The sequence below is a fragment of the Hylobates moloch genome, unplaced genomic scaffold, assembly GCF_009828535.3.
Source record: "Hylobates moloch isolate HMO894 unplaced genomic scaffold, HMol_V3 SCAFFOLD_2, whole genome shotgun sequence".
In the NCBI taxonomy this organism is placed as follows: domain Eukaryota; kingdom Metazoa; phylum Chordata; class Mammalia; order Primates; family Hylobatidae; genus Hylobates; species Hylobates moloch.
In genome coordinates this window covers 104,950,447-105,078,357 of record NW_026652277.1, presented here as the reverse complement: position 1 = coordinate 105,078,357, position 127,911 = coordinate 104,950,447, and the positions used below count along the sequence as shown (strand labels likewise).

Here is a 127,911-nt window from a genome sequence, read left to right as displayed (position 1 = left end):
TCTTCAGCTCCCAGCCCCAGCTCCAGCGACACAGAAGACGGGTGATTTCTGCATTTCTGCTTGAGGTACCGGTTTCATCTCACTAGGGAGTGCCTAACAGTGGGTGCAGGACAGTCGGTGAAGCGCACTGTGCACGAGCTGAAGCAGGGCGAGGCATTGCCTCACTCGGGAAGCGCAAGGGGTCAGGGAGTTCCCTTTCCTAGTCAAAGAAAGGGGAAACAGACGGCACCTGGAATATCGGGTCAGTCCCATCCTAATACTGCGCTTTTCCAACGGGCCTGGAAAACGGCACACTAGGAGATTGTGTCCCGCACCTGGCTCAGAGGGTCCTATGCCCACGGAGTCTCGCTGATTGCTAGCACAGCAGTCTGAGATCAAGCTGCAAGGCGGCAGCGAGGCTGGGGGAGGGGCGCCCGCCATTGCCCAGGCTTGCTTAGGTAAACAAAGCAGCCAGGAAGCTCGAACTGGGTGGAGCCCACCACAGCTCAAGGAGGCCTGCCTGCCTCTGTAGGCTCCACCTCTGGGGGCAGGGCACAGACAAACAAAAACTCAGCAAGAACCTCCACAGACTTAAATGTCCCTGTCTGACTGACAGCTTTGAAGAGAGTAGTGGTTCTCCCAGCACGCAGCTGGAGATCTGAGAACGGACAGACTGCCTCCTAAAGTGGGTCCCTCACCCCTGAGCAGCCTAACTGGGAGGCACCCCCCCAGTAGGGACAGACTGACACCTCATTCAACCGGGTACTCCTCTGAGACAAAACTTTCAGAGGAACTATCAGACAGCTGAATTTGTGGTCTCACGAAAATCCGCTGTTCTGCAGCCACCGCTGCTGACACCCAGCCAAACAGGGTCTGGAGTGCACCTCTAGTAAACTCCAACAGACCTGCAGCTGAGGGTCCTGTCTGGTAGAAGGAAAACTAACAAACAGAAAGGACTTTAACACCAAAAACCCATCCGTACATCACCATCATCAAAGACAAAAAGTAGATAAAACTACAAAGATGGGGAAAAAACAGAGCAAAAAAACTGGAAACTCTAAAAAACAGAGCACCTCTCCTCCTCCAAAGGAACGCAGTTCCTCACCAGCAACGGAACAAAGCTGGATGGAGGATGACTTTGATGAGTTGAGAGAAGAAGGCTTCAGACGATCAAACTACTCTGAGCTACGAGAGGAAATTCAAAACAATAGCAAAGAAGTTAAAAACTTTGAAAAAATATTAGAAGAATGGATAACTAGAATAACCAATGGAGAGAAGGGCTTAAAGGAGCTGATGGAGCTGAAAGCCAAGTTTCGAGAACTACACTAAGATTGCAGAAGCCTCAGTAGCAGATGCGATCAACTGGAAGAAAGGGTATCGCTGATGGAAGATGAAATGAATGAAATGAAGAGAGAAGGGAAGTTTAGAGAAAAAAGAATAAAAAGAAATGAACAAAGCCTCCAAGAAATTTGGGACTATGTGAAAAGACCAAACCTACGTCTGATTGGTGTACCTGAAAATGATGGGGAGAATGGAACCAAGTTGGAAAACACTCTGCAAGATATTATCCAGGAGAACTTCCCCAATCTAGCAAGGCAGGCCAGCATTCAGATTCAGGAAATACAGAGAACGCCACAAAGATACTCCTCGAGAAGGGCAACTCCAAGACACATAATTGTCAGATTCACCAAAGTTGAAATGAAGGAAAAAATGTTAAGGGCAGCCAGAGAGAAAGGTCGGGTTACCCACAAAGGGAAGCCCATCAGACTAACAGCTGATCTCTCAGCAGAAACTCTACAAGCCAGAAGAGAGTGGGGGCCGATATTCAACATTCTTAAAGAAAATAATTTTCAACCCAGAATTTCCTATCCCGCCAAACTAAGCTTCATAAGTGAAGGAGAAATAAAATACTTTACAGACAAGCAAACGCTGAGTGATTTTGTCACCACCAGGCCTGCCCTAAAAGAGCTCCTGAAGGAAGCACTAAACATGGAAAGGAACAACCGGTTCCAGCCACTGCAAAAACATGCCAAATTGTAAAGACCATCGAGGCTAGGAAGAAACTATAGCAACTAACGAGCAAAATAACCAACTAACATCATAATGACAGGATCAGATTCACACATAACAATATTAACGTTAAATGTAAATGGGCTAAATGCTCCAATCAAAAGACACAGACTGGCAAACTGGATAAGGAGTCAGGACCCATCAGTGTGCTGTATTCAGGAAACCCATCTCACGTGCAGAGACACACATAGACTCCAAATAAAGGGATGGAGGAAGATCTATCAAGCAACTGGAAAACAAAAAAAGGCAGGGGTTGCAATCCTAGTCTCTGATAAAATAGACTTTAAACCAACAAAGATCATAAGAGACAAAGAAGGCCATTACATAATGGTAAAGGGATCAATTCAACAAGAAGAGCTAAATATCCTAAATATATATGCACCCAACACAGGAGCACCCAGATTCATAAAGCAAGTCCTCAGTGACCTACAAAGGGACTTAAACTCCCACACAATAATAATGGGAGATTTTAACACCCCACTGTCAGCATTAGACAGATCAACGAGACAGAAAGTTAACAAGGATATCCAGGAATTGAACTCAGCTCTGCACCAAGCAGACCTAATAGACATCTACAGAACTCTCCACCCCAAATCAACAGAATATACATTTTTTTCAGCACCACACCACACCTATTCCAAAATTGACCACATAGTTGGAAGTAAAGCTCTCCTCAGCAAATGTAAAACAACAGAAATTATAACAAACTGTCTCTCAGACCACAGTGCAATCAAACTAGAACTCAGGATTAAGAAACTCACTCAAAACCGCTCAACTACATGGAAACTGAACAACCTGCTCCTGAATGACTATTGGGTACATAATGAAATGAAGGCAGAAATAAAGATGTTCTTTGAAACCAACGAGAACAAAGACACAACATACCAGAATCTCTGGGACACATTCAAAGCAGTGTGTAGAGGGAAATTTATAGCACTAAATGCCCACAAGAGAAAGCAGGAAAGATCCAAAATTGACACCCTAACATCACAATTAAAAGAACTAGAAAAGCAAGAGCAAACACATTCAAAAGCTAGCAGAAGGCTAGAAATAACTAAAATCAGAGCAGAACTGAAGGAAATAGAGACACAAAAAACCCTTCAAAAAATTAATGAATCCAGGAGCTGGTTTTTTGAAAAGATCAACAAAATTGATGGACCGCTAGCAAGACTAATAAAGAAGAAAAGAGAGAAGAATCAAATAGATGCAATAAAAAACGAAAAAGGGGATATCACCACCGATCCCACAGAAATACAATCTACCATCAGAGAATACTACAAACACCTCTATGCAAATAAACTAGAAAATCTAGAAGAAATGGATAAATTCCTTGACAAATACACCCTCCCAAGACTAAACCAGGAAGAAGTTGAATCTCTGAATAGACCAATAACAGCTTCTGAAATTGTGGCAATAATCAATAGCTTACCAACCAAAAAGAGTCCAGGACCTGATGGATTCACAGCCGAATTCTACCAGAGGTACAAGGAGGAACTGGTACCATTCCTTCTGAAACTATTCCAATCGATAGAAAAAGAGGGAATCCTCCCTAACACATTTTATGAAGCCAGCATCGTCCTGATACCAAAACCTGGCAGAGACATAACCAAAAAAGAGAATTTCAGACCAATATCCTTGATGAACATTGATGCAAAAATCCTCAATAAAATACTGGCAAACCGAATCCAGCAGCACATCAAAAAGCTTATCCACCATGATCAAGTGGGCTTCATCCCTGGGATGCAAGGCTGGTTCAACATACGCAAATCAATAAATGTAATCCAGCATATAAACAGAACCAAAGACAAAAACCACATGATTATCTCAATAGATGCAGAAAAGGCCTTTGACAAAATTCAACATCTCTTCATGCTAAAAACTCTCAATAAATTAGGTATTGATGGGACGTATCTCAAAATAATAAGAGCTATCTATGACAAACCCACAGCCAATATCATACTGAATGGGCAAAAACTGGAAGCATTCCCTCTGAAAACTGGCACAAGACAGGGATGCCCTCTCTCACCGCTCCTATTCAACATAGTGCTGGAAGTTCTGGCCAGAGCAATCAGGCAGGAGAAGGAAATAAAGGGTATTCAATTAGGAAAAGAGGAAGTCAAATTGTCCCTGTTTGCAGATGACATGATTGTACATCTAGAAAGCCCCATTGTCTCAGCCCACAATCTCCTTAAGCTGATTAGCAACTTCAGCAAAGTCTCAGGATACAAAATTAATGTACAAAAATCACAAGCATTCTTGTACACCAATCACAGACAAACAGAGAGCCAAATCATGAGTGAACTCCCATTCACAATTGCTTCAAAGAGAATAAAATACCTAGGAATCCAACTTACAAGGGATGTGAAGGACCTCTTCAAGGAGAACTACAAACCACTGCTCAATGAAATAAAAGAGGATACAAACAAATGGAAGAACATTCCATGCTCATGGGTTGGAAGAATCAATATCGTGAAAATGGCCATACTGCCCAAGGTCATTTATAGATTCAATGCCATCCCCATCAAGCTACCAATGACTTTCTTCACAGAATTGGAAAAAACTACTTTAAAGTTCATATGGAACCAAAAAAGAGCCCGCATCGCCAAGTCAATCCTAAGCCAAAAGAACAAAGCTGGAGGCATCACGCTACCTGACTTTATACTACAAGGCTACAGTAACCAAAACAGCATGGTACTGGTACCACAACAGAGACATAGATCAATGGAACAGAACAGAGCCCTCAGAAATGATGCCGCATATCTACAACTATCTGATCTTTGACAAACCTGACAAAAACAAGAAATGGGGAAAGGATTCCCTATTTAATAAATGGTGCTGGGAAAACTGGCTAGCCATATGTAGAAAGCTGAAACTGGATCCCTTCCTTACACCTTATACAAAAATTAATTCAAGATGGATTAAAGACTTATATGTTAGACCTAAAACCATTAAAATCCTACAAGAAAACCTAGGCAATACCATTCAGGACATAGGCGTGGGCAAGGACTTCATGTCTAAAACACCAAAAGCAATGGCAACAAAAGCCAAAATCGACAAATGGGATCTCATTAAACTAAAGAGCTTCTGCACAGCAAAAGAAACTATCATCAGAGTGAACAGGCAACCTACAGAATGGGAGAAAATTTTTGCAACCTACTCATCTGACAAAGGGCTAATATCCAGAATCTACAATGAACTCAAACAAATTTACAAGAAAAAAACAAACAACCCCATCAAAAAGTGGGCAGAGGACATGAACAGACACTTCTCAAAAGAAGACATTTATGCAGCCGAAAAACACATGATAAAATGCTCATCATCACTGGCCATCAGAGAAATGGAAATCAAAACCACAGTGAGATACCATCTTACACCAGTTAGAATGGCCATCATTAAAAAATCAGGAAACAACAGGTGTTGGAGAGGATGTGGAGAAATAGGAACACTTTTACACTGTTGGTGGGACTGTAAACTAGTTCAACCATTGTGGAAGTCAGTGTGGCGATTCCTCAGGAATCTAGAACTAGAAATACCATTTGACCCAGCCATCCCATTACTGGGTATATACCCAAAGGACTATAAATCATGCTGCTATAAAGACACATGCACACGTATGTTTATTGCGGCACTATTCACAATAGCAAAGAGTTGGAACCAACCCAAATGTCCAACAACGATAGACTGGATTAAGAAAATGTGGCACATATACACCATGGAATACTATGCAGCCATAAAAAATGATGAGTTCGTGTCCTTTGTAGGGACATGGATGAAACTGGAAAACATCATTCTCAGTAAACTATCGTAAGGACAAAAAACCAAACACCGCATGTTCTCACTCATAGGTGGGAATTGAACGATGAGAACTCATGGACACAGGAAGGGGAACATCACACTCTGGGGACTGTTGTGGGGGAGGGACAGCATTAGGAGATACACCTAATGCTAAATGACGAGTTAATGGGTGCAGGAAATCAACATGGCACATAGATACATATGTAACAAACCTGCACATTGTGCACATGTACCCTAAAACCCTAAAGTATAATAAAAAAAAAAAAAAAAGGAAGTAGGGTCTTTGGGAGATGATTAGGTCAGGATGGCTGAGCCTTCATGAGTGGGATTGGTACCCTTATAAAAGAGACCCCAGGCTGGGCACAGTGGCTCACACTTGTAATCGCAGCACTTTGGGAGGCTGAGGCGGGAGGATCACTTGAGGTCAGGAGTTCAAGACCAGTCTGGCCAACATGGTGAAACCCTGTCTCTACTAAAAAATTCAAAAATTAGCTGGACGTGGTGGTGGGTGCCTGTAGTCCCAGCTACTCGGGAGGCTGAGGCAGGAGAATCCCTTGAACCCGGGGGGTAGAGGTTGCAGTGAGCCGAGCTCATGCCACTGCACTCCAGCCTGGGTGACAAAGCGAGACTCCGTCTCCAAATAAATAAATGAATAAATAAATAAATAAATAAATAAATAAATGAGGCCCCAGAGAGCTGCCTTGCCCCTTCTACCATGTGAAGACACAGCAAGAAGAAGCCATCTATGAATCAGAAAGTGGGCCCTCATCAGACACCAAATCGGTGCCTCAATTTTAAACTTCTCCAGAACTGTAAGAAATACATTTCTGTTCTTTATAAGCTACTCAGTTTATGTTATTTTGTTATAGCAGCTGAAACAGATTAAGACATACCTCAAACGGACTCAAATGTCTAACTAGTCTATATAAGATATTTACATGTACAATAATAGGTACAAGTAATAGCTGTCCACAAACCAACTCCTTTGGTCAGGGTATCAAGAGATGAAAGGAATCCTTGCACCCAGATGTCTAAGAGTTCAAGAGAAGCCAATAAGGTGAAGGGGCTCTCACTAGGAGCTCATCCTGACAATGCCGTATTCATGTGCACATGGGCCTGTGAGTGTGGACGAGAAAGGTGGTACATGCATTTTTGTTTCAAGATACTGCCTTTTGGGGTGCTAGTGACTGGGAGATCACTGGGAAGACTGCACTTTGGAGACAAAGTGGAGGACAGTGCCTTCGGGATCACTTCCGCTGGTGCTGCCTCCAAACCTGTCTGCCTACTGGTGCCAAGAGCCTGACTACCTTGCGGAGACCCAGACCCATGCTTGTAGGAGCTCAAAGGCTATTCACTGATTTGTATTAAGTGCTTGATTGATGTTTTTATTTTTATTTTAAAAAATAAACTATTTCTTTATCAGGCAACAATCCTTTACCTAGAAATTTCTTTTCTGGAGCTTGCCTTGGGTATCAGTTTAGTCTTTGCCCTCTACTGAATCCTCAGCTCAGCTAGCCTTAAAATATCAAGATTCTTACATGCTCCAGCAATGTCTTCTGATATGGCACACACCAAAAGTATAAGGCATTGTAGAGTCAGTGGTCATTGGTGAGAAGAGATGAAACAGTTTGTTCCACTTGAAAAATATTTCCTCCCTGATCATGTTATGCCAATCATAAACATGGATATCAGTGATATCTCCAATAGAGTAACATTCCATAAACCAGCCCCTGCCTGTTTCTGTATGGCTTGCAAGCTAAGGATGATTTTTTAAAATTATTAAATAGTTAAACAAAATTGAAAGAACAATAATATTTTATGAAATGTGAAAGTTATATGAAATCCAAATTTCAAAGTCTATAATAGAGTTTTATTGGAACACAGTCATGCTCATTCATGTATGTATCATCTCAGGCTGTCTTTGCTATATAATGGCAGAATTGAGTAGTTTTGACAAAGACTGTGTGGCCCACAAACCCTAAAATACTTCCTATCCGGTCCTTCACAGAAAAAGTTTGCCAGCCCCTGACATAGTGTAACAGACTCTCTTACGTTGATGCATATTCCATGTCTTTATCCTTTTCTTAAATGATCTCAGTGGTCTTATTTTACAGATGTAGAAATGAAAAGCTCAAAAAGGGTAGAAATAGTCTGAATGATACAGAGCCTGAACTGAAGCCCTTGGCCAGATTACTTCAGCTCACTTAGCTTTAGCTACATCACTTATCAAAAAAAAAAAAAAAAAAAAAATAGTGTTGACCTCATACAGTTGTGGTAGAGATGAAAAGAAATAAGACTAAGGGGCTTAGTGCTGTGTATGGCATGCCATAAGTGCTTACTAAACATAGCTATTTTTATTAACTAATAGTATTATTACTATTAAAACTCAGATCTTCTGTTTCAGCCCAGTACCCTTTTCACTACACTAAATAGCACACCTCTTTCCCACACTGAAGGAAAAAAACAGGAACAGGTTATATAATCATTGATTTTAAAGTATTATTGGTGTTTTATCAAGACTAAAGGTGGTTTTCACTCACTCCCCAGACATCTGATCCACTCAGATCCTCAAGTTTCTACCAAGGTGACATCAAAATGGCCACAGATGATCCTTTGGGAGATGGATGTACCTTACTTAGGAAGGCCTTATAGCCATTTTATCTCTTCTGCTCTGTAAAATGAAGATAAGAATGTTCATCCTGTGTAACTGGAAGCTCAAATAAGATGACAGATACGAAGGCACTTTAAAAGTGAAGTGACACCGGGTGCGGTGGCTCACGCCTTTGGGAGGCCGAGGCTTGTAGATCATGAGGTCAGGAGATGGAGACCATCTTGGCTAACACAGTAAAACCCCGTCTCTACTGAAAATACAAAAAATTAGCTGGGCGTGGCGGCGGGCACCTGTAGTCCCAGCTACTCGGGAGGCTGAGGCAGGAGAATGGTGTGAACCTGGCAGATAGAGCTTGCAGTGAGCCGAGATTGCGCCACTGCACTCCAGCCTGGGCGACAGAGCAAGACTCCGTCTCAAAAAAAAATAATAAATAAAATAAAAATATAAAAAATAAAAGTGAAGTGTCCTTGCAGTAAAATTATATATGTAGAAAGCCTTTTGCAAAAGTAGATAATTCCTAAGATCATTATTCATTCATAGGCTGTTGAGAGTCTTATCACCATGTGAATCATGGCCTAAATAAAACCTTTAGGTTCTCTTTATTCTACAAATCTTGCTTTATAGAGGAGCAAGCAGTATTCAGCTCAAAACGGTAGAGAATGTGCCAGTGATGGAATATGGGAGAAAGCTGTCAGAGAGGGAAGTGAACAAATGAGAAACCTTGGGAAGCTTCCTGCTAGCTGTATGCCTGAGCATTGCCACCCCCGTGTCTCTCTCCTATGAGCCCTCTCTGTGGCCCTCCAGCTGCCTTCCTTTCTTGCCCATTTCCCTTTTTCCTCTTGTCTTTCCTATTTCCTTCTTCCATCTTCCTGCTCCCACTGCACCCTTCTTTTCCTCCCTCACTTTGGCCTGCAGGATATTACAGGTTGAGCATCCTTACGCTGAAAGTCAAAGCAAAGGCCCACAACATAGTTTATTCAGCATCCCCAAAGGAAAAAAGACCTTCCCAGCCCCTTTCAGCTGCAATATATCTTTTCTGTGCATACCAGATATGTATGTCATATTTTTACTAAGTAGTTATGTATAAATAAGTATATGAAAATGACTATGAGCAGCGTATAATTTTTTTATTTATTTTTTGGGGGACAGAATCTCACTCTGTCGCCCAGGCTGGAGTGCAATGGTGCGATCTCCACTCACTGCAACCTCTGCCTCCTGTGTTCAAGCAATTCCCCTGCCTCAGCCTCTCATCATAGCTGGGATTACAGGTGTGCACCACCAGACCCGGCTAATTTTTATAATTTTAGTAGAGATGGGGTTTCGCCATGTTGGCCTCAAACTCCTGGTCTCAAGCAATCCACCTGCCTTGGCCTCCCAAAGTGCTGGGATTATAGGCATGAGCCACCATAGCCGGCCTGAGCATATAATTTCAGAGTCAGAAATGATGGTGATGCCAAACAACCACAGGTTGTCCAATGGTTGGCTGAGGTAGTGATGCTTTTCCTTTCTGATGGCTCAATGTATACAAACTTCTTTTCATGCACAAAATTATTTAAAATATTGACAAAATTACCTTCAGCCTATGTGTATAAGGTATATGTGAAACATAAATAAATTTTGTGTTTAGACTTAGGTCCCATCCCCAAGATATCTCATTATTATATGCAAATATTCCAAAAGCCAAAAAAATCTGAAATCTGAAACACTTCTGGTCTCAAGGATTTTGGATAAGGTATATTCAACCTGAATTTATTATAGTTTCTATATGGATAAAACATTTCTGTTCCATGCCCTTAATGTCATATTATTCTTCTACTCATGTAAATTGTTTCATGTTACTTGAGAAGAAATAATTAAATAAAAAGGACTATTATTTGCAAAGCTTTTTCATATATTATTTCATTAATCTTTCAGTTCTCTCAAACATTTGAAAACAGTTCCAAATTACAACAATGGACAAAATAACAAAAAGCTTTCATTCCCCCCGCCCCCTGCTTTTTTTTCTTAATAGGCAAGTATCTCTTGACTAAACAAAGAGCTTCCTGCATTGTGGATTTGCAGTATCACTTGGTTGATTTAGTTCTCTATTTCTGATTTTACTGTGGACATCTCTCTGGTCCATTTTGAAGGTGTTCCTGATCATGTTGCCTGGCAAATAAATTCCTAATTCTTTTTTTGTTTGTTTGTTTGTTTGTTTTTAAGAGACAGGGTCTGGCTCTGTCCTCCAGGCTGGAGTGCAGTGGCTAGAACATGGCTCACTGCAGCCTTGAGCTCCTGGGCTCAAGCGATCTTTCCGCTTTGGCTTCCCAAGTTGCTGGGATTACAGGCATGAACCAGTGTGCTAGGCCTGTTTCCTAATTCTCTAGCATGGTATTGGAGAGCCTCCATGATTAACCCATGACCTCTCTTTCCAGTTTTATTTCTCACGGCCCCCTTTTATGTATCACTCTAAATTACATATTCCTAACTGTACACTTCCTCATACATTTATCTCTGCTTAGATTACCCCCATCTTCTCACCAAATCTATCCGTTGAAACTGGACTGGTCCTTCAAGTCCCAGGTCAAAACTAGCCATTATGTTTCTCTGAACTCACACAGTCCTTTGTTAATACCTCTGTTGGGGCATTCCCCAATTTGGCATTGTGCTGTTATTATTATTATTTTTTAAATTTTCTAGTAAGTGCTTTTATTTGCCACCACACATAATGCTACAATGAGCATTCTGTATGCATACTTTTATGTATCCTTGCTAGTATTGTACAAAACAGATTCCTAGATGTGGAATTGTTAAGTCAAGGGATCTGTTAAGATTTTTTTTTCTCTGTTCTTTCTTTCTTTCTTTGTCTTTCTTTCTTTCTGTCTTTCTTTCTTTCTTTTTTTTTTTTTTTTTTTACTTTTGCTTTAAGTTCTGGGATACATGTGCAGAACATGCAGGTTTGTTACATAGGTATACATGTGCCATGGTGCTGTTATTGTTATTGTTTATGAACCTATCATCTCCTACTACTGTCTGATATGTCTCTGTAGGCCCCATGACCCTAGCAAAATGACTACACATAGTAGGTTTTTCCATGAATACTTAGGGATGACTGAGCCTACTGTCTCCAGCCTAACACCCCTATTTAAGAGCTGAAAAAATCAGATTTTTTAAAAGTTTCATTCCATTTAAGAGTTAAACCATTTTTCTTATTTAGTGCCAGATTTTATCTTAGCATATATGACATGATGTTGGATACACCACAGTTCCGTTTCTTTACCTACAAATCATAGTTCTGGGAAAATGAAAAATGTCTGCTGTAGGCACTCATTCAAGTACTGCAGTCATGTGCGGACTGGGCAAAAATGACTCGGAATCTGACGCTGACCTAGGACAGCTTCAGGCTTTACATGACCTAACACACGACCTCAAGGCTGGCTTTCCATTTAAATGCCAGTAGTCCAAAAACACTTTAAATTCTTTCTCTGCAGTGGGTCATAAAACGTGACATTAATGTTATAGAAAAAAATTACGTTTGAATCCATTTGTAGCTGAAAGAGAATATGGTTGGTAGTATTTTTAGGAAGAGCTCTTCTCTCAAAGAAAATAGGAATAGGTTATATAATCATTGATTTTAAAATGTTTTGTTATTGGTGCTAAGATGTCTTAGATCGAGACATCTCATTGATTAGTGTTGCCAAGTGACATCATACGGGGCACTTATGGTCCTTCAGGAGATAGGTGTCACTCAGGGAAAAAAGCAGTATATTTTCAGCTCATATTTTTTAGCAACATATGAAGTTAATTTTGTTAAAATTCAAAAGCCATTTCCCCTTATGGCTACTGTTTCTTCCTTTTTCAGGTTCAGAAAATTTCCCCCAAACTCAGACTTTTTCATATTCCTGTTAAAGATTGTTATAACCTCTCCTTATGACCTTTTATAAAACGGCAATCCTTCATTCCTCTGATAGGACTTTTTCTATTTAAATGGAAAGAAATTTATATGGTAGCCAAAATGCTAAATGGAATTTATGTAAAAGAGAAATCAGCGAAGCAAGCTAAGTGTGGCCTTGGCCTTGGGATTACATGTGCAGATGTGACCATGGTTGAGGAGAATAGCACTGTCATCTTTCCCATCTACTCAATCACCTTTCCCTCTGCAGGGAACCTCAGAGTGTCCTGATAGTACTCCTGGTGATATCTAAGCACAAATGCAAGTGTGATGGTTGTTAGAATCAAAATGGAATTGCTAAAGTTAAGAAAACCCTGACAGATAGAGCCGGGAAGGCCACAAAGAGAGGGTTCTCATTCGTGTATGTCTGGTAACAAAAACTGTCACAAAAAACTGCAAAACCCACAACCTTGCACAAAGGCCATTGCCACCTTATATAAAAAGTACCTCTGCAAGGACACCTGTCCCACTACTGCCTGTCCAACCTCAGGCTGGCATCACCCCTGTTGTTGATCTTTGTAGCCACGGATAATTATTTCAAAACAATGATGTAATCCTCCTCATTTTTTTCCTTTAAAAACCTTTGTCTTTCTTTACCTCCTGAACACACACATAGTTTACTATGGTATGCATACTGACATTGCAATGCTCTATCTTTAAATAAATATCCTTTCTTTTAGAGAGTCTGTCTCTGGTTGTTATTTAGGCTGACACAGTATTCCTAAAACAGGGTCCCTGATGCTATCCTTTTAAGTAAAAATGAGGGTAAGTATTCAATAAACATTCCTCAAGCTGAGTTCCTGGTTTTTCAGGAGGGATGAAGCATAGGTTAAATCTCAGAAGTACCACCTGTGAGTAAAATAGGTTGATTGATTATTCATTAAAAACCATGCCTGAGGTCTTCCTTTTCTTCAGTTTCAACACCATCGCTCTGCCTGATCCCTCTCAACTCTTGCCCTCCCTTTGCATAGGTAAATAGCCAGATGCACATTTAAGTTTTATCACAGCATGAGGGGCATTTTTGATGAAAATCATATGTTTGAAATAATTTAGAAGCTCACCTAATAGAGTTTGCTGGAGATTTTTGGAGCTGTAACACCAAACTATTTCTTCCAGGTGCTCCATATCATCACTCACTGTTTTTATCAATGAATAGTTTTAGGTTTTCAAGGCCAGTCAGTTTCTCTGAGGCACTCTGTCTGTAATTCTTGCAGTTGCACACCAGAGTAGTGGAGTCTGACAGAGAACACAGGTTTGTATCGTTTTTTCTTTTTTTTCCTGAGATAGAGTCTCACTCTTGTCGCCCAGGCTGGAGAGCAGTGGCGCAATCTTGGCTCACTGCAACCTCCGCCTTCCGGGTTCAAGCCATTCTTCTGCCTCAGCCTCCTGAGGAGGTGGGACTATAGGCACCCGCCACCACGCCTGGCTAATTTTTGTATTTTTAGTAGAGATGGGGTTTTGCCATGTTGGCCAGGCTGGTCTTGAACTCCTGACCTCCAGTGATCCGCCCTTGTTGGCCTCCCAAAGTGCTGGGATTACCACTGTGAGCCACCGTGCCCAGCCTCGTATAGATTTCTTATTCCTATTACAGAAATTCTTAAATTTTCTTGGTTCCCAGCATCTTTAGTGTTTCAGTAGTTTTTTTCATGAAAACTCTAGGCCAAAAGAAGTACCTAATTGTTCTGGACCCAGGTCAAAGCAAGTGCCTAATGGGTCTAAACAACTTAATAACGGCAGTTTGCATGGTAGCTGGCAAATGTCACTGTGTTTCCCTTGAAATTTAAAAATGTCCAGCTGCCTCCCTGTGAGTTCACTACAGTGCCCTGGGGCAACTGGTGTAGAGTTCGGGAGCACCATCTTTATGTTTTAGGGCAGTTAGCAAACATTCCTATTCTAATTCATATATGATGTCCTTATGAAAAATAAAAATTGCTATGATTTCATGTCTCTCTAGAAAATAAAACGGTGACATATGTCAACATGGATAGATCAAAATGCAATGTTAGGTAAAAAAAGGCAAGTTGCAGAAAAACGTGTAGAAAAGAATAGCTTTTATTTAAAATTTATATCTTATTTATGCTAGAAGGTTGCACACTCTCTCTAGGAGAGTGGTTATCTCTATGGAGGAGAAAGAATGGGACTGGAAGGAGAATAAAGAAGACCTACATTTTATCTGCACCATTTTAGATGTGTTATTAAAATATGCAAGGCAAACACGAACAAATGTTGATATTTGTTAATTCTGGGTGGTGAGCCATAGGTGCTTCTCATACTAGTCTTTGGACTTTCCTATACTAAAAAATTTTTTTAACCCAGAAAGTATTGAGCAAGAACTAAAAGGGTAGATCATCAGGTATTAGTTTTCGTTTCTACATGTGGTCAACCCTTATAGATATTTAATTTAGTTTGGGGTCATAAAATAATTCTGAATTTTTTTCTGGGGTCAGAAATAGCCAGATGATGAACTACATACTATGTATTCAAAAACTCCAGCTGCTGTGTTTTACAAAACCAGCTGCTTGCTAATCCTAATAAGGTGTAACTTTTGCAACTAATTAGTTCCAAAAGGCCGATTTAGATTTACATTCAGATTCAACACATTATCATGTTGAAGAAGAGACCACATCGTGCAGGTTTTTTTACAAATTTCAGTACAGGCAGGTGCAATGGCTCACGCCTGTAATACCAACACATTGGGAGGCTGAGATGGGCAGATCACCTGAGGTCAGGAGTTCGAGACCACCCTGGCCAACATGGTGAAACCCCGTCTCTACTAAAAATACAAAAATTAGCCGGGTGTGGTGGCACGCGCCTGTAATCCCAGCTACTTGGGAGTCTGAGGCAGGAGAATCGCTTGAACCCAGGGGGTTGAGGTTGCAGTGAGCCGAGATCGTGCCATTGTACTCCAGCCTGGGTGATAGAGCGAGACTCCATTAAAAAAAAAAAAAATTCAGTATCTTATATATGGTAGGTAATCAATGAATGCCTTTAGAATTAGTAAGATTAATTTATCTTTACTTAGCATTTTTTAAAAAATTAACAATAAAAAACCATTAAGCCACAGCTTTGTGGCAGCTTTATAATGTGGCTTGTAATTTTTTATTATTTTTTAAATGTTATTTTAATTTTAAACTATAATATGTTCATATGGTTCAAAATTAAAAGGTTTAAATTGATATGCCATGAAAAATAAGACTCCATTTAACCCTCAATCTCCAGCCACTCGGTTCTCTTAGAGGTAACCAAAGTGACCAGTTTTTGTGCCTATGTTTAGAAAAGAGGCATTATATATATACTTATATATGTATTTTATATATATTATATACATGCACATTAATATATATACATAAACAAATATAAAAATTTGTTTTTAAGATAGTAAGTACATGTCATATTCACGGCTCTAAATACCATCTACAGATGACGTTGATTAGACAATCATTTGGATGTCTAATAAATATTTCAAATTTTATTTGAAACAAACATATTTCAAATAAGCTCCACCTGTAGCTTGCGCATTCAGTTGATAGCAACCCCGGCCTTCGGGTTGTTCAGGCGCACTTGACTCCTGTCTTTCTTTCACGCTAACATCTAGTCTGTCAGGAAAGTCTGTTGATGACTTTGAAACATTTCCAGAATCTGACCACTGCTCACCACCTCCTCTCCTGTCACCTAGTCCTGGCCACCAGCATCCCTCACAGGGACCACTGCCTCACCACACTCTCTGCTTCCACCTTGTCTCTCACAGTCCGTTCTCCACCAAGCAGAGAGAGAGATCCTTTTAAATTGTAAGTCATAAATGCCATTCCTCTCAAAACCCTACAATAGGCCCAGTGCAGTGGCTCACACCTGTAATCCTAGCACTTTGGGAGGCCGAGGCAGGTGGAACGCTTGAGCCCAGGAGTTAGAGACCAGCCTGGGCAACATGGCGAAACCGTCTCTACAAAAAATACAAAAATTAGCCGGTCATGATGGCGCCTGCCTATAGTCCCTGCTGAGGTGGGAGGATGCCTTGAGCCTGGGAGGTGGAAGTTGCAGTGAGCCGAGATCGCACCACTGCACACCAGCCTGGGCGACAGGGCAAGACCCTGTTTCAAAAACAGAAAGTAGGCCGGGCACAGTGGCTCACGCCTGTAATCCCAGCACTTTGGGAGGCCGAGGTTGGTGGATTGCTTGAGCCTGCGAGTTTAAGACAAGCTCAGCCAACATGGCAAAACCCTGTCTCTACTAAAAATACAAAAAATTAGCCGGGTGTAGTGGTGTGCGCCTGTAGTCCCAGCTACTCGGGAGGCTGAGGCACGAGAATCGCTTGAGCCCGAGAGGCAGAGGCTGCAGTAAGCCAAGATGACACCACTGCACTCTAGCCTGGTGAGGTGACAGAGCGAAACTCTGTCTCAAAAACAAACAAACAAAAGCAAAAACAAAAACAAAAGCAAAACCCTATAATTGCTTTTACTCAGAATACACTTCAAAGTCCTGCACTGATGAAGTCTTGCATGTAGGCCCTGCATTGATCTGCCTGCTTTATCTTCCTTACCTTCATGCTCTCTTTCTGGCTCACTCCGCTCAGCTTTGCTGGCCTCTTCTGTTTCCTGCATTCACCAGACACACTCTTGCCTTAGGACCTTTTCTAGCTCTCTCTGCCTGCAACTCTCTTCTCCCAGATCCTCTTTTGGCTAACTCTCTCATCTCCTTCAAGTCTTTGTTCAAATCTTGCCTTCTGAGGCCCAACCTGACCACATTTTTTTTTTTTTTTTAAACGGAGTCTTGCCCTGTCACCAGGCTGGAGTGCAGTGGGGCAATCTCAGCTCATTGCAACATCTGCCTCCCGGGTTCAAGTGATTCACCTGCCTCAGCCTCCTGAGTAGCTGGGACTACAGGCGCATGCCACCATGCCCAGCTAATTTTTGTATTTTTAGTAGAGACAGGGTTTCACCATGTTGGCCAGGATAGTCTCGATCTCTTGACCTCATGATCTGCCTGCCTCGGCCTCCCAAAGTGCTGGGATTACAGGCGTGAGCCACCGTGCCCGGCCGACCACGATATTTAATGGTGTCTCTTCCCCACAGGCAGCCCCTGGATCTCCCATGGCCTGCTCTACTTTTTCTTTTAATCATAGAACTTACCAGTTTCCAATATACTAGATATTGTTCATGTTTGTTATTTATTGACTGTCTCCCTTAACAAAGTGTAAGCTCCACTATAGTCGAGACCTTTGACTACTTTACTTATAGATTTATCCCAAGTGTCTAGTGTGATGCTTGACACATAGCGGATGCTCAAATGTATTTGTTGGATATGTGAATGAATACATAAATTATACTCTGCATATTGTTTTGTGTCTTGTTTTCACTTAATGATATATTTATTCACACGAGGTATCTTGAAAATCTTGGAAATTTCTTATTAGCACATTGTCTTCGTCTATTTAGTGCTGCTGTAACAGAATACCTGAGGCTGGGTAATTTATTTTAAAAAAGAGATTCCTTTGGCTTACAATTATGGTAGCTGGAAAGTTCAAGATTGGGCAGCTGCGTCTGGTGAGGACCTCGTCTGCTTCAACTTGTGGCAGAAAGTGGAGAAGAGAGGGCATGGGCAAAGAGATCACATGGTGAGAGAGGAAGCAGAAGACAGAAACCAAACTGAGGAAGCCAGACTTTTAACAACCTGCTCTCTCTGGTGCTAATCAATTCCCGGGAGAGGAAGAGCTCACTCATTCCCATGGGAGGGTGTTAATCTATTTTTGGGAGTCCTTCCCCATGACCCAAATACCTCCTACTAGTCCCTGCTCCTCAACACCCTCACATTGGGGATCAAATTCTTTCTCTCTCTTTCTCTTTCTTTCTTTCTTCCTCCCTCCTTTCTTTCCCTTTCTTTCTTTCTTTCTTTCTTTCTTTCTTTCTTTCTTTCTTTCTTTCTTTCTCTCTCTCTCTCTCTCTCTCTCTCTCTTTTCAAGGTCTGGCTCTGCTGGAAGTGCACTGGCATGATCTTGGCTCACTGCAACCTCCATCTTCCAGGCTTAAGCCATCCTCCCACATCAACCTCCCAAGTAGACGAGACTACAGGCATGTGCCACCACCCCAGCTAATTTTTGTATTTTTTTGTAGAGATGGGGTTTCACCATGTTGCCCAGGCTGTTCTCAAACACCTGAGCTCAAGTGATCCGCCTGCCTCGGCCTCCCAAAATGTTAGGACTATGGGTCTGAGCCACCGTGCCCGGCCTGGGGATCAAATTTCAATATGAATGTTGAAGGGGACAAACCACATCCAAACCATAGTACACATACTTTTTTTCTCCTTTTTTTTTTTTTTTTTTGTAGAGACAGGATATCCCTGTGTTAGTCAGGCTAGTCTTCTCAAACTCCTGGGCTCAAGCAATCCTCCCACTTCAGCCTTCCAAAGTGCTGGGATCATAGGCATGAGCCATTGTAGCCAGCCCATTCTCTTTTTTTAATAGAAGCTTATTATTCCACTGGAAAGCTGTATCATAATTTATGTAACCAGCTTTATTTAGATTGTTTAGTCCTTTTTTTTTTTTAACAAATAATACCATAATGACAATCTAGTCCATATGTTATTCCACATGTGTAAGAATATCTGTAGGATAAATTCCTGGAAGTGGAATTTCTGGGGCAAAAGATATATATGCCAAAGATATTGCCAAATTGAATTCCATACTTTCACCAACACAGTTTTATAATTTTATTATTTTTGCCAATCTCATAGATTTTAAAAAGTCTTCTCAGTGCAGTTTTAATTTGCATTTATTTTGAGTGATTGAAAAATCTTTCCTATATTTCAATGATGTTTAATTATTTTTATGTTTTCTATGTAAAATTTTAATCTACTTTCCTATAGGGTTGTTAATCTATTTCTTATTGATGCTTAAGAGTTCCTTATATAGTCAAGAAATAAGCCCTTTGTCTGTGATAGGAGATGCAAATATTTTTCTCAGGTTTGTGGTTTATCTTTTTTTTTTTTTTTTTTTTTTTTTTTTTTTTTTTTTTTTAATGTGCAGGTTTGTTACATATGTATCCATGTGCCATGTTGATTTCCTGCACCCATTAACTCGTCCTTTAGCATTAGGTGTATCTCCTAATGCTGTCCCTCCCCCCTCCCCCCACCCCACAACAGTCCCCGGAGTGTGATGTTCCCCTTCCTGTGTCCATGAGTTCTCATTGTTCAATTCCCACCTATGAGTGAGAACATGCGGTGTTTGGTTTTTTGTCCTTGCGATAGTTTACTGAGAATGATGTTTTCCAGTTTCATCCATGTCCCTACAAAGGACACGAACTCATCATTTTTTATGGCTGCATAGTATTCCATGGTGTATATGTGCCACATTTTCTTAATCCAGTCTATCGTTGTTGGACATTTGGGTTGGTTCCAAGTCTTTGCTATTGTGAATAGTGCCGCAATAAACATACGTGTGCATGTGTCTTTATAGCAGCATGATTTATAGTCCTTTGGGTATATACCCAGTAATGGGATGGCTGGGTCAAATGGTATTTCTAGTTCGAGATCCCTGAGGAATCGCCACACTGACTTCCACAATGGTTGAACTAGTTTACAGTCCCACCAACAGTGTAAAAGTGTTCCTATTTCTCCACATCCTCTCCAGCACCTGTTGTTTCCTGATTTTTTAATGATGGCCATTCTAACTGGTGTGAGATGGTACCTCACTGTGGTTTTGATTTGCATTTCTCTGATGGCCAGTGATGATGAGCATTTCTTCATGTGTTTTTTGGCTGCATAAATGTCTTCTTTTGAGAAGTGTCTGTTCATGTCCTCTGCCCACTTTTTGATGGGGTTGTTTGTTTTTTTCTTGTAAATTTGTTTGAGTTCATTGTAGATTCTGGATATTAGCCCTTTGTCAGATGAGTAGGTTGCAAAAATTTTCTCCCATTCTGTAGGTTGCCTGTTCACTCTGATGATAGTTTCTTTTGCTGTGCAGAAGCTCTTTAGTTTAATGAGATCCCATTTGTCGATTTTGGCTTTTGTTGCCATTGCTTTTGGTGTTTTAGACATGAAGTCCTTGCCCACGCCTATGTCCTGAATGGTATTGCCTAGGTTTTCTTGTAGGATTTTAATGGTTTTAGGTCTAACATATAAGTCTTTAATCCATCTTGAATTAATTTTTGTATAAGGTGTAAGGAAGGGATCCAGTTTCAGCTTTCTACATATGGCTAGCCAGTTTTCCCAGCACCATTTATTAAATAGGGAATCCTTTCCCCATTTCTTGTTTTTGTCAGGTTTGTCAAAGATCAGATAGTTGTAGCTATGCGGCATCATTTCTGAGGGCTCTGTTCTGTTCCATTGATCTATGTCTCTGTTGTGGTACCAGTACCATGCTGTTTTGGTTACTGTAGCCTTGTAGTATAGTTTGAAGTCAGGTAGCGTGATGCCTCCAGCTTTGTTCTTTTGGCTTAGGATTGACTTGGCGATGCGGGCTCTTTTTTGGTTCCATATGAACTTTAAAGTAGTTTTTTCCAATTCTGTGAAGAAAGTCATTGGTAGCTTGATGGGGATGGCATTGAATCTATAAATTACCTTGGGCAGTATGGCCATTTTCACGATATTGATTCTTCCAACCCATGAGCATGGAATGTTCTTCCATTTGTTTGTATCCTCTTTGATTTCATTGAGCAGTGGTTTGTAGTTCTCCTTGAAGAGGTCCTTCACATCCCTTGTAAGTTGGATTCCTAGGTATTTTATTCTCTTTGAAGCAATTGTGAATGGGAGTTCACTTATGATTTGGCTCTCTGTTTGCCTGTGATTGGTGTACAAGAATGCTTGTGATTTTTGTACATTAATTTTGTATCCTGAGACTTTGCTGAAGTTGCTAATCAGCTTAAGGAGATTGTGGGCTGAGACAATGGGGTTTTCTAGATGTACAATCATGTCATCTGCAAACAGGGACAATTTGACTTCCTCTTTTCCTAATTGAATACCCTTTATTTCCTTCTCCTGCCTGATTGCTCTGGCCAGAACTTCCAGCACTATGTTGAATAGGAGCGGTGAGAGAGGGCATCCCTGTCTTGTGCCAGTTTTCAGAGGGAATGCTTCCAGTTTTTGCCCATTCAGTATGATATTGGCTGTGGGTTTGTCATAGATAGCTGTTATTATTTTGAGATACGTCCCATCAATACCTAATTTATTGAGAGTTTTTAGCATGAAGGGTTGTTGAATTTTGTCAAAGGCCTTTTCTGCATCTATTGAGATAATCATGTGGTTTTTGTCTTTGGTTCTGTTTATATGCTGGATTACATTTATTGATTTGCGTATGTTGAACCAGCCTTGCATCCCAGGGATGAAGCCCACTTGATCATGGTGGATAAGCTTTTTGATGTGCTGCTGGATTCGGTTTGCCAGTATTTTATTGAGGATTTTTGCATCAATGTTCATCAAGGATATTGGTCTGAAATTCTCTTTTTTGGTTATGTCTCTGCCAGGTTTTGGTATCAGGATGATGCTGGCTTCATAAAATGTGTTAGGGAGGATTCCCTCTTTTTCTATTGATTGGAATAGTTTCAGAAGGAATGGTACCAGTTCCTCCTTGTACCTCTGGTAGAATTCAGCTGTGAATCCATCAGGTCCTGGACTCTTTTTGGTTGGTAAGCTATTGATTATTGCCACAATTTCAGAAGCTGTTATTGGTCTATTCAGAGATTCAACTTCTTCCTGGTTTAGTCTTGGGAGGGTGTATTTGTCAAGGAATTTATCCATTTCTTCTAGATTTTCTAGTTTATTTGCATAGAGGTGTTTGTAGTATTCTCTGATGGTAGATTGTATTTCTGTGGGATCGGTGGTGATATCCCCTTTTTCGTTTTTTATTGCATCTATTTGATTCTTCTCTCTTTTCTTCTTTATTAGTCTTGCTAGCGGTCCATCAATTTTGTTGATCTTTTCAAAAAACCAGCTCCTGGATTCATTAATTTTTTGAAGGGTTTTTTGTGTCTCTATTTCCTTCAGTTCTGCTCTGATTTTAGTTATTTCTAGCCTTCTGCTAGCTTTTGAATGTGTTTGCTCTTGCTTTTCTAGTTCTTTTAATTGTGATGTTAGGGTGTCAATTTTGGATCTTTCCTGCTTTCTCTTGTGGGCATTTAGTGCTATAAATTTCCCTCTACACACTGCTTTGAATGTGTCCCAGAGATTCTGGTATGTTGTGTCTTTGTTCTCGTTGGTTTCAAAGAACATCTTTATTTCTGCCTTCATTTCATTATGTACCCAATAGTCATTCAGGAGCAGGTTGTTCAGTTTCCATGTAGTTGAGCGGTTTTGAGTGAGTTTCTTAATCCTGAGTTCTAGTTTGATTGCACTGTGGTCTGAGAGACAGTTTGTTATAATTTCTGTTGTTTTACATTTGCTGAGGAGAGCTTTACTTCCAACTATGTGGTCAATTTTGGAATAGGTGTGGTGTGGTGCTGAAAAAAATGTATATTCTGTTGACTTGGGGTGGAGAGTTCTGTAGATGTCTATTAGGTCCACTTTATGTAGAGCTGAGTTCAATTTCTGGATATCCTTGTTAACTTTCTGTCTCGTTGATCTGTCTAATGCTGACAGTGGGGTGTTAAAATCTCCCATTATTATTGTGTGGGAGTTTAAGTCCCTTTGTAGGTCACTGAGGACTTGCTTTATGAATCTGGGTGCTCCTGTGTTGGGTGCATATATATTTAGGATATTTAGCTCTTCTTGTTGAATTGATCCCTTTACCATTATGTAATGGCCTTCTTTGTCTCTTATGATCTTTGTTGGTTTAAAGTCTATTTTATCAGAGACTAGGATTGCAACCCCTGCCTTTTTTTGTTTTCCAGTTGCTTGATAGATCTTCCTCCATCCCTTTATTTTGAGTCTATGTGTGTCTCTGCACGTGAGATGGGTTTCCTGAATACAGCACACTGATGGGTCCTGACTCCTTATCCAGTTTGCCAGTCTGTGTCTTTTGATTGGAGCATTTAGCCCATTTACACTTAACGTTAATATTGTTATGTGTGAATCTGATCCTGTCATTATGATGTTAGTTGGTTATTTTGCTCGTTAGTTGCTATAGTTTCTTCCTAGCCTCGATGGTCTTTACAATTTGGCATGTTTTTGCAGTGGCTGGAACCGGTTGTTCCTTTCCATGTTTAGTGCTTCCTTCAGGAGCTCTTTTAGGGCAGGCCTGGTGGTGACAAAATCACTCAGCGTTTGCTTGTCTGTAAAGTATTTTATTTCTCCTTCACTTATGAAGCTTAGTTTGGCGGGATAGCAAATTCTGGGTTGAAAATTCTTTTCTTTAAGAATGTTGAATATCGGCCCCCACTCTCTTCTGGCTTGTAGAGTTTCTGCTGAGAGATCAGCTGTTAGTCTGATGGGCTTCCCTTTGTGGGTAACCCGACCTTTCTCTCTGGCTGCCCTTAACATTTTTTCCTTCATTTCAACTTTGGTGAATCTGACAATTATGTGTCTTGGAGTTGCCCTTCTCGAGGAGTATCTTTGTGGCGTTCTCTGTATTTCCTGAATCTGAATGCTGGCCTGCCTTGCTAGATTGGGGAAGTTCTCCTGGATAATATCTTGCAGAGTGTTTTCCAACTTGGTTCCATTCTCCCCATCATTTTCAGGTACACCGATCAGGCGTAGGTTTGGTCTTTTCACATAGTCCCAAATTTCTTGGAGGCTTTGTTCATTTCTTTTTATTCTTTTTTCTCTAAACTTCCCTTCTCTCTTCATTTCATTCATTTCATCTTCCATCAGCGATACCCTTTCTTCCAGTTGATCGCATCTGCTACTGAGGCTTCTGCAATCTTAGTGTAGTTCTCGAAACTTGGCTTTCAGCTCCATCAGCTCCTTTAAGCCCTTCTCTCCATTGGTTATTCTAGTTATCCATTCTTCTAATTTTTTTTCAAAGTTTTTAACTTCTTTGCTATTATTTTGAATTTCCTCTCGTAGCTCAGAGTAGTTTGATCGTCTGAAGCCTTCTTCTCTCAACTCATCAAAGTCATCCTCCATCCAGCTTTGTTCTGTTGCTGGTGAGGAACTGCGTTCCTTTGGAGGAGGAGAGGTGCTCTGTTTTTTAGAGTTTCCAGTTTTTTTGCTCTGTTTTTTCCCCATCTTTGTAGTTTTATCTACTTTTTGTCTTTGATGATGGTGATGTACGGATGGGTTTTTGGTGTTAAAGTCCTTTCTGTTTGTTAGTTTTCCTTCTACCAGACAGGACCCTCAGCTGCAGGTCTGTTGGAGTTTACTAGAGGTCCACTCCAGACCCTGTTTGGCTGGGTGTCAGCAGCGGTGGCTGCAGAACAGCGGATTTTCGTGAGACCACAAATTTAGCTGTCTGATAGTTCCTCTGAAAGTTTTGTCTCAGGGGAGTACCCGGTTGAATGAGGTGTCAGTCTGACCCTACTGGGGGGGTGCCTCCCAGTTAGGCTGCTCAGGGGTGAGGGACCCACTTTAGGAGGCAGTCTGTCTGTTCTCAGATCTCCAGCTGCGTGCTGGGAGAACCACTACTCTCTTCAAAGCTGTCAGTCAGACAGGGGCATTTAAGTCTGTGGAGGTTCTTTGCTGAGTTTTTGTTTGTCTGTGCCCTGCCCCCAGAGGTGGAGCCTACAGAGGCAGGCAGGCCTCCTTGAGCTGTGGTGGGCTCCACCCAGTTCGAGCTTCCTGGCTGCTTTGTTTACCTAAGCAAGCCTGGGCAATGGCGGGCGCCCCTCCCCCAGCCTCGCTGCCGCCTTGCAGCTTGATCTCAGACTGCTGTGCTAGCAATCAGCGAGACTCCGTGGGCATAGGACCCTCCGAGCCAGGTGCGGGACACAATCTCCTAGTGTGCCGTTTTCCAGGCCCGTTGGAGAAGCGCAGTATTAGGATGGGACTGACCCGATATTCCAGGTGCCGTCTGTTTCCCCTTTCTTTGACTAGGAAAGGGAACTCCCTGACCCCTTGCACTTCCCGAGTGAGGCAATGCCTCGCCCTGCTTCGGCTCGCGCACAGTGCGCTTCACCGTCTGTCCTGCACCCACTGTTAGGCACTCCCTAGTGAGATGAAACCGGTACCTCAAGCAGAAATGCAGAAATCACCAGTCTTCTGTGTCGCTGGGGCTGGGAGCTGGAGACCGGAGCTGTTCCTATTCAGCCATCTTGGCTCCACCCGTGGTTTATCTTTTGACCTTGCCGGTAGTTTTTCTTTCTCTTTTCTGTTTTTTAAAAATGTCTTTTACAGCAACATTCCACTGAAGCCTATGATTTTTGACCTAGAAGCTTTAAACAAATTTTTATGAAGTTGAAGTCATCAATTTTTTATTAATACTGTTTCACCCCTGGGTTTTGTGTTAAAAATAGAAGGTCTTCCTCAATCTGATTTATGTAAAAATTCTTACATGACTTCTTTTCATACTTTTGCAGTTTTATTTTTACTTGTAAACTTTGATCTACTTGGAATATATTTTCATGTGAGAGAGGATTCAATAATATTTCACCTCAATAACTCTCCAGTTGCCTTCAAACCATTAACTGAATGTCATGTTTTTTTCCACCACTTTGAAATGCCATTGTATTAGTTTGTTTTCTGTTGCTTATAACAGAATACCTGAAACTGGGTAATTTATAAAGGAAAGGAATTTATGCCTTACAGTTTGGGAGGCTGAGAAGTCCAAGGTTGAGGGGCCACAGCAGGTGAGAGCCTTCTTGCTGGTGGAGGGAGGGGGTTCTCTACAGATCCCGGGTGGTACAGGGCTTCACAATAACAAGTGGGCTGAATGTGCTGAGTATGCTAGCTCAGATCCTTCTTCCTGTCCTTTTTTTTTTTTTTTTTTTTTTGAGATGGAGTGTCATTCTGTCACCCAGACTGGAGTGCAGTGAGGTGATCTCAGCTCACTGCAACCTCCACCTCCTCAGTTCAAGCGATTCTCCTGCCTCAGCCTCCCAAGTAGCTGGGATTACAGGTGTGGATCACCATGCCTAGCTAATTTTTGTATTTTTAGTAGAGACGGGGTTTCTCTATGTTGGCCAGGCTGATATCAAACTCCTGACCTCAAGTGATCCACCCACCTCAGCCTCTCAAAGTTCTGGTATTACAAATGTGAGCCACCGTGCCCAGCCCCAATCTCCTCTTAAAGGCCTCACCCTTCAATGCTATCACACTGGGGATTAAGTTGCCAACACATGAAATCCGAGGGACACATACAAACCACAGCAGCGATCTTTGTCATACACTAAATTAATAAATGCATAAGTGCATTGGTATCTGTTTCTAGAAATTCTATTCTGTGCCATTGATTCTTGTGTCTGTGTATTCATGCCCCACAACTATTGCTCCCGTTTCTATTGGTCTATAGTGAAAAGGCTAGTGCTCTATCATTGCATTTATTGTCAGAATGTCTCCAGATATTCTTGCTGCTTATTTTTTAACGTGAAATCTATAATCAGCTAGTTTAGTATCTTGCAAACAATAATATCTATACCAAAAACAAGATAGAGACAAAGACTAAGACCAACAACAGCAACAATCACAATGCTGTGGTATTTTGTGGGCTCCTATTATATTCATACTCTTCAGCTGCAATCTTAGCTATTGCTTTTAGCATATTTTAATCACAAGAAACAAAGTCTATTTCTGTTTTGTCTCTGAATCCCTCCCTCCCTCCCTTCCTTCCTTCCTTCCTTCCTTCCTTCCTTCCTTCCTTCCTTCCTGCCTCCCTCCCTTTCTTTCTTTTTTTCTTTCTCCCAGGCTGGAGTGCAGTGACGGTCTTGGCTCAGTGCAACCTCCACATCCTGGGTTCAAGTGATTCTCCTGTACCAGCCTCCCAAGTAGCTGGGATTACAGGCCTGGGTCACCATGCCCAGCTAATTTTTGTATTTTTAGTAGAGATGGGGTTTCGCCATGTTGGCCAGGCTGGTCTTGAACTCCTGACCTCAGGCAATCCACCTGCATTGGCCTCCCAAAGTGCTGGGATTACAGGCGTGAGCCACCATGCCCAGCCAATTCTTTCTTTCTTTCTTTTTTTGAGACAGTGTCTCGCTCTGTCCCCCAAACTGGAGTTCAGTGGCAGGATTTTGGCTCACTGCAACCTCCCCTGCCTGAACTCAAGCCATCCTCCCACCTCAGCCTCCCCAGTAGCTGGGATTACAGGCGCTTGCCACCACAGGCTAGCTTTTTTTTATTTTTTGTAGAATCAGGGTTTTGTCGTGTTGCTCAGGCTGGTCTCAAACTCCTAGGCTCAGGCAATCCAGCTGCCTTAGTCTCCCAAAGTGCTGGGATTACAGGTATAAATGACTGCCCCCAGCCCGAATTAATTCTTTCTGAATCAACTTCTGGTTGTGGCTGCTATCTTAGTTTCACCTCCATCATTGGTTTGGACTGTTGTTCTGGGTTCTGTGCTTCAGCAATCCTGATATCCTTCTGTTCACTTTTTTCCTTCTCAGTTCATGCTATAGCATAATTTAAAGCAGTTCGTTCAAAATCGTAATTATAAAGGACTTACCAGAATATACCTTTCATTCACTTCTTTTAGATAGAATTCTTATATTCTTGAAACAATCTTTCAGTCATTTCAATTCAAACTGTAGTTTGTGATTCTAACCTTTACATTTTTAAGTATGCTTTCCACTTGAGTTCTTTAAGATTTAGACAAACGACTGGTTTCTATGCAACCACGCAGGTGAAGGGCATGTTCTATCTTGCAGCTTTCCATTCCTTAGCAATGTGCTTCCATCTGTAGTCAATAAATATACTCCACAGGGAAAAAGAGAAAAACATGAATTGAGTAAAAGAATTCTTACATTAAATGTCAGCAGGCATTTTATAAGATTAATTTTTTAAGCTAAAATAAAATTTCTACCCACCATTGACTAAATATATTTTAAAGCCTACAAGCATAGATAGACTATAATTCACAGACATCTACATGAATACATAAAAGACTGAAGAAACCAAATATGATAAAATTGTCACATTAAAAAATTAGAATAAAGGCCTGTAGAATCTGCATGAGAAATGCAGAACTATATCTGTCTTGTGGGGATGAAAAATAATAACCAACAGTTGGTGTACAGATGCTCCTTGACTTATGGTGGGATCAAGTCCTGATAAATTCATTACAAGTTGAAATTATTGTAAGTTAAAAACGCATTTAATACCTAATCCACTGAACATCACGGCTCAGCCTAGCCTACCTTGAATGTGTTCAGAACACTTCCGTTAGTCTGCAGTTGGGCAAAATCCTCTAATACAAAGCCTATTTTGTAATAAAGTGTTGAATATCTCAGGTAATTTATTGAATATTTTACTGAAAGTGAAGAACAAAATGGTTGTATGAGTTCTACGGAATGCATATTGCCTTTTCACCATTGTAAAGTTTAAAAATTTTAGTGTGGACCATTGTAAGTCAGGTACACTGCTGAGCTTTCTATTGAATCCATGTCATGACCCTGTGGACCAGGTGCAATTATTATCCTCATTTTGTAAGTGAAGAAACCTGGGCTTAATAAGCAATTTATGAAAGCCAGCCACTTACCAACTGGTAGACCAAGATTCACACTTAAGCAGCCCAATCCCAGGCCACTATACTGCTACTATGCAGAAATGAAGAGCTAAAATGGGAGTGTATGAAGGATTTCTTCCTGTATGGTGCAATTATGAATGATTTTTTTTTCTTTTGAGAAGGAGTTTCACTCTTGTCACCCAGGTTGGAGTGCAATGGCATGATCTGGGCTCACTGTAACCTCCACCTCCCAGGTTCAAGCTATTCTCCCACCCCAGCCTCCCGAGTAGCTGATATTGCAAGCATGCACCACCACACCCAGCTAACTTTTGTATTTTTAGTAAAGACAAGGTTTCACCACGTTGGCCAGGCTGGTCTTGAACTCCTGACCTCAGGTGATCCACCTACCTCAGCCTCCCAAAGTGCTGGGATTACAGGTGTGAGCCAGCACTCCCAGCCTATGAATGATTTTTTGAAATCAGCTTTATTAGGTTTAATAGACATAAAATTCACCAATATTGAGCACACAATTAGATGCATCTCAAAAGTATACAGTAGTGTAATCATCACTGAAGTCATAATATAGAACATTTCCGTCATCCCAGAAATTCCCATGCCCCTTCACAGTCGGCTTCTCTCCCATACTCTCTGACTCTTGGCAACCACTCGTTGGTCTCTTTTCTGTCATGAGAGTTTTGCATCTTTTAAAATTTTATATAAATTGAGTTATATGGTAGTAGCTTTTTGAGGATGAATTTTTTAATTGACATAATGCTTTTGAGGTTTATGATGTTGTCACATGTATGTTATTGACTTTTTAAAAAGATACAGGGTCTTGCTCTGTTGCCCAGGTTGCAGTGCAGTGGCACAATCATAGCTCTTACTGCAGCCTCAAACTCCTGGGCTCAAGCAATTCTCCTGCCTCAGCCTCCCAAGTAGCTAGGACTACAGGCATGCACCATCACATCTGGCTAATTTGTATAAATTTTTTTTTTAGTAGAGATAGGGTCTCACTCTATTGCCAAGGCTGGTCATAACTCCTGGCCACAAGCAATCCTCCAGACTTGGCCTGTTATTCTTTTTTATTGTTGAATAATATTCCATTGCATGGGCATGCCACAATTTATTTATTCACCAATTGATAAGCATTTGGGCTGTTTCCAATTTGGGACAATTATAAATAAGGCTGCTATGAGCATTTGTATACAAGTCCTTGTATGGACATATGTTTTAATTTCTCTTAAGTAAAATCATACTAGAAATATGACTTCTAGATTATATGACAAGCAATACAAAATGACTTCATAGGTGAAAATGAGGATAGTATGCAAATAATTGCCTTTTGTTAACTGATCCCATGAGCCTACAAAACCATATTAATATAAAAGGACATCTTTTATTTCAGTTAATTATTTAATTATCACCTCTTTTCTTTCATTTATTTGTAATTAAAGGTTACTAAATTACTTTTTAATTATCCAGAAATCAAGGGATAAAATGCAAAACAAAATGTCAAATTTCTTTTTTTTTTGAGACGGAGACTCACTCTGTCACCCAGGCTGGAGTGCAGTGGCACGATCTTGGCTCACTGCAAGCTCCGCCTCCTGGGTTCACACCATTCTCCTGCCTCAGCCTCCTGAGTAGCTGGGACTACAGGCGCCCACCACCACGCCTGGCTAATTTTTTCTGTTTTTAGTAGAGATGGGTTTTTACTGTGTTAGCCAGGATGGTCTCAATCTCCTGGCCTTGTGATCTGCCCACCTTGGCCTCCCAAAGTGCTGGGATTACAGGCATGAGCCACCGCGCCTGGCCAAAATGTCAAATTTCTGGGTAGACCTTGACTCTCTTGAGATCCCTGGAACTGGTGACCACAACTTTAGGATTTTTTTTCTTTATATCTCCCAAGGCCCTTCCCAAAGAGTCTGGAATTGTCTTTGCACTCCAAAGAACCCAAAGACAATATTTTGTCAGGTACAAACCTATTGTCCTGAACCAATAGAGGAAACAACCATTATCCTGACCATCTGAAATCTTGAGAAGAACAAACATGTGAGAACTAGGAAAATTTGTCTTTGACACTGTAGAATCCACTTTGTACGCTGAAATCAAATTTTCAATCAAGCCATTCCTTCACTAATGTGGAGAGGACTTAGCACTAAGCAAGAATATCAGTTAGGCTAGAAGGCTACTGATTCTAAGTGTTGGCACCCAGCAGTATAGTATAATATCAATTATTAAGTGGTGCTACATGCCCATTATTGTTTTTTCTCCAGCCCTCAAACATAATGATATGGTTTGGCTCTGTGTTCCCACCCAAATATCACCTTGAATTGTAAAAATCCCCACATGGTTGTAGGAGGGACCCAGTGGGAGGTAATTGAATCATGGGGGCAGACTTTTCCCATGCTGTTCTTATGATAGTGAAAAAGTCTCATAAGATCTGGTAGTTTTATGAAGCGGAGTTCCCCTGCACATGCCCTTTTTTCTGCCATCATGTAAAGACGTGCCTTTGCTTCTCCTTTGCCTTCCACCATGATTGTGAGGCTTCCTCAGCCATGTGGAACTGTGAGTCCAGTAAACCTTTTTCCTTTGTAAATTACCCAGTCTCAGGTATGTCTTTATTAGCAGTGTGAGAACAGACTAATACTCATAGCAAGTGTGTTCACTGTCTTTCTATCCACTTCACTGAGTTCTCTAATTGTAAGGGCTACTCCTTATTTTATGTACCATGAAAACAAGCATCTTCACCTGACATATGGTAGTTTGCTTCTTGATGCATGTTGAATAAACAAAATCAATAATTAATATCTCATACATCTAATTAAAAGCTGCAACATAAAATTAAAAACTGTAATTTAATTAAGAATGACATCTATAGAATTACCTAATTCTATTATGTAACTAAATAATAGTCTTTAAAATAGACAAATGATACAAATAGCACCACTTGGGGACACTGAGTTGGGGTGAGGGGATGAGGTATACCTGTGCAGCATACAGTGGTATATCAAGAATAATGCCTGGCCTTGGGGTTCAGTTTGGGTCCTCAGCAGAGGAAGTCCTTTATGGTCTTAAAGCCATAAAGTAGGTAAGATGGAAAGTTCCTAAGGTAAATAAAAAATATCACGTATGGTTAAGAGTAAGGCAGACAGATGGGCTTGAATTCTGACTTTGCTACTTCCCAGCTTACTGAGCTTAGGGAAAAACATTTAGCCTCTTTGTTCCTTAGTTTCTTTATCTGTAGAATGGGAGTTATAATTGTTCTCATGTCATACAGTTGTTGCAAGGATTAAATGAGTTAATATAGTATATGATAAATACCTAGAGTGCTTTGTCCATGTAAGTACAGAATACATGTTAGCTTTTACAATATATACAGAATAATATAGAGCTAGAAGTACAGTAGGATATTTGGGGATGGTATCCATCATTTTCCAGCTGTGTGACCCTAGGTAAGTTAATCTTGATAAACTTTAATTTCCTCCTGTATAAAGTGAGAATAATTAATTCTTACCTCTGAGGATTGTTGACAGAGTTGCAGACAATGTGTATAAAGCCAGTGCCTGGTGTGAAGATTCAACAAATAGGAGCTATACTGTCCCCTTTTTTATCCCTAAGAATGTAAAATTTAAGACCTAACATGCAGTTGCTCTATATTAAGGGATACTTTTAACTTTATTCAACTCAATATAAAAGTGTTTCTATTTAGAACTAACTAGAGAAAAAAGAATAATTTTCAATCCCGCAATTTAAACTCAGTTGTAAATAGTTGGTTCTGCAATTTTCAAACACAGTGGCAGAAAATGGAACCAGGCAGAATACTACCCTCAAGTGCCTGAATGCCTTTATCTGGTGGCTGTGATGCAGCGGTTGAATAATGCAGGTGGAGCATTCACATGCTGTCTGGCTTACTATTAGCAGATAACAAATGGCAGTGCTTTTTTTCCTTCCTTTTCTAAGTGATCCCAGCCAAGCACAAATAAAACTTTATTAGAAGTAGCAGAGTGTCTAAATCCTCAATCTGTGAATGCATCTAATTTTTGACAAATAGTGTCTACACGATGTCAGTGGAAATAAGGCCCCTAAAGCTAAAATATGCACGCTTTATTTTTATTTTTTTGAGACAGGGTCTCATTCTGTTGCTGGTGTAGTTTGGCTGTGTCCCCACCCAAATCTCATCTTGAATTGCAGTTCCCATAATTCCCACGTGTTGTGGGAGGGACCTGGTGGGGGATAATTTAATCATGGGGGCCGTTTCCCACATACTGTTCTCATGGTAGTGAATAAGTCTCACAAGATCTGAGGGTTTTATAAGGGAAATACCTTTTACTTGGTTCTCAATTCTCTCTTGTCTGCTGCCACGTAAGATGTGCTTTTTGCCTTTCACCTTCCACCATGATTGTGAGGTCTCCCAGCTAGGTGGAACTGTGAGTCAATTAAACCTCTTTTTCTTTATAAATTATCATCTCAGGTAAGCCTTTATCAACAGCATGAAAATGGACTAATACAGTATATTGGTACTAGGTAGTGGGGTACTGCTCTAAAGATACCCAAAAATATGGAAGCAACTTTGGAACTGGGGAACAGGCAGAGGTTGGAACAGTTTGGAGGGCTCAGAAGAAGATAGGAAAATGTGGGAATGTTTGGAACTTCCTAGACACTTGTTGAATGGCTTTAATCAAAATGCTGATAATGATATGGACAATGAAATCCAGGGTGAGATGGTCTCAAATAAAGAAAAGGAACTTGTTGGGAACTGGAGTAAAACTATGTTTTAGCAGAGACTGGTGGCATTGTGCCCCTGCCCTGGAGATCTGTGGAACTTTGAACTTGAGGGAGATGATTTAGGGTATCTGGTGGAATTTCTAAGCAGCAAAGCATTCAAGAGGTGACTTGGGTGCTGTTAAAAGCATTCAGTTTTAAAAGGGAAACAGAGCATAAAAGTTTGGAAAATGTGCAGCCTGACAATGAGATAGAAAAGAAAACCCATTATCTGAGAAGAAATTCAAGCCTGCTGCAGAAACTTGCATAAATAACAAGGAACCAAATGTTAATCTCCAAGACAATGGGGAAAATGTTTGCAGGGCATGTCTCTGGAGATCTTTGTGGAGCCCCTCCCATCACAGGCTTGGAGTTCTAGGAGGAATAAACAGTTTTGTGGTCTGGGCCCAGGGATCCCCCTGCTCTGTGCAGCCTAGGGCCTTGGTGCCCTGCTTCCCAGCCACTCCAGCCATGGCTAAAAGGGGCCAAGGTATACCTCAGGGCATGGCTTCAGAGGATGCAAGCCCCAAGCCCTGGCAGCTTTCACATGGTGTTGAGTCTGCGGGTGCACAGAAATCAAGAATTGAGGTTTGGGAACCTTCACCTAGATTTCAGAGGATGTATGGAAATGCCTGGATGTCCAGGCAGAAGTTTGCTGCAGGGGCAGGGCCCTCATGGAAAACCTCTGCTAGGGCAGTGCAGAAGGGAAATGTGGAGTTGAAGCCCCCACACAGAGAGTCCTCACTGGGGCACTGCCCAGTGGAGCTGTGAGAAGAGGGCCACCATCCTCCAGACCCCAGAATTGTAAATCCACCCACAGCTTGCATTGTGTACCTGGAAAAGCTGCAGATGCTCAACATCAGCCTATGAAAGCAGCCAGGAGGGGGGCTATACCCTGCAAAGCCACAGGGGCTGAACTGCCAAAGGCCATGGGAGCCCACCTCTTATATCAGCGTGACCTGGATGTGAGACATGCAGTCAAAGATGATTTTGGAGCTTTAAGATTTGACTGCCCCACTGGATTTTGCAATTGCATGGAGCCTATAGCCCCTTTGTTTTGGCCAATTTCTCCCATTTGGAATGGCTGTATTTACCCAATGGCTGTACCCCCATTGTATCTAGGAATTAACTAACTTGCTTCTGATTTTATGGGCTCATAGGCGGAATGGACTTGCCTTGTCTCAGATGAGACTTTGGACTGTGGACTTTTGAGTTAATGCTGAAATAAGACTTTGGGAGACTGTTGGGAAGGCATGATTGGTTTTGAAATGTGAGGACACGAGATTTGGGAGGGGCCAGGGGCAGAACCATATGGTTTGGCTGTGTTCCCACCCAAGTCTCATCTTGAATTGTAGCTCCCATAATTCCCACATATTGTGGGAGGAACCTGGTGGGAGATAATTGAACCACGGGGGCGGTTTCCTCTATACTGTTCTCATGGTAGTGAGTAAGTCTCATGAGATCTGACAGTTTTATAAGGGAAACCCCTTTTACTTGGTTCCCAGTTCTCTCTTATCTGCTGCCATATAAGATGTGCCTTTTGCCTTCCACTATGATTGTAAGGCCTCCCCAGCCACGTGGAACTGTGAGTACATGAAACCTCTTTTTCTTTATAAATTACCCACTCTTGGGTATGTCTTTATCAGCAGTGTGAAAACAGACAAATACAGCTGTCCAAGCTGGAGTGCAGTGGCAGGATCATGGCTCACTGCAGCCTCAACCTCCCAGGCTCAATCAATCCTCCCACCTCAGCCTCTTGAGTAGCTGGGACTACAGGTGCACACCACCACACTCAGTTAGTTTTTTGTAATTTTGTAAAGACAGGGTTTCACCATGTTGCCCAGGCTAGCCTTGAACTCCTGGGCTCAAGCAATCTGCCCACCTCAGCCTCTTAAAGCACTGGGATTACAGGCGTGAGCCACCATGCCTGGCCTAAAACACACAAGCTTTAAATAAGTCAGATGAAATCAGAGTTGGAGAAAAAAACCATCAGAGTGACTTCTTGGTAACATAAAAGTCCAGTGATTACTAAACTGCCCAACTCCTTGTGCTTTGTGACTAGGATGGAGGCTTCTCCATCTGTCCGAGTGATGCTATATATCTGTTTCGTAGTGCACAAGTTCCTTTACTCCAAAAAGAAAGTTCATGTCTTAATAGCATAAATTCCAGAAAATTAAACTGCAGTAATTTCTTAGAGTCCTCAGTCTTAGAGGCCTTCCCAGATGGCCTCCAGGAGTTAACACAGCTTCCTAATTACCAGAAACCATGTGAACTGCATGCACTCTTACTGTACAGGTAGCATCTAAGACAACTAAGAAAAATGGACTTCTTTTAAGTTCTCTTTAAAGTAACTCTCCAAAATGTTTACAACTTTAATAATTTATATGGGGCATAGTATCTAAGATCTATAAAGGCCTCTCTAGGTATTGTACTCAAAGGAAACAGTATCCAGAGAGTTATTGTTCTCTTGTCAAATTACGCTAAAAATTGGTTCACTCGGGGAATCTTTTAAAAAATAGTCTGACTTAATCTCTGTCTCACTCAAGTTTCACTAGAAAACCAGGCGTGAGGGTCCCAATGAGATTTCAAAAACATAACTCACTTCCAATTTTCACTTGACTTTGCTATTCTCATCTTGCTACAGGCAATTAGTCTCTCTCCAGAACCCTGAGGGCAAATCTGTCTTTCCTGACATTAGGATGGTGGGAGGGAGCTACAGAGTGTACCCCTCCACACATTCACTCGTGGGGCTTGGCATCAGGAGAGTACATCCAGTATGTTCAGAGAAGGGCGTCCAGTTCTGCTCCCCACCATTCTTGGCTCCCTGCCCATGTTTGCTGGAAGGGTTAAGGTTCTGAAACCACTCTTGCAAAACTTATGACAGTGAGAGAAATCTAGCATAGCAGACTCCATCTTGCTTCTAACCTCAAAACCTTATTGCCCTTGCTCATTCCTGAGTGTAGGCCAAGCTAACCATGGGAGGAATTTATTGTTTAACATTAAAGCAAAGAAGATAATAGCCCCTTCCCAAAACTACCATCCTCCTAGTTCAGGGACTAAAACCACCTTTGTAAAATGAATGAAAGGCCAAAAGGTTAGAATTATGGGAGGAGCCTGAATTCTGCTAAGACCTATGCATAGTTCAGTGATAACCAGCCATGTTCCCTAGCTTGCATACTACTCAGGAGTCATGTAGCCAGAAGTCACAAGAGTTGTAACTTTCCCAATTGTTCCTACAGATAACATCACTATTGTAAAACCTAAGATTGTTCTTTGAGATATTTTTCAGATGTTTGCATCCTGATGAACTGACACCACTTGGACCCATGACTCATACCAAGGAAATAAATCAACTGGTCCTGTAACTCCCACCCAGAAGCTGACTGGGTGTGCGAAGATAATTCCAACACTCCTGTGATTTCATCTCCAACCAATCAGTAGCACCCATTCCCCAGCACCCTGCCTACCAAATTATCCTTTAAAAACCCTAGGCTCTGAGTTCTCAGAGAGGTGGATTTGAGAAGTATCTCCCATCTTTTTTTCTTTTACAACTGGCAAATATAGGTGAGTCTGTAGCCATACCAGACCAAGCTGGCCCAACTTTTACGTAACAAAGTAGTACATTGTTTTTCAGTTGCCATGGACCCTCAGGTCATGTAATCTGAGCATGCCCAGATGGACCAAGTGTTCAACCACAGAGGGAACCTGATTGCTCTGACTCAGGAGTGGGAACTGAATTAAAGAAGTGGACACTGCATGGCAGGATCCAGAATCCAACTGGATTGAGCTTTGGCATCACCCCATGGCAGGCTCCAGTTAGATCATGCCTCCTGACATCCCCTCATTGCAAGATCCAATCAGATCATGCCTCATTACCCTATGCTTATAAAACCTGACCCAGCCCCCAGCTCAGGCAGACACTGCTGTGGGGACTATCCCTGGTGTTCTCTTTACTCCTTATAAGTAATAAAATCCCCTTGCTAAATCTTCTTTGGTTGTGGTCATTGAGTTGACACCCACTAAGTCACTGAACCTGCCTGTTGTGTGGGTAGGTCTTTCCTGAATTACTTTATATGGGAGTCCCAGAATTTAAATTTTATCCTACTGAATTTGAGAGAAATTGCTTTTTTAAATTCATAATGCTACTGCATTCACCAAATGATAATCTCTCTACTGGAACTTAGCACACCTGCTCAAAACAGGAACAACCTAAGAACACTTTCCTTTACTTGTTTTCTATGGCAATAAATGCTGAAATAATTAATTATATGTCTGATGTAGAAACGAATAAAGACAGATACCGAAGTGTGTTTAGGCTTCATCCAAGAAACCTTTCCCCTCTTAATCAGTTTGCTCCCTCTCACTGTTTTTTCTTCTCAGACTTGGCTCACTATAATCTGGAATGTGCTTTTTAATATTTTGGTTTTCCATGAAAATTCTTGTAACCCAATAGTACTCTGCACAAGGCTGGGGAATCAATACATGGTTTTTGAGTAAATTTATTTAGTCTGGAATGATGTCTTTTGTAGTGAAATTTCAACTGAAGACTTCTAATCAAGAGTTGTTTTGTTCTCCTTAATAACAAGATTAGAAGGTGTTTTCTTTCTTTCTGGCAGAATAAAATCTGCATGTCCTGGTGAAAGCTTAGGAAAGGTATAATTGATGTATTTTTGAAATGCCATCCTGGTTTCCTGTAATTCCTCCTCTAGGAAATCTTTCCAATTTGTCATGATTCCCAGTTGTTTTGCTATAGACAGCAGCTCCCCCTGGGTGTTAGCCAGTTTATCCATCATATTGCCAAGAGTGGCCTGATGTGTTTTCTCTGCTTCTTGAAGCACTTCCTGTACCTCTTCTTGCCTCTGCCTCTGAGCTATGCCATAGAGGATGTTCATTTCATGTTCTTTTTCCCTCATCAGTCGGGCCACACTGGTCTTCTCATCCTTAATAACTGTGACACCAGTATTCACAATTTCCTCCACAGCTTTGCTACAAAAGATAATATGGATTTACAATTTAGATGGATTGGCCACTAAAAACAAAATAATGTCATCTTTAAACACAGATGAATGAAAATTGTTGACATGAGCCACCAGCCTGAGACAGGCTGATATGGATGAGCTTTTGGATTGCATTAGCTGTTACCAAACAAAACACATTTTCAGAGCAGGGAGGCTTTCTATGTACTTCCCTGCTGTGGGCTAGGGTGAGGCCACTGGTCTAACATCTAATGGCAGCTTTAGGAACCTGAGACCACCTTTTTCAGGAAAATATACGTGCATTCTGCTTAAAAATGAGGAGATAGGGTCAGAGTTCCAAACTCTGTAGAGAAAATATTTCTTTATATTAATCCAGCTGCTGACCTTCAGCCGGAGATGAAAAAACTTTATACTCACAGGATAGATTTAGCTTTAATCTTGATTTTATCTGAGCAATACTCTATGACAGTCACCTCAAGCTTTTTGGTCTCAGGAGCTCTTTACAGTCTCAAAATTATTAAGGAAGCCAAAGAGCTTTTGTTTATATGAGTTATAGGCATTGACATTAACAGTTATATAAACTAAAACGGAGACATTTTAAAAATATTAAAAATCTCTTATGAAAAACATTTTCCAAAACAATGAAATATTTCATGAGAAGAATGGTATAATTTAACTTTTTTTTGAGACAGTGTCTTGCCGTCACCCAGGCTAGAGTGCAATGGCCTGACCCTGGCTTACTGCAACCTCCAGCTCCCAGGTTCAAGTGATTCACATGCCTCAGCCTCCAGAGTAGCTGGGATTACAGGTGTGCACCACTACACCCAGCTAATTTTTGTATTTTTTAGTAGAGATGGGATTTTACCATGTTGGCCAGGCTGATCTCAAACTCCTGACCTCAAGTGATCCACCCGCCTTGGCCTCCCAAAGTGCTGGGATTACAGGTATGAGCCACTGCACCCAGCCTAACTTTTTTTTGCACAACTCTTTAATCTCTGGCTTAGTAGTAAAAAGCTGAATTTTCATACTGTTTCAATTTATTGTGATGTCACACATCACAAAACCCCTGGAGAACACCATTTTATATTCATAGGAGACTAAGAGTGAAAAAGGCAAAGTCTTAGTGTTATTAAGAAAATAGTTTTAATCTCATGGACTGCCTCTGCCTCTTTAAAGAGTCTCAGGGACCTTGAAGGGTCTCTGGACCACATATTCAGAAGCACTGCTAAATGATTAATATACTTCTGGCTATAATGTAGGGAATTATATAAAATTCATAGCAGCCAACCATGTTGACCGCTTATCATGTCCAAGCAAGTCAATGAGCATTCTATGCATACATTAATTCAATGAATCCTCAAAACAATTCTGTAGTGTGGTTCCATTACTATGCCCTTTTTATGAAGAAGACATTGAGCTCAGGGAGGTTAAGTAATTGGACTAAGTTTGCTTAATAAGTAAAAGAGGCAAAATCTGCAACACAACTCAGGCAGTCTGAGACCAGGGCAAAAGCTCTTAGCCACTGTGATACCTTGCCAGTGGATTTCTGCAGTTAACATAGTTTGAGCAGAACCTCAAAGATTTGAGGTTTTAAGATCTCAAATGTATGGTTGTTAATAAAAATCCTCTTCCTCTGCCTCCCAGTCTAATACAGCCTTTCCAAGATTTACCACTGGCCCTATCTCCTAAATTCCATCTTCCAAGATGCAATTCTCTCATCTTCTCTAAGTCTTTCCACTTGACTTTCAAACCTGACAGACTTCCCTAGTCTTGAAGTAAATCACATCTTTCTTTAGCCTCCGTAGCCACTATACTATTTCTCTTCTTCCTTTTCCCACCAACTAAGCTATTTCCAATATTAATAACAGGGGTAATGATTATTGAGTACTTACTGTATTGCAGGAACTGTGGTAAGCATTTTACATGCACGATATCTCATTTACTTTTCACAATAACCCATTGAAGCTGACACTTTATTTACTTATTTACAGATGAATCTTGCTCTGTTGTCCAGGCTGGAGTGCAGTGGCACCATCTTGGCTCACTGCAAGCTCCGCCTCCCAGGTTCAAGTGATCCTTCTACCTCAGCCTTCCAAGTATCTGGGATTACAAGTGTGCACTACCACACATGACTAATTTTTGTATTTTTAGTAGAGGCAGGGTTTCACTATGTTGGCCAGGCTGGTCTTGAACTTCTAACCTTAAGTGATACACCTGCCTCGATCTCCCAAAGTGCTGGGATTACAGGTGTGAGCCACCGTGCCTAACCTATTTTTATTTATAACCTGTGACTATTCCCTTGTAACAGGTGAGAAATGGAGGCTTAGAGAAGAGTGAGTTGTTGTTCAACGTCACACAACTGAGCACGCTGGGGAGTTCCTGCCCTTAATCATTACCTGTTTCAAGCTCATGAGTGGGTGCTATAAATTTTTTGTCAGGAGGGTAGCACAGTGAAAATAACATTTTAGACTTGTTATTCAGGTAACAGTGAGTGAACTGAATCTTAGTGGGGTGAGCTAGAGAGACCAATTGTATCATTTCATAATATTCTTGAGATGCAATGATGAGGGTCTGAACTAATGACAAAAGAGAGGGTTGGGAAGAGGAGAGAATGGGTTAAGCCTAGGAAATATTAAAAAGTCATAGCTGCCAGAATCTGTGACTGCAAGGATATAGGGGACGTGGGAAAAAGAGGAATCAAAACCAACTTGCTGATTTTCAACCTATGGAGCTTCCATTAATAGAAGTGATGCTGTGTATAGAGTGGGCAGTGTGCATCGACACACATTCTTAGGATTTAGTCTGATGTCTGACAACATCCCCAGACTGTTGATGAGATTGTCAGGGTGATGACCAGGGACCAATCTCCAAGGAGGAAGCTGTGCTCCCTGTGTCCTCTGACACAAGCAGGCATGAGTTTCCTGCCAGGTGGGGCTGACTTTCCTCTCACCCAAATGGGAGGTTTCATTTATGGGCTAACTGGAAGGCTCTACCAGAATTGAGCTCAGGTAAAAGCGATCCAATAATGTATATCTTGGATGACTCCAGCTCCCACCCTCAATGACAGTCCCTTTCAGACTCCCTGATATCAAAATCTCTTACTGCTGACGGAATCTGGTACTTTAAAAAATCTTTCCAACTTTTCTTTCTTCTTTCCTCTTTTTTTTTTTTTTTTTTTTTTTTGGTTTTAAACAGGGTCCCACCCTGTTGCCCAGGCTGGAGTGCAGTGGCACCATCTTGGCTCATGCAAATTCTGCCTCCTGGGCTCAGGTAATCCTCCCACCTCAGCCTCCGGAATAGCTGAGACTACAGGCATGTGCGACCATGCCCAGCTAATTTTTGCATTTTTTGTAGAGACAGGGTTTTGCCATGTTGGCCAGGCTGGACTCAAGTGATCCTCCTACCTCGGCCTCCCAAAGTGCTGGGATTACAAGCATGAGCTACCGCGCCTAGGCCCACTTTTCCCAGCCTGCCTTAGTGCTTGAATATTTGATCCTTTCATTCTGATGAGTTCCCTGAAGTTGTGGTAATTGAAGCCAGGAGTGGGGTGGGGTGCAGTGCGTCAAGGGTGTGACCTGGAATGCCCATTTATCTTTGTATCTCCCCTGCCTAGTGTGGTGTGTGTTGTGGATACAACAGGCAATCAATAAATGTATGAATGAATAAGTGGGTAATACAGACGAAGTTCTCTCTAATACATGTTGTGCTGAATAACACTAAATTTTAAAGCAGCTATATTGGAACATTACAAAAGCTTAAAAGAATTAATGAGGCCAGGCGCAGTGGCTCATGCCTGTAATCCCAGCACTTTGGGAGGCAGAAGCAAGTGGATCACTTGAAGTCAGGAGTTCAAGACCAGCTTGGCCAACATGGAGAAGCCCCATCTCTACTAAAAATACAAAAATTAGCTGGGCATGGTGGTGAGTACCTGCAATCCCAGCTACTTGGGAGGCTGAGGCAGGGAAATTGCTTGAACCTGGAAGGCAGAGGTTGCAGTGAGCAGAAATCGCATCACTGCACTCCAGCCTAGGCAACAAAGCAAGACTCTCTCAAAAAAAAAAAAAAAAAAATTCATGCTTAAAAAGGATTCTTAACAAAAGTGAAATATTTGCCATAGGAAAATAGCCAATTCTTGGGATATGTGTAAAATGTTTTTCAATGTACATAAATTAGTCTACCTGTATTTTTTTTACCGAAAGAGGGCCTAGAAAGCTTATCATATGAGAAAGAACTGTGAAAGAACTAGGTATTAGTACTTTTTGGTTTTTCCTTCCCTTCTTCAAATTAAATCTTGGACATAATCTCTCTCCTCAAACATTTGAAGGATCGCCACGCATAGAGGAGGAGCAGGGCCAGAAGCCAAGGGTAAAGGTGAGGCCCAGAGTTTTTGGATCCACATTAGGAAGAACATGACAAGTAGAGGTGTTCAGCATTTGGACCAACCACCTCAACCAGCAACATCAAGGAGGCTCACCAATGACTGGCTGGCATCTAGCAGAAGGAACGGCACGTCCAGCTCCATAACCCCTAATGCCCATTCTGATGTGAAGTGAATGTCTATGCTTTCTGTTAGCAGTGAGGTTCTTCTGGCATCTCTATCTTTATGAGGCTGTACACTTGTAATTTTGAAATACACACCGTATTTCAGGGTGGCACTGGCCAGAAAAGTAACTATTTTCAAAATAGTTGTAGTGTGTGTCCAAATTTATAGGATTCAGTCTGATATTTTATAAAACAGACTCCTGGAGAATGAAAACAAGTTACTAAAAAAAACATAATCTGATATCTAACAACTCAAGCTTAACTGATAGGGAAAAAATAAACCACGGAAAATCCATACTAGCAATTGATCCTTTGCCTGGTTAGTCTGTAAATAAGCTATTAATCTACTTTTCATTAGAACTATAGGACTGTTAGCACTATTTCAATCAGGTACAACCACTGTGTTTACCAGTAACCTATGTTCTGATTTTCCACCTGGGATAGGGGGAACCCCTGGCTCTCTGGTCTGGCAGGAGACTGCAGGCATTTCAGAAGTTAGGCAGGTGAGGAACATCTCCAGATGCCAGCATTCAGCAGTGCATTTCTATCCCCGGGTTATTAACACTCTTGAACCTCCCCTTGGCTCTGCCTCATTATACATCACACTTTCTCCTTCTATGGCTTTGCTCATTCGGTTCTCATTCTTTTGCCTCTCTAACAAGTGGGACCTCCTACTTTCTCTCTAAGGCCCAACCCACGACTAACTTCCTCCAAAAAACCTACCTCACTACACACTCCACCCATACTGCTTGATCTTTCCAGGACTTTGAACTCTTCCAGCACCTATGTGCTATTTGTACCAGTCCATCCAGCCTTGCTTGTTGGGCGCAGCCATGCTCTAGTGATTTTATACAATGTTGAGGAAGGGCCCTTAATTTGTGCCACATCCACAGAAGGTACTTGATGAGCTCTGGTGAAGTGAACAAACCCTCTAGAAAACTCACATAGCTTCTCTACCTGTAAAGCAGGTAGCATAATGGAAGGTCATAAGCTTTGGCATCATAAAGGCCAGGGTTCAAATCAGGCCCTGTTACCTCTTTCCTCTGTAACATCTGGCAGTTTGCTTAGTTTCCCTTTAAGGCCTTAACCCTCCAGGGTCTTTGCCTGGAGATATGTAGGATGATACAATCTCCTAGGAAGGGATATGCAGATGCAAGAAGGAGTATACAAAAAGCCTTGCATGTGTTGAGAATTGAATAAGGGAAGCTGTCAGTAGGAATTACAGCCATGACCACAAAAAATCCTGAGTGGTCACTTCACTCATGCCTTGCCTTGGGCTAGAAAACAACTAGAACTTTTACAAACAGAGATTTTTTTTTTTTTTTGAGACGAAGTCTCGCTCTGTCGCCCAGGCTGGAGTGCAGTGGCGCGATCTCGGCTCACTGCAAGCTCCGCCTCCCGGGTTCACGCCATTCTTCTGCCTCAGTCTCCCGAGTAGCTGGGACTGCAGGCGCCTGCCACCACGCCCGGCTAATTTTTTGTATTTTTAGTAGAGACGGGGTTTCACCTTGTTAGCCAGGATGGTCTAGATCTCCTGACCTCGTGATCCGCCTGCCTTGGCCTCCCAAAATGCTGGAATTACAGGCGTGAGCCACTGCCCCCGGCCTTTTTTTTTTTTTTTTTAAACTTTAAGAGAGAGTACAGTGTCTCCTGGGCAATCTGTTTAGAATCTAATCACCTCAATCCACAAAAAGGTTTTCTGCATAGTTAACAAATTTCTCATGATATATAAGTGTTCTGAATCCTTAAGTCTTGATGAAGGTTTATAGTGAAAGATCTGCATAGAATTCTCAACAGTGGTCTCTCTCCATATATTAGTTTCTGCAAATTCTCTAAAGAACAGAGGAATCTAGTATTTTCTAGAAATAAGATCTGGTGTGCTGAAGAGTGGCTTTGACTAATTGGAAGAAATTTAAACCATTTGTTCAACAAATATTTCAAGAATGTCTACCATGTGCCAGACTTTCTTCCAGGCACTTGGGAAACATCAATAAACAAAATGGGCATTCTAGCGGGATATATTTTAACAGTACACATGGCAGTTCCTTAATCCTAGTCTACGGATTCAATAAAAGGCAGACATTGAAAACCTTCCACCAAACCTCACAGAGGAAAGAGCTGGAGGGGGCTCAAAAACAATCTAGCAAGAGAGGGAGGAGTCTGCAAGTGTGTGTGAGGAGGGGACCCAGAGGGTCCCACAGGTGAGACAGAGCTCCTGCAGAAGAGAAGAGAAAAGAGGATCCACCTTCCAGTGCATTGGGCCACAACTCATTCCCTAACCCCCTCCTGATATCCCCTCTCATCTTCCTCTTCTACCTCTACAATGACCTGCAGTCTATGCAGGAAGAGAGGTACCAGTTAAACTGTCACAGCTGCAGCTCTCATTCTCATTTATCTGTACCTCCTCCAGGATCTTACCTGTGTCCCTGTTCTAAAGAGTTCTAATAAAAAAGATTTTACCCATTAATTATATAGAAATGGATCTGTTAACTCAAGCAGCAAAGCAAAAGGGACCAGTCACAGACTAGGAGGCCAAATAGGGAGGTCTCAGTCTCAGCTCTGCTGCTATAAATCAGTGATTGTGGGCAGGTAAATGACCTGGTAAAAAAATCTGGAAATTATGGTTTTTCTCTTGCACCTGACAATCCCTGAGCTCCTAACTGCTGTCCTGTTCCAGCAAAGAATCATTACGTATGTAGAAATATACCTTGGTTTTCTTAAAATATATATATGTATGATCTGATCTGTGATTATGCACATACATACGGCTGTAAACACATCAAAAGGGCATGGAAGGATATAGACTCTATTGTTTAAAATAACTGTCTCTGGGAGGCAGGGAGAGTGTAGGGGAAGCAATGCATCAGGACTTGCAATTTTTGCTCTATATATTTCCATAATGTCAACTTCTTTTGCAGCATATATTACTTGCATAATAAGAAAAAGACCAAAAAGTAACACAAACACAATAATGTATGATCTAGGCTAGAGAATGTGAAGATTGATTTCAATGATGTGTTTATGGGAAACTGTTTCTTGATTCCTGTCCTTGGCTTCTTAAAACTGGTGACACAGAATGAAAAATACCATATTTACAGAGTAGCTATCTTTCAAGCAGGGACAGGAAGAAGATATGATTGAGGAAGAACACATGAGAGCTTTAGAAAACAGCAATTTTCAATCCCTTAAGCTGGGTGGTAGGTTTTTGAGTATTTATGTTATTATTTTTCTTTAAGCCACACACATACTCTACAATATAAATTGTTCCCTATGTTTGGTATTTTCCATAATAAAAATGTAAAAACACAAAAACTGGGCAATATCTACCTATGTACTATAACCTTATCTGTTTCTCCAGGTTGATTTTGATAAAGGAAGATACTAATTTGCAAATGAGTTCTGGAATACCTTTTCTGGGCCTGGATTGCTTCCTGGGCGATGCGTCTTTCTTCAGCCCTGGCTCTCTCCACAGCTTCGACCTTCTCTCTGTGGCATTCCATCATAATCCTTTGGATTCTGTGGACCATGCGCTGTTCTGCAGCCAAGTGCTCTCTCTCCATTTCGTGATCCATGTTTTGATACATCTCTGTCTTAGTTTTAGCTGTCACTTCCTGAAGCAATGGCAAAACTAGGTTTAGCTATTACAGATTTGGTGTTTAAAACTGCACATTAAGAGACTATTTAAACCATAGTTTTATCTATCTGCTGGCAACTGTGCCTGTTAACACTGATGATTTAAAAGAAGAGTGTGTATGATACGGAAAACTTTTATTTATATGATGTTAGGTGAACCAAAAATGTACAAACAATGTAGCATAAATATCTACGTAGATAATATTGAAAGGGAATATGGAAAAAAGAAAATAGTTGGGTTAGAGGGGTAGGGTTGAAGGTCTTTTTTCTTGATTAAATATTCTAGTATCATATTATCATTATATATAATTACATGATGCAACTCTGCTTTAGTAAGCCAGTCCTGGAAAATGGCAGAAATAATTATTATGCCTCCTGAGTGTCTCCTGGGTAGGAGGGAACCTGAGGTTCAGGCAGAAAACAATGGCATGATATGACAGTCACAGGAATCTGCCCACCTGTCCCCACCATTTTTCAGTATTCCAGCTTATTAGTGTTGTGGGGCCCTTTCTCCTTCAGGGAAGGGACAGGAATAAGTGCTCCATTGTTCCAGGAAGAAGGACCTGAGGAGGGCCTTCAACCAAATAAGGAGAAGAAGCACTAGTCAAACCAAGACCTGTGGAAAACAGAGCCACAAATTGTGCTCAAGGAAAACCCTGTCACCATTTTGGAAATGCCTACTAACTCCACAGTGTGCCTGGCACTCTGAGGCCCAGAAGCTACATACACAAGAAGTTGGGGATCTTGGGCCTCAGGGGGGATTCACTGTCTAGTGAAGGAGGCCAACAACCTAATTGTGCAATACATGTTACAGAAATATAACAATATGTAGAAATATAACATTATAAAGAGGAGGAGCAATTCATTCTGTCCAGGTATTTTAAAACTTTCATTTAAAGGTAATTTTTTTTTTTTTTTGAGACAGGTTCTCATTCTGTTGCCCAGGCTGGGGTGCAATGGCACACTCATGGCTCACTTCAGCCTCGACCTCCCAGGCTCAGGCAATTCTCCCACCTCAGCCTCCCATGTAGCTGAGATGATAGACACTTGCCACCATGCCTGGCTAATTTTTGTATTTTTTGTCGAAATAGGGTTTCACCATGTTGCCCAGGCTTGTCTTGAATTTCTGGGCTCAAGTGATCTGCCCACCTTGACCTCCCAAAGTGCTGGAATTACAGGCATGAGCCACCGTGCCCGGCCAAAAGGTAAATGTTTATCTCTATTTGGGAAGACATCAAAAGAACATAGAGAAGTTATTTCACATAGCACATCAATGGAAGAACTAGGGATAGAAGCCAGGATTGCTGACTGCCAGTTTCTCACTTCATTCCTGGCTGTGATGCTGGAGTCTTTCAAGAGATTCATCAATTGTACAGTCTTTTAAGATATAGTACAGTGGGTTTTCTTTCTTTTTCAATAGCTGCAGAATCCCTTCTTTAAATGAAATCTTACCCAGAATAGAAAGGAATAAAACCAGTAAGAGTTCTCCTGGTTGAAGATTGCTCAACTCCCTTTAGCACCATTTCTATGGGAGCCCCTGAGAGAGCCAGCTCTGTTTACAGTATCCAGAGAGAATCCTCAGCTGAAGCTGAAAGTCAAGAGAACTCTAAATTATAAGGGAAACTGAAATTGCTTCAGCTTCTTAGAAGATTATTTCAACAATTAAAATATTTGTTAAGACAAACCTTTCAGCTTTTTCAAGAGAAAAAGTTCTCAACTTCTCACTTTGGCTACTTCAAGGGTGAAAAGTTAAAAAATGAAACAGACACCAGAAATCAACTTTAAGAAGCTCTCCAAAGTGACCTCAGTTCATGTATTTAGAAAATCTTTTTAGGAAAACATTGGCCATTTAGAAATGCTAGCTGGGTTTCCTATACTGCAGAAGGCTTTGTCTCTTAAATCACTAAAATTTTTTTGACAAAAGAATATTTTGAATGGAAATGTTTCTAAATGTCTTTAACACCATAAAAAGAACATTATGAAACAATCTAACACTTTCTTAATGATCCAGGCTTGGTAGACAAAGATGAATGATTGTACTGGGCCAAAAACTTCATGTGTCATTTAGTAATTGTTGAAGTTCATAGAGCCACTTGTATCTGTCATAAATGACCCCAGATTACATTGCTTTTTGAAATTTAATCTTTGCTCTTTGTAGGTATCAAATCAAATTTTTTCTTTTCTTCAAAGAACAAGAAAATTACTTGCCATCAGGCTGAGGATGCTGCTGTAGCTGCTATTGGTGAGCCTCTTTTTGTTATTTTTACTTTCCAGTATTTAATCTATTTCCAATTTGAAAAATCAAGCAACCTGCTGGGTATGGTGGCTCATGCCTATAATCCTAGCACTTTGGGAGGTTGAGGAGGGCAGATCATTTGAGGCCAGGAGTTCAAGACCAGCCTGGCTGCCAGGCCAACATGGCAAAACCCTGTCTCTATTAAAAATACAAAATTAGCTGGGTGTGGTGGTTCACACTTGTAATCCCAGCTACTTGGGAGGCTGAGGCAGGAGAATCACTTGAACTCAGGAGGCAGAGGTTGCAATGAGCCAAGATCACACCACTGCACTCCTGCCTGGGCTACAGAGAGACTCCATTTCAAAAGAAAAGAAAAAAAAAAAAATCAAGCATCTAAGTCTGTTGGGTTTAGGTTGCCAAATAAGCATAATGACATCTGAGTGGGGGTGAAGAGGTTCTGCTGTGTGTAATAAGCCTGAGTTACTCTCTTGTAGTCAGAGGCCTTTATTTAACTCCTTAGGGGGACATTTTAACTTACTTCTGGGTTTTCAAGTACATTCTCAGTAATTCAGACTGCTGGGTGGTGGTTGAGTTTAAGACAGGTGAAGTACTACCATAATATATTCCTATATGAATCAATATTTTTTTTCAGAATGAAATGTATTTAATGGAACTCTTGCAAACATCTGTTGAAGAAGGAAAAAAAGCCAGTGTCAATAGGGTGGTGTAAGACTGTTGTATGCCTGATTTTTTTTGGTGCAAAGTGATTGTGGTTTTTTTTTTTTTTAATTTTCCATTTTTGTGGTGCATGAGGTATTTTGATATAGGCATACAATGTGTAATAATCACACAAGGGTAAATGCAATATCCCTCACCTCAAGCATTTATCCTTTCTTTGTGTTACAAAACAATCCAATTATACTCTTTCAGTCATTTTTAAACATACGATAAATTATTGAATCATAGAATTTAAAAATGACATTCCAGCCTTTTATTTTGGCTGGGTTCTGAAGTAGGTATTCAGATAATTAGAAATTATCTGATTCCTAATTACTAACTAGGAATTCAGATAATTGGACTCAGCCCCTCTTTTATGTAATGATTTAATAAAACAAAAATTCATTTACTGCCTCACATAGCATGTGGAATACATATTTAAAGCTCCAAAAGTAATTAAGTAACCTGCTGTTTGTCAGTGTTCTTATTCAACGTAAGGAGACCTCACATGGAATTAAATTGCTTTTACTGAAATGCATCTTGAGTGAGTCACCCCACATTTTGAGATATTGTAAGAAACAGATTCATGGACTCCATCATGTTAACTGTACAGATGTTTGACAGGCATTTTTACATAACGTCCCCCTCAGGAGACATTGCTCTGAGGTTTCATAACTAGGAATATTTGAACCTCTCAAGTGCCTAATTTGTCTGTACCTTATGGGCATGGTGAGTCACAACATTTCCCTCTTTGCATTGGCTGCCAGAAAGCTCAAGGCCCAATCAGTGATAATTGCACAAGACATCATGGCATATATACATTTTTAAGTTTTAAATTTACCTATGACTTTATTATATTTTCTACTCTAGTTTTTCATTTATTTATCCTTTAGCTTTCATCTTCTCATTTACTTTTTGATATTATTGTCTTTCAATAATATAAACACCTTTTCAAAAGATTGCCTATCCATCAAATAAGATCTAGAAATTTTATCTAACAGCACGCATTTGAGACACACCAAACTCTTAACATTATGTAAGAGCAATACCTGGTGGTCTCAACACATCAGAATTTAATATTTGGTTCTAGAGGAACTTGGTTTTCTGCTATATATTGGTAATCTCAAACTTTAATGTGTGAGAATCACTTGGGATGCTGGTGGAGTCTGTAGGTCAGAATGAGGCCCAGGAATCTGTATGTCAGGCCCCCAAGTGAACAGATTCTGATGCAGGTAGTTCAAAGACAAGCCCTGAGAAGTAGTACTGATGTCTGTGTCTTGGTATCCTACAGATATAACAGGTTGAAATAACTCCACACACTACTCTTAGACAAATCATTCCTTCATACATAAAAAAATATCTGAAATGGTGGTATAAATGTAAATTCCCAACCCCCAGACAAATATTTCAGGAAGGTCAATCCCCCTTTAACTATTTACCTTTAAATAGGGCTTCTTTCTACTGAAGCACCAAGTGCATCAACTCCACTCAAAGGCTGCGTGGGGTACAATAACATTATTTAAAGAAAGACTAGCATGTGAACCTTGAAACAGGCATCACATCTTCCTTATGTCTTTACAACCTAATGCCAGGAAGGACATTCAAAATGTGTATCAACCAGCACAGTAGGGCCCACCTATCTGAATGGCCTCTGGCTGCAGCATTATAGCAGGGAACTAGAGCCCCTTGCCAAGCCATGAGTTGTCCTTTTAAATTGCTGGATTGGGAGAAGTGCAGGAGTCTGCTGGGGAAGCAACCAGGGTGACCAAGGTGATAGAGGGCTTAGCGGGTGACTATTTATCAACTGATAGAGAAGTATTTTAATACTTTAATTGCCAGTATGGCCATACTTGTACATAGCAGCTGAACAGCAGGCCTGCCTAAGACATGCTATAAATGCTCTTCACATTTTGAATTGAAATGGGGAATGGGCAGTGGACCACCACAGCCGACCCCTCAGACACCATACCAACCCCGGCTGAGGTAGGCCACTGGAGCGAAGCAGGGAGCAGGCTGCTAGCCTTCAGGACCCATGGAGAGGAGCTCCCCTTCCTGCCAGCAAGTCCTCTCTGGGTAGACAGTTGATTTTATCTCACGTGGTACAGATCTAAGATATGGTAGGTGCTCATTGTTGCAACAATGAATAAATTGGCCTGCAGTCCCTCAACTGCTCATTAGTGTTCCTAAGTTAGGCCAAACCTGGGGCCGGACCTCTGTCACTTTCCTCCAGCTTCTGCCCATGTATTGTCATACCTGTACCTTACCCTGTCCTGTCCCTCCCTTGACCAAAATGTGAAAATAGTTCTGTAACATTTTCCTTTGAGCAGATTTTGTAATCGAGGTACTGAACTAACAATGAATCCTAGGGTCTCCACCTGAAAGCTTGTAAGTTACCTAGAGTCATGTACTTGAACAGGCTACAGGTTAGTAACCTTCATCTGTGACATCTGGCCCTGCATTAAATTCTTGAGGGACAGCTCAGATGTCCCCCTTGGCAGTACAGTAAATGCAAAATTTAGAAAAAATGATGCAATCAGAGAAGGAGGAGAACAGCCTGCTTCACTTGTTCAACTATTTAAGCACGTACTAAGTCAGGGGATTGTGCTGGGCACCAGGGCTAGTCCAGTGATGAGACAGACACCCCTGCTGAAAGCTGCAGTCACGTGGGGGAGTCAGACATTCAACAACTAACCACACAATCATTTATTTAATTACAATGGTGAAGACTGCTATGAAAAAGATCAGGGTGTCATGGACAGTGTGTGGGTGGCAAGGCAAGGTTGGTCAGGCAAAGCTTCCCTTGGGAAGTAAGCTATGGGGTTCTTCTTCACCTATTCATCACTGCTCTAGAGAGCTCAGCATCTCTTCTGAGAACCTCCCAGGGGTCCCAGCTAATGGCCATGAAACACCAATCTAGATTTTCTTATTATTTTTTTCTCATTCCCTTGCCAACTTTTTTTTCTTTTTACTAATGTAATTACTTTTAAAAGACAACAAATAAGCCACTATAAAAACCTGTAAATCTTTTTGATGTTCCTCTTTCAAAATCTGAATTTCAATTTTGTGTCTGTCATTTGCTTCTTCAAGTGCTTTCTCCACTGCTTGTTTTTGACGTTCATTAGCCTTTGAAAGAAAGAGTCCATTTATCTATTAATGTATCAGAATAAGCACAGGGCAACTTGGCTTATTTAGGATGTTGGTAAATCAGGTTTTCAAGTTTACTGAAAATTAGCAACAACCATGGAGTCCCTAATTTCCTGCCCCATTCCCATCTCAAATCTCCCATAGCAAACTGTCTGCCTTAGCCACAGATGCTCTAACGCATCCCAATCCAGGGCTAGCCTTGCTGTTTCTGGAATTGCTAAAGGCAAGGCAGCTTTACTGTATGTAGGCTGCTGGGTTGCCTTTTCTCTTTGGCACTTTATTTCTTGCTTGATTGACTCTCAAAGTAACATATGTGCATTGTGGAAAATCTGGAAAACAAAGTGAAGTGAAAAGATGCACAAAGCTAGAAGGAGCTGAGTAAAGAGGCAGAGTACCATCCAGGTCCCCCACATCCGGTCTTCAGAAAGAACTTTAACTCTATTGGAAAAGAATACACAGAACACTAGACTAACTTACATGCAAATTGTAGACTATTTACAAAAGCATCACCTTGTATTAGGATGTATAATTGATGGTTCACAATCAGTTTGAATTTTACCACTAATAAAAATAGATGACTACAAAGATTTTGAGATAAATCAAAATCTGGGGTATACAGAACTGGAGTATTCATAAAGAACTGGAGTATTATGTATGTTCAAAATATTTTCATAGCAAGCTTTTGCTGGCATTAATACTGAACAATGCTAATACTATTTGCTATAATGTCTATTTTATAAAGAAACTGAGAAACATTGTTCTAAGCACTGTGGTTTGTTCTGCTCTCAAGGAGCTGTAATTCTCTTTAGGAAGTTACTGATGTCATTCTATGATTGGAAGAAGTGGGGCTACAGGACTGAGGCTTTGCTTCAGTTTGATGACTTGGATCCCACTGTGAACCCCGATATTCAAATTGCCCTTATAGTGCTCAGCAGTCATATGGACAAGGTATCAAGGATTTGGGAGAGAGGGGAGGAAAAGCGGAGTAGGCCATAATGAAGCATTTGAAGAAACAGGAGTGTTACATGCTCCACAAATGGATGGTCTATATATTAAATGTTAGGCCATAAGAAACAACTATCAACAAGGAGTCTTCTTAGACATTTTTTTTTCTTTTTAGTTTTGGTTTCAGCCAAATGAAAATAAAGGGAGCAGGAGTCCTCCATACAGAGAGGACAGCTGAGAAGGAAGGAAGCTCCTGATGATGCCGGCTTCCTACTAAGCACCTACTGTGTGCCAGGCATATTATTTCACTGAACCCTCACAACTATCCCACAGAATGGGTACTATTATTACTCTTTTACAATGAAGAAACCAAGACTACAGAGGTTGTAGAACTTGCCCAAGGTCCCACAGCTAACCAGGATTCAGTCAATTCTGACTACTACGCTATACAATTGTTTCAGACAAATCCAAAATGTGAAAGAACTGTAAAGATGGACTTTAGGTTGACATGTAACTTCTTTTACCTGAGCCCATACTTCAGCTTCTGCTTTCGCAATGTGTTCTCTGAGTATATCTTCTTGAAACTGCTCTTCTTTTTTCAGAATATTTGCCCCAATATCTGTGTATTTGAAGAGCAATCGTCACAAACCTCCACCGACTGCTTCCTGGCTTTCCTTTCCACCATTATCTAGTTATTTATGAGGGCTATTTAGGAGATATATCCTTTTAGGAGATGCCAGTATATATATTTCAAAGATACCCATTGAAAGAGTAAGATTTTCTCTGATTAGGAGGGAATTCACAGCACTGTCAGGCCTGGATAGAGTTGGTCATTCCCTTCATCACACCCAGTCCACACAGCAAGACAACTGGGGAGGTGAAATAAATGCCCTGAAGAAAGGGACACATTTTGTACACCCAAAGGAGAATGATGAGTGCATATTCAAGAGGTCTTAGCACATTATCAGCTCTCTCTCTCCCTGCTCCTATTTGGGTGCTAGTGCTAGCATCAGGAGAGGGGAAGTGGAATGCCTTCAACATGTTACATGCCTTTCTTTAGCGTGTGGTTCTTTGTGGGTTTAACTGCTTCAGTATGGAGTGAGCTAAGGGGTAGAAGTTTACTATTTTTCTGCCAATTATCTAATTTGATTTCCAAATAGTAACATTCCCATTATAAATAATATCCTCTCTACCCAGACAAGGTAATAAAAGTCTAGAGAGGTTAGAGGACCACGCAATATCAGATAGTCGGGTCTTTTTCCACTGGGATTTATTTCTTTTTTTCTTTTCTTTTCTTTTTTTTTTTTTTTTTTTTTTTTTTGAGAGGGAGTCTTGCTTTGTAGACCAGGCTGCAGTGCAGTGTTGCCATTTCGGCTCACTGCAACCTCCGCCTCCCGATTCAAGTGATTCTCCTGTCTCAGCCTCCCGAGTAGCTGGGATTAGAGGCACCCACCACCATGCCTGACTAATTTTTGTATTTTTAGTAGAAACAGGCTTTCACCATGTTGGTCAGGCTGGTCTCGAACTCCTGACCTCAAGTGATCTGCCCACCTTGGCGTCCCAAAGTGTTAGGATTACAGGCATGAGCCACCGTGCCTGGCCTTCCTCTGGGATTTCTAAGCTTAAGGTAATAGATTCTTAGAGCTATCTGGATCCACATTCCTCCTTTCCCAGCTGCTGGAGTAAGTCTAGCTGCAGCAGTAAACCATTAAGCCAACTCACTAAAAGGGTAAGCATGGACAGATTGAAAGCCTTGATGCTAGATTTCCCTTGGGTTTCTCTGTTAAAAGAGTCAAGAAATTCCATTTTATGCAGTCTATTCTGAGTTATGTTTCTGTCACTAGCAATTAAATGTATACGTTTGGTGGCATAGAGTCTCCTACTAGTTCATCAGTGAATCTTAAAAACACAGGGCAGCATATATTACGGTACAGATGGACACATACTGCAAAAGCCCAACACTGTGTAGAAATAATTAGAAAAGATTTTCTAGGACAAAATGTGACTAAGCATGGACCATCAATGTACTGAACTTCATAAAAATGTGATACAAGTGTAGACTATCACTATCCTCTTTTATGTTTAAATCCCATTGGTTTTATTAGTTGTTCTCAACCCTGATGGTACAACAGGATCTCTGCAAAGCTTTTTTAAAAAATGCATGTACTGTAAAGGGAACAAACTATTAATAAACAACTTGGATGAATCTCAAGGGCATTATGCTGAGTGAAGAGAGCCAATCTCAATGGGTTACATAATCTATGATTCTTTAGATAGCATTCTCAGTGATAAAATTATAGTGATAGAGAACAGATTAGTGGTTGTCAGGGGTTCAAGTGTGGGGAGAAGAGAGTGACAGCTAAGGGGTAACACGAGGGAGTTCCTTTGTGGTGATGGAACAGCTCCATGTTGTGATTGTGGTGATGGTTACATTAATATACACACATGATAAATTTCATAAAACTATATGCCAGGGGAAAAAAAGTGTACATAAGGTCTGTACCTGACTTAATAGTATTGTTTCAATGCCAGTGTTCTGGCTTTGACAAAGTGCCAGGATTACGTAAGATACCAGTGGAAGCTGGATGAAGGGTACAGGGGAACTCTGATCTATTTTGCAACTTGTGAGTCTTAAACTATCTTGAAATAAAAAAGGTTATTTAAACGTGAAGGAAAAAATACACGTTTAGTGCTGACCGTAGAGGTCCTAATTTAGTGACTCTGTGTTAGATTAGTATTAAATCCAGCAGGTCTGTGTTTGGATATCTGTATTAATATTTTTTTTCAAAGTTCTATATAGTGCACTGCCAGGATTGAGAACTATCGTCCTATGAAATACTCACTAGCTCTTCTATGGACATTTCAACATGCTTTTGAACTTACTTATAAAGAACAGAGAATTTCGACTTTCTTTTTTTTTTCTAACTTAAAACAGTTCAACAACAAATAAAGGTCACTGAATAGAAAAGATTAATTTCTAACAATAGATTTAACTTAGCCACTTAAGGTTTGGGTTAGATATTCCATAAGGCATGAGGAATCAATCATTAAGGTATATCTAAGAATGGAGATACACTGTCTGGGTATGAAAACTCACTTTAGAGATTATAATGAATCATTCATACTAAGCATTTACTAAATGCTAAAAAACAATTTTGGAATTGATGTTTTTAGAAGATGATTCCAATTTGATCTCCTCCTACATCTTAGTTTTTTTTTCCAAACACCTCTGCTCTCCAGCTTCTTATATTTTCAAATATCAGGAGTGAAATGGAATCACCCTTAGTTTACCATTTTAAAGGAAGAGAGGATCAGAGAAGTATTTTGAGAGTTCTTAGGAAAATATCTACAAGGCTCAAGGTCAGATTGAAAACTCTTATGGGGATAAAAGAGAGATGGAAACCTATAGTACAATTTGATTTGCTTATGTATTATATATACATATGTATGTACAGTAAATGTCCTCATGTTATCTATATGTATCTACTTTTATGCCACCAGCTACTATTTAAAGGTTATAGTTTCTTTTACCCATTTATTAGGGTACTTTAAAATTTTCCTTTTTTTTTTTTTTTTTTTTTGAGGCAGAGTCTCGTTCTGTCACCCAGGCTAGAGTGCAGTAGTGCAATCTCAGCTCACTGCAACCTCCACCTCCTGGGTTCAAGCGATTCTCTTACCTCAGCCTCCTGAGTAGCTGGGATTACAGGTGCATGCCACCATGCCTGCCTAAATTTTTTTAGTAGAAACGGGGTTTTGCCATCTTGGCCAGGCTGGTCTTGAACTCTTAGCCTCAAGAGATCTGCCCGCCTGGGCCACCCAAAGTGCTGGGATTACAGGTGTGAGCCACTGTGCCCATCCAATTAGGGTATTATTTAGAGAGAATATTTCCTCTCCTACACATACTGAAAGGTGCTCAAGTATGGCCAAGGGCAAAATGAACTCACATTTACTAGTAGGTGCCAGGATTTATAATAGATAAACACTTCATTAAAGTCTCATAACAACCTGTAAGATAGGTATTAGTATATTTATTTCCACATAAGGAAACAGATTGAGAGGCTAAATACCCTGCCCAATACACACAACTGTAAGTGGAGAAGCTGTATTCCAACCCATATTCTCCTCAAACATCCCTGAAGGGACAAGCAACTCTGAAGAGAAAAAAGCTGATCAAAGTCTATGTAACAGAAAGAATGACACATAAGGCTATGAAGCGTTAGAACAAAGGAAAACAATAAAGTCACTTACCTAGTATGTCTTTGTGAGTGTAAAAGCGTGTCTTAAGTGGCTTGTATTCATGGATCCGTTTGAAGGTTTTTCCAAAAGGGGCTGGTGGAATTATTTTATTACAAACAGCACAGCAAACAAAGTTTTTGTAATCTGAATTTCTGATCATAGTTAAATTTCAGATGTCTTCTCCTATTTACAGTTAAAATAATCTTAGAATCAGAAAAAGTCGTTTCAAGAAAAGCTGAACGTTTAAGAAAGCTGGTAGAGGTTCAGGGTTTTAGGATAATGCTAGAAGCTGGTAAGGATTAAATGGTTCACATGATTAGGTAGTGGTTTTGTGTCTAACATTAAAGAATGGTACTAAAAGCCCCTGCCATAGAAGGTATGGGCGCCAGATTTGAGAAGATTTAAGCAGTTGCTCCTTCCCAGACTCTAGCATTAAGTTGTTAACTTACTTAGCAACTGTTGCTAGGTAAGACAAGCTTTGCTCATAAAAGCAACTTCAAATGACAAAAGGGAGCATGATACAGCCATTCATTTTCCTTATACTTTCTATATTAGTTTCCTATTGCTGCTGCCTTACTCTGTTTTCTGTTGCTTGTAACAGAATACCTGAAACTGGATAGCTTATAAAGAAAAGGAAATTATTTCTTACAGTTTATGGAGGCTGAGAAGTCCAAGGTGGAGGAGCTGCATCAGGTAAGAATCTTCTTGATGGTGGGAACTTGCTGAAGAGTCCTGAGGTGGTATAGGGTATGACATGGCCAGGGGCTGAGCTCACATGCTAGCTCAGGCCTCTCTTCCTCTTCTTATAAAGCCACCAGTTCTCCTCCCATGATAATCCATCAATCCCTTAACCCATGAATGAATTCACTCACCCCTTAAAGGCCCCACTTCTCAATACTACCACATTGGGGATTAAAGTTCAACATGAGTTTTGCAGGGGACAAATATTCAAACCATAGCACCACTGTGACAAACTACACAAACTTCATAGCTTAAATGTAACACAAATTTATCCTCTTGCATTTCTGGAGATCAGAAGTCTAAAATGAGTCTTAGGGACTAAAATCAAGTTGTTAGAAGGGCTGGTTTCTTCTGGAGGCTTCACAGGAGAATGTGTTCCCTTGCCTTTTCCAGCTTCTAAAGGCCATCCATATTCCTTGGGGTCATGGCCTCCCATCATACAGCCTTTTCCCCCAGTGCTTCCATAGTGACACTGTCTCTTCCTCTGATCTGCTGTGCTTTAAGGACCTTGGTGATTATACCAGCCCCATCTAGATAATCCAGGATAATCTTCCCATCTCAAAATCCTAAACTTACCCATATCTGTAAAGTCCCTTTTGCCATATAAAGTAACATATTTACAGGTTCCAGAGATTAGGATCTAGACATTTTTGCAGGAAAGGAGAGCATTAGTCAGCCTACCACACTTTGTTTTAAATTGGTTTTTAAAGAATTAATTTCTTTTAAGGCCAGCAATGAAGGTAGCTTACTTTCTTTTAGGTTTTTAATAAATGTGATGTTTTGGTGCCATGGTAATAAAACTGGGAAATATCACAGTATCTTGAAGAAGAAATTACTTTCATTAAGTCAGCATTCACAATTACTAAGCCTGGTTTTAAAAATCACATGGCTAACTAATTTGTTCCTATAACTTTAGATAAACAGCCATACAAATTCCGCCTATCACAAAAATCTGTGCAACTGATTACACCGAGTAACTGAATTTTTAAAAATTGCCTGACAATGTCATATGCTGCATCTACTTGGCAGGACTATTTTATAATAAGTGAATGCCATCAGTGAAATAAATTTCAACAATAGGACTCCCATAGGGCCCTGAGCTAAGTGTACCACAAGTTACTCTATAATTTATATTAACACACACGGCCTGACAACTGGCTGATGACCTTAAGTAACTATCAAACTGCCAGATTTGACTTCAAGAAAAGGGTTAACTGGGACTTGAAGAGGAATTAAAAACAAAGAGATGAATTCGTACTAAGAATGGGGATTACTGCATCCACACAGTTAATTATCTGGATTGAGAACTGAGGCTACTTGTGCCAATGACTTTCCTATTTGTTACTAGAAATTCTTGCCCAGATGGAAGGATAACTGGCCTTGATTTGCCTGGGACTGTCCCTGTTTTAAAACTGAAAGTCCTGAACTTCCTTAGTGTCTGGCAAATTGGAAGAGTTAGGCCTCCTATGGAAGATAAGGCTGTAAAACCAATAAATACTTTCAGTGTTTGCCTTAGGAAATCCTTAAAAACCAACTCATTAATTGGACAGCTTGCTGATCTAGGCAAACAGCTCTTCCATCAGAAGATTAGATAGAATCTAATCTGGGCAAAATCTACTTTAGTACCATTCTTTAATGTTAGACACATAACCACTACCTAATCATGTGAACCATTTAATCCTTACCAGCCTCTAGCATTATCCTAAAACACTGAACCTCTTCCAGCTTTCTTAAACTTTCAGCTTTTCTTGAAACGACTTTTTAAGTGAACTCTGGGCAAAGAGTTCACTTAACATTTATTGAACAATAGTTTACTAATCAAGACTTTCTTCAGGATCTAATCTGTTATGTCAGGTATCTTGCCCATTCTCAACCAGATTCCTGCATTGAAAGACCCTTCTTTAATCACTTGAACTCAGACTTCAAAACACTTTAACATCTTCCCCTGATCATCCCATTCTTAAATACAGCTAACTTTGTAAAAGTGGTATTTCCCCTTAGTGCAGTAGACTTAATAAGCTTAGTTTTGTTTGATCATCAGATTGTTCTGATGGTCTTTTGAGGGAGGTGGCAGTTAACAGTCCTTCACATAATTCTGTTTAAAGTACAGGAGTGTTTCTCTACTTAAAATCTAAACTTCTGATTTTTAAGGGCTAATGTGGCTGCTTTATTATTATGTGCACATTACACATAGAAGGTGGTATAGTATGGCGAAAAGATCCCTAGACTTTAGAGCAAGAAGATACAGGTTCTAGTCCTGACTGAGAATCTCCATGATCTTTGATAAATCCCTTAGCCATTCTCAGCCTATTGTCTTAACCATAAACTGACAGGATTGGATCAGGTGAAGTTCAATGTTGAGAATCTTTGGACTATTTGAAAGGTATTTTATTTTTGATGGTTATACCCTCATTCAACAGAGAAAGGATGAAAACATCAACACATAGCCAGGCAGCTGTCGACGCTCAGCACACACAAGGACTGTCCTACAACTTGTAGCCACTCTGTAAAAAGTATCATAGTCAGGTACTTGTTCCTAAAATTCAGTATGATTCTTTCCTCACACCACTTTTCACAGCTTTGTGTTTGACTGACTCTAGTTACTTTGGTTCATTCACATAGATCTTACATGACTAAAGTCTGTACCTTGTACAGTTTCTGTTGCCCTCCTGCACTGCAATCTCTTGACAGTTCACGCAACTAATATCTCCTCTGCCACCAAACATCGACTTATTCTGTTGAATAGTAAAAAATTCTAAAAGATGGCAATGTGTCATTAAATGCGTAAATTAAAAACAGAAGAACCCTAGTTTCGTGATAGCCAAAATACACAGGGAAACCAAAAAACAAAAGACAGTCTTTAAAAGGGATTTTGTATCACTGAAGTGCATTTTAAACTATATGAAGTACATTACACAGAGAGGCATAGCAAATAAATATTTGGGGCTCAGTAGTAAAGATTTTATTTAGTTCCATGTAAATTCAATTAGCTAAGTTCTATAATACCTACAAATCACACACAATTACATTGTCATGTACCTTACAAAACCACAATAAAGTATGACAAATTAAAAATAACATTATGATAAACTCTGCCTGTGCTGTTATTATTACTTGGTAATATTAATAGCGACTGAAGCAAGACTTCAGAGGTGAGATTTACTACTGAGGCCCAATTACAATGATTTGGAGAATTAGGTGTATATCTAGAAATGAAGCAGGTCCAGAACCCTTGTGAGAAAGATTTGAATTCTATAAGGCAGAATCTGGCCAGACACAGGGGCCTAGCATTGACCTCTGTCCTAGGCCCCTGGGCCAGGTGCCAGGACAACCAAGGCCATTCATTCTGCTGCTCGCCTCCAGTGGGTGCTGACCGTGGGGCTGGGCTTTGTTTACACTCATTTTTACCCCCATTTCTGTCCCCACTTCCATAAAAGACACTTCAAAATGCTGATGCTTCAGAGAATAAGAAACATTCTGAAAAGAAAAAAAACAAAAAGGCCTGCTGGCATATAAACTTCAAAAGAAAAAAAAGTATGTAAGGTAAACCTGGTACAATAAGGAGACCTTATCTATTCCTTATCTATTGAGTAGTTGTAGTTTTTAAATAACTATAAGAACACTTGGTCTTATGTTTATAACATTACTGTAACATAAATTAACATAAACAAAATTAATTAACATAAACAAAAACTAAAATAGATAACATGTAGTTGTCAAAATCATCATACCTCAGTAAAACATACTTTTTTTTTTTTTTTAAAGAAAAACTCCAATTACTCTGGGATATTCTTAATCCTTATTTTAATAGCTGAGTGGAAGGATCTTTTCCATTAAAATAAAATTCTGCCCCAAATATAGCTAAAATAGAAACTGAAATATATGAACCATTTGTGACACTAGAAAAACTACTTGTCAGAGCCAACTCAGTTTCTCATATCTCATATTTTTAATATTGACTTCAGGCTTTAAAATTTCTATTTATCTTTCTTTAAAAATATAGGTTCTATGCCAGGGAAAACATGAACATTTCCTTTGCAAGTAGCAAAACACAAGTAAACTTTCACGACAGCTGCGCCGGCATAATTCACCTTAAAATATTTAAAACATCATGCAAATTTAACAGCATTGGTACTTTTATTATACAGAATTTAATAATTAACAAAAACAACTTCCATTCTCATGGCACTTTTATAAGAGGTAAGGAAAGAAAAATATTATGACGCTCGCTCTGTGGAAAAAGAATGAGATAATGGCTGAAGCTGTGAAAGGACAAAATTTACGACAGTTGTCTGGTTGCAACTGCTATCTTCTCTCTCCATTAGCATGTTCTAGAACAAGAAACATGATACTCTACACTCACAAGGTCTTTCATTTGAAGATTTCAGAACCCTTAATAAAGGTCCATCTGCAGTAACCAGCACTACTAATCCCATTTGGATGTTTTCCGCCTCATATAACTGTGCCCCTCACTATCAATAGCTTCATAGAAGTCCTTTTTATTCTCTTGTGTTGCATGTAGGTAACCAATATATGCCACGCAAAGTGAAAGAGTTACCATTCCGAAAGCCATTACAGGTTTGTTCTGTCAAAGAAAAAAAAAATGATAAAGCTTTAGTAAGACTAACAATTTGAGGAGACCCAAATATCGGTTGCACTTTCCTCCTGACATGCCACATCTTTATTACAACACTAGCATTACCGTGGCAATATTTCAATTAAAATCATTTATTCAGTTCTTTATTCAATTAGCTAAACTACTGATTATCTAGAGATTACAGAAGACTCTTGCTTCTCCTCTCTAGTCTTTCTCCCATCTACACCCTGGACATCTCAGACCTCTACTCTCAGGAAGGTGACAGCTGGGAAAGGAGTGGGGCAGGAAAATTGGTCTGGCACCCGGAGTTTTCAATGATATCTGTGTGAAGTGGAGGAGTTGCTTAACTTCCTGGGTTCTGGGCCCAAGTCTCTCCATTTGCAAACCTCAAATTAGTTCATTTTATTAGGAAGTGAGGAATGAAGTACACATGCTATTCTTCTTGCCCAAGTCATGAATAACTGGCAAAAAACCTCATATATTAGGCACAGAAATGATGATGATGTATACACTCTTCGCTGGGAACCTACTCCATTACCTCAAGAAATTTAGTGATTGGAACAGCTATTATGCTGTTAACCTTGATTTACTCTTGGACAATCCAAGACCCTAAGAGGCAAAGTGATGCTTTCAGGTTAACACACACACACACACACACACACACACACACACACACACACACACACACACAAGCTGTGTTGTTGTTAAGAGACAGGATCTCACTCTGTTGCCTAGGCTGGAGTGCAGTGGTGCAATCATAGCTCACTGCAGCTCTCAAACTCCTGGGCTCAAGTGATTTTCCTGCCTCAACCTCTCAAGCTGGGACTACAGGTGTGCAGCACCATGCCTGGCTACTTTTCTTGTATTTTTAATAAATACGGGGTTTCACCATGTTGGCCAGCTGGTTTCAAACTCCTGACTTCAAGTGATCCTCCCACCTTGGCGTGAGCCACTGTGGCCAGACTAATTTTAAATTTTTTTGTAGAGATACAGTCTTGGTATGTTGAACTCCTGGCCTCAAGAGATCCCTCTACCTCAGCCTCCCAAAGTACTGGGATTGCAGACATAAGTCATGATGCCCAGCCAAAAAAAAAAAAAAAAAAGCTTTTACATACAGGAAAGATGTTCACAACTCCAGAAAACTATTTTGTCTATTAACTTTGTTACTCCTCAAGCTGTACCTTAGACTCTTTTCTTTGCATATTTACACTCAATGAATTGGCCTTTCTTAGGTCAATGTAAATGCACAGTAGTGATACAAATAATAGTTTCTGCTTCTGTCACCATACCTGCTGTACCACTACTGAGAAATAAAAGAAACTCTTTAACTGAGCCCCCTTTAAATTATCAGGCCCAGAGAGGCACTGGAATGAGATAATAGTCATGTTTTGAGCTAAGTAATAATTTTGAAACCCTTGCTATGTGGGCTCTGGACTGACACCACCAATAGCTATATATTAACCTTACAATGCCATCCACTAGACATTATAACTCATACTCTGTAGTTCAACAATGTACAGTCAATTACTCATCAATGTCATTTCTGCAAACCAATGAAAATTACTGAAAAGCAACTTTTGTACTTGCCTCCTCTCCTGATTCATCTTTTTTCTTAAAAACTCCAGCCTCATGTTCTCACTCACAGGTGGGAATTGAACAATGAGAACACATGGATACAGGAAGGGGAACATCACACTCCGGGGACTGTTGTGGGGTGGGGGGAGGGGGGAGGGATAGCATTAGGAGATATACCTAATGCTAAATGACGAGTTAATGGGTGCAGCACACCAACATGGCACATGGATACATATGTAACAAACCTGCACGTTGTGCACATGTACCCTAAAACTTAAAGTATAATAATAAAATTAAAAAATAAAATAAACTAAAAACTAAAAAAAAAAACAAACCAAAAAACTCCAGCCTCTCCTTTGCTCTCCAGAGTGTTTCCCAAGGTTACTCTGAAGTGTTTCCCAGGTTGCAGTCCTCAACCTTGGCCCAAATAAACTCCCTACCTATATTAATTTGCCTCAGTTTCTTCCTTTAGGTGACATTTCTATTTCAAAATAAGGGTCAAACTTTTTCACTTAGATGAACACCTAAGAAAGGACACCGACTCAGAGCAGTTTAAATTTACAATTCTTGAAATGCTTTTAGCAATTACAAGAACACATTAGTTCAAAGCTTTTAAAATATTTTACCTTGATTTAATGATCTGATTAAGTTGATCTATTTAACTTTAAAACAGTTTACACTGGTAACTATGTTACTAAAATTCTAATCAGATTCAACACACTTAAATATTTATCACATTTTAATTTTATTTTATATTTATTTTAAAATAGAATCTACATTTATTTAAAAATAAACTCAGCCAGGCGTGGTGGCTCATGCCTGTAATCCCAACAATTTGGGAGGCTGAGGTGGGAGAATCACTTAAGGCCAGGAGTTCAAAACCAGCTTGGGCAATATACTGAGACACCATCTCTACAAAAAATTTTAAAAATGAGCCAGGCATGAAGGTGTGCACCTGTAGTCCCAGCCACTCAGGAGGCTGAGGTGTGAGGATCCCTTGAGCCCAGGGGTTTGAAGCTGCAGTGAGCTATGATTGTACTAATGCACTACAGCCTGGGTGACAGAACTTCTAATAAATAAATGAATTTCATCAAATCAAATGTTTTGGAATTTTTCACAAAGTAACTGTAATATTGCTTAGATAAAAATATTACCTAGAGGCTAGAATTGCAGTATGTTAAGAATGGTCAGATTTTCATTTTAGTTTCCTTGCTTAAATGGAAGGTCTTATTTACCTAACAGTACCTGATCAAACAACAAAAGTTGTCTTCAAATTAATGCAACTATTAAAATGGTACTTTAGATAGTTTGAGAAGCCAATCCATTAAAGGGCAACCATTTTTCATTATAACTCTCAAATGCCCTTAAAATATTTATGTTTATATGTGTATTTATATGTGAAACAGCATTTAAAGTCGTCCTTCCACCTGCTTTTATTCACAGAGAGGTCTTACTTGTCAACATAAAATTTCCATGATAAAATCAATTACAAGAAAATTAGAACTTTCTGAGAGTCTGGGTGGATTAAACATCAAGTCTTATCCTGGATGTATTTCTTACAGGTTTAATGAAGAGCTCTGGATTCACAGCACGAAATAAGGTTGTTGTGCGCGCCCCTCTGAGCCCCGGGCTTTGAAAGTCTTTCTCTTTGGGTGGTTCCTTTTTGACTGTTGGAGGCTCAGGTGCTGAAGACATCTTGATCAATGATGATTTACTATCTAAAAACAAAGTAATATATTTTTTCCCTTCATAATTGTGCTTCTCTGATAAATTTCTTTAAAAAGTAATTCTTAAATTCTTTCTTTGAATTCCAACCCAGATACATACCAAATGTGATTGTCAGTTATCTTATTACTTTGTATAATGCACTTTGTAAATGGTGCTTTAACTTTTATTTGGTAATTTTGTTCATTATTTTAATTTTCATCTCAAAATAAAAGTGGTGGGCAAAGGTTGTTTTCCTACTTTTATAGAAGACTGGAGAATTGTTAGTCTGAGTCACGTTGTATCATATGAAATCAGGACTAAGAGTAGGTGAGGCCAGTAGGTTATCCGTTCCTTTCTTTACTTCCTTGTTTTCACTCCTCCTCACCTTTCAACAGCCCCTCCAGAACACCACCCTGAGGGAAGGACCAGCATTCCTTTGCTCATTATCTTCTACAGATTCACTCCTGGCCAGTTTCCCCCACTGCTCCTCTGTCTTCCTCCACTAGCCCACACATGAACTAATTTTCTCAAGCAGTAAGGATAAGGAGTTGTTTGTACTTACTCCTCCTTTGCCAATCAGCAACTTTCTGGGTAGGACATGCCCTGCTATCTCCTTAATCTGAATATCCTTTTTTATCTTAGCTACTCTAAATCTATCCTATTGAATCCAAGTGTGTCTTTTGTTTTCTTGTTTTCCTAGCTGAAATGTCAGCACTTTGGGAGTATTTTTCTCTTCTAGGTATTACTAGGCAAAAGCTTATTTTATCATCTCTGCCATCTAATGCTGGGATGGGAGGTGAGGGTTGAAAGAGGGGAGGTAGAGAAAGAAAGCTTCCAAAGATGGACATAAATGACAATATAGTAAAATTATTTGCGGGAAATGCTGCAATCACTGTACAGTAAATGTTATAAAATAAAAGTTAAGAGCCAAACATTCATATTTAAACACACGCTGGGGCTTTGTTTGCACAAGTTTTTTTTTTTTTTTTGAGACAGTCTTACTCGATTGCCTAGACTGTAATGCACGTGCAGTGGTATGATCATAGCTCACTGCAGTCTGCAGCCTCAAACACCTGGGCTCAAGTGATCCTCCCACCTCAACCTCCCAGGTAGCTAGGACTACAGGCATGCACCACACCTGGCTTTTTTTTTTTTTTTTTTTTTGGTAGGGACAGGGTCTCGCCATGTTGCCCAGACTGGTCTCAAACTCCTGGAAACAAAGCAAACCTGCTTCTGCCTCCCAAAGTGCTGGGATTACAGGCATGAGCTACCACACCTGGCCAGTATAAGTATTCATTAAGCTTACTATTTTATAGAATTTATAAAATCAATATTTTCACAACTTCGTAGTTAAGGAAAAAACAAGGAGCTTGGCTTTTCATAACACTTTGTGTTGCAGTAATCACTGAATGTTCATCTATATCACTTAATTGGGTATGCACCTCAAGAGGAACATCTGCTTGAAGAAAAAGGAATGTTCTAAGCACTTTCTACACTTGCAAAGGCTTCAGAAATGTTCACTGTTGCTGGTTCCATCACTTATTCCTCATGCATATCATGATCATCATTGTTGCCTTCTTCATCGTTATCACCATGGCCTTCTGGTTCAATTTTTACATCAATTAGCACTCCTGTAGCAACTTCAGGATTTGGTAACTTGGGAAATAGTTAAATTGCTATCTGTAGCCACACAGTCTTCAAAATCAAACTGGTTTGAGACATCAATGACAGTAGCAGTTGAGTGCTAGATTGGTTCAAACACCACATTTGGTTGCAGTCTTCTTACAGGAGGACCTCAGGGGATTCCACAGGAATCATGCCTGTGTTTTGCTAACATTTCATGATTACAGATAACTTTATAGATCACCAAGTCTCTGCAATCATGTCAATGGCTTATTCATGTTTTTTTCTCCATTTTTCTCTTCATCCTCTACATTTAGAAAGAGTTATTCCAACAACTGCTTTCAGAGGTGAGCTTTCACTCTGCCAACTGTACCCTGATCCAATGGCTGCAGAATGGCTGTGTAGTTCAATGGGAAAAACTCAACCCCTACATGATCCAAGTGTGGGAGTATGTTGTGGGCAGAGCAATTGTCTATTGGCAAGAGCATACTGTGTATTGCTCCTTGCATTCCCTTGTCAATCTTTATCAGCCATTCAGTAACACATTTCTCATTATTCAGGCATGTGTATTGGCTTGGTAATCACAGGGGAACATTTCTGAAGCACTGAGAGCTGACTTGCCAAAGACAATTGTTCCAGAATGCATTACAGTAGAATACACCAATCATCAATCTGTTTATTTCCTTTGCAAAGTCTACCTTTGGCAGGAAGCATATGATAAGGTAACAAGAACACCTGTTTCATTTAAAACACCATTCAGGCTGGGCAGGGTGGCTCACACCTGTAATCCCACTATTTTGGGAGGAAGAGGTAGAAGGACTGCTTGAACCCAGGAGTCTAAGACCAGCCTGGGCAACATAGCTAGACCCTGTATCCAAAAGCAAACAAACAAACAAACAAAAAAGCCATTGAAGCTGTAACCAGCAATTTTTGTTTTTAAATTTCTCCTGCATGTAAGTTAGTAATTTTCTCTACTGAAACTGTTTTCTTCACTACAGGCAACTTGTGAAACAATTCCAGAATATGCCTGAAGTTTGTTCAGGCAGCCCGCACTTGCTTGAAACTCACCATGCCTGATAAGCTCTGGATGTTTGTCCCCTCTAAATCTCAAGCTGAATTGTAATCCCCAGTGTTGAAGGTGGAGCCTGGTGGGAGGCATTTGGATCATGGGAGCAGATCCCTCATGAATGGCTTGGTGCCATTCTTGTGGTAATGAGCGAGTTCTTACTCTATGAGTTCATGTGAGATCTGGTTGTTTAAGTGTGACACTTCTTCCCCCTCCCTCTTGCTTCCTGTCTCACCATGTGACATGCCTGCTCCCACTTAATCTTCCACCACAACTGAAAGCTTCCTGAAGCCCTCACCAGGGGCAGATGCTGGCACCATGCTTCCTGTACAGCCTGCTGAACCGTGAGCCAATTAAACCTCTTTGCTTTATAAATTACCCAGCATCAGGTATTTCTTTATAGTGACGCAAGAAGAGACTAACGCAATTCCTAAGGTTGGCAAAAATCCAATGCTTTCTACAGCACAGTTACATGCCCCTTTCTTGCACGAACCTGATATCATGCAAAAACAGTGATAAAAGGGACCTCGCATTCACTTTTGCTTTAGTCCCAGAGTCCCTTTTTAAACTTTCTCTTCAATCTTGGCTCAATCTTTCAAAAATGTGAACAATGTTGGGGTAGTGGTGTTAAATTCCTTTGCTATTTCTCCTTTGTTGTGGCAGCAATCTACTGCTTCCACTACCATCATTTTTTTCTTCTAATGAGAAGTGCTGGTGTTTCATTTTTCTTCTCTTAGCCATGATGGTGTTTATAAAGGTATTTAGAATTTAAGTAACAAATGTTGGCCACCAGGTGCCTATACCAGGTGTCAGTGATGTTTCTCCCTGCGCTAAAAACTTGTTTGACTATAAATGTGGGTGCTATAGTTTGGATATTTGTCTCCCAAACCTCACGTTGAAATCTGACATCCAATGTCGGAGGTGAGGCCTAGTGGGAGGTGTTTGGGTCATGGGGGTGGATCCCTCATGAATAGATTAATACCCTCCCTGGGGGAGGGTGGGGAGCAAGTGAGTTCTCACTCTATTAGTCCCCTGGAGAACTGGTTGTTAAAAAGAGCCTAGCACCTCCCCTCTCTTTCTTGCTTCCTCTCTCTTACCATGTGATCTCTGCACATGCCAGATCACCATCACCTTCTACCATGAGTGGAGGCAACCTGAGCCACTCACCAGAAACAGATGCTGACACCATGCTTCCTGTACAGCCTGCAGAACCATGAACCAAATAAATTTCTTTTCTTCCAGTCTCAGTTGCTGTAAAGGAAAACTGCCCAGTCTCAGTATTCCTTTACAGCAACACAAATGGGCTAAGATAGGAAAAGAAAATGCAAAATGAAGCAGTCATTAAAGTGGAAGTAGTATTATAGTCTGTCAACAGCCAAACCTATAAGGAACATTAGGAAGAAAATAGTTAGCCCACGGCCATGTTGTTAGGGCTGAATCTCGGCCTCAGAGTGTGCCACTACATGAAACTGAGGCATTAGATAAAAATACTAAAAAGGCCTGAAAAAGCAAATATACAAAGGTGAAAGTCATTGTAACCAGAAACTGACATAAACAGCATTTTTCCATTTATTATTGGAAAACAGCTGTGTGTATTTAAAACAAAGCTAGCCTATAGAAAACAGATTAAAGTTGTTCATTGGGAAGAAAAACAAGGTAATGGAAACGATGGGTATAGAAGTTCATATTGCAGAGCACAGAAGGGTCCTCAGAGCATAGTTTATTACATATACTTTGTGTGGATGATAATGTGCCAGGAATTGAGGATGATGAACTCACTCCACACCTGATGTCCAAAATTATATAAACTTACGTTACATATAATTATATATTAATTATAATATATGTAACTTAACATATTATATATTAATAATGTATGGTAATATACAATTTACATTATATATTATTATTACTCTACTCCTGGGGTATATAAAATTATATACTGTATATAATTTTGGACTTCAGGTGTGGAGTGGGTTAATCATCCCCTCAGGGAGGGCATTAATCTATTCACAAGGGATCTGCTGTTATTTTTATATATATATATGGGGGGGGAGGAGACGGGGAGAAAGACTAATTACAGCTAACAAAAATGTCACTATTTTAAAATTAAACGGATGCAGTGATGCTGAGTGTTATGAAATTCAACCTATATGAAATATGTCTGTAAAAAACTATATAGTTATATAGCATTCTAACACTAATTGTGATGACTTAATTTTAGATGTAAGATTGCTTGATCTCCTTTTTTTCCTTAGCAGAACCTATATTTCCTTTATAATGAATCAATAAAATAATCAGGGTAGTATTTGTTATATTGCAACTCCCAGACACTCACATTTACCTTAATAATTCACTGTTTATGTTAAACTCTTTGCTAGAAATGACAAAGAATATTTTGACTGGAAACTCACATGTATATTTTAAAAGATTTAATATACCACAATTTCCACTGTTATTGACACTTTCTGGAAAGTATGAGAGTAACATTTTCTATTATTTATCATTCTTTTATTAGAAGTGGGATAAAACAGCTCAGTTTTATTGCTGCTTCTCCTTTATGAGCCACAGTCACTGATGATACAACAGTTCTCCCAAAATTGCATGAACTTATTTACACCATCTATCAAACTAAGACTTTTTAACAACCATCTATACTTTGTTAAAAAAAAATTCAGATTACTGAGACCAGAAAGGGTCTTAGCAGCCAAGAATTTGTTATATGTAACTATTTTAAAAACAATAAGAACAACAAAAAAAATCCTTTTCTACATATGAGAAAATTCTTCTGTATTTGTTCACGTGCCAGCCCACAGAGCTGTACAAGTCTGGCTGAAGAATAAATTCAAGATGTGCCAGTTGAATAAATAAAACAGGTAGAATGCAAAACCTTCGTCATTTCTTCACAGATGTGTAAATTGTTTTGGGGAAAACAAATCTGTATTTTAACAAGTAAACTTTTAATCCTGAAGTTTAAGTTGACTAGCTATTTTCAAGTACAAAACTAATACAAGTTCCAATTTTAAAAGCTGCAGAACTAATCATAAGGTCAAGGCATGGCAATAACTTACTCTGACGTTACCACTCACCTAAGACAAAACCAGTTAATGTCTAGCACACTTCCATCAGAACTTTCTTAGTCTTCCCACTAGTTTCTCCACCTTCTTCTCTTTTTGTTTCCACTGCAGCTGTCACTCATTTACTTACATATGATATTGACCAATCTCTAGTTATTATCACTTTGAAGATCTATTTATTTTTAAGCTGGATTTAAAAACCTCATTTACTGTGTTAAAACAGTAATGACATAAAACATACATACACACAGATTAGCAGGGATGCTGGGAACCTGGCATTACACTGCTCTTGGCTAAGTAATTTTGTGATTAATTTGTGTGCGGGCCTACCTGCAAAATAATTAATCAGGCACCCCTGGCTGTGCAATCTGCCCCACTCTTATTTCTTCTTCATTTTTCCATCACTCACTTCTTGTTCCCTTTTCTATGCATGATTAAGAAACTGTTATTTATCTTTTCTTAAAAAAAAAAATAGAGGAGAGTAGAACATTTCACAGCTGCCTGTAAAAAAGGTCTAAACTAAGGGGTATTTACTTCATTTGTTTCTCCCTGGTAAAATGTTCTTTACCTTTTTCTTCTGTCCATCCTCCTGTGAGGGAAGCGTGCAATGGAAAAAGGAAGAAGCAAAGATAAAGGACTGCCCATTTACCCAACTCCATGAGAGTCATTTACATCTCAAAACGTAAGAATAGTAAGCCCCTGAAATTAATAACACACAATGTGAGAGGCTGTACAGATGGTCCTACACCGAGAGTCAGGACTAGTCATTTTTTAATGATTTTCCCTCCTTTAGTAAAATTCTTGCTCAGGGAGTTATTCCAGAATACATGACTACCTATTAATATATTGTACATGCAAATTAGACTAAGATATAAAGAATATAAGAATTACTTTAAGAGAAACACTTAATCTTCAAATATACATTTTAGAAATAAGCACCTCAATAGAAGACAAAACAAAATGACCAGAATCATAAAACGTTAACGAGCAGGAACCTTATTAATAATGAAAGCCTTTCCTTTAAAAGACAGAGAATTATAAAATGGGCAAAATATTTTAATGAAAGTATAATACACTTTTTTATAGTTTCACATGCCACATTATCTTAATACTTAAGAAACGAACCTGAAGTTTGGGGCAGAAAAACCTTAAAAATAATTTAAATTAGTTTAAACAAGTTTGGGATAGAATCAGAGGACTTCATGGCTTGAGGGGAAACACGGCATAACCTCAGATTCTCACCTTGCTACTTATAAGCTGTGTCTTTAAGTGACAACTCTGATTCTCATTTTCCCCTTTATAAAGGGGAATCATTTTCTCTGATTCTCCCTTATAAAAGGGGCAATACTATCTATTGCATAGATAGGTACTAAATGTGTGCATTAATTAAGATGACATATTTTAAAGGATGCAGATGTTCAATCAATGGTAGCTACTTTCATACTCACCATTTAGTCTAACTCCCCCTTCTAAACTCCTTTCTGAGAAACCCAGACCCAAGGAGATGTCTTTACCAGGAGGGTGCGATCACCTAGGTCTCCCAATTTCCAGCCCACCAATATTTCACCACCTCACCCCATCTTACTCTTGATAAAAGGCCTTTGCATGTATATTACAATATTTAAGAAAAAAATTATAATCACTTAAGTTTTAAAAATTGATTATATATATGTTGTTTTTAAGGTAAAATATACTTTCTAAAAAAGTATCTTTCCTGCCGGGCTGGGTGGCTCACGCCTGTAATCCCAGCACTCCGGGAGGCCGAAGCGGGTGGATCGCTTGAGGTCAGGAGTTTGAAACCAGCGTGTCCAATATGGTGAAACCCCATCTCTACTAAAAATACAAAAATTAGCCGGATGTGGTGGCGCGGGCCTGTAATCCCAGCTCCTCGGGAGGCTGAGGCAGGAGAATCACCTGAACCTGGGAGGTGAAGGTTGCGGTGAGCCGAGATCGCGCCACTGCACTCCAGCCCGGGCGACAGAGCGAAACTCTGAACACAACACAACACAACCCCAAACAAAACAAAACAAAAGTATCCTTCCACCTCTTGGATGTAGTACTGTCCTGAAAAAAGGGGAAAGGCTTTGCTGGCGACAGCCTGAGGACTGACAATCTGAGTCGTATCTGGCTTCCCCCAGTGTCATGGACTACTGTTTGCTGCCGAAGGCTTACTCAAAGACAGACGCACTGGAAGCCTCCAAAAGAAACTGCATTCAGTTCAGTTCTACACATTGTGTTGCAGGGCTGAAAAAGCACGAGTGTCCGCACTACGACAAAAGAAAAGCGGCGTCTCCTGAAAACACCATGTTCCCCTATGAGTCTCGTGAGCCAGGACACTAAGAAACTGCAGGAAACGAGAGAGTTCTCGGGGTGACGGTGTCCATGGATGAAGCACCGAACAGACTGTCTGGGGCCCGCAAGGTGAGTACGGGAAATGGGCTCTGTGGGGCCAGAGAGCTCCACCGACTTGGGGTGCGGGTAGAGGGAGTCCACGGAGAGGCAAAGATTTGGGCTGCCCGAGAGGACGCTGCCTCCCTGGGAGGGAGGCCGGCAGGGCAGCCGGGAAGGGCAGAGACGAGAGCTTGATGGTGCCGCCGCCCCTTCCTCTCCAGGCCGGCGCCCAGCCACTCAGCACCAGCGAAGCCGCCGCTTACCTTTCGCGGGGTCACCTCCTCTCCGCGCCCCAGACGCCCCGCCTCGCTTCACCCCCTCGCCTCACCGCCCCGCCTGCTAGAGAGAGCGGCGGAGCGCGCCCGGCCCGGCGCAACAGCGTCCCCTGTCTTCCGGAGGCTGCGGCGCAGCGGCGCGGGGCTGCAGGGACCCAGCCAGCGCTAGCCCTTCCGGTTCTGAGGACCTCGCGCCCATCCTTGGGGTCTGTGGGCTGGAGTGTGCAAGGGACGTTTTTGCTTTCTTCCCTTTTTGACCTTTAGTTTTCCATCTCCCAACTTCAAATTACCTTCCAGTTCGGTGTGTATGTTTGTATAAATAAAAGGAGACATCTCCTAGAAGTATGTTTATTTCATGAAAGTGGAAAGCATTCTGATTTGGGAAAGAAAGCTAGATCTGATCTCCTCCTACCCCTACTTTAGGGGAACGGTCATTTAAGTGTAGAGTTAATACTCTGCCATTACGTTAGGGCCTTGAGAGTCCAAGATGCAGGATGTATGCAGGTTCAGCTGAGACAAGAATAGATATAGGGATGCTGGTTTGCACATACTTTGCTGATGTTTATGTTTGTTGGGATACACGTGAAAACTGATATGGTTTGGCTCTGTGTCCCCACCCAAATCTCATATGGAATAATAGCCCCCTTGTGTTGAAGGAGGGGCCTGGTGAGAGGTCACTGAATCATGGGGCAGACTTCCCCCTTGCCATGCCCATGATGGAGTTCTCAGAAGATCTGTTTGTTTATGACTGTGTAGCACTTTCCCCTTCACACTCTCTCTCTTTCTCTCTCTCTCCTGCGCCATGGTAAGACGTGCTTGTTTCCTCTTCCACCATGATTGTAAGTTTCCTGAGGCCTCTGGAGCCATACCTCCTGTACAGCCTGTAGAAATGTGAGCTAATGAAACCTCTTTTCTTTATAAGTTACCCAGCCTCAAATGGTTATTTCTAGCAGTGTGAGAAGAGACTAATACAAAAACCAAAAATAAAATTCTAAGCACCACCATCACCCACCCACCCCCGAAAGGAATGGACCTCTGTCTTGGCCAAGGTAATCTCAAGAAATCCTGAAAAATGAGTTCAGGCCCTGATGGGAAGGGGTGGGCGGTTGGATATGCCTCATTATATCTTCCTCCCGTTGGAGTTTAGACACAACTGACCAGCATTAACATTAAAACGGAGATCTTAAGACTGGTAAAATATACTGTAGCAATAAGAAAATTCCAACCTGACTCTGGAATAATATCACGTGACACATAGTGGGACCTGAAAGAAATAAAAATATGTTACCCCAAAATATATTTATTTGACATATTTTGAAATGGCCTTGCAAAGCTGTCTCTTGTTGGGGAAAACTTACATTCTATAGAGAATCTCTTTCCCTTACTAGATCTTTTTTTTTTTTTTTTTTTTTGAGATGGAGTGTCGGAGTGTCACTCTGTCACCCAGGCTGGAGTGCAGTGGCGTGATCTCGGCTCACTGCAACCTCCACCTCCTGGGTTCAAGCAATTCTCCTGCCTCATCCTCCCGAGTAGCTGGGACTACAGGTGTATGCCACCACGCCTAGCTAATTTTTGTGTTTTTAGTAGAGACAGAGTTTCACCATATTGGTCAGGCTGGTCTTGAACTCCTGACCTCAGGCAATCCACCCACCTCAGCCTCCCAAAGTGCTGGGATTACAGGCATGAGCCACTATGCCTGGCCCCTTACTAGGTCTTTTTCAGAGAGTCTGACATCTTTTAAGGTCTGATAAGAGACGTTCACATCTATTCTTTGAAGCCAGCTACCTGGAGGCTTTATCTACATAACGAGAACCTTGGCTGCCACAACACCCCCGCTTACCTTAACTCAAGCTGGCTTCACATCTTCAGGCAGAGCTTAACTCTTTCAACTAATTGAAAACGTGAAAAATCTTTGAATTCACCTTTGACCTGGAAGCCCACCCCCACGCTGCTTTGAGATGGGCCAAACCAATGTATACCTTACATGTATTTATATATGTCTTTGCCTGTAACTTCCATTTCTCTAAAATACATAAAATCAAGCTGTAGCCCGACCACCTTGGGCACATGTTCTCAGGACTGCCTGAGGCCGTGTTACAGGCCATGGTCCTTAACATTGGTGAAATAAACCTCTAAATTGATTGAGACCTATCTCATAGACTTTCTGGTTTACACAAGTTATATTAAAATGAACAGAATAGTTGGAATAGAAGGTACCCATATTTTGGCATGGGTTTATGTAAAACTTTGGTAAATATGTTTCAAATTTAAAACTTGTTCTCCCAAGCCAAATTAACTTCACATTTGATTTGAGGTTTAATTTTTTTTAATTTTTAATATTTATGTGTATACATTTATGGGGCACATGAGATATTTTGGTACAAGCATACAATGAATAATAATCACATCAGGGTAAATGGGGTATCCACCACATCGAGCATTTATCATTTATGTTATGAACATTCCAATTATACTCTTAGTTATTTTTAAATGTACAATCAACTATTGCTGACTGTAGTCACCCTGTTGTGCTATCAAATACTAGATCTTATTCATTTTATCTAACTATACTTTTGTACCCACTAAAAATCCCCATTTCCCACTCCCCCCACCCCCACTACTCTTCCTAGCCTCTGGTAACCATCACTCTACTCTATCTTCATGAGTTCTTTTGTTTTAAGTTTTATCTCCCACAAATAAGTGAGAACATGCAAAATTTGTCTTTCTGTGCCTGGCTTATTTCACTGAAAATAATGTCCTCCAGTTCCATCTATGTTGTTGCAAATTGTTTTTTATGGCTGAATAGTACTCCGTTGTGTATATGTACCACATTTTCTTTATCCATTTATCTGTCGATGGACACTTAGATTGCATCTAAATTTGGTTATTGTGAATAGTGCTGCAGTAAACATGGGAGAGCAGATATATTTTGATGTGTTGATTTCCTTTCTTTTAGGTATATACCTGGCTTGAGGTTTAATTTTTAAAAGTTCATTGACATCTGGTATTACAAGGCAATCTTCTGACAAAATAAGTTAAATTTCAATTAAAAAGCTGTTACTGCAGTAGCTAAAAACAACTGGAAGGCTACAGAATATTATTATGTTGCATCCTAAGCAGACCCAAACTTTTTTCTTATCCCTTAGGGTTCTCAGTAATCTGTAACATGTCAAATATCACTATGGAAACAAAGTACTTTTACTGTCATGATCAATAGAAAGTGATCAGATGAAAGAATACAAGAAACATAAGCATGTGTAAGAAAAGGGCACAAGCTGTAGGTAAAGATAACAGAGAAAAGCCTGAAGGCCTTGCCCATTTCATGGATATGAATACAATGTGAATGATATGACATGTTTAGTCATTTTTGTTTATAATTCATTCCATTGTATGATGCTTTTAAGAAATTACTTTGAAGAGTGATGCCAATCTGATTCAGCTTTTGTAATCTTCATTTTGAGCAGGGCCATCAATATTTAATAATTTTCCAGGAGATTTTGTATTTGATGGCATTGCATAAAGCAAAGATTAATCTGTATGCGGCCGCCCCGTCCGGGAAGAAGTGAGGAGCGCCTCTGCCCGGCCGCCCCGTGCGGGAAGAAGTGAGGAGCGCCTCTACCCAGCCACCCATCGTCTGGGAAGGGAGGAGCGCCTCTGCCCGGCCACTCATCGTCTGGGAAGTGAGGAGCGCCTCTGCCCGACCGCCCCGTCTGGGAAGTGAGGAGCGCCTCTGCCCGGCCACCCATCGTCTGGGAAGTGAGGAGCCCCTCTGCCCGGCCGCCCATCTTCTGGGAAGTGAGGAGCGCCTCTGCCCGGCCACCCATCTTCTGGGAAGTGAGGAGCGCCTCTGCCCAGCCACCTATCATCTGGGAAGAAGTGAGGAGCGTCTCTGCCTGGCCACCCCGTCTGGGAAGTGAGGAGCGCCTCTGCCCGGCCGCTCCGTCTCGGAGGTCTACCACGGAGGCCAGAAGCAATGTGGGGGCTGGACGTGGTGGCTCACGCCTGTGGTCCCGGCACTCTGGGGGGCGAGGCGGGTTGATCACTTCGGGCTAGGAGTTCGAGACCAGTCTGGCCAACATGGCGAAACATGAAAAATACAACAGACAAACTAACCAACCAACTCAGTGACAACAAAACAGGTCTACCCTGGAGTCATACTCTAATTTTTTCTATTTTCCTCCCTTTCTGATCCTTTATCCCACTTTCTTTTTCTTCCTCTTCCTTCTCCCTCTTCTTTGTCAAATAGAGGATTGAGTTATTATCACTGATCCATATAAAGTCCCTCTCTCATTTATTTTAACTCCCACCCCCCATTTCTATTCCCCGACTTCCCATGTGCAACCTTCCTAATATGTTTGATACGCATCTTTTTGTTTGTATGTATTATTAGAAAATGTTTATTGTTTTTGTGTGCAAAAAAATTAATAATAAAAAAAGCTAAAAAAAAAAAAGAAAAAAAAAAAAAAAAGAAAACACATTCAAAGGGACCAACGATGTCTATTTTAATCTGGGGTTCCCAAAGTGTGCTCTGGGAACAACACTGGTGGTCTGGGAGCCTTCTCAAGGGACCACTGATGCCATTAGTGCTTTTTAAAATTCAGGCAAGAATAGTTGACTGACAATATTTAATAAAAATCATACATTACTGATATTTTGTCAAAAGCAGGTCTTTTTAAAAAAAATAATAACATAAATGCTGGCGCTTATTTTTTTCCTAGCAGAAAGCCAAGCCAAAGTAGTTGATATGATCAATGTGAGCCAAGGATATCTGACTCCCTTGAATGAATTATTAGCTGACAAATGAAAAAATTGAACATGTTGTGGTAATTTGAAAAAATCTTCCTAATTCTTCACCCCTCCCTGTGTCCCCACCTTTATCCATGCTCTCCCACTCTGACTCTGGGGGGTCACCGTTGTGATTTATTTTTGCTAATATGATATTAGCAAATGTGACACAAAATAAGCTGGACAAACACCTGAACTGGTAAACATACTCCAGCTAGCTTGCTGGAGATGAAAAACATACAGAGCAAAGCCAAGTCATCCTAGTCATTCCAACTGAAGCCACTCTAGATTGACCAGACAGGTGTGCAAGCCTTGAGTGAGGTCAGTCAAGCCTGCCCAGATCAGCTGAACTCTGCAGATTCATGAACTTAAATATGTGTATTTTTGTTTGCCACACTGAGGTTCAGTTCGTTGTTGTGCAGAATTATGGTGCCAATAGAAACTGATAATATGCCCTCCATTGTAAATTCCTTGGAATCAAAGAGTATTTGCCTGGTAGCTTAAGGAGTGGTCTGTTTTCTAGTGGTGCTTGTAAGAAGGACAAACATCTTGCTATTTTTGAAAACTATATAGCTGTCTGGCATCACAGGAATGTCTGACCTGGGAAGAAAATGAAATCTATCAAATGGTATGATATCTAAATTAGTAAAAAAAAAAAAAAAAAAGAATGAGGAACTGATACTATTAGAGGATCACAATTCATTACTTTTTTTCTTCCATATAATTTTAGCAGAACTGTTTTTAATACTTTTCATGTCAGGTCATTTTGTATTTACTTCTCTCACATTTTGAAATACTAGAAATAATAATAATTTATTCTATATTATTTAAAGTCTTAAAGTACCTTAACGGTGATATGAGATGAAAACATTTTAATTCTAACTGTTCTTCTTTTGAAAAAAGCATAGGTTTATTATCAGTGTAGTTAGGCTCAGGTTAGCAGGAAAATTTGTGGTGCATTCAGTGTGCCACATGCTTTCCTGGGCACCAGGAATTCAAAGATGATTAAGACATAATCTTTGCCCTTAAAACTCTTAAAGATTAGTGAGGGAGGCCGGCCACCGTGGCTCACGCCTGTAATCCCAGCACTTTGGGAGGCTGAGGCGGGCAGATCACCTGAGGTCAGGAGTTCAAGACCAGCCTGACTAAAATGATGAAACCTCATTTCTACTAAAAATATAAAAAATTAGCTGGGCATGTGGCACGTGCCTGTAATCCCAGCTACTCGGGAGGCTGAGGCAGGAGAATTGCTTGAACCGGGGAGGCAGAGGTTGCAGTGAGCGGAGTTAACCCCGTAGTTCCCTACCAGGCTGAACAAAAAGGAAACACCTTCAAAAAAAAAAAAAAAAAAAAAAAAAAGGAAAAGATTAGTGAGGGAGACAAATATAAAACAGATAATTTCTTCTTGTTTTGTTTGTTTGTTGTTTGTTTGTTTGTTTGAGACAGGGTCTCGCTTTGTCACCCAGGCTAGAGTACAGTGCTGCAATCTCAACTCACTGCAATCTCTGCCTCCCAGGCTCAAGCAATTCTTATACCTCAGCCTCCTGAGTATCTGGAATTATAGGTGTGTGCCATCATGCCCAGCTAATTTTTTTTTTTTTTTGTATTTTTAGTAAAGACAAGGTCTCACCATGTTGGCCAGGCTGGTCTTGAACTCCTGATCTAAACTGATTCGCCCACCTCAGCCTCCCAAAGTGCTGAGATTACAGGCGTGAGCCACCACGCCCAGCCAGATACTTTCAATATGAAGTGATTTGCATAAGGTTCTATGGAAGCACAGAGAATTATATGCTGTTTGGCCTGGATATACCACAGAGGATGGTATGTGGCTGATGACTGAGCCCAGAATCACAATCAAAGTGATAAGCAAGGCAAGGAAGTTAGAAAGGATGTTTCAGGTCAGAGGAGACAGAATGAACACAAACCTCAAAGCATGAAGCCATATAGTGTGGTGTGGTGTGTTTCTTATTGCTAAAGAATGGATAATAAAATGGAACATGAGAGAAAATGGCACTGGAGAAACAGATGGGGCCAGTCCAGGAAGGCTCAGATGCATCCACGTTTAGGGAATGAGTAGAGCAGAAGGAGACTACGAAAGGGTTTGAGAAGAAATGGTCAGAATGGAGTGAGGAAGATCAAAAGAGGAGTGTCTTGAAAGCCAAAGGAGTCAAGATGATTAAGAAGATTAATGCCCCAGGGGCTTTGCCACCAGCCAAGCTCCCCTACAAGCTGTTGTCCTCCTTTCTAAAATACACATCTAATCATGTCACTCTTCGGCTTCACACTTCCTGATGGAACGCTCTTTCCTACACCTGCCCTTTGCCTCACTCCTACTTAACCTTCACAAGAATAATCAGGGGAGGCATCACTCCCATAGCTCAGCCCTGTTTGGTGTGTAGGAACTATATTCTCTGGGAGCTGACTTTTGGAGAAGAACTGGAGCTATGCAAGAAAAAGAAAAGGCTAAGAAACTGAAATAATTTTATGAGGAGGGGACTAGAGCAGGGCAATCCTGAGCTCTTGCAGAGATTGCGCACATGGATCCAGCAACTTCTACTCCTTCCCAAGTCAAAATATCTAGTGAGTATCATAGGAGTTGATAGGAAAGGAGATCATTTCTTTCTTGGTTAAGTGGGAGGGAAGATATTTGCGCATCAGCCCATGTATACAGAAGAAATAGAGAACAGCAAGTTTTCTTGTTCCTTGGCCAGCTGAAAACAAATCTGATCCCCTAAAGGGATGGTGAGCAGGAAGAAGCTGAAGAGAGAATTTGTTGAATATAGGGTCTTGAAGACTCAGCACATGCCTGTTATTTCAGTTGCAAATGACAGAAACTTGACTGAAACTAACTCAAGTTCAAAAGGAGTTATGTTACCGTATGTAATGGGAAGTCTATGGAGGGAACAGATTTCAGCAGTGAGATATGGGACATCCAAACATGTCAACAGGAATGTCTTGTCTCATGTCTCCATTCTGTTTCTTTCTTTCTTTTTTTTTTTTTTTGAGATAAGAGTCTTACTCTGTTGCCCAGGCTGGAGTGCAGTGGTGCGATCTTGGCTCACTGCAACCTCCACCTCCCAGGTTCAAGCGATTCTCATGCCTCAGCCTCCCAAGCAATAGTAACTACAGGCATGCCCCACCACGCCCTGCTAATTTTTTTGGTATGTTTACTAGAGATGGGGTTTCGCCATGTTGGCCAGGCTGGTCTTGAACTCCTGACCTCAGGTGATCCACCCGCCTTGGCCACCCAACGTTCTGGGATTACAGGTGTGAGCCACCGTACCAGGTGTTTATTCTGTTTCTTAAATACACTCATTTCATATATTGGGCACATCCCTGCTGGCAGCTCCAGGTTTCTATCCTGCTAAAATACATCCAAGTGGAAAGGAAGCCTTCCCTATCATCCATATATCAAATCTCATAGAACAACTCTTTTGGCCTTGTTTGGGTTATGTGCCCTTTTTCAGGACAAATTGCTTTGGACAGGAGGAAAGATATCATTGCTGGACAGGCCAGGGTTAAGGTCATATTATCGTAATTGTGGAGGTGCAGTTCCCCACCACTTGGGTTGGGAAACAGATGCTAGGAAGATGAAATCAGCAGACGCCCACTTCACACAAGGGGTTGGAAGGGAATATGCTCCTGAAAAGCAGCATCCACAAAACAACTCTTTTCCACTGAGTGGTGCTTTTGCCACGTTTTTGTGGAAAAGAGATGCCTTCTTCCAATGGTGGCTAATTAAATGAGGGGTCCAGAGTGGAAAGACAGCTGGGCCTATCTTTGCTCTGAGTACACATGAGAGAGCTATCATCTCTGAGTGCACAAGAGAGATTCCTGAGTTACTTAAAAAAAGTTTATCATTTCCTGACATCATATGATTTATTTCTTTATTGTTTCTCTTCTCCATTAGAATGTCAGTTCTGTGAAGGCGTGGATGCCCCAGGAAAGCGCCACGGATCTCCATGCAAGCTCCATTCCTAAATGCGTTAAGCTTTGGTTACAGCTGGATTCCCAGATAGATTAAAGAGTTCCGGAAATATTAATTGAAGGAATGTTGAGTAGACTAGGGAGATGTTAAGTAAGGAGGTGGGGTGCCATGGTGAAGTGAAGTTAACCAATCCATTGCTTCGAATCCATAGACCCTGAGGGGTCACTTGCCCAGAATGGAGGTGGGAGTGAGATAATGTCAAAGGGGGCCAAGTGGAAGAAAGTGGAACTGGTCAGGATGGGCCTACAGCCTCTATCCATGTCCTAAAAAATTCCGTAGCTTCTTCCCACAGCACCCAGGGTTACAGAAACAACTTGTCTCAAGGTGCTGAGGCACAGGTCTCCTATTTCTTCATAAACTTCATCCCATAACTGAAATAAAAACACAAACCCCTAAACTCACCCTTCTTCTTACTTTTCTACCCTTGCCCAAACCTACTTCCCAGAAAGGAGGGAAAATAGGGGAACCCTCTGAGATAGAGAGGGGCCCGTGTGAGGCTTTGTTGCAGATCTTTTGTAACTAGCCACACCCTTGGGTAGGGAGGGCTAAGGTCCTAAAGTTTGCAGGGAGAAACAAATAAGTCAGTGAAATGCCAGTATCAATGTTCTAATGGCCTTATATTTACCCAGATACTAGAAAAGCATGGAAACATTTAGGTTGTACTAGAAATTGCTGCTTACCATACAGTGCCTGTGAAATAAAACAACTTTAATGTAGATATAAAAAGCAGTACATTATGAAATGTATAGCTATTTAGGGGAGATGTCTCGGAGCTTAACAGATGAACTCACAAGATTTCTTACTGCTTCTTAAGACTTGTCAATTGGTCCAAAACATCCACATCCCCTCAGCATTATCCTGCATGAGGAGTTCTCAAACTTGAGCATGCATTAGAATCACCTGGAGGATCTTGTTAAAACACAGATTACAAGATCCCATTCTCAGAGCCTCTGATTCTGTAGTCTGGAGTGGGCCTGGGAATTTCCATTTTTAAAAAGTTCTGAGGTGCTGCTGCTGCTCCTCAAACCCCACTTTCAGAAACACTGACCTACATGATAAGGTGATTTCTTTCCTTTTCCATTTGCCAAATAAGACATAATTGCCTTTTATTACATAGTTTCTACTTTGGGGAGAGAGATGTGTGATATTTTAACTTAAGAGAATTCTCTGAAGATTTAAATTTCTGATCTAGCGAAGCCTCTAGCACAACAGACATAACAACCATTTCAGATGGTTGAGATTTGAATATGATTGGAGTTAATAATAAATCTTTATGGATTAGGAATGGGGCAATTTTATTTGAATACAGTGACATTTATCCTGAGAAGGTACTTCACAAGACTTACAAGAAATACAGAGATTTGGGAGAGATTAAAACTCTATTTTTAACTCCATCCTTTTAGGGCATAAAGCTAATAATTGAGTTACTTAGATGCATTAGCTATAATAAAGTCCTTTACTGTAATAGTCCTAAAAGAGTGTCCCATAATGCCTCAAATGAAACTGAAAAGTCTTAAGTTCAATAAGTAGTAGGAAGAATTCCTTCTCTTTTATTTTTGTCTATCTTTTTATCCCCTTTCTTCTCCTGTTCCTTGATACATTTGAAAACTTGTGAGGTTTTCCTCAAATTATTTAGAAGTTGTTATACAATAGATGACACACAGGCAGGGTTATTTGTAGATTACAGTCATTGTTTTATTCACAGCAGAGCTGTGAATGTGCCAAATTAAGATAACCCAGTGACAAGCTAAGTGCTTTTCTTGATTAATGACAGAAGTTGTTAAAAATGCACAGTGAAAAGACTGAAATCTCCAGGAGAGGACAGTCTTACATGGTAACAGGACTCTTGGGTTTTTCTAATCTGAACAAGATGCTCACCTTATTTCTGTTTCAGATCACTATACCTCTACCACTCACTTCAAGCAACTAGGAATGCCCTGTCTCTTTCAGCCATGGCTCATAAACAACATATATTACACATTTTCTTCCTGAAGAAAGTAGAGTTTTGATCAATACAATTTGAATAGGAAGGCAGGTAAAGAGTGCTCTGCCATTTGCCCATGAATGTCTGATAAAATAAGGCAAAGTGGCAGCAGGTATGTAATAATGGAAACTGGGTGAATCAAGGCAAAAGGGATAATTGGCTTGTATACTTGTGAGAGATTCTCTTCTTTTGTTAAAATGTTCTTTATTACCGTTGTTGCATTTATTTTCAATAACATACTTAAGGCATAAACTGGTGCTAAACTTAGATCTTTGCCTTGACCACCTCCAGTTTTTTTGTTTGTTTGTTTGTTTATTTTTTTGTAGACAGAGTCTAGCTCTGTTGCCCAGGCTGGAGTGCAGTGGTGTGATCTTGGCTCACTGCAATCTCCACCTCCTGAGTTCAAGCAATTCTCTGCCTCAGCCTCCTGAGTAGCTGGGATTACAGGTGCCTGCCAACATGCCTGAATAATTTTTGTATTTTTAGTAGAGATGGGGTTTCACCATCTTGGCCAGGCTGGTCTTGAACTCCTGACCTCGTGATCCATCCACCTCGGTCTCCCAAAGTGTTGGGATTACAGGCATGAGCCACTGCACCTGGCCCGACCATCTCCAGTTTTTAAGTAAACTTTTTGTTTAATTGAAGTATAACATATGAATAGAAAAGCATACAAATTCTAAGTCTACTGCTTGATGGATTTTCACAAGTGAACATACTCAGGTAACCAACATCCAAAATAAGAACTGGAATATCACCAGCATCCTAGAATCCCTTATGTCTCCTCCCACTCACTATCCATTCTCTCCCCTGGGAACTGACTTTTTTACTTCTATCACCACATACTAGTTCTTTTTTAATTTTAGGTTTTACAATTCTTCATATTGATGCATTTATTAGTTCATTATTCATTCCCATTGATGTCTAGTATTCCATAGTATTAAGAATCAAGGGTACCTGCATCAGCCTGAACTTAACTATGGGACTGAGAGCTGAGACCACCTGTGTGAATATTGCTGCTTTTATTCCCCAAGAAATTCTTGCCAGGAAAAATGGGATTGCAGAACAATAAAGTACTATACTGTTTGTATCAGGAAATTCTGCAAACCAATTTATCCAATCAGTTTGCTTACTTAGGTAAACAGCTCACTTACTCAGGACAATAGTTTGCTCTTCATAAAACTCATCTCCAGACTGTCACCTTACTGTGTCCACCAGTCCTAAAATACTGTGTCATGAACTTCACACATTCCTATCAGTTCCCCACCTTGAAACACCTGCCTTAACCTCATGAATCCAGAATCCCAAACCCTATATATATTCCTCTCTGATTTCTCTTTTTAGAGACACTAAGACTCTGTAAGCTTTGCTTGGTCAACAGGCTTTTCTGGTGGTCTTTGTGAGGAGGTTGACAACATGAATATTTCCCAATGTATCTACCCATTCTAATGTTGATGGGCATTTGGGTATTTCCAGTTTGAAGCTATTATGAATAGTGCTGTTGTGAACATTATTGTATTTTGATGCATATATGTATATATTTGGGATTGGAATTGCTAAGTCATTGGTAACCATATGTTCAATTTTAATAGATTCAGTAGTTTTCCAAAGTGATTGCACCAATTTATACTCCCAGCAGAAGTGAATGCAAGTTTGTTTCTATATCTTCTCACCAATACTTAATAGTGTCAGTCTTTTTGGTATTAGCTATTCTAGGGGCTGTGTAGTGGTAGCACATTGTGGTTTAATTTGTATTTCCTTGATGGTTATAATTATTCTCTTTTCATATGCTTATTTTTAACCTTTTAATTTGGAAATAAAGATAGACTTACAAGAAGTTTATTCCTTGTTTTCTCTTTTGGCTCCTGCTTTTGGAATCCTAAGAACTCTGCCTATCCCCAGTTTGTGAAGATTTGTTTCTGTGTTTTCTTCTGAAAGTTTTATAGTAATATAATATGTTTTACATCGAGATAGATGATTCATTCTGAGTTAATTCTTATACAAAGTGTGTTTAAGTTAAGATGTTTAGGTTAAGTTTCAATATTTTGGTGATTAGTATCCATTTATATGCTTATTTTCCATTGGGGTATGCTTTTTTACAAAGTACCTGTTTTTTGGCTTTGATTGAGTTTCTCAATTTTTCTTGTTGATTTGTATGAATATTTTGTTTATGTTTTTTTATTTCAATATGTTTTGGGGGAACAGGTGGCTTTTCATTACATGGCTAAGTTCTGCAGCGGTGGTTTCTGAGATTTTGGTGCACCCATCACCCAAGCAGTGTACATGGTACCCAACGTTTAGTCTTTTATCTGTCACCCCCCTCCCACACTTGTTTATGTTTTCTTATTAATTTTTATGAATTCTGTATAGGTGCTGGATACAGTTTTTTTGTCAGATGCATGTATTGCATATATCTTCTCCCATCCTCTGATTGCCTCTTTACTCTCTTGATGGTGTCTTCTGATTAACAAGTTCTTAATTTTAATGAAATTCAAGTTATCAATTCCTTGAAACACTGAAATTCAATTTATTAGGCCTTATGATTAGTGCTTTTCATATCACATCTAAGAAATCTTTTCCTACACCCTGGTAATGAAGATATTCTTCTTTGTTATCTTCTAAAATCTAGAAACTTTATTATTTTATCTTTCTTGATTACATCTACCGTCCTTCTAGAGTTGTATTTTGTGTATCGTGTGAGTTAGCAATCAAGATGAATTTTTTTTCCATATGGATTTCCAATTGGCCCAGCATTGTTTATTGAAAAGACCATTTTCTCCCCCATTACACTGCAGCATCACCATAAAAAATTAAGGACTATATAGGAAACCAGCCTGTTGCATGACAAGAGTGATCCATCTTGATGCAAAATTACCATGATGACCAATGTTTGACTCTTGCATACCAAGGTGTTCTGCAGCAAAGTCTTTAAACAATGCTCATAGCACAGACAACCCCTCATAAAGCTGCTTCTCTGACCTCTCCAGTAGTCACAAGTTTCAGCAAGAAAGTCTGAGGTATGACCAGCTGTATGTCTTACCATAAAAGCTTCCTATAGAAAGGATACTTTCTAGAGGGTAGATGCAGGGATTCACTGTCTTACAGCCACCAGAAACATGGTTTCTGTTTGTAAGTCCCTATTAAATATTTTCTTCTTTCTTCTCTGAGTAATACATCTCAAAACAGAAGAAAAAAAATCAATATTTTCTTTCTGAGAAACTGGTTTTGTCAGCCTCTTCCTTCAGCCTTTCAGCTCCCTTGGCCTTTGGGGTAGGTTTGCATATACCTGCTCACCACGGAAGAGACTGTGTATGTGTGGGTCTGTTTCTGAGCTTTCAGAGCATTGGATTGTGCAATTGTGGGAGCTGGATGAACAGTCTCTGTGAGGCTGTTGTCTCCATGTGTGGTGCTGGAGTGGGAAGTCCATGATGCAGGCAGTCAGGCAGGGAAGACTCTGGAAGGCTGGAACCCAAAAGCACTAGCTGGAAATCCATAAGAAAGAACTGAAACATTTGTCTTGTTGACTCTGACCTTGGTGACAAGGGTATCCTGCAGAAGCCTGTGCCCTTCATTACAAAGCTAAACACGTACATGGCCCATGAGTCAGGGACGATGAAGGAGGATCCAGGAGAAGGTAGAGCAATTGCAGGCCCAGCTGCTGCTTCACACCAACAAGGTGAATCAGCGTGACAGCCACAACATGTGTCAGCTGCCAAGGCTGTGGCTTCTCTTCCAAACCTCCCACATCTCTCCCTGACTGTCCACACCAATCAGAAACATGCAAGAAAGGGAATTCAGCCCAGTCAGAGGGACACTTCCAGTATTCATTACAGATGATTCATAATATCTTTGTCTTTTTTTGTCAGGAAAAGGAGATGGAGATGTGTTCCCTATAAGATTATTTTAATTTGGGTAAATTTAGGTTGCGCTTCTTTTCTTTCAGCACGTCATATATGTCATTACATTGTTTTTCTGGAATCCTTTATTTTTATTATTTTGTTTCTTTAAAAGTCATGCATTTTTTTATCTGTTTGCCTTTAAGGTCTTCTCTGTCTCTGGTTTTCAGTGGTCTTATTATGATATGCCTCAGTAAGTTTTCCTTTGTGTTAATCCTCCTTGGGATTCATAAAGATTCTTGAATTTATGTTCTGATAACTTTTGCATGATTGAGAAAATTCTTGGCCAATAATCAAAATTATTTCTCCCTATTTTCTCTTTTCTCTCATTTTGGACTCTAAGTATTTATATTTTAAACTTTTCATTATGACCCAGATGTCTTTTTCTTTTCTGTTAAATACATCTTCATCTTATTTTCTCTCAATGCTTCCAGTGACATTTTCTACTGATTTGTTTTCCAGATTAATAAATCTTTTTTCAGTTAATCTGCTGTTAAAGCTATCTTTTGCAGTCTTAATTTTAGTTATGGGATATTAATTAGAATCTCTAATTGATTTTTTAAATTATACTTTAAGTTCTAGGGTACATGTGCACAACATGCAGGTTTGCTACATATGTATACATGTGCCATGTTGGTGTGCCGCACCCATTCACTTGTCATTTACATTAGGTATATCTCCTAATGCTATCTCTCCCCCTCTCCCCCCACCCCACGACAGGCCCTGGTGGGTGATGTTCCCCTTCCTGTGTCCAAGTGTTCTCATTGTTAAATTCCCACCTATGAGTGAGAACATGCGGTGTTTGGTTTTTTCACCCTGCGATAATTTGCTGAGAATGATGGTTCCCATCTTCATCCATATCCCTACAAAGGACATGAACTCATCCTTTTTTATGGCTGCATAGTATTCCATAGTGTATATGTCACACATTTTCTTAATCCAGTCTATCATTGAAGGACATTTGGGTTGGTTCCAAGTCTTTGTTATTGTGAATAGTGCCGCAATAAACATATGTGTGCATGTGTCCTTATAGCAGCATGATTTATAATCCTCTGGGTATATACCCAGTAATGGGATGGCTGGGTCAACAGGTATTTCTAGTTCTAGATCCTTGAGGAATTGCCACACTGTCTTCCACAGTGGTTGAAACAGTTTACAGACCCACCAACAGTGTAAAAGTGTTCCTATTTCTCCACATCCTCTCCAGCACCTGTTGTTTCCTTACCTTTTAATGATCACCATTCTAACTGGTGTGACATGGTATCTCATTGTGGTTTTGATTGGCATTTCTCTGATGGCCAGTGATGATGAGCATTTTGTCATGTGTTTTTTGGCTGCATAAATGTCTTCTTTTGAGAAGTGTCTGTTCATATCCTTTGCCCACTTTTTGATGGGGTTGTTTGTTTTTTTCTTGTAAATTTCTTCGAGTTCATTGTAGATTCTGGATATTAGCCCTTTGTTAGATGAGTAGATTGCAAAAATTTTCTCCCATTCTGTAGGTTGCCTGTTCACTCTGATGGTAGTTTCTTTTGCTGTGTAGAAGCTCTTTAGTTTAATTAGATCCCATTTGTCAATTTTGGCTTTTGTTGCCTTTGCTTTTGGTGTTTTAGACATGAAGTCCTTGCCCATGCCTATGTCCTGAATGGTGTTGCCTAGGTTTACTTCTAGGGTTTTTACGGTTTTAGGTCTAACATTTAAGTCTTTAATCCATCTTGAATTAATTTTTGTATAAGGTGTAAGGAAGAGATCCAGTTTCAGCTTTCTACATATGGCTAGCCAGTTTTCCCAGCACCATTTATTAAATAGGGAATCCTTTCCCCATTTCTTGTTTTTGTCAGATTTGTCAAAGATCAGATGGTTGTAGATGTGTGGTATTATTTCTGAGGGCTCTGTTATGTTTCACTGGTCTATATCTCTGTTTTGGTACCAGTACCATGCTGTTTTGGTTACTGTAGCCTTGTAGTATAGTTTGAAGTCAGGTAGCGTGATGCCTCCAGCTTTGTTCTTTTGGCTTAGGATTGTCTTGGCAATGCGGGCTCGTTTTTGGTTCCATATGAACTTTAGTTTTTTCCAATTATGTGAAGAAAGTCATTGGTAGCTTGATGGGGATGGCATTGAATCTATAAATTACCTTGGGCAGTATGGCCATTTTCACAATATTGATTCTTCCAACCCATGAGCATGGGTTGTTCTTCTATTTGTTTGTGTCCTCTTTTATTTCATTGAGCAGTGGTTTGTAGTTCTCCTTGAAGAGGTCCTTCACGTCCCTTGTAAGTTGGATTCCTAGGTATTTTATTCTCTTTGAAGCAATTGTGAATGGGAGTTCACTCAGAATTTGGCTGTTTGTCTGTTATTGGTGTATAAGAATGCTTGTGATTTTTGCACATTGATTTTGTATCCCGAGACTTTGCTGAAGTTGCTTATCAGCTTGAGGAGATTTTGGGCTGAGATGATGGGGTTTTCTAAATATACAATCATGTCATCTGCAAACAGGGACCATTTGACTTCCTCTTTTCCTAAATGAATACCCTTTTTTTCTTCCTCACCTGATTGCCCTGGCTAGAACTTCGAACACTATGTTGAATAGGAGTGGTGAGAGAGGGCATCCCTGTCTTGTGCCAGTTTTCAAAGGGAATGCTTCCAGTTTTTGCCCATTCAGTATGATATTGGCTGTGGGTTTGTCATAAATAGCTCTTATTATTTTGAGATACGTCCCATGAATAACTAATTTATTGAGACTTTTTGTCATGAAGGGCTGTTGAATTTTGTCAAAAGCCTTTTCTGCATCTATTGAGATAATCATATGGTTTTTGTCGTTGGTTCTGTTGATATGCTGGATTACGTTTATTGATTTGCATATGTTGAACCAGCCTTGCATCCCAGGGATGAAGCCCACTTGATCATGGTTGATAAGCTTTTTGATGTGCTGCTGGATTCGGTTTGCCAGTATTATATTGAGGATTTTTGCATTGATGTTCATCAGGGATACTGGTCTAAAATTCCCTTTTTTTGTTGTGTCTCTGCCAGGCTTTGGTATCAAGATGGTGGTGGCCTCATAAAATGAGTTAGGGAGGAATCCCCCTTTTTCTATTGATTGGAATAGTTTCAGAAGGAATGGTACCAGCTCCTCCTTGTACCTCTGGTAGAATTCGGCTGTGAATCCATCTGGTCCTGGACTTTTTTTGGTTAGTAGTCTATTAATTATTGCCTCAATTTCAGAGCCTGTTATTGGTCTATTCAGGGATTCAACTTCTTCCTGGTTTAGTCTTGGGAGGGTGTATGTGCCGAGGAATTTATTGATTTCTTCTAGATTTTCTAGTTTATTTGCATAGAGGTGTTTATAGTATTTTCTGATGGTAGTTTTTATTTCTGTGGGATCGGTGGTGATATCCCCTTTATCATTTTTTATTGCATCATTTGATTCTTCTCTCTTTTCTTCTTTATTAGTCTTGCTAGTGGTCTATCAATTTTGTTGATCTTTTCAAAAAACCAGTTCCTGGATTCATTGATTTTTGGAAGGGTTTTTTTTGTATTTCTATCTCCTTCAGTTCTGCTCTGATCTTAGTGATTTCTTGCCTTCTGCCAGCTTTTGAATGTATTTGCTCTTGCTTCTCTAGTTCTTTCAATTGTGATGTTAGGGTGTCCATTTTAGATCTTTCCTGCTTTCTCTTGTGGGCATTGAGTGCTATAAATTTCCCTATACACACTGCTTTAAATGTGTCCCAGAGATTCTGGTATGTTGTGTCTTTGTTCTTATGGGTTTCAAAGAACATCTTTATTTCTGCCTTCATTTGGTTATGTACCCCATAGTCATTCAGGAGCAAGTTGTTCAGTTTCCATGTAGTTGAGCGGTTTTGAGTGAGTTTCTTAATCCTGAGTTCTAGTTTGATTGCGCTGTGGTCTGAGAGACAGTTTGTTATAATTTCTGTTCTTTTACATTTGCCTAAGAGTGCTTTACTTCCAACTATGTGGTCAATTTTGTAATAAGTGTGACGTAGTGCTGAGAAGAATGTATATTCTGTTGATTTGGGGTGGAGAGTTCTGTAGATGTCTATTAGGTCTGCTTGGTGCAGAGCTGAGTTCAGTTCCTGGGTATCTTTGTTAACTTTCTGTCTCATTGATCTGTCTAATCTTGACAGTGGGGTGTTAAAATCTCCCATTATTATTGCGTGGGAGTCTAAGTCTCTTTGTAGGTCTCTAAGGACTTGCTTTATGAATCTGGGTGCTCCTGTATTAGGGGCATATGTATTTAGGATAGTTAGCTCTTCTTGTTGAATTGATCCCTTTACCATTATGTAATGGCCTTGTCTCTTTTGATCTTTATTGCTTTAAAGTCTGTTTTATCAGAGACGAGGATTGTAACCCCTTCTTTTTTTTGCTTTCCATTTGCTTGGTAGATCTTCCTCCATCCCTTTGAGTCTATGTGTGTCTCTGCATGTGAGATGGGTCTCCTGAATACAGCACACTGATGGGTCTTGGCTCTTTATCCAATTTGCCAGTCTGTGTCTTTTAATTGGAGCATTTAGCCCATTTACATTTAAAGTTAATATCGTTATGTGTGAATCTGATCCTGTCATTATGATGTTAGCTGGTTATTCTGCTCATAAGTTGATGCAGTTTCTTCCTAGCCTCGATGGTCTTTTCAATTTGGCATGTTTTTGCAGCGGCTGGTACTGGTTGTTCCTTTCCATTTTTAGTGCTTCCTTCAGGAGCTCTTGTAGGGCAGGCCTGGTAGTGACAAATCTCTCAGCATTTGCTTGTCTGTAAAGGATTTTATTTCTCCTTCACTTATGAAGCTTAGTGTGGCTGGATATGAAATTCTGGGTTGAAAATTCTTTTCTTTAAGAATGTTGAATATTGGCCCCCACTCTCTTCTGGCTTGTAGAGTTTCTGCCAAGAGATCCACTGTTAGTCTGATGGGCTTCCCTTTGTGGGTAACCCGACCTTTCTCTCTGGCTGCCCTTAACATTTTTTCCTTCATTTCAACTTTGGTGAATCTGACAACTATGTGTCTTGGAGTTGCTCTTCTCGAGGGGTATCTTTGTGGCGTTCTCTGTATTTCCTGAATTTGAATGTTGGCCTGCCTTGCTAGATTGGGGAAGTTCTCCTGGATAATATCCTGCAGAGTGTTTTCCAACTTGGTTCCATTCTCCCTGTCACTTTCGGGTACACCAATCAGAGATAGACTTGGTCTTTTCACATAGTCCCATATTTCTTGGAGGCTTTGTTCATTCCTTTTTACTCTTTTTTCTGTAAACTTCTCTATTTGCTTCATTTCATTCATTTGATCTTCAATCGCTGATACCCTTTCTTCCAGTTGATTGAATCGGCTACTGAAGCTTGTGCATTCGTTATGTAGTTCTCATGCCATGTTTTCAGCTCCATCAGGTCATTTAAGGACTTCTCTACACTGGTTATTCTAGTTATCCATTCATCTAATTTTTTTTCAAGGCTTTTAGCTTCTTTGTGATGCGTTCGAACTTCCTCCTTTAGCTTGGAGAAGTTTGATTGTCTGAAGCCTTCTTCTCTCAACTCGTCAAAGTCATTCTCCATCCAGCTTTGTTCCATTGCTGGTGAGGAGCTGCGTTCCTTTGGAGGGGGAGAGGCACTCTGATTTTTAGAATTTTCACTTTTCTGCTCTGTTTTTTCCCCACCTTTGTGGTTTTATCTACCTTTGGTCTTTGATGATGGTGATGTACAGATGGGGTTTTGGTGTGGATGTCCTTTGTGTTTGTTAGTTTTTCTTCTGACAGTTAGGACCCTCAGCTGCAGGTCTATTGGTGTTTGCTGGAGGTCCACTCCAGATCCTGTTTGCCTGGGTATCAGCAGTGGAGGCGGCAGAACAGTGAGTATTGCTGAACAGCAAATGTTGCTGCCTGATCGTTCCTCTGGAAGCTTCATCTCAGAGGGGTACCTGGCCATGTGAGGTGTCAGTCTGCCCCTGCTGGGGGGTGCCTCCCAGTTAGGCTACTCTGGGGTCAGGGTCCCACTTGAGGAGGCAGTGTGTCCGTTCTCAGATCTCAAACTCCATCCTGGGAGAACCACTACTCTCTTCAAAGCTGTCAGACAGGGACATTTAAGTCTGCAGAGGTTTCTGCTGCCTTTTGTTTGGCTATGCCCTTCCCCCCAGAAGTGGAGTCTGTACAGGCAGGCAGGCCTTCTTGAGCTGCAGTGCGCTCCACTTAGGTAGAGCTTCCCGGCCACTTTGTTTACCTACTCAAGCCTCAGCAATGGCGGGCGCCCCTCCCATAGCCTCGGTGCTGCCTTGCAGTTTGATTTCAGACTGCTGTGCTAGCAATGAGCGAGGCTCCGTGAGTGTGGGACTCTCTGAGCTGGGTGCAGGATATAATCTCCTGGTGTGCTGTTTGCTACGACCATTGGAAAAGTGCAGTATTAGGGTGGGAGTGACCGGATTTTCCAGGTGCTGTCTGTCACAGCTTCCCTTGGCTAGGAAAGGGAATTCCCTGACCCCTTGCGCTTCCAGGGTGAGAGGATGCCTCACCCTGCTTTGGCTCACACTTGGTAGGCTGCACCCACTGTCCTGCACCCATTGTCCGACAAGCCCCAGTGAGATGAACTCGGTACCTCAGTTGGAAATGCAGATATCACCTGTCTTTTGTGTCGCTCATGCTGGGAGCTGTAGACTGGAGCTGTTCCTATTCAGCCATCTTGGAACTGCCCCTCTGATTGATTTTTTAAATGTATTTTCATCCTCTGATGAAATTTTCCATCTTGTCATTCATTTTCTTGAATACATTAATAGCTGTTTTAAAGTCTGTGTTAACTAACATCAGTATCTGAATGCTTGTCAGTCTGTTTCTTTTATTTTTTTAGTTTAAACAAATTTTTACTACACAAAGTTGTCACACAGTTGGATATTTTCCTAGTTTGTTCACAATTCTTATTCTCTACAGAAAAGCTGCTTAACTTTTCATCTGGTGATAGTAAGCACTAAAATTCTAACTTATAGAATAGTAGTAAAAATACCTCCATGATTTAAGTTGAAAGAAGTACATTGGTACATGGTGGTGCACCCAATATCAGGAATGCACAAATGTCCTTTTATTCAAAAATACAAAATAAATTATTTGTAGGCATGGACAATGGCAGCAGTAACCCATTATATATTGTCAACTGAAACCAGTAACTGATGGTTATAGTGATTTTCTTAATCATCAGCCTTCAGTTATTTTCTCCAACTGACTTCTCTGAAGTTATTGGTGAGGAACACTGCCTTGAGCTTCCTGTCACAGTTCATTAATAAAGCACTATTCTAGGAATAAGAACATCTCACCTCCCATTCCACCCACTGCACCCATTCCAGGGTTCTTCCCTTCTTTAGAAATTTCTGTAACTACAGCTTATGATTTAGTTAACAAAGAGTGCACCCCAGCAGCACCCAGTAAAGCAGTTCTCACAACGTTTGTTGGGTCAATTTTTCCTTTTTCCACCATATTCATAACATAGCATCATCACCAACTTCTGAGGAACTTTGCATAATTTTCTCAACTATCAAAAATCCTTCAACATCTGCATTCTTAACAATAGTCACTGCAGGATTTTTGAGTGTTCTTTTAATAACTTCTATACCAATTTTTAAATCTTCATTAGCTGAAGTTAATGAATCCAAGGCTCAAGTGCACTGGAGCAAGGCACAACCCCCTCCCAGAGCAATGCCTTCTTCAACAGCAGCTCTTACAGCATTAAGGGCATCTGTAACTCTGTCTTTCATTCATTCACTTTGACATCACTTGTCCCACCAGCCTTCAGCATTGCTACTCCGTCTGAAAGTTTTGCCAGACATACATTCAGTTTTCTTTTTCATATTCACCAGTTGTAACATCTAACTGCTCAATGATTTCTTGAATATATTTTTCAATTTGAGCCTTAAAAGGAAAAACATTTTCCTTTTAAAAGCATAGCATCATATTTGGTCAAAATGACCTCTCTAACTTTTTCTAAGTTACAAGGCTAAATAGCTTCCAGATTTAGGGCTAACCCCTCTTCACTAAACACTAGACCACCAGTAGGAATAGCTGCATCTTCACGTTGGTTCTTTCTGTTGTCACCAAAATCTGAAGACCAAATTTTAGCCTATTAAAAATGAATGTACTTAGAGCTTCTCTATCAATATCTTCAGCAATTATGACCAAGGACTTACAGTGAGGATTGGCAATTTAAAGAGCAGGTACAGTGGTCTGGACACTAGAAATTTTCATTTCATTCAATACAACATAGGCATCCTGGAATTCACATTTCTAACCTTTTGATGTATTAATAAAGTATGGAGAAATATAGCCTCAATCAAACTTTATGCCTTTAATAATTTCTAATTCATCATTCAGTGTTTTTCCATCCTTTACTGTGAGGCACCCTTTCTTCCAACCTTTTATTTGCATCAGAAATGATGTTGACAATTTCTTTGTCTCCATTTGCAGAAATCGTAGCAACCTGAGCAATTTCTTCAGGGGTTGTCATGGTTCAGACAGCTTCTTAAGTTCAGCAATTACAGCATCAACAGCTAACATCACACTTCTGATTTCCACAGGATTACCACTTTTGCTAATCTTTTCAAAGCCTTTCTTGGCAAAAGAGCATGGCAGTACAATAGCACTGGTGATGGCCTCCCCAGCTTCTTCATTTGTGTTATTAGCAACATCTTGAACAAGTTTAACTCCAATATTTTTATGTTTATCCTTTACATCAATTGACTTTGCAACAGTCACACCATCTTTTGTTACTTTAGAACTTCCCCAGTTGATCAATCATCGTTTTTGGCCCTATTGTGACAGCTACAGCATCTGCTAAAAAGTCTACACCTTGAAGCAGTAAGGCTCGGGAATCTGCACCAAATTTTACATCTTTGGCAAAATCCAAAGTGAGATAAGGGGCTAGTACCCTGGACACCGGTCTCATCTGGCAAGACTGTGGGTAATTGAAGCATTTCTGTCAGATGGCAGCGGGGTGTGGGTGCAGTGAGGCAGGTCGTCAGTGGCAAGTGAGGGGCGAGTCTATTTCCATGTTTTTGATTAAATGGCTGAAATTATGCATTTTACACTATAGAAGTTAGTTCTTTCTAGATAATGCTGTTTTCCTCTTGAGAAGTATTTTTTTGTTTTGTTTTGTTTTTAGCTTCTGAGACACAGAGTAGGAACATATCATCTTCATCAGATAAGGACTCCATGTGATTTAGAGTTGGATTTCAGCCCTTTCATTTCTTATTTGCCTTACTGAAATTCTGGGGTATATACCAGGACTTCCTTACGTTGGCAAACACTGAAGACTAATTTTAACTCACTAGCACCAAGATATGCCAATAGCTCAGCTTCAGTCCTCAACCTGACAGTATTCACTTTCCTCTTGGTTCTCTGCTTCTTGGCGTGTGCTGCTTCTGTATCAGTGAAAACCTAAGGGAAATAGAGAAGGTGAATGTTGGGTTGGCTTCAGTGAATTTTCTCTTCTCAGTGATCTTGGTTCCACAATTCCTGGTTACACTGGTGGCTCTCTGATGCCTTCAGACAATTTAACTTTGTTTTGTTTTTTTTAGTTATATTAGCCATTCTAGTTGTCTCAGCTAGAGGATTGATTGGCCACAAATCTGTCATAGCCAATAGGAGGAGACCCCTCCATTCTCTTTGATTCTGTCTCTGACTCCAGCCAATACCTGCTTTCAAGGACCAGAACACTTTTACTTACTTTTGATTGATCAAAACCTCTTTAATTCTGGTGACAGAGTTGTTCAAACACTCTTTATCTCCTCGCCTTGTTCAAGACAAGCCCTTCTCTGGAGGATCATCATAAGAAAACCAAAGAGAAAGATGGCCTTGCATTCTAGGGTCAAGTGAACTGTTTCTACAAAATCTTTAAGTCCTCAAACCCAGTCTCCTCACTTGCCCTGACCCTGCCTGTCCAGGTAGAGAGAGGAGCACCACTAACTCAGTGCTCATCCTAATAGAAGCTCCTGCCTCATGACACTGTAATCATTTGTGGAAGCCTAGAAATGTTTTTATAATCTACTAGACTAAATTCCTTAAGGAACTTTTATTGTCTGTATATTCAATTGCCTTTTCATGTGACAGTAACTTGGTTACATTTTCTCTAGAGAATCAACAAAGATAATTCAGTCATTTCTCTAGTGTAGTTGTTTAAAATGTGCTTTTTATTATTAACAATTTTAAATTTTATATTCTTTTTTCTGATTACTTTTTACTAATAATATTTACACTGGGAATAATCAATTTGGGGAAATCTTCCATTAATTTTCTCCATATTTGGAAAATTTTCCACAGACTAAAATCTGCCTTGATATATTTCTCTTCCAAACTCACATCCTTTTGATGCTGGGTATCACTGGACACATCCAAATTGCAATGAGACATTGATCTCTGCTCCTTTGGTTACAACACTGGGTGAGTCAGCACAGTGGGAGGTAGGATGATTCTTGGAAGCTACCCCTATACCATAACACATAGCCATAAATTAACTGTAAACATGAATGAACGTGAACCACACAAATACACCTCACTAAATCAAAACTAAGCCCAAATTAGCTTACCCAAACCCTTAGTTGGGTCCTGTGGCCACTCCAACTCTATCTGACAGGAGGGGAAGTGCAATGAAGGAAAAATCACAGTAGAAAGAGACAGCTGTTTTGACTGATTGTGGTTAAAATGTATTTGCAGATTTTACAGAAACATGTTACTACGAGAACATACTGCCCAGGCCCTTCCCAGGGCATTAGAGGGGCGATGAATCTTAAACTTCATTAGCTTCAGGGTAAATCTACCTTGTATTTAAATATTATTAAAGACCACCCCCTGCAAAGAGTTAGCTAATTTAGAATGTTGGCTCTGAAATAATCATAGACCAAGAACAGATGGCTAGGTCTTTTCCCTTTATATAAATTCATACATATGATCTTGGAGAGATTCAGTACCACATCAACCCCCTTCCCCTAATAGTCTCATATCAATAGGACTTCCCAAGAGGAGGAACAAAAGAATAATAGTTATTCCCCAAATCCTTTCTCTCTTTCCCTCCAAGTCTTCAGTCCAATACACTTGTAATATTATTTAATACTTTTCCTCTTTAACCTTAAATTGAACTTTCATTAAATACCTATTACCTGTCAGACGCTGTTACCCAATACCTTCACATTATTGCCAGATAATTAGGGCAACAATTCCTGAGGACATAATAAAGATATAGTTGCAAAGAGTCTATTCCAATCACTCTAGATGGGAGATCATTACTTATGTCCATAGTTATGTTTCATATATTAATCTACAGGGTACATTTAAAGTATAAGGATTTATATACATTTTCTAGAATAGGATTCTATTGCCTGTGTTTATGTCTCTATATAAAATTTAACCCTTAAAATAGGATTCTTCTTGGGGGTATGTGTGAAAGTGGTTAAGAATTGTTTATTTGGCAAAAGTTGGTAGAGATCAGTTTGTTGTTTGTTTCCCAACACCTGCATTAACATCCCTGTGCACACACAGTTTTTTTTAAGCAAATTCAAATAAGGAAGAAGCAAGATAAAATCCTAGATTTATCTGTCACCCGACTATAATAACTATTGTACTGTATATACAGCAAATATATTAGTTGGCTCTAAATGTTTTCTGATACTGCACACTTGTTTTCTTAAGATCCACAAAATGCTGAAGAGTGAAATATGGCTTTTCATTTGTTGATTCAACAACCAGAAAACTAATTAGGGCTGGAGGCACATGCAGTCATCAACTTAAAGCCCTGTCAAACCCTGAAAGGTCTGAGGCAGTGGTAGCTAAATTGATGTTAGGTAATATGTGAGTTCTTCTTTCTTAGGAAAAATAAGATCTCAAAACATTTCTTGGACATGGAAATTGCTTAGAATATATTTAATGCTTTAAGTGCAAATATTGAAAATATGAGCTCTTCAATTTCTGGGAGGAGACAGGGTATCTGGCTGGGACCACAGCGGTGGCTCTGCTGACGGTCAGCCATGGTGTGGGACAACGTCCTTCATGCCACTAGGTTGCCAGGCAGCAATGAACTGTGATTAAAATCAAGAAATCAGAACTCACATTTTCATTTGAAAAAGGTTGAAAACTCACTTCGGATACAGAAATGGTGCTAAAATGTGACCATTTCTATGCCCCTGAGATATTCTGTACCCACAGAGTATTTCCCCTCCATTCTTTCCTACATCAGTCAGAAGATGGATGAACTACCTATGGCACCAGAAGAGGCAGCCTCTGAAGGCACAGAGCCCTTCACCCCATTCTTCCCTGAACAGGAAACCTCAAAAACACTTGTCATTTGACAGATTTGATGTCACAAATGTCAATCATTACTAAGTAATGATTATTGCATTCCTGAAGTTGCTCTAGATGCTACAAATAATCTCCTACTACTGGTATAACTGAGAATTGCCAGGCACTTCCTTCTTCATGTAGGTATCTTATGTTTCCAAATTGTACCAAAAAGTAGTTCTGAGATGTGGAGGCAGCCCTCCCCACAAGTGTTTTGCTGCCCAGTACAAAAGGTAGTTGTTTTTTTCCCCCAAATCTATGCATACTTCTCTCATTTCTTATGCCATTTTTATTTTGCCAGGAAATTATACAACCCAAGGTTAGTGTTGCTTACAAAGATAATGATAGCTGTCATCTATTGAGCAGCTATTGTTTCATTTAACCATTATAAAAACACTGTGAAGCAAGGAATGCTTTCCCCATTTTGAGACAAGGAAATGGAAGTTCAGAGAAGTCAAACATCTTGAGCAAGGCTATGAAGTTAAGTAAGAAATAAGTCCAGGATTCCAAGCCCAGTTTGTTTGAACTCAGAGTCCATGGGATGGATATATATTGTGGGGAAAAAAACAAACAAACCTGGAATTAGAAATGACACCAAATTCTGATAAGTAACTCCCCTGTACCTTGCCTCTCCAGGCTAAACATCTCAAGTTGCTACAATCCTTCTTTCTATGACATAGTTAGGGATGTCCTCATCACCCTGGTCACTGTCTTTTAGACCTACTTGAGTTTGTCAAAGGCCCTATTCAGGCCAGAACAAAACACAGTGCTCCAACTGCCTCTAACCAGTGCAAAACAGACCAGAACCCCTGGCTTTTCTTGGGAGGGATACTGCTGAGAAATAAAGGTCAAGTTTAAAGCACAGTTCTACATGTGTGATGGTTCCCAGCGCATAGTAGTGCTTATACCTCCATCACTGCAGCCATCTCTGGTGCTAATGCTTAGAACCTTGACCATGTTCTTCTCATAGGGCATCTGCATTCAACACATCCCTGTGGTCTTTCTCAATAGAGTGATCACTCAGATGTGTTTTCCTGCAGCCCCCACCCTTGTGTAGTTCATCGAGGGGGACACACCAGTCATTCAAAGGCTCTGGCTTACACTGCCTTTGTCTGCTCTGGGTTGTGCACTTTCTGATTATCTTGCAGGGTCACATATTCACATTGAAGAGGCAGCTATTAAAATTGAAATCCAAAAGGGGCAGAGAAGAATGAGGCTTATAATATTCATCCCATTTCTCCAGTTCTGCCTTTCTTATTTCACCTTATCCTTAGCCTTTTGACTTCAATATGGTGTTATTTTCTATTACGATATTCCACTCTTTCTGTGGTCATTATTATATTTGTTTCTCCCAAACCAAAGATGGAGGTGGAAGAATTAAATCCCTTTGTCAAAAGTGTAGCAGAGGCACTGTGTCCATAATATGCCCATGTTAATGCCTCTCTTTCCATAAAGATCCAACTTGTAACCTGCTCTCCATAGAACCTCTTCTGATCAACCCCAGCCCCTGGTAATTTCTCCGTCTTCCAGCTTCTGTGTGAGATACTGCAAGATACTGGAGGGATCTTTGTCTGGAAAATTACACCTCTGTCATACTGGATTCTTGCATACTACCTTTGTTTGGGTTAGTGCTGACATTTTTAGAAGGCTGGGATCCTCTGAATCATCAGTGCCTGGGGCTTCAGTACGGTCACCTTCAAGGTTGTGGCAACAACAAACGTTCTTAGCCCCGCTGCTGCTAGCAGAAGGTGTCTTAGCACAAACAGGTGATGCTTTAAGGTCATGGATAAAGTCTGGTGAGTGCCAGTAATAAACAAAGGAGTGGAAACTGAAAGGGACGAACAATTCCAGAGACAAGACTTTGGGATCTTATCACGATGGTAACCCTTTGGGAACTGGGAACTGGATCGATATTCTGGGATCCTGGGATCTCTGTAAAAAAACAAAAACAAAAACCCAGGAAACAAAGCAATATCTGCTTTATTGGATTTATCCAGTGATTTATCCAGTAATTGCCAGTAACATAACTAATAATATAAATTGATGATTAAAAAAATAAACTGCAGGCCGGGTGTGGTGGCTCACACATGTGAGCCCAATACTTTGGGAGGCCGAGGCGGGCAGGTCACAAGGTGAAGAGATGGAGACCATCCTGGTCAACAGGTGAAACCCTGTCTCTACTAAAAATAAAACAATTAGCTGGGCGTGGTGGCGCGTGCCTGTAGTCCCCACTACTCAGGAAGCTGAGTCAGGAGGATCGCTTGAACCTGGGAAGGGGAGGTTGCAGTGAGCCAAGATCGTGCCACTGCACTCTAGCCTGGTGACAGAGCGAGACTCCGTCTCAAAAAAATATAAATAAATAACATAAACTACATTCTTCTTTGGATTTTTGGATTGCATATATGGATATATAGAATAACCAAGGGTTGTGAATATGAAGAGCAACCAGAGAGAAACTGTGCTGAAACTCACATGGTTTGTGGATGTGGATGTCACCATGTGAAGGAAAGAGCTCTGAGACGTGGGTTTCATCTCTAGTTCCTTTCCAAACTTTTCATGCTGGCTCTGAGACCTAAAGCAGGCCACTCTCTGGTTATGTTTTCTCATCTCTAAAATGAAGGAATGAAGGTGTTAAATTTCATACCATCTAAAACATTTCCAACTGTAAAATTCTCTTTCTAAGCTATTCTCATTCCAGCAGGAAATAATTTTGTTTTCATTTCTACATATCTTTAATTTTAGATGATCTCATGCCTAGAAATGGCTCCATAAAAGGATAAAGTACTTTAAATCACTCCCTCTCTCTCTCATCTGTTTTTTATATACATAGAAAATGTTGTTATCAATGATTTCTGGGGTTGGGAAAGTGATTTTTACTTTTCTCTCTACTGCTGTACTATTAGATTTTTTTTATAATAGTATATATTTATTAAAAATATGAAAATGAAAACTATGCCCTTTTACTTTCTGGATTTCCAAAAATAGGACATATGAAGTGAAGTTAAATTAAGCTCATCAAAGATAAATTAACTTAAATTGTTATTTTGCTCATTGAATTTTGGTAAGTAGCTTTTGATAAAATGTTGGAAAATCATTTAAAGAGATGAAACACACTTTCATTGTTCCAGCTTCTTTGTGTAGATGATAGCAAGGTTTTATACAAAGGAATATTCAATGAACTGCGTGTATATGAGCGACTTTGGATTTTTTCCAGTTTCAGTTCTCTTTCAATACATACTGAAAACAGCAGAACCCAGGAATTCTAAGTTATGTGCCAAAACAAATGATCAGGTTACACCTGTTTGGCTTACGCTACCTTGGAAACCACTGGGCTTAAAGCACTAGTTTGCTCTCAGGGAAACAATATAATCAACTTATGCTTTTTAAAATCAAATGAGTAACTGACTGGATCTCTTATTAATCTCCACATCTGTGTAAAGAGGTAAGTTAAGCTTATTTCTCTTATGATAGATCTTGTCTATTTAATGGGAAAATGGCATTTCTTGTAACTGGGTAGTCATTACTTCTTTTTAAAAAGTTTCAGTGAGAGAAGTTATCCGAATTATTGCAAACCTCATCATACTGCCGTTCAGTTTTGTGCCACGTCACATGTGCTCTTTCTGGATAAGCTGCCACGAAGTAAGGTTGCCTATGTGGAATGTGTGGTTGACTCTAGAGCTTTCAGAGGGTGTAGGCAAGAAAGAATGCCAGGCCTGAGCAAAGAGTGTGAGGGCTGATGTTAATGAGCAGGATGAGGGGCAACAGAGGAGCAGTCCAGGACCTTCTAGGGACATTCTCTGTGTGGATGGAGGGCAAATTTAGCACTGTTTTTAATAGGGGATTCTCTAAAAATGACAATGCTTATACAGGAAATTTAAAAACCTTGCAAGTGGTGTGTACGCACATGTGTCGGCCTATGTGGGTACTGTTCTTTCTACTCAGTATTTCATGGATTCCCGGTGTCAAAAATTATTTTTTTAATATACAATTATTTACATGTATCAAACCTAAAACTACTTGTAAATTTATAGCTCTTATGCATCTATATTTACAAAATAAAAATTGAACATTACAAAACCAATACAATTAAAATAATTAAAGTTTAACAGACAAAAGATATCATGTTGCTGAAACTAAATCACTACTCATTGAGAGAACCAGCTACTGACTATAGAAGGCTGATTCTTTGAAGCTAGGCTCACTTGTTCTGTGGGCCAGGTGATGGCTTGTTTGTTGTCTACCACTTGTCTCCAATCAAACTACTAGCAGGCTTCATTCCTGCTGTACATCTACCCATCGTGGCTTCATTTATTTGGCTTTCTCTTGAGCATACCCATTATGTGTTGCTTCTCATAGGCTAAAATAATTAAAGTTCTGGTACTTGGTTCCAGTATGATTTTAAGTACTATGTAAATGTTTTGTGCAAAGGGCAAGATAGTAAATATTTTAGGTTTTGAGGGTCATACTGTCTCTGTCGCAACTATTCCACACTGCAGTTCTAGCATGAAAGCAGCCATCAACAACAGTAAACATTTAGGCATGGCTGAGTCTCAAAAAGTGTTATTTACAAAACAGGTGGTGGACTGGATTGGGCCTGAGTGCTGTGTAGTTTGCAGAATGCTCATAAATATGAGTGCAGAAATGCTGAAATCCTCTGGCAGTCTTGAAATATGAGCTGGTCATTCAGGTTTTTTGCTTTTCTGTTTGTTTTTTAACAGCTTAGGAATATGAACGTACATATAAACTTCTCGTAGACACTTGAGAATATAACAACAAACCCTCAGGGGGCCACAGATCCTGGATTTGGGAAACACTGTTTTAGGGATTTTCCAAATAGGCCATCTTCAAAAATAAAAATGCCTCATCCAAACGGGGAATTAGAGTTTGCTAGTGTCAGCAGGCACAACAGGACTCAGAGATGGAAAGATGCCCATGGGAGGAAATGCTTTTCTTCAGGGGTTAGATTATTTGTGTGCAAGGCAGAACAGAGTTATGAATGTACCAGAGAATCCAGCACTCAGGGGAGAGTAGAGACTAGCCAGGCAGAACTTGGGTTCTTCTCCTGCTGGATTTGCTACTGACTTATTGGGAATGTTGGATGAGTCTCCCACTTCTTTGGGTTTTTCAGTTTTTCCATCACTAAAATGAAGGTCCTACCATACATCCTGCTTACTACTGAGGATGGAGGTAAGCATTGGATGAGATGCTGTGAAATGCTGCAGAAATGGTCAAGTGCCCAAGGATGAGCATTATTGTTACTAAGAGGTGAAAGGAGCTGGGTATGAAGGCTGATGGATTTTTCAGGGAGTGTCGCTGGCAGTCTGCAAGGCAATTGGAAATCCAGTGCTCCTCAAACACAAGTTTCAAACCAGCACTTTTGGGGAATGACGAAGCAGCTCTCTAGCTCCTAGCAGTGCAAGGGCTTTTTGGACAGTATTTATGTGGGTAGCCTTGCCTGTCTTCCTCCCAGAGACCAGCTTGACATTGCCTGAACCTCGCAGGAAGTTAAAGCCTCCAGTGTTGGGCAAGAAGTTGCTGGTGTGACAAAGCTCATCCTGCAATAAGAGAAGAACAAGTGGGCTGCTCAACAGGGGTCTCAACAGTGTCATCACAATCAGAACTGGCACTCAGTTCCAAAAGTTCAGAAAGTCAGGCATATTGTTTACTCAGAGTTCAATCTATTCTAAGGGATTCATCCACATGAGCCAAGCCCAGGGACCTGATTTATAAAATGCATCTCCAGGAACTGGAACTCTTGTATCTAATTTCAGGAGGACTTCCTTGCACAGCATAAACAATTTCAGCAAGAAAAAAATTATTACTCAGAAGGTTGCTTCGTAAATTGGTGTACTGAGAATCAATTGTTCTGTGTAGTATCTGAAATTCAAAATTTCCTGTGCATTCTACATTTTTGCTTCATCTGGCAACTCTAGTTCCTTCTCTTAAAGAACATGTGGTCTGTACAGATATTAATCACAAAAATAAGTATATGATTACAACTTATAAGTGGCATGAAGGAAAAAAAGCCAACATAATGAACAAGAATACCAAGGAAGACCTAATTTAGATTAGTGGGGTCAGGGAAAGCCACTCTGATTCAGGTTAAGGGGACCGGAGTATTGTAGGAAGGAGGAACAGAATGGATGTAGTGTCTAAAGGAGAAACTGAAAGAAGGAAAGTATGTCTGGAATCCAGTATCCTTTGGAAATGTGCAAGACAAGGTTGGAGATGCAGGCATGGGCACCACTACACAGGCTTTTGTTGTCCAGATAGGTGTTTGGCCTTTTTTCCCCTACCCTCAATGCAACAGAAAACCATGGTAGGGCAGAGAAATGAGAATATACAGTCTCCATTTTAAAAGTTAATCTGAATGGATAATGGGTTGGAGGGGGCAAGAATGAGAAACAGAGTGACAGATAGGAAGCTATTATGGTGTTCCAGGCAGGAGATGAAGGTGGCTTGGATTAGAGTGGTGGAAGCGCAGATGAAAAGAGTGAATAGTTTTGGTATGTATTTCAAAGGTAAAAACTTTGGCCTTGAATGTAGATTGGATGTGGGGTTTGAGGCAGAGAGAAGGATGAAGAATGACTTCCAAGTTTCTGGCTTCAACACTTGGGCGGATGGTGGTGCAATTTACTGAAGCAGAGAACACTGAGAAGGATCAGTGCTTTGGATGGGAGGCATAAAGTGAAGAAAGTACTGGCAAGATTTCACTTTTGAATATTTTAAGTTTATGAGATGACATCCTATTGGAGATGACAAGAAGGCAGCTGAAAGTCAGAGATGAGAGGTCTGCACTGGAGATACATAATTTGGGAGTCATTGACATATATAGAGGCAAGAAAGATTTAAAAGGATTCACTATATGATTTTCCGACATGGTAACCTTCCAGATGTCTGTTAATTGGCTTGCTTTGTAAACATTATTCTATAAACAGCTTTCTCCAATTGTTACAAGAACCAAATATATACATATGAAAGAGTGATAGGTCTCTGATTTCATATTGTTTATTAGGTTTATTTTTTCAGATTTAATTTTGTATATTCTTATTGTAAAGAATAAGAATGTCATTGTCTTTCCATCAGCAAAAAATTTGAAAATAGGGGCCAGGCACAGTGGCTCATGCCTGTAATCCCAGCACTTTGGGAGGCTGAGGTGGGCGGATCGCAAGGTCAGGAGTTCGAGACCAGCCTGGCCAATATGGTGAAACTCCGTCTCTACTAGAAATACAAAAATTAGCCAGCCGTGGTGGCGGGCACCTGCAATCTCAGCTACTTGGGAGGCTGAGGCAGGAGAATTGCTTGAACCCGGGAGGTGGAGGTTGTAGTGAGCTGAGATTGCACCGCTGCACTCTAGCCTGAGCAACAGTGAGACTCTGTCTGAAAAAAAAAAAATTTTTAAATAGGATGGACATTTATAAAATAAGTCATAATTATGACATTTGATGCCATCATCCTCTGATTCTATTCAAAGATCAGTCACTTTTTTTTTGTTGCCTTTCTTTTAGCAACACAGTTTACCTTCCTCCTACCTCTAAAATGCCCAACAAGGTACTTTCAAATGTTTAGTAAGATTACATAAATATCCTCTTGAGTAATATGGACAAACGCCCAATGATACATGTCATAGGGAAACATAATATATTTTTTCCTTTTTAATCTTTGGGGCTTTGTTTTAATAATTCATGAAGACATTAACCTTTCCGGTAGGCATAAGAATCCTTTTGATTTAATACAATTTTGTTTGTGTCCTGAAAACCAAGGACATTGAAGTATTTATTCCCCGCTGAATAGGGCATTGTGTACACGTAGCTTTGTTTTCCCTGAAAATACCTCTTAGCCTTCATTTGCCTTCTCAGGGCTCTGGAATGTGGACTTGCTCTACATTGCTTCCTCTGTAAGAGAACATGTATTATGCTCCCAACATGTGTGCTGTTGGAACATCTCAGTTTTCTTAACTCCGTTTCCACTCACACCACCATTTCCATGATTCTCTTTTGGCTGCGTCTATGCAGAAAATAAGAAGTATTAATTATTGTAATAGGAAACAGGACCTGAAAAGGCAAAGTTTTCACCTGAGAAATTATAAAGGAAATTCGTGGCAGGCCTGGAGCTCTAGCCCATATCTACTGGTCATGGTAGAAAGTTAAAGCAGTGGCTCTCAACTGGGAAGATTTTGTCTCCTCTCTCCAGGGGACATTTGAAAATATATGGAGACATTTTTTGTTGTCACAAATGGTAGGGGACAGGGTTGGCTACTGGTTTCTAGATGCTAGGGGCCAGAGATGCTACTAAACTTCCTACAATGCACAGGACAGCTGCTGAAACAAAGAATTAATCAGCCCAAAATGTGTATGGTGCAAGTGTTGAGAAACCTTGCTGTCAGATAATGGAAATTAGACTTGAGCCCTGCTCTGCATCTTACTTTGTGACCTTGAGAAAGTGTCTTCATTTCTGAGTCTGCCTTTTCATTTGCAAGAACAAAACAACCACCATCATAAGGCAAACAAAGACAAAACAAAAACAAAAACAAAAGCCACCTTTCAGAGTGGTTTTGAGAGATCAACTCAAAAGCACAGAACAGAGTTCTGAGCATATCATGGACCCAACAAACAATGAGTCAGGCCCATCCCACGGAGTTCAGTGATAAGATGGAAGCAGTCAGTGCCAGAAAGAAAATGTCACTGAAATGAAAAAGAAGGCTCTTCAGATTCTTATTAGCTTTTACTGAGAAAAGAGCAAGAGATGTGAAGAAGTTTAAGAGAATTAAATAGCATCGTGGATGTACTAGAAGGGGAGGGGAGGAGAGGAGATGATGAGACTGGAAATAGAACCTAATGAGAGTTGTAGGAGTGACAGAGATTTCAGCAGTGACCTGGAGATGGATTTGAGATGCATTTAGGAGGAATCTGAAGAACTTTGTGGGCAATTAAAAAAGGGTCATGAGAGAGGAGTCTAGGATGAATATGAGATTTCTGACGGGCACTTGGGTGTTGGTGATGCCATTCAATAAGAATGAAATTGAAGGGCAAGGAAAAGAATAAATTCAGTTGTAGATGTATCAAGTTCAGAATTCTTGTGGGACATTTAGGTGATCATCATGAGGCACGGAACTATGTAGATTTAGGGAGAGTCAGGAAGGTGAAAGCAGAAGTCGAATCCATGGGGATGAGATTTTCTAGGGAGAGCATAAAGAGTAAGAAAAGAGCAAAGGACAGAATTCTTAAGAGGTGGACAACAAAAACGAAGATGAAAGAATCAGGAGGAGTGAAACAAGAAGAGAGGGTAGAGTGGTATAGAACTTAAGTCTGAAGAAGTTTCAGGAATGCAAGCACAGGCAACAGTGTCAAATGTCACAGGAAAATTACATAAAATCCAAGTGTCCAGAAGATTTGGCAGTTGCATGACAGTGCTAACTTTAGCATAAACGTTAAGTACAATGATGAGCAGAAAAACTAGACTCAATGAGTTGAGGAGTAAATAACAGTTGAGGAAGTAGAAATGAGGAATAAAGGAAGAAAGACTGTCAGCAAGATAAGCTATGAAGATTCTCCCTCTCCCCCACTAAAAATGGACAACACTTAAGCATATTTGTATACTGAGAGAAAGGAGACAGGGGAGATTGAAGACCACAGAATACAAAACACGGAAAACTGATAGATCAAGAATGGGATGTTGAGTGTGAATGATTATTTTGGGGCAAGAAGAGGGAGACTCTCCTTCAAACTGGATAAAGAAGGTAAATTGGGTATGAATATGTCAGTCTGGAGGGTGAGGGAGCAGAGTTTAAGGAAGTTTGTATTGGAGAGCTTCACTTTTCATTATCAAATTGGTGGCAAGCTGAGCTGCTGATATGGGATATGGGAACCAAGAAGAAGTAGGGGCAGGTAATAAACCTTAAGGATTGGGAGGGTCATTAACGAATTTGAGAAAGTGAGCAGAGACTATAGCGTCAACAATCTGGCATGTGAAGGACATCTCAAGATACCAGGATCACCTTGATATTCATATCTAATTCTCTTCATATCAGTAACATGACCCATCCATCTTTAGAGGGAAGCAATAAACTGGAAAGATTTTGCCAAACACAGAATTGTTTGAAAATGGGGTAGTGGGCGGCAGGGTAGATGACCAACCAAATCTCAAATTAAAGTGGACATGGGATTAATTATGTCCATGGACCAGTTGTATCATCTCCTTATATGTAAGACAGCATATCCTTCGGGATTCTTAGAGACCCCTAAACCACCAGAGTTGTTATAATGCAGAAATTGTAATTTATCTCACATAATCCCTCAAATAGTAGAAATGATCTGTAGAATATAAATAAATGAATCCAGATGAAATTGTCTTATTTTGCAGAGTCTTGCCTTCTTTTGAGCCTAAGTCATGAGTTGGATATTCCTCAGAGATCTCCTGAGTGGAGTAAATAAATACTCCACTGGGATCAGATGGATTTGGCTGGCTGTCGTGTTTGTCTTCTGTTTGCTGGTCTACATGGTGGCAGCAGAGCACGTGTGGAAAGATGAGCAGAAAGAGTTTGAGTGCAACAGTAGACAGCCCGGTTGTGAAAATGTGTGTTTTGATGACTTCTTCCCCATTTCCCAAGTCAGATTTTGGGCCTTACAACTGATCATGGTCTCCACACCTTTGCTTCTGGTGGTTTTACATGTAGCCTATCGTGAGGGTAGAGAGAAAAGGCACAGAAAGAAACTCTATGTCAGCTCAGGTACAACGGATGGGGGCCTATGGTACACTTATCAGCCTCATTGTTAAAACTGGTTTTGAAATTGGCTTCCTTGCTTTATTTTATAAGCTATATGATGGCTTTAGTGTTCCCTACCTTATAAAGTGTGATTTGAAAAGTGTGATTAAAGCCTTGTCCCAACACTGTGGACTGCTTCGTCTCCAAACCCACTGAGAAGACAATCTTCATCCTCTTCTTGGTCATCACCTCATGCTTGTGTATTGTGTTGAATTTCATTGAACTGAGTTTTTTGGTTCTCAAGTGCTTTATTAAGTGCTTTCTCCAAAAATATTAAAAAAAACTTCAAGTCCTCAGTGTGTGAGTGCCACAGCCTCAGATATGTTGAATGTGGTAGGAGAGGGACCCCTCCCCTACTCCAGAATCATCATTCACACTTGGCCATAAACACACTCCTGCTACCTGAAGCAAAGCTACTTTGTGACACACAAGAGGGTTAAACAAAGAAAACCTGCATCCCTCCTCAGCAAGGCCTAAGCTGAGTTGGAAGACAAAGCATGTCAGCCTTAGTATCATTTGGGAGGAATTTTTTTACATTGTCAATATGCTTTCAGTTATGAGCTCTAGACAGAGGTCTCATTGTTTTGTTGTAGGGTTCTCCAGTATGTGGATAACATTAGTTGTTTTAGAATAGGTAATTGCAAATTAGTCTGAAGAAATCTAACAGGATTCTTTTAAGAGCTTAGATTTTTCAGGGGAAAAAAAAAAAAAAGAAACCCTGTGTCAGTTTTCTGTTTTTTCGATCTCATTACAATTGGTGCACAATGAACTGGAAAATATAAAAAGTGACACTTTAGGCAAATGTGATGGCCTCCGAGCTGAAATGAAGGAGCTGGCAATCTTTCCAAAGTGGCAGCCAAGGCCCCACTCCCTGTCCTACTCAATCTCTGCAGGGAAACACTGTGGGACAGGATCCCGCCTAGGGAAAAGGCCACAGAGCCCAGGTCTCTTGCCGACTCAGGGATCCTTGGATATAAGTGGAATAGAGGAGAGGGAGGAAAGCTATCATTTCAGTGGTCTCCAAATTAAGTACAAATATTACTGGGAGGTATCCCACTTAAGCCTGAACCAGCAGACATCCGAAAGGGTCACTCTAGAGTCAGAAAGGAAGGCAGGTCCCCCAGAAGGCAACACATTGATAGGAAGTGGAGGCCACAGAAAAAGAATGTACCCACTTGATAATTACTTAAGACTTCTATTTAACCAAAAGAACATTGAAATACTTCGTAAATATTCATACTGTTGAACCTTTCATAATCAGGAATTCACTATGTACTATACTGTAAGTCATAGTTTGCCTATAATTTACTAGTATATCTCCCTCTAGGACAGATAGTAAAATGCGTACTATGTTGTTACAGTGGTGCAAAAATGTTTTAAAAGTTTATTACTTGTTTTGAAGACTAGAACTTTCTTTACTTAAATTTTTCTAGAAATTCACAGATACGTTCTCTTTGGATTTAATACTCTAACACATGTACATTTCTTCAGAATAAAAATAAGGGTATTTCACAATGCTCTTTGGCTGTCATTGGTATCTTTGCTAGACTGCAGTGGGTATGATTACTATGTGAAATAAAACATGTTCTGACAACTTTAGAACAGGATTTGCAACACTGCTTGGTAAAGATAGCTAAGAAATTATTATTCTCCCTCGAGAATTTAACAGAAAGTCAGGGCATAAAAATGTAATTTTAACTAAAAACCAATTATGTCTTCCACGCCTTGCCCTCTTTAGAATATAATCTCATTACAAGTCATGCGCAATGAAGGTTATTTGGGTCATTATGTGGTCTACAGACTATGTCAGCAGCAGTGGTCATTATCTCCATCTTAAAGACTGTGTTCTAGACAACAGAGAGAAAGGTGAAATTTGTGGTTTACCCCTTTCTTCAATTTATACCACAGATCACTGCTGGACTTGAGCTTACAAACATGTATTTTATCATTGAACACGAAAACATCTAGCCTGCATGAATGCAGGTAATCATGAATTTCGTGTGTGTATGTGCGAAAATAATAGGTGGTTAAAAGAAATTTAAGGTTTTTGAGACCCTGATCACGGCACAGAATCTAGAAAACAGGGTTTCAGAATGCAGGACTGGAATAGAAACAAGGGACTTTGTCAGTCTGAGGATGTTTGATGCCAAAAGTATTTTGGGGGAGCTCATCCTCTTCACATCAGTTATGGCAAATTCTGCCTAACCAAAAAGTCCAACTGCTTGGCTATATATTCTTTGCATTTCCACTTTGTATAGAAAAGAAACTGAAAGGTAATGTGAGCAAGGGCAATGGCATTGAAGATGTTTAAATAGGAAGATGAGTGATTTTCGTTCCTTGAGTCTTGCTGGTAGTACCTTAATTTACAAAGTGAGTTTCCTATGAAAACATTCTGATGGCTTTCTTGGGGTCAGTGAGGACCCAAAGTATTTGACTGAGAGAAATTGGCAGTTAATTTGTACAATATTGTTTCTCTTGTTGGTAAATTAATATTTATTGAGTACCTGGGAGCAAGACACTGTGCTATGTACATCCCAAGATTTAATGCATAATTCCTGCTCAAGAAAATGTCCATTTCTGTTAAGGCTCACGGAGGGTGAAGTATCTTACACCTGTGTCCTGGTCTCACTGGCCCACCTCAACTGTTCTACTCCGAAATCTTCTGGTGTCCATAGAGCAGACAGTAACCTTGGAGATGAGGAAAAAGCAGTCACTTTTCTTCAGGGACATGCAACTAGTACAGGCAGATTGAAAAATCAACCATAGGTCTTCCCAGATCACTAAACAGAGGTCTCCCTAATTTCATTTAAGCCACTCCCAGCTTGCAGTGATTATTCGGACTGCTCTGCACTTGTCCCATACTCTTTCTAGTTACAGACCTTGTTCCTGGCAACAGGAGTTCTCATTAGAGCTGGGAGGAAATGTTTTCAAGCACTTGTACAAAAGAATGCCCAGAGCTCTAAGTGGCTGTGGTTCCAGTCTTCCCAATGGAATGAAGCCAATCTAGAAAAAAGACCGTGAAGATGAGAGAGGAGGGAGAAAAAGGCAAAGACTTGAGGATGTTTGAACTCCTCAATCCCATTGTCCCCGAGCCTGGCTCTACCCCTAACCTTTCTGTGGTTAGTTACATGAAAGATAAATTCCTTTTTGCTTAAGCTGGTTCAGGTTGGATTTCTGTGTCTTGTAACTGAGAGTCCCAATAAAGCCACCTTCTTCATAACTTTCTTTCCTGTATAATGCAAAATTTTAATAATTTAAAAGCCTATAGTGCCCTGCCTCTCCTTATTCTAGCTCATATCCCATCATATACATGTAACACTTTTCTTAAATACTGATGTCAATTTATTCCTAGTTTATTTTGTTTGTATATTTAACACTGCACAGAGCACAGAAGTGAGGAACACTTCATAGCTCTTTAAAAGACTGATTAGAGGGCAAGTGCAGTGGCTTATGCCTGTATTTCCAGAACTTTGGGAGGCCAAGGCAGGAGGATCCCTTGAGCTTAGGAATTCAAACTTGAGGTGGGCTATGATCGCGCCACTGCATCCAGCCTGGGTGACAGAGCAAGACTCCGTCTTTTTTTTTTTTTTTGAAACATAGTCTTGCTCTGTCCCCCAGAGTGAAGTGCAGTGGCATGATCTTGGCTCACTGCGACCTCCATCTCTCAGGTTCAAGCAATTCTCCTGCCTCAGCCTCCCGAGTAGCTAGGATTATAGGTGCCCACCAACATACCCGGCTAACTTTTGTATTTTTAGTAGAGACAGGGTTTGCCATGTTGGCCAGGCTGGTCTCGAACTCCTGACCTCAGGTGATCCACCCACCTCAGCTTCCCAAAGTGCTGGCATTACAGGCCTGAGCCACCACGCCTGGACAAGACCCTGTATTAAATGAAACAAAAAAACTAATGAGGAAAGAAAGAAGCAGTGGTGGAGCACGTAGAGGCAAAACATGTCAGAATTCAACTGAATTTTTATGACAAAAGCCCAAGGAAGGTATTCTAGGAAAGACCTGCTAGAAGCACTTTCTCTAATATAAATTGGACCTTTTTTCACAAAGCAAATCTTCCTTTGGCTGTAAAAGATATTGGTGACTGTGAGGAGCTCTGTGAATTTTCTGCAGACCCATCTTGTTTCCACAGTGTTAGTCTAATAAACAACTTTCTGAGATGCTTATCTTTTAAAAATACTATACTGTTCCCAAATATTGTTTGAAAGCAAAGTAAAATGAGTTCTGGATGTTACTGACATAGGTCAATATTCCCATTTAAAGGTGAAGTATCAAATCCTGCTCCAGCTACAAAGAATTTTTAATTTTTTTTCTATTAAAAAGGAAAAATGTTCAGAGGAAATATGTAATTTCTGTTAATACTTTATCTTAAAAAACCTTCATATATTAATGCCTCCTATCAGAGTAGAGAGAGAGAATGGTTGTGGTGTAGAATTGGGGATGAATCAATCATAGGACATTGAAAAAGTGGACTTGATTCCTCTTCTTTTGTAAAAGGTCACTATTAAACTCTGTGCTGTGGATTGGGGCCAGAGCAGACAAATATTAAGCAATACAACTACCACATTCTTGGTATAAAAATGTTAACTAAATAGATGATCAGTAATCCCCTGTGATTGAAAGAGGTATTAATCACTAGGTTAGCCAAGAGTTTTCATTCATATTTATCTCAAAGAAAAGTGCAGTAACTTGAGATTTGACTTTCTGTGGAAGATAAACAAACCCGATAAGCCAATCCTCTTAAAGAAGATTGTTCCTAATTACATTAATTTGATATTAAAAATTAATGAAGGTGATTATGGTCAAGGACTTTGTCTTATTCATCTCTTTATATCCCTATATCCCCACAGGTTAGGTCCCTGCACTTAGGAGCTCAACGTTTCTTGGAAGAAAAAGTTGTGTTCCTCTTCCCTCTCCACTTAATCCAGATTTTGTTGGGGATGTCAACATGCCCAGCTAAAAAGGTATATTTTAAAGTCTCTGCATGTAGAGGTAGCTGTGTGACTATCTTCTTGTCAAAGCAACAAGGTGCTTTGGGGAAAGTTGCTTAAAAATTGTACTGACCTAGTTTGCATGCATCTTTCTCCCACCCCCACCCCTTCTTGCCTGAAACATCATAGGTTCATGTTGCCGGGAACATCTTTCTGCCATGAGGTGACACTGAAAATGGATGTCAGACCTTCTGAAGAAGATAGGCAGGCTTCTGGGACACTGATGCCATTATGAAATTGCCTTATCAGCCTCGAACTGCCTGTTCTCCTACTGTCTGTTTGTTGTTGTTATGTGAGAGACAACTTAACTCCTACCTGATATAAATCACTGACTCGTTAATTTCTTTTACTTACTGCTCCTAACAGTTCCAGAGTACATTCACATTAGTGACTAGGAGGAAGAAACAGAAGGCATGCCTATATCAACTGAAGACAAAAGAAATGCCTAGTATTTGAAACATTTAAAAATTGAAACATTTAAAAAATTGAATTGAAACATTTAAAATTGAAACGTAAAAAATCTCAGCAGGGGATAATTTTGTTCAGAATTTAAGTCAGGTGAAATGGAACAAGCAATCATTCTGCACCAAGATTTAAGATTTTAGTATGAGACCAAGATGATATTAGTTCACGACATAAATTCCTTGGAATTTTAGCTGTCCACCACCTTAACATGAGCAAAGTGTAGTATGAGACTTTTTTGAGTTCATTTATAGCTGTATTAACAAAGGTTTGTGTCCAGACTATAGTGAATTATTTTCCCAATGCTTCAAAGACAACTCATTTTGTGTTTCAAGGTTGCAGAACCAGGACCAATGGCTGAAAATAAAAGTTTTTTTTTTTTTACCTAATAATTGGAAAATTTTATTAATTTGAACTGCCTCAATGAAATGGTTGCCCAATAAAGTGGTGAGATTCCCTAACATTGAATAAGATGTTCAATAATATTTCTGGATTATATAGAAGGTATAGCTAGATGACCTCCAAATTTTTTTTTTTTTTTGAGACAGAGTCTCGCTCTGTTGCCCAGGCTGGAGTGCAGTGGCGCAATCTCGGCTCATTGCAAGCTCCGCCTCCCGGGTTCACGCCATTCTCCTGCCTCAGCCTCTCCGAGTAGCTGGGACTACAGGTGCCCGTCACCACGCCCGGCTAATTTTTTTGTATTTTTAGTAGAGATGGGGTTTCACCGTGGTCTCGATCTCCTGACCTCGTGATCCGCCTGCCTCGGTCTCCCAAAGTGCTGGGATTCCAAATTTCTTTTAAACTCTTCAAGATCCTATGGTTCTAGTAACTAAATATTGGACAATGGCAAAATAAGACTTTGTATTGGCTGTATCTAAACCTGAGTCCACAGAAAGATCTCTGATGAACAGAATCATCTTTAAAAAATAAATTCACATATGACAGGACAGCTCATTACAATAGACAATTTAGGTAGTCCCAAAGAACTGGTTATAATATGATTTATCTTCTTTAAAATCATGGCATTATAGTTAGTACCTGTGAGGTACTTAATATTTTGTGTGATTTAATTCTTTTCTCCACCTTGAGAAACTGTAAGGCTTGGAACAAATATTTCTGTCAGAGAGCAAAATGTAATGTAAAATGGGGATAAGTGATAATACGTAACTCACAGGGCCACTGCACAGATTATATGACTCATGCAAAGTACGACATGTAGAGATTATTTTAAAATGTTAGGTATTATAATTAACAATACGTGGCTTTATCATATCACTTATCTCTGTTATTTGCTTACACATTTGTATCCCCCTCTAAATGGTGAGCATTTTGAATGCAGGTAAGAACGATGTCCTTCATTTTACCTTCAGGCGTTAACCCACAGTAATTGCTCAAAAACAATGAACAAATTTCTGAATTTTTCAGCATAACTGTGTTGTATGAAGTAAAAAAATCACAATATTCTGGAATTGGAAGAAATCTTTAAAATACTTACAAATCAGACTATAACCTAGAATGATACAGTGACTTGCCCAGTTACCTGAAGTGACTGAGCAAGAATTCAGTTTTTTTAAAACTCCAAATTCAGTCTTCCAGAACTTTCCTGTAAAACATTTTTTCAAAGATCTTTGGAATACTGGCATATCCAAGTAATGACCAACTGTTACTTTTCTTTAAAGCTTATTAGATAATTAAATATGTATAATCAAAGCATGATGGCCTTAGCCTTTTTCCATTATGAAGGCTGGTCTAGTAATCCTAAAATGGACCAATAGCTAATGTGTCATAGTCATCTCCCAATAAAAAAAAAACTGTACTTTAATAACTGTTTAACTTGTAAGTACCCCAAAATATAAATGACTACCATATATTAGCCCATGTCCCCTTTAAAGTATAAATAAAAAATAATGGGAAGGTAATTTCTGGTTCAATTTTCAGACCTTAACTGTACATACTCCTTTCCAGTGTTAGTTTTCCATCTTGTGGCCTCTTAATCCTGTGCAATTCAGCAACTGAGCAACACATACGTTAAGTTAGCCTATGAAACTGATGAGCTTTATGGACTCATCACACACCTCCACTTTTAAACTTACTTCATATGCAGCCATGTAAGTTACTGTACTTCCAATTTCACTCCAGACCAACTCCAGCTACAAGTGAAGCAAATCACCTAATTAAAATATATTCTGAGAAAAGTGCTCAAAGAACATCTGAATATTTATTATGCATACACGTTTGCTGAAAAGGAGTGTATGTAACTTTTTTGATGAAGCCAATATGAACATGGCCTCTGATAAAGAAGAGAAAGCAAGGTAGTAACAGGATTTGAATGTAAATTTTGCCAAATGGTGACATGGTCTTTCTAACTACCCTGACAGGATTATAAAATCTACCACAATGTTTGCTTTGTTGAAGGTGTGTGTATATAGTGTGTACATACACATACACACTATTGACTACTATATAAATTTTCCTTCAGGCAGTATCTAGGATTGTTAACCTGACTCAGCAAGAACACACTAGTCCCTTGGAATACTCAGGTGGTGATAACACAAATAAGACTGAGTTACCTCGAGTGGTAGCTAATTCCTTTCTTAGTTATGAGAAATGAATTGCCATACAAAGAGCTCAGAACAGTTGCTGACACAATTGTTTATTAAATATTACCTATTCTATCTAGAGCCAGTCCTCAGCCTTGGGCTTCCCAAGCTTCTCTTCCAGGATCTTTGAGCTCGTCACTTTGTAACTGAGGGCCCAATTCTGTGTATGAGACTTGAAAACTCTAAGAGAGCATGTCTTCCCTTTGCTTCAATGTTGTATTTCTGAGGGAAGCTGCCTAGAGGTTACAGCTTGGTCAGTAAAAAGAAAAAAAAAATGTAGCTAGGCCACAGGAATGCTGGGTTCCAGATTACAGTTTTAAAATCAAAATTCAGTTTTTCTCTCATTGTCAGGGATATCAGCTTAGAGAAAGGCAGTCCGAACAACATACACCTAAGGCTCAAGGATTACACAGAACCAACCAGCCTCTATTTTGTGCAGCTAAGGGCACATCATGATCACACAGAGCATTCTAGGTTTCTGGTCTTTTCACTTCTAGCAGAGCAGATGTTGCCTTTCATACGGGTCTCAAGATTTTGTTGAAATAAACTAGAATTACTTCAGTTTCTCATTTTATAGTGATAGACTTTTTAAACTGAAGACATCAATATATGACATGACATAACTTCTAATTTTGCCTTATTTACTGAAATGGGAAGTGTATTGCACTACTTCCTATATTTACAATGAAAACCTAAAAACTTTCCCTATATATTTCTGACAATCTCAAGCTTCATTCTTCTGCCTTGAAATAAATGGCAAAACAGTCATCAACCAGGACAATGTAGAACATTCTGAACTAGGGGCCAGAGACCTATTTTATAGGTTTGCTGTTAAAAGTCTTTAAATTTTCCCATGTCACTGTCTTTATAAAATGGGGTTGCTAATTTTCCTCTTCTTATGGGGCAGGGGTGGTTGTGAGGATCAAATTTTAAACTGCATAAATGAACACCCAACTGCCATCCTTGATTAGAAATTCTCCTTTGAGAGTATACATGCTTGAGAGAAAATTTTGTAATGCTGCAGCTGAGGTTTTAAAATCTTCAAATAAGTAAATCTAATGAGCTGATCAGTTTTAATAGGGTTGGAAGTAGCAAACAAGGATTGCCAAGAATGACTTAAGTATTTGGATAATGTAAAAGTGTACTGAAAAAAACATAAACAAGATTCTCTGTATATCCTTCTAAGTGTCAAGGAGTTGGTTAACATCCTAAAGCCGGCTGGGTGCAGTGGCTCACGCCTGTAATCCCAACACTTTGGGAGGCCGAGGTGGGCAGATCACGAGGTCAGATCGAGACCATCCTGGCTAACACAGTGAAACCCCGTCTCTACTAAAAATACAAAAAATTAGCCAGGCGTGGTGGTGGGCACCTGTAGTCCCAGCTACTCAGGAGGCTGAGGCAGAATGGTGTGAACCCAGGAGGTGGAGTTTGCAGTGAGCCGAGATAGCGCCACTGCACTCCAGCCTGGGTGACAGAGCGAGACTCCATCTCAAAACAAAAAAACAAAAAAAGAAAACATCTTAAAGCCTCCATATAAAAGAAGCAAATCTGACTTGGCAAGAAGGGAGCCTTTCTCTTGAGAGGATGACTCACAGACATGTTTCCAGGGAAGAATCGCCTGGTGTGATCTGCTCCTGAATAGTTTGAAACACACTTGTGTCCTCAAAAGCTCAGTGGCTTCCTGAACACCTCATTGCTACAGAGGGACCTAGGGACATGAGGGCCATTATCATCATGTCCACTTCTTTTCTCCAACTTACCCAGGGGAACAGGAGGATCCAGAAGACCTATGGGTGGTAGCACTAAAGACAGTAAGTGCAGCTTGCACAGTGAACATTCTTTTGCCATGTTCATAGCTATTTTGGGGAACAAAAAGAACCTGGTAGCAAACAAAACCTCTGACTACAAGTTTCTATTATAACTCTCCCAATACACACTGACTAGAGAATTCTACTCTAGTCAGAATCCATTAAACTCCTGCACAATTGCTTCTCATTTCCATTTCTCTCTTGGCTTCTCTGGTTTAAGAGTACACACTGCAGGCGGGTGGAGCCAAGATGGCCGAATAGGAACAGCTCCGGTCTCCAGTTCCCAGCCCCAGCGACACAGAAGACGGGTGATTTCTGCATTTCTGCTTGAGGTACTGGTTTCATCTCACTAGGGAGTGCCTAACAGCGGGGGCAGGACAGTCGGTGAAGCGCACTGTGCGCGAGCCGAAGCAGGGCGAGGCATTGCCTCACTCGGGAAGCGCAAGGGGTCAGGGAGTTCCCTTTCCTAGTCAAAGAAAGGGGAAACAGACGGCACCTGGAATATCGGGTCAGTCCCATCCTAATACTGCGCTTTTCCAATGGGCCTGGAAAACGGCACACTAGGAGATTGTCCCGCACCTGGCTCGGAGGGTCCTATGCCCACGGAGTCTCGCTGATTGCTAGCACAGCAGTCTGAGATCAAGCTGCAAGGCGGCAGCGAGGCTGGGGGAGGGGCGCCCGCCATTGCCCAGGCTTGCTTAGGTAAACAAAGCAGCCAGGAAGCTCGAACTGGGTGGAGCCCACCACAGCTCAAGGAGGCCTGCCTGCCTCTGTAGGCTCCACCTCTGGGGGCAGGGCACAGACAAACAAAAACTCAGCAAGAACCTCCACAGACTTAAATGTCCCTGTCTGACTGACAGCTTTGAAGAGAGTAGTGGTTCTCCCAGCACACAGCTGGAGATCTGAGAACGGACAGACTGCCTCCTAAAGTGGGTCCCTCACCCCTGAGCAGCCTAACTGGGAGGCACCCCCCCAGTAGGGTCAGACTGACACCTCATTCAACCGGGTACTCCTCTGAGACAAAACTTTCAGAGGAACTATCAGACAGCTGAATTTGTGGTCTCACGAAAATCCGCTGTTCTGCAGCCACCGCTGCTGACACCCAGCCAAACAGGGTCTGGAGTGGACCTCTAGTAAACTCCAACAGACCTGCAGCTGAGGGTCCTGTCTGGTAGAAGGAAAACTAACAAACAGAAAGGATTTTAACACCAAAAACCCATCTGTACATCACCATCATCAAAGACAAAAAGTAGATAAAACCACAAAGATGGGGAAAAAACAGAGCAGAAAAACTGGAAACTCTAAAAAACAGAGCACCTCTCCTCCTCCAAAGGAACGCAGTTCCTCACCAGCAACGGAACAAAGCTGGATGGAGGATGACTTTGATGAGTTGAGAGAAGAAGGCTTCAGACGATCAAACTACTCTGAGCTACGAGAGGAAATTCAAAACAATAGCAAAGAAGTTAAAAACTTTGAAAAAAAATTAGAAGGATGGATAACTAGAATAACCAATGGAGAGAAGGGCTTAAAGGAACTGATGGAGCTGAAAGCCAAGTTTCGAGAACTACGCGAAGATTGCAGAAGCCTCAGTAGCAGATGCGATCAACTGGAAGAAAGGGTATCGCTGATGGAAGATGAAATGAATGAAATGAAGAGAGAAGGGAAGTTTAGAGAAAAAAGAATAAAAAGAAATGAACAAAGCCTCCAAGAAATTTGGGACTATGTGAAAAGACCAAACCTACGTCTGATTGGTGTACCTGAAAATGATGGGGAGAATGGAACCAAGTTGGAAAACACTCTGCAAGATATTATGCAGGAGAACTTCCCCAATCTAGCAAGGCAGGCCAGCATTCAGATTCAGGAAATACAGAGAACGCCACAAAGATACTCCTCGAGAAGGGCAACTCCAAGACACATAATTGTCAGATTCACCAAAGTTGAAATGAAGGAAAAAATGTTAAGGGCAGCCAGAGAGAAAGGTCGGGTTACCCACAAAGGGAAGCCCATCAGACTAACAGCTGATCTCTCAGCAGAAACTCTACAAGCCAGAAGAGAGTGGGGGCCGATATTCAACATTCTTAAAGAAAAGAATTTTCAACCCAGAATTTCCTATCCTGCCAAACTAAGCTTCATAAGTGAAGGAGAAATAAAATACTTTACAGACAAGCAAACGCTGAGTGATTTTGTCACCACCAGGCCTGCCCTAAAAGAGCTCCTGAAGGAAGCACTAAACATGGAAAGGAACAACTGGTTCCAGCCACTGCAAAAACATGCCAAATTGTAAAGACCATCGAGGCTAGGAAGAAACTATAGCAACTAACGAGCAAAATAACCAACTAACATCATAATGACAGGATCAGATTCACACATAACAATATTAACGTTAAATGTAAATGGGCTAAATGCTCCAATCAAAAGACACAGACTGGCAAACTGGATAAGGAGTCAGGACCCATCAGTGTGCTGTATTCAGGAAACCCATCTCACATGCAGAGACACACATAGACTCAAAATAAAGGGATGGAGGAAGATCTATCAAGCAACTGGAAAACAAAAAAAGGCAGGGGTTGCAATCCTAGTCTCTGATAAAATAGACTTTAAACCAACAAAGATCAAAAGAGACAAAGAAGGCCATTACATAATGGTAAAGGGATCAATTCAACAAGAAGAGCTAACTATCCTAAATATATATGCACCCAACACAGGAGCACCCAGATTCATAAAGCAAGTCCTCAGTGACCTACAAAGGGACTTAAACTCCCACACAATAATAATGGGAGATTTTAACACCCCACTGTCAGCATTAGACAGATCAACGAGACAGAAAGTTAACAAGGATATCCAGGAATTGAACTCAGCTCTACATAAAGTGGACCTAATAGACATCTACAGAACTCTCCACCCCAAGTCAACAGAATATACATTTTTTTTCAGCACCACACCACACCTATTCCAAAATTGACCACATAGTTGGAAGTAAAGCTCTCCTCAGCAAATGTAAAAGAACAGAAATGATAACAAACTGTCTCTCAGACCACAGTGCAATCAAACTAGAACTCAGGATTAAGAAACTCACTCAAAACCTCTCAACTACATGGAAACTGAACAACCTGCTCCTGAATGACTATTGGGTACATAATGAAATGAAGGCAGAAATAAAGATGTTCTTTGAAACCAACGAGAACAAAGACACAACATACCAGAATCTCTGGGACACATTCAAAGCAGTGTGTAGAGGGAAATTTATAGCACTAAATGCCCACAAGAGAAAGCAGGAAAGATCCAAAATTGACACCCTAACATCACAATTAAAAGAACTAGAAAAGCAAGAGCAAACACATTCAAAAGCTAGCAGAAGGCTAGAAATAACTAAAATCAGAGCAGAACTGAAGGAAATAGAGACACAAAAAACCCTTCAAAAAATTAATGAATCCAGGAGCTGGTTTTTTGAAAAGATCAACAAAATTGATGGACCGCTAGCAAGACTAATAAAGAAGAAAAGAGAGAAGAATCAAATAGATGCAATAAAAAACGAAAAAGGGGATATCACCACCGATCCCACAGAAATACAATCTACCATCAGAGAATACTACAAACACCTCTATGCAAATAAGCCAGAAAATCTAGAAGAAATGGATAAATTCCTCGACAAATACACCCTCCCAAGACTAAACCAGGAAGAAGTTGAATCTCTGAATAGACCAATAACAGGTTCTGAAATTGTGGCAATAATCAATAGCTTACCAACCAAAAAGAGTCCAGGACCTGATGGATTCACAGCTGAATTCTACCAGAGGTACAAGGAGGAACTGGTACCATTCCTTCTGAAACTATTCCAATCAATAGAAAAAGAGGGAATCCTCCCTAACACATTTTATGAAGCCAGCATCATCCTGATACCAAAACCTGGCAGAGACATAACCAAAAAAGAGAATTTCAGACCAATATCCTTGATGAACATTGATGCAAAAATCCTCAATAAAATACTGGCAAACCGAATCCAGCAGCACATCAAAAAGCTTATCCACCATGATCAAGTGGGCTTCATCCCTGGGATGCAAGGCTGGTTCAACATACGCAAATCAATAAATGTAATCCAGCATATAAACAGAACCAAAGACAAAAACCACATGATTATCTCAATAGATGCAGAAAAGGCCTTTGACAAAATTCAACAACCCTTCATGCTAAAAACTCTCAATAAATTAGGTATTGATGGGACGTATCTCAAAATAATAACAGCTATCTATGACAAACCCACAGCCAATATCATACTGAATGGGCAAAAACTGGAAGCATTCCCTCTGAAAACTGGCACAAGACAGGGATGCCCTCTCTCACCGCTCCTTTTCAACATAGTGCTGGAAGTTCTGGCCAGAGCAATCAGGCAGGAGAAGGAAATAAAGGGTATTCAATTAGGAAAAGAGGAAGTCAAATTGTCCCTGTTTGCAGATGACATGATTGTATATCTAGAAAACCCCATTGTCTCAGCCCACAATCTCCTTAAGCTGATTAGCAACTTCAGCAAAGTCTCAGGATACAAAATTAATGTACAAAAATCACAAGCATTCTTGTACACCAATAACAGACAAACAGAGAGCCAAATCATGAGTGAACTCCCATTCACAATTGCTTCAAAGAGAATAAAATACCTAGGAATCCAACTTACAAGGGATGTGAAGGACCTCTTCAAGGAGAACTACAAACCACTGCTCAATGAAATAAAAGAGGATACAAACAAATGGAAGAACATTCCATGCTCATGGGTTGGAAGAATCAATATCGTGAAAATGGCCATACTGCCCAAGGTAATTTATAGATTCAATGCCATCCCCATCAAGCTACCAATGACTTTCTTCACAGAATTGGAAAAAACTACTTTAAAGTTCATATGGAACCAAAAAAGAGCCCGCATCGCCAAGTCAATCCTAAGCCAAAAGAACAAAGCTGGAGGCATCACGCTACCTGACTTCAAACTATACTACAAGGCTACAGTAACCAAAACAGCATGGTACTGGTACCACAACAGAGACATAGATCAATGGAACAGAACAGAGCCCTCAGAAATGATGCCGCATAGCTACAACTATCTGATCTTTGACAAACCTGACAAAAACAAGAAATGGGGAAAGGATTCCCTATTTAATAAATGGTGCTGGGAAAACTGGCTAGCCATATGTAGAAAGCTGAAACTGGATCCCTTCCTTACACCTTATACAAAAATTAATTCAAGATGGATTAAAGACTTA

At 40.3% G+C, this 127,911-nt stretch overlaps 3 protein-coding genes, 1 long non-coding RNA gene and 1 pseudogene across 6 annotated transcripts; 2 read left to right on the top strand and 3 right to left on the bottom strand.

Annotated features, from left to right (window-relative positions):
* Positions 1-38,083: 38,083 nt before the first annotated feature.
* On the bottom strand, positions 38,084-59,447 carry CUNH6orf163 (chromosome unknown C6orf163 homolog). Its single transcript, XM_032154860.2, has 5 exons — positions 58,042-59,447; positions 54,318-54,412; positions 52,720-52,827; positions 46,527-46,729; positions 38,084-38,586 (listed from the first exon to the last, which is right to left on the bottom strand). The coding sequence occupies exons 1-5, from the start codon at positions 58,187-58,189 to the stop codon at positions 38,151-38,153; spliced, it is 990 nt and encodes a 329-aa protein (XP_032010751.1). The 5' UTR covers positions 58,190-59,447; the 3' UTR covers positions 38,084-38,150.
* Positions 59,448-60,943: 1,496 nt separating this feature from the next.
* SMIM8 (small integral membrane protein 8) lies at positions 60,944-75,112 on the bottom strand. 3 transcript variants are annotated; one of them, XR_009212417.1, is made up of 5 exons: positions 75,070-75,103; positions 72,984-73,004; positions 66,503-66,660; positions 63,134-63,355; positions 60,944-62,247 (listed from the first exon to the last, which is right to left on the bottom strand). XR_009212417.1 is itself a non-coding variant. In XM_032154843.2 (4 exons), exons 3-4 carry the CDS (start codon positions 66,635-66,637, stop codon positions 63,197-63,199), a joined length of 294 nt encoding a protein of 97 aa, XP_032010734.1. In that variant the 5' UTR covers positions 66,638-66,660; positions 72,984-73,004; positions 75,070-75,112; the 3' UTR covers positions 62,697-63,196. The 3 variants fall into 3 exon arrangements, 2 of the variants coding, with proteins under 2 accessions (XP_032010734.1, XP_032010739.1); XM_032154843.2 differs by lacking the exon at positions 60,944-62,247 and having other exon boundaries at positions 62,697-63,355; positions 75,070-75,112; XM_032154848.2 differs by lacking the exons at positions 60,944-62,247; positions 72,984-73,004 and having other exon boundaries at positions 62,697-63,355; positions 75,070-75,112.
* On the top strand, positions 74,596-118,599 carry LOC131382844 (uncharacterized). Its single transcript, XR_009212418.1, has 3 exons — positions 74,596-74,836; positions 117,652-117,765; positions 117,922-118,599. It is a non-coding gene; the product is annotated as an uncharacterized LOC131382844 (long non-coding RNA).
* Positions 97,990-98,675, bottom strand: LOC116469498 (60 kDa heat shock protein, mitochondrial-like; annotated as a pseudogene).
* Positions 112,420-113,099, top strand: GJB7 (gap junction protein beta 7). Its single transcript, XM_032154822.1, is given in 3 exon segments — positions 112,420-112,784; positions 112,786-112,900; positions 112,902-113,099. Coding segments are annotated over 3 exon segments (678 nt in total).
* Positions 118,600-127,911: the final 9,312 nt, after the last annotated feature.

What these genes read in the sequence shown, in the direction of transcription:
- CUNH6orf163 (XM_032154860.2), bottom strand. Translation starts at nt 58,189, where the DNA reads ATGATCAGAAATTCAGATTACAAAAACTTTGTTTGCTGTGCTGTTTGT. An exon ending in CACTCACAAAGACATACTAG is followed by an intron (nt 54,413 to 58,041) that starts GTAAGTGACTTT and finishes TCAAATACACAG; the next exon opens with ATATTGGGGCAAATATTCTG. An exon ending in AACATCAAAAAGATTTACAG is followed by an intron (nt 46,730 to 52,719) that starts GTTTTTATAGTG and finishes CCATTGCTTCAG; the next exon opens with GAAGTGACAGCTAAAACTAA.
- SMIM8 (XM_032154843.2), bottom strand. Translation starts at nt 66,637, where the DNA reads ATGTCTTCAGCACCTGAGCCTCCAACAGTCAAAAAGGAACCACCCAAA. An exon ending in CAGAGCTCTTCATTAAACCT is followed by an intron (nt 63,356 to 66,502) that starts GTAAGAAATACA and finishes TTTCTTTGACAG; the next exon opens with AACAAACCTGTAATGGCTTT.